At 42.2% G+C, this 144179-nt stretch overlaps 1 long non-coding RNA gene across 2 annotated transcripts; it reads left to right on the forward strand.

The window, feature by feature from the left end:
* The first annotated feature begins 5795 nt into the window (after positions 1 to 5795).
* Positions 5796 to 76538, forward strand: LOC109280566 (uncharacterized). 2 transcript variants are annotated; one of them, XR_002086945.2, is made up of 5 exons: positions 5796 to 5905; positions 58405 to 58539; positions 60995 to 61090; positions 63986 to 72130; positions 75911 to 76538. It is a non-coding gene; the product is annotated as an uncharacterized LOC109280566 (long non-coding RNA). The 2 variants fall into 2 exon arrangements; XR_002086944.2 differs by lacking the exon at positions 5796 to 5905 and having other exon boundaries at positions 54095 to 58539.
* The last annotated feature ends 67641 nt before the right edge of the window (positions 76539 to 144179 follow it).

Genomic DNA, 144179 nt, shown 5'->3' on the forward strand with positions numbered 1-144179 from the left:
AAGAAAATCTAGAGCAGTTATTGTTTATTTTGTATAATACAGAACAGGGCCCCACAGTGATAGGTGCTGTACAAACAGATAGCGAGAAACAGACCTGTCCTTACAATCTAAATAGATAAGGCAAGCACATAAGTATTATCATTCTTATTTTACAGATGAAGAATTGAGGCACACAGAGGTTGAATAACTTGCCTAAGGTGTCACAAAAGGTCTGTGGAAGACCTAGGAATTGAATTCAAGTCTGCATACTAGACTATTGCATAACTACAACACCAGCCTTTCTAGCTGAACAGTACTTACTGTTAGAGCTTATTATGTGTTTGCATAGCACTAACACTTTCTCTCACTCCCCCTCTTCCCCTTTCTTTCTTCACAACTAGGGCATGTGTGAATAATTGATTTTTCAGATTGGTGTTTTCAGGTTGGATTTTCAGGTTTTCAGGTTGGATTTTTCAGGTTGGTGTTTTTCAGGTTGGTGTTTAAGGGGAAAAAAAGACCAGAAACCAATATTTTTTTTTTCAGATTTTCTTTTTCATGATCCAATTTTATTTTCAGGTACTTTTAATGAAGCAAGACTCTAGATTCACAATGAGGCTTTCACAAAACCATTGAGAAGTAGCATAATCCTCCCTTACACTCGCTATCTCTAAGGCCACTCCCACAGAATGTTGGAGGCTGGAATTCAAAACCCCTCTCTTCCTGATTCAGGGCAGGGACTGAAGTCTGTCATCCACTGGAAGCATGTGCTCCAAGCATGGCTTTACCACCAGGATATTGGATACTTTAAGATGGGAGAGAGCTCCTAATCTTCCCTGTTGAAGATGACCACTTTTTAATTTAAAAAAAAAATCTTTAAATAATCATTAGAGTAGAGACTGGCATCCAAGTCTCCTCACTGGCAGTCCCTTGCAGTCAGGGATGATTGTCTTCCATGATTGCATTATCTGCAGGTCCAAAGATGGCTAACAAGCCCAATCCAAGATCAATAGATTCTATTGTAACTCAGGCATGTGCTTCCAGGTGGCGTGGGTGGCTCCAGATTCTTGATTTGGTCCAAAACACACTGTTTTTGTAGCTCCTCCTGTTTCTGTCATTCCTGCTTTTCTGTCTCCTGTTGTCATTGTGAGGTTTCAAAGTACTGAGATCTTTGCAGAAGACTCTTCCTCCATTTGGGATGGTCTTGGGTGATAATTTTCCATGAGTTGATATTGATTCTACATTTTTTTCAAGTTGGCCTTGAAGATGTCCTTGAAGTGCTCTCTCTGCCTTCCTCTTGCGCCTTGACTGAGTTGAAAGAATAAAAGTTGCTTCAGGAGTCTGGAGTCAGACATCCAGATAATGTGGCTGGTCCAGCAAAGTTGATGTTGGATGATCATCACCCGATGCTTATGGTGTTTGCTTGTGAGAGGACGGTAACGTTGGTGCATCTGTCTTCCTACTGGATTTGAAGGATCTTCGTCAGGCAGTGTTTGTGGTACTTCTCTAGTGACTTGACATGTCTCCTATACATTGTCTATGGCTCAGCTTTGTACAGTAAGGTATGAGTCACAACTGCTTGATAAACCATGAGCTTGTCTTTGAATCTGATGTTGCAATCTTCAATCACCCATTTCCTCAGGCACCCGAAGGCTGCACTTACACATTTGAAGTGATGTTGAATTTCTTTGTTGAAGTTAGTCTTTTGCAAGAAATAACTTCCACGATATGGGAAATAACGCACTCCAAAAGTCTCATAGTAAATCTGAATTACTGGAGCTGGGGACTACTCATTAAGACCTTGTTGATGAAGACCTTAATCTTCTGAATTTTAAATGTAAGTCTCATTTTCTTATATACCTTGGCGAAGACATCAGCAATTGCCTTAAGATCTACTTCTGAGTGAGCACACACTACAGCAGCATCAATGTATTGGAGCTTGATGATTGGGATTAGGGTAGTCTTGGTTTTGGTTTGGAGTTGGCTGAGATTAAACAGTTTACCATCCATTTAGTAGTTTAGTTCCACTCCAATGTAAGCTTATTGGTGGTCAGATATAGCATTGTGGTAAGGAATATTGAAAAGAGTGCTTGAGCGATGACACAGCCTTGCTTAACTCCAATCTTAACCTCAAGGGATCTGTGATAGATCCATTACTGAGAACCACTGCTTGCATACCATCATGGAGCAGGCAAAGAATGGTGATGACTTTTGGTGGGCATCTGCACTTCAGAAGGACCTTCCACAGTGCTTCTTAGTTGACAGAGTCAGAAGCTTTCATGAGAACAAAGAATACAGAGAGACTTATTTTGTTCCTGGTATTTTTCCTGAAGCTGTGTCTTTTGATGCCTTAAGGCCACACTGATATTCTGGGAGGAACTTTTCAGCAAGTGGAAGGAGATGGCTCAGGAAGGTTCTTGCAATGATGTTTCCTGTGGTGGACCGCAAGGTGATCCCTCTGTAATTTCCACAGTTGGACCTGTCTCGTTTCTTGAAGACTGTCATGATCATGGCATCCCTGATGTCATCTGGAATTTCTTTCCAGGTCCTTCAGATGAGGGCATGGAGCTGTGATATAAGCTCCTCTGCCCCCTTCTTGAAGATTTTGTTAGGGATTCCCTCTGCCTTGTCATTCTTCATCAGTTTAATGACTGTCCTAACCTCTTCAAGGGTTGGGAGGATTCCAAGATCATCTCTGACTGGGTGTTGTGGGGTGGAATTGAGAAGACTCTTATTAACAGCAGAGTCTCAATTGAGAAGGTCTTCAAAATGCCCCTTCTACCGGATGTAAATAGCTCTTCTTTCCTTTATCAGGTCTACTCCATCCTTAGGTGTCAAGGGGTTTGGCCCCTCAGTGCTCAGACTACAGATGGCTTTGGTAGCATTGAAAAAACCCATGAATATTGTTAATGTCAGCAAGATGTTGAATCTCCTTTGCCATACCATCCTTTGCCCACCATCTGTTCTTCATGTTGTGGGTCCTTCTTTGGATCTCTGCCTTGGCTTGTTGATGATTCAATTTATTTTGCTTGGAGTTGGTGTTGTTTTGCCAAGCACAATAGGACTTGTGCTTGTGATCATTCTCATCAAACTAGTATTGATGTTTCCTGGTAGAGAATCCAAGTATCACTTCATAGGCACTGATGACAGTAGATTTGAAGGCACCCCAAATGCTGCTGACATTGTCCCATTGTTGTTGATTAGCATTCACTTGTTTTTTTATTGAGGCACTGTTGGGACAGGTCTCGCTTGACTAAAACGATTCCCTTTCATGCCAGGAAAGGTTCGCGGTCCTTGAGTCCTTTGACAATGACCTTCTGTCAACATTGCTATTGCTTCAGCTGTCATTTGGGAGCCAGTTTGAGTGACAACCAAGTGGATGAGTTGCTGATTGGTCCAGCAATCATCAAGCTCCTAGAATAACTCAGGTGATGCAGGCATCTTTGTGATCCCAGGCACGAACAATGATGTAGACAATCAAGTACCAATGTTTAGATCGAGGGTGTTGTTATGATGTCTTGTACTTGTTTTGCTGACAGAACAGGGTGTTGGTGATGGTGGGTGTTTCTACACATGCCCCCCACAGTGCAGTTGTTACTGCACCATCATTTAGTACTTGCTTTAAGAAGTACTAAATGATGGTGCAGTAATAGCCATTACTGAGTCATCCCAGTGGCACATGGTTATTTATTAGCAGGTATGTCACTGTAGCAATGTGCTATATATAGTGAGGTAGCTCATCACTACGATGACATAGTGCCTACATCATGGTTTGTACCTGCCAACACTACGGTGATAATGATGAGCTTCGTCACTGTACCACATTGCTATGGCGACATAGCATCATGTGTAGGTGCGCCCACTGAGTCCATGTTCTGCACATCTGGTCAGGAGGAGGATGCCATTGGAGTTCACCTTTCCCACTGCTTCCTTGCTGATGGTTCCATTCCAGAGTCCCATCTGACTCTGGTGTTGAAATCACTGAGCCGAATAAGCCTGTGCCCCTCTGGAACATCAGAGACGACTTGGTCAAGGTTGGCATATAATTCCTCCTTGGTTTCATTGGTGGTGACAAGAGTCAGGGAATACACACAGATGGCAGTGGTCTGCTGGCTCCCTGTCAGTTTGAGATGGAGAGTCACGAGGTGCTCATTAATTCTGATAAGGAACTCACTGAGTTGGTTTATGATTTAATTCTTAATGACAAAAGCCAGATTCATGAAGTCAGTGTTCTCTTTCCTGTTGACCCTTCCAGAAGAGCGTATAGTCACCTCCTTATTCTTTGAACTGCCCACCTCCTGCTCTCCACATCTCACTCAGTACAGCAATATTACTGTTGCTTTGCCTGAGCTCTGGAACCATGATTACAGTGCAGTGCTCTGGGCATTCACTATTAGGACTGTCCATGAGGGTCCTGATACTGCAGGTCGCAAAGTTGATTGTGCGTCTACATTGATTTTGACTGTAGTAAAGGTGATCCTACTGGACGTGGTTATCTATTCAGGAAAAAGGTAGACAGACTATATTAAGGCACCTTTTCTAGCCCCTTCCCCATGTGGGGAGAGCAGAGTGGATCCTAAAGATGAGCTGATAGGATTCAATCAGCTAGTAAATAAAAGAACCAAAAAACTAAAGTGACTGATCTATACAGATGTTAGATGAGCTGGGTCCAACTAACATGATGCCTCCTTTGGGCATGTGCTGGGCTTGGTATGGGAGCATTTTGAGTTTATGTAAAGCGCCATTTTTTTGTTTGTTTTTAATGTCTGTAAGCAGCTCATATTATTTTTAGGCCTTGGATCTCATAATTTCTCTAAATATATGTATGCAACTATAACCAATATAATTCTACCCCTTTGAAAGCCTCATCCACTGTAATGTCTGTGAGCAATTAGCCAACTAGTAATGGTTTGAAGTTAAGTGCTATGTAAATTTCTTAGATTGTAATCTTTTCTGGTAGGAACATGTCTTTGACTCTATGTACATACAGTACTTAGCGCAATGAAGCCATACGCTCAGGTTACATTATTCTCATCAATCATATTTATCTGCATATACATAGAGGTATAAATAGGGATAATGTGCATAATGAACCTGAATCCAGTATAAAAATAGTATGGACCTGAATCATATTGGCGAGAACCCTAATTTATGAGTACTAATCTTACTCAAATTGGCAGGAGTATCTAAATAAGATCTGACCCATGTTAGAAAGGGGTGGCAGAAAGCTGGCAAAATAGCATAATATAAAGTAATGCATATTTATGCACACTGTAATGTATTAAAAAATGGTATTGTCATTGCTAACAGCAATTACTTGCATTGAGTAGGAATTTTGTTGCTGTAGTGATTCAAAGCAGGTATGCATAGTAAACAGGTGTTTTCCTATAGGCACACACCTCATGCAAACCTGTATTACTAGATGTACCATAGATCTGCTGTTATTCATAGTAACTTGGAAGGAGAATGAGGACTGAGGAGCAGCAGAAACCAATCAAAGAAAGCAATACTTTTTATCAATCATATTTGATGCTCTTCTCTCTCTTTCATCACTTTGATCTCTCATATAAAGCTGATACTTTGGACAATTTCCAAAATCTTAGCAGTGCAGTCTGAGAGGGCTCTGGGTTAGCTATGAGGGTATGTGTTTGCAATTATGCATTTGAAAGTATTTTCCCCTCCTCTGAGATAACATTCTTTTTGTGTTACCACACACTTCTGCTGTCTCATTTTTCTTCTCCCATGGCACTCTAGGCTGAAAGGCCTCACTGCATTTTTCCCCTCTGATCCTTGCAACTGATATCTGAATAAAATACTTTACTCTGCTGGTATTTATCCTGCTGAGCCATTCGCTTTCTAGCTGTGAAACAGACAAAAAGTGTATCGTGAAGAAACATTCTGGCAGTTGCATTTCTTAATATGCCTCGAGGTAAGGCAAGATCGAACAGGGGTGGGAAAATTTGTGTCTGAGTGTGGGCCTGAAGTAACTTTTATGGAACCTGAGCATTTTTTTGAGTGGATTTTTTTGTGTAGTCATAGCTATCATTTTCAAAACAGAATGAAATTAAAACAATTTAAAGATAATTGTTTACAGTGTGTCTGACTGCATTCGTTGGATAAAAGTTTATGGGCTAGGTTACATTCCTTTTGCAGTTCTTTTTTTATAACATATCTTGGACTTCATTTTCAGCTGGTACATTTTGGCGTAGCTCCATTTATTCCAGTGGAGTTATCCCAGTTTGCACCATCAGAGGATGTAGTTCTTGCCATTTCCCTGATGACAGTATGTGTAATAGTTTGCATGAATTTATAAGCCCAATTTCTACAGCCTATTTTACCACATGTGATTTATTTGACTTGAGATATTCTCATTATGTCTAAAAATGACTGAACTTGTGCAAGAAGGAAATAATATTGAATATAATAAAAAATACAATATGCTTAAAATTACTGAGATTGATAGGAACGTGAACGCTAATATCTTAGGTTTTATATAGCACATCTCATTCTCAATCTTTTTATGACAACTAGAAGGTGTGTGTGTGGGGGGGGGGGGGCTGGGGGAGTCCAATCTTACAGAGGTAACAACACTGTTGACTTTGAAGGCTGGATAAAGAAATGCTCTTAAGTGGATATTCAATATGGATGTCAATTTTACCAGGGTGACGCACTTCAGTGAGAATTAAGTGCTCAGCGCTCTGTAGGATTGCCTACTAGGAGTGAGATTGTTCAAAAGTGTTCAGCAATGAAACTCCCACTGACTTCAATGGAAGCATAATTAGGCCAGTTCTGAGGCCTTTTGTAAATCCTACCTAGTAGCATACAGAAATTCTGTCCAATAGTTTGGAACAGGAAATGAGGAAGTACACTACCTGTAAGGTACTTGGGACAGAGACTTGTGATTTTATTTATGTCAGTGAACTACCGAGGGTACTTAACTATATAAGAAAATTATAGGTCCATATTTTGTCCTTGGTTACATGTGTGAAACCTAGTTGATATCAATGGTTTTTGCATAATGTAATATCAAAGCTGAGGCCTAATCAGGTAAACACTTAGACATATGAGTAGCTATTATACTTGCTATATAGCCTATTTACATAATGGTTTGCAGGTCTTAGGCCCAAAATAGGAACTATGTGATGAATCTTCAAAAGTAAGGTTAACAATAGATAAGTGAGTTGTCTTTAATTTTCTTCATAGCAGAACTGGTTGATGGTCATTCTGCACCCATATTTGTCTATATTATCATTTGCACTTGATTTACCTTGGAAAAGCCCCTCTTTAGTATGGGAGCAAAGTCCAGCATTTACAGAACAATGGGGTGACTACAAGGAGTAAGCATTGCCCAAATGGACCCATAGGATGTTATTACACTTGCTCCAGTAGTGGTCGAGGGGGGGGTGCTTTAATTAAAGCACTCAGAGTGTCTTGTGTATCAGCACTCCCTCACTTGAAAATGGTGGCAGGGGTGTTTTATCTGTTTATCTATGTTAAAGCACAGGGATGCTGATACATATGGCATGAAGGTTGGTTGGAGAGTGGTAAGTACCACACTCCACCAGAATCAGTTAATCAAGTCTGCTCCAATGTGCTGTAATTACAGAGTGATGAAGCAGCCTCCCAGCTCCTGTATAAGCACCATTAGTGCCTGATATCAGTGAAGGGAAGAATGCCATTGAAATTCTAAGAGACTTATCCTGTTCCTATTGAAGTCAATGGGTGGCTTTTAATTGGCCTCAATGACCGCTTCTACATGTTCATTAATGTGCAGTCGGCTACTGTGTAATAAGTGTCTTGTGTAGACATGCCCAGTGAGAGCATAACTAGTTTGGAAAGGAATTGAAAGTGCTCAGGATTTTACAAGATTTGCTCCTAATTGCATAAACTTTTGGTGCTTGTAGACATACCGGGAAGCTACTCCAATGCACTGTAAGTACAGCGTTTCAGAGCAGACTCGATTAATGAAATCTGCTGGAGCATGCTAATTAACACGTTCCAGCCAGCTTTCATATCTTGTGCATCAGCATCCCTGTACTTCAAAATGGCAGTGGGGGCATTTTAACTAAAGCTCATTCAGTAAGCATTAGTTAAAGCACCCCTGCTGCCATTTTGAAGTATGGGGATGCTGATATATGAGATGCTGCGGGCGCTTTAATTAGAGTGGCTCTCAGAGCTGCTCTAATTAAAGCATCCCCTCCACCCCCAATCCCAGAGAAAAAATGTGTAAAAACGCCCTCGGTAGACAGGTGCCTTATCTTTTGCATTTCTCACATAATGTTGTTTAGAATGGTTGTGCTCTATAGTTTTACATATAATAATAATTTTCATTTACATTTCACAAGACTGGCTAGATCCCTACAGTGAAGACACCAGATCCTTATTTGGTGTAACTTGTTCAAAGTGATGGAACTGTGTCAATTTGCATAAACAGGTGATGTGACCTATTATCCTGAAATGCAAGCTATTTGGGCTTGGTCTCATTCTGCAGTTGCCTTTACAGTATTAAACATGATCAGGGAGGCGTTTCTGAGTACTCTGTGAGCTCTACCCATTTCTGACTAATTTCTTTTCAGCATAGGAACAGAATTCTGATACGCGTGAGATGAGCAGAATACTTTGGAATTAGTTCCATTAAAGCCATGCCATATGCCGTATAGGGTTCAATGTGGTATAGTATCAATATTCTGGTTGACAGCTTTTCCCTAAGGATGGGGTCCATGCACATTCCACATTCCTTGATTTCTTTCCTTTTTTTAATGCATCAAGCAGGGGTAGACTTTTAATTAAAAATGACATCATCACACTGTTCCTAGCTCCTTGCAGGCAGTCCACACATTAATGCTGCTTGTTTCAGTTTTCAATGATCCTATTATGAATCGTAACCTCATTACACAAGCCTTGCTACACAGTGGAATTTCAAATGGGGTTTTGTGGTTTTTAGAACTTAAACAGTACAAAGGCAGTTGTGGTCAGGCTGCTTCCTCTCTTACCACAGCAGTTGTGGAGATGCCATTCCAGTGACCACTATTTCTACAGTGAGTCAGTTTCATTTTTAACAATCTGACTCAGTTCTCTTCAAAGGGGGCAGCATGTTATTTCTGCATGATTCTTGTGTGCATGACTCGGTACAAAGGGGTCAAGGCTAACATTAACCCCTTGGGATCCAGCCAGAGGAAAAACCTTGATCCGTCTGGCAGTTGGAATCCGTCTTCTTTAGAAATTGCAGTGTTCTGAACATGCTGCATGTGCATTAGTTTTGCTAAACATGCCCTCTGTTTTCAGCCATCAGAAAAACTGCTGTATAGGATAGCTATTTCCCCCAAAGAGCTAGCATTATGGGAGAGGCAGTCAGAAGTCAGACAAGAACTTCTAACTTCTGACTTACTTCTCCAAAGTCTTTTGCACATGCAAGCAAATGAATGAGTTAAGAGAGATAGGCCAAAAAAGAAAAAAAACAACCCCAAAGAGTCAGGTGTAAACCCAAAGTAATCGATAACAGTTAATAACAAAGAGCACAAGCTTTTTATGCCTAGTAAATCTTCAAACCCCTACCAGTGGTTGCCAAACATATGCTCTAATAAATAAACAAATACATAATTACACAGGAGTTTAAGAAAGTAAGTTCAAGTTTAGGAAAAGTTCCTCTAAGCAGCAGTAGTCAGGAGCAAGCTTGACAGCCCATTCATGTGAATTTCACAAACAAGGAATGCAGCAGTTTTGAACCTTAATGAAATGTAAGAATGTCTTTTTCTTTCCATATGACTCACAGTTTCATTTTGAAGTTTTTGAGCTTCTCCTAAGGTTATGGAGTGGTCAAGCGAAGCGGAACAAAGTTTTTGAAATCAGGAAGCCTGGGTGCAGTTTCATTCAGAAAAAAAAAGCCCTATTCCTGTGTTTGATTGAAAAATAAAACTGCTGCTCTCAGTGAACCTTTGAAGTCCCCCAGCCCAGTAATTGTTTCACGACATTTGCAGCTTGAGGCAGCAAGAATGTTTGTGGTTGTTTTAAAAGGCATCTGAGTGTGGATTCCATATGGTTTATTTTTTATTTTGGGTTTTTCTAATTTTTTTCTTCCCCGTTTGGAGCCTCAAGTCCTCATGCTTTGCCCTAGACTCAAGCCCAGCCTATACTATTACTTCATGAACTGCCTGTCTGTGAAAGAAATGAGTGCACACATTGTGGCACAAAGATTCAGGCATGCTTAATTCAGACAAAATCTGTGAATGCCTGTTTGAGCAATAGTTGATTTAACTGTCCATTATCAATACTAGATTTAGAATGTGGCTTCTAAATGCTGCACATTTTCCTTTTTTGAACAAAAGGCCTCTTTATGCAACCTATACTAACAGCACGATCCTCCAAATGCTAGCTGTGGAGCACAGTACTTACTGTCAGGAGTTCAATAGCTGGTAAATAAGCACTAGGCCAGATAATAAGCCTTGGGAGTAAACAGAAGGGCCAGATTCAGCACTATATTCCTCCCATCTTATACCTGTGTAGTTCTTTGACTCTCAGTGGACAGGTTGAATCACACCCAATAAATCACACCCAAGAAGTCTGAAAGTATGTGGTATGGATGCTAGAAAATGCTGAAAGTAAATCTAAGTTTAAATGAACTCACAAAATAACAAGGAATTAGGAACAACCATCTCTGATAAAAACACATCCCTCCATGTTACGCCATGCAAACAGAAGTGGCAGAGATAGCTGAAACTTTGCAAAGAAATCATGATTATGCATTACATTTAGTACTGTCATGTGTACTAATCTTTGTACTTGGTGCATAATGTTAGTGACCAATCTTGCATGTACTAAAGTTAACAGGAGGATGGATCTTTTATTTATTAATCTATATATCACCATTTGCCAGCTTCACTGAACTTCTCAAATAAAATGGAACACAGACGCAAGTTATAATCAGCCAAGTGTAGACATTGCCATTTGGGTGATGATTGAATTTGATAACCGTGGGACTGATTCCTTAATCATTTACAGTGATGTGAATCAGGAGAAATTCCACCAGAGCCATTAATATTAGGCCCCTGTGAAAGTTAAGTTAGGGTATGGGCGTGCAAATAATGTACTGCAAGGTAAAAGAATGTAGAGCTTGACCAAACATCAGCTGCTCCAGAGTAACCATCTATAGCAGCAAATAGATGTCAACTTTGTGCCACCATAACATTTTTTATGGCAGCGCAAGAGCCGAGTCAATACACATCATAGCCCTTTGTTGTGCCAGAAGTGCTTACATTTTGCGATGCCAACCATGGCTGTGTGTAGACGAAATGAGGGGCATGTGTGCACGATATTTTAAGCGGGTTAAATGCTTTTGCACCTTTTTAATGGTGTTCATGTTTGCATGCATCAGCGGTGTATTACGCAGTAATTCCAGCTGCTGTAGGAAATTAGGTGGTGTAATGTGCCTTAAATGACTTGGGGCACAGCAAACTAAAGCTTCCCTATAGATGTGGAGCAAAGCACTGGGCTCCATGCAGCTCAGGGGCTCTGCAGGAAGCCTGTGCAGGCAGCCTGGCAGCAGCCTGGGAAGGCAAGCTCTGCCCAAGATCTTTTTTTTTTCCCCTGCAGGCTGCCTCCCTGCCTGAGCTGTGTGGGGGCCTGGTGCTTCCTTCAGTGGCTGTGGTGTCTCCCAGGACTGACCGAGTTGGGTGCCGGCAGGCAGGTGCCACCTGGGGGGGTCCCATCGCTGCCGTGGGGAGAAGCACCATACCCCCCACCACATCCCAGGGACCGCTCCGCTCTCTGGCAGCTTACCCTCCGCTCCCTGCTGCCAGAGAGGCAGGTAATTTCGGGTGTGTGCACAACATGAGGGTTTAAAGGGCCCTAAATGGAAGCAGCATTTTTAAAAAAACACTGCTTCAATTTAGGGCCCCGTTTCATCTACACATGCCCAAAGGTACTAACAATTTGTGCCACCATTTTGTGGCTGACATCTGTTTACTTGTGGTGGGAGACTGCCACCAGCAGCTCACACTCTTCCCCTGTCCCAGGCAGAAACTCCCCTGGTCTCAGGGGTCTGATCTTGCGGGGGGAAGGGCCTAGAGGGCCTTGCCCTGACTTGGAACATGTGTCTGCAAGTGAGGAAACCCCCTCTTGCAGATCCATCCCTGTGTTGGGGCACAGGGAAATCTCCCAACAGGGGATTCCCCTCAACATGTGCCTGCAAGGCACAGTAGGGGGAACTCCCCTAGGGGTTCCTCCTCCACTTACACATGAACCCTAAACCAGGGGCAGCAGTGACAAAAGTGCCAGCATGATAGGTGCCAGCTCGCCTATCATGCTGCTGCCCCTGGGTCAGAGAGGGCAATCAGAAGAAGGAACACCTAGGCAAGTTTCCTCATCTGTGTTTTACCGCTGTGTGTGTGTGTGGGGGGGGAATCCCCTGCTGGGGGTTTCTCCCATGGCCCAACACAGGGGCATGTCTCCAAGAGGGGTTTCCCTCATTGCAAACACACTCACCAACTCAGGGCAGGGCACCCAGGGACCCTTTTTTTGGTAGGATTAGGCTCCTGAAGCCCTGAGAGGTGCAAGGGACTGACTCTGGGGGAACGGCAGCTCCAGCAACATCTCTTAGATGTCCATTAAGTAGATCAGCTGTGCCATGATATACTGAGACACAGCTGATCATACTCCAAAAAGGACGTCTGTTTCCAGCCATTATATGTGCTCTTATCATGTAGTAAGTGGAAGCTGACCTGCTACTAGTAAATTCTTTAATGAAAGTGGGATAAGTTACTGTGGTCTAATTTACACTTACCATGGAATAATGGCATACAAATGGGCAGTTATTGTGGTGCAGTCCCATCCTTTTTATTCTTCAAGAATTTGTTTGTGCATTCAAACCTTTAATAAATGAGAAATCAAGCCCAGATCTCTCTGGTGAGACACTTTCACTAGATGGCAGCCATGGACTTGATCCTAAATGGATTCTCTGAATGGATCCTAAATAGGCTCCCAGCTCTGACTGACTTAAGTTTATCCATCTGTTTATGCCATATTCACTTCCAGATATCTAAGTTTGGCGGACATTTAATACCTTTTACTATCAGGCCTTAATGTGATGCAAGTGAAAGAGATATTTCTACAAGGACTGCAGGTAGTCTTTATTTATGTATGCGGTTCTGTTTTCTTCAGGGGGACCGTATATAAGTAGGACCAATTGCATGACTGTCAGGATCAGTCCCCGAATGACTATTAACCTAATAAAAAAAAAAAGCCTAGTATAATGAATGTCAGCTGCATTAAGCTGCCTAATGCTTGTTAACCAATGAGACTTTAATGTAAAAGCCCCTCAAACAAAAATGCTATTAAGGCAAATTAATGTTTAAAATTATTAATGTGCTTTTTATTCAATGATATCTGTTGAAGGGAAATCGGCTATACTGTATATGTTTATAATATACATCATATGTCCTTCTATTCTAGCCATGTTGTTCTGTTTATGGAGGCCTGCAGAATTTAATTGCAAAATAATGCAGAGCAAAACCAAGGAGAGTACATTCCAGAGCTTCCCTAAGTGCAGTAACCCATACACTTGGAATCAGAGATGTTCAACATGCTGTTTCACCAACTGGTGTAAACTGGCTCTGCTGAAGTAAATGGAGCTGTGGTGACTTCCATCAGACTAGGACATGGCCTAGCTAAATGTTGTAGACATGAGCAAAAGAGAAATGGACAGTTTTTAGTTTTTATGATTTTTTTTATTTTATTTATTTACCCCCCGTTTTTCGGTGTGTCCTTGGCAAAATTCAGATCTGTTACAGGTTTACAGTAAAACCACCATTTTGCTGTTGCTTTTAATTAATACTTTGTACCCTTCACTGTCTGTAAGTAAATTATGCCTCGCCTCTCCCTGAGCTGAAAGTACCTACTATCCTTTTTTGACAGATGTGTGGAGACTTACCTGATTTGCTTCAGGTGCAATAAAACATTACAGTAAATCCTGAAATACGTTTTGCCTGACAGTCATTCACTAGATATGCAGAAAGTGTATTTACATTATGTAAAGAGTGCATTTACAACTGATATAAGACATGACCTTGGAAATGATGAATGAACTCCAATAGAAATAAATAGCATAGGGTAATCAGATTGAGTTAATTGAGACTAATTGGGTAAATGAGTACTAAAAAAGATTTTGCTCCTAAGATACAAGTTTTTGAGCAGGGGGCATCTTTACCTGGTATGTAGGTCTTAGTGAAGGTCTCACATCATCACTTCACAAAGAATTAATAAAATTGATATTTGGGAAAATGTATCAGTAAGCCAGCGGGGGTATAACCCTGCCCCCAACTCCATTGCCACTCTGTCTGAAGATTCCATATTTTAGTAATCCAGAACATATGGGTCCTTAACAAGCATGACGACAGCCACACATATCCACTGCATACTGTGGAGGGGATTTAAAACAGTAATGTGGTACAGATCAAGATAGAGCCAATAGAGACAACTACTGTACAGTATACTTGTGGTCCCTGTACCTTACTGTGAGTGTAACAGTTTAGTCTTTCACTACTCAGAATAACATTTTGGAACACAGTTGTGCTTCCGTTTATTTATTTATTTTTGAAAAAGAAATTACATCCACCTTACTCAGTGTAGGAATATGAAAGTTTCCTGCATAGAAAACACCATGTACAAAATTCAAGTTGAATGTGAATATATAGGCAACCTTGTGACAGAGGATGCAGAAATGGCTGAAGTGCTCAATGCCTTTTTTTGCCTCAGTCTTCACAGGTAAGGTCAGCCCCCAGGCTACTGCACTGGGCAGCACAGTTTGGAGAGAAGGTGTGCAAGTAACAGTGGCAAAAGAACAGGTTATGGACTATTTAGAAAAGCTAGACATGTGGCTGGATGGGATGAACCCAAGGATGCTGAGGGAGTTGGCTGATGAGATTGCAGAGCCACTGGTCATCATCTTTGAAAACTCATGGTGATCAGGAGAGGGTCCAGATGATTGGAAAAGGGCAAACATGGTACCCATATCTAAGGAACGGAAAAAGGAGGATCCGGGGAACTACAGACCAGTCAGTCTCACCTCAGACCCTGGAAAAATCATGGAGCAGATCGCCAAGGAATCCATTTCTAAGCACTTGGAAGAGAAGAAGGTGGTTAGGAACAGCCAGCATGGATTCACCAAGGGCAAGTCATGCCTGACCAACCTGATTGCCTTATATGATGAGATGACTGGCTCTGTGGATTTGGGGAGACCAATGGATGATCAAATACCTTGGATTTTAGCAAGGCTTTTGATATGGTCTCCCACAACATTCTCGCAGGCAAGCTAAGGAAGTACAGACTGGATGCATAGACTGTAAGGTGGATGGAAAACTGGCTGGAGCATTGGGCTTAGAGCAGTGGTCTCCAACCTTTTCATGGTGAAAATCACTTTTTGTAAGTGAAGGGCACCCTGGGATCTACCACCCCCTGCCCTGCCCTGCCCTGCCCTGCCCTGCCCCTGCCCTATGCACCTGCCTCCCAGACAAGCTGCCCAGACTCTGATTCCACTCACCCAGCCGAGCCCACGTAGCAGGAGACATGGCTTAGCCCAGCAATGTGTGTTCTGCCATTCTCAGACTGTCAGATAATCAATGGCTTGATGTCTAGTTGGCAGCCAGTATCAAGTGGAGTGCCCCAGGGGTCAGTCCTGGGGCCAGTTTTGTTCAATGTTTTCATCAACCTGGAAGATGGCACACAGTGCACCCTCAGCAAGTTTGCAGATGACACAAAGCTGGGGGGAGTAGCAGATATGTTAGAGGGCAGGCCTAGGATTCAGTGTGACCTAGACAAATTGGAGAATTGGGCCAAAATAAATCTCATGAGGTTCAACAAGTCCTGCACTTAGGACGGGACAATCCCATGCACTGGTACAGGAAGGGGGATGACTGGCTGGGCAGCAGCTTTGCACAAAAGGACCTGGGGGTTACAGTGAACAATAAGCTGAATATGAGTCAATGGTGTGCCCTTGTTGCCAACAAGGCTAACGTCATACTGGGCTGCATTGGTAGGTGTGTTGCCAGTAGGTCAAGGGAAGTGACTATTCCCTTCTATTCAGCACTGGTGAGGCCACATCTGGAGTACTGTGTTCAGTTTTGGGGCTGTACTAGAGAAGGGCTGGGGAGAAACTGGAGACAGTCCAGTGGAGGACAACGAAAATGGTGAGGGGGCACATGACTTATGAGGAGAGGCTGAGAGAATTGGGCTTATTTAGTCTAGAGAAGAGAAGACTGAGTGGGAATTTATTAGCAGCCTTCAACTACCATGGGGGAGGGGTCGAAAATGGATGGAGCTAGACTGTTCTGAGTTGTGGCAGATGACAGAACAAGGAGCAACGGTCTCAAGTTGCAACAAGGGAAGTTTAGGTTAGATATTAGGAAGAATTTTCTCACTAGAAGGGTAGTAAAACACTGGAACAGGTTACCCAGAGAGGTTGTGGAATCTCTATTGCTGGAGGTTTTTAAGCCCCAGATAGACAAAGCTTTGGCTAGGATGATCTAGGTGGGGATGGTTCTGTTCTGAGCAGGGGATTGGACTGGATGACCTCCTGAGGTCCCTTCCAACCCTAATTTTCTATGATTCTATAAAGTTGTTTTTTTTAATTGAAATTGACAATATGATAGGCAGGGGTGGATCCAGGGTGGAGTGGCAGGGTGCAGTAGCGTGGCTGCTCCCCCCCTTTCAGACTGGATTGTACCATAGGAGCCTCTGGGGACTTTATTAAGTCCACAAATCAGCTGAAAATCCATTCCTTCTCAAAGGCATGCTTAAAGGCATGTCCCCTCTCTCATGGGCGACTGGTGCCACCTTAGTCAGGGGGGACATGTATTCCCCCAGCAACCAGTTAGGAACCAGGGCAGGTGGTCCCCCCATTGCCAATTTCACCGATCAGGGGAAGGGGTCCCCCACAGCAAAACTCACGGACCAGGAGGGGGGCCCCCTGTGGCAAAACTCCCCTCCCACAAGTCTCCCAGAAGTGGCCATGGCATTACATCCACTGCTCCCACTCCCCAGCCAGTGCTTGCAGTGGGGGCACCAGCACTCCCACCTGCCCATTGCCTAAGCAGGGAGTGTGGCCAGTCAGGGGGTGCACATGCACCCCCTACACATCACCACTGCCCTCCCTTTTCCTCCCCCACCTCCATCTGCCACTGCTGTTTTCCCTGCTGTCATAGGAGCAGGGAGAGCTCCAGAGCCACTTCTGGGGGCTGGGCTCATCTAGGGACAGTGACAGCAGTGGCAGTGAGGGGGTGGTACCCCAGTCCTCTTGGAGCAGGTGTAAGGAGAAGGAACTCCATTGTCCCCACAGTGGCACTGTCCACTGCCACTATTGCTGCCACTGTCCCCAGTGAAGCCCAGCCCAAGTTTGTAGTTCAGCAAATGTGAATATGAGGAATAAATAAATAAATAAATTGGGAGAAGCTATTAGGCTCCTAGGATATAAATTATACCATAAATTATAAGATAAATTATTCAGAGGCATATTTTGGACCTCCGGAAAAAATACAGATCCACTACTCTGTCACATAGTGGTATTGTGAGTAAAAATTTAATAATGTTAAGTGAGCTGATTATATACTGATTTCTTAAATATACACAGTAATGAAGACCATGTTAATACTCATGTAGATATATTAATAGTACCCCTGGAATTGAATTTCAGCATCATACTGAATTTTTGGTTGTTTGCATCTGGGACAATATATGAGGGTTTGGATTATCATGTACCCCAAGACCACAATTATGAATCCTATGTTACATGAACAAAGCACAAATAAAGGAAAAATTGTCTGACATAGAACAGTAATTAAAATCTAAAGGAAGCTACTTACAACAAAATATAGGACTTTTTTGTATTGAGGTATTAAATATAGTCATGATTTTATACACCCATTTGATATACAGGGAAGGTAGTAAAGATGAAACTATAATTGATAAGAAAATATGAACACTTCCAGAATATATTCCTGAGCTAACACATCATGCTAACAGTCACTCAAGTACTATAGTGGCAATGTCCATACAGAGAAGGTGTTTTTACATCACAATCATTATGGCTTGTACAGATAAATATTCTTGAGCTAGCTGTAAATTTGCCTGTTCAGTTACTGCTTTCAGTGTAGAAATGGGATCATGGAACAGATCAAGCTAATTGCTTGAGAGTTCATATAACCTTTCCTGCAGGTTTTGTAACCCAGCTTGAGTTCTGTGCTGCTGTGGGGAAAGAAGTAGTGGTACCTGGGCTAGCTATTTTAAAAATAGCTTGAGTACATTTACATGAGCTGCAAGGACTGTAATGACTTTAGGGGAGAGATATCTATGATTTTATGCAATCAGCTGACTACTAGGGAAAACCAGGTATAAAGCCATGTATAGGATGTAGTGGTCTGGGAAACTTGCAGACATCATCAGCCAGGATTTCCGTCTGAATAGAAATTAATGGTCAAACATCTGAGCTAGAAACCAAACTGCATAAGTAACTGTTATAGTACAAATACAATAATAATTTTAGTTGTAATTTTAATGATCAAGCATGGAATGTATTTGACACCTAGATAATACTTTATTAAACATATTCATTATCTGCTGATTATATATTGGCTGCAGTTATTGTATTGGCTCATATGGAATGGGTATATGCGGTTCCTGCAGGGAAAGCTATCTATCTGCAGATGCATGGCAGCAATGTGGCTAATGCTGTACCATTGTTCAAGTTGCACCAGTTCATCTGGTTCCTGTAGATGCAGCCTGAGAGTAAGGAACAGATTGCTGGAGATCTCTGTTAGTAATGGAATATTAATTCCATAGCTGTTTATATCTGGACTTACTTTCAAAGGAAAAGCACTTAATGCGCCATATTTAGAACAAGGACAGAGATTATAAAATACAGGCCTACTGTCATTGCTCATGAAGGCAACTATTTTTTGAGGAGCAATGCAACTCCTGTATTCTGCCTTGCTGAAAGTGACCGAGTTCATGGAGAGCAGCGCTTCAGAAAAGAGCCCATTTTAATTGGCGCGGCTTAATTATGCTGCTGTACTCTAGGTTAATCTAACTACTCTGTATAGTAGATTTGAAAAGCTGTGGGGGCTCCATTGTGGTTGAGCAGGCTAGGAAATGTCTATGAAAAGCACACTGTATCTTGACAAGACTAGACTACATTTGTTTTGTATTTTAAATTCCACTAATTTTTGCATGTCTTTGAATTAATTATTCCTCTTTCAACATCAAAGGAAAATGTATGACATTTTTACTTTTAACAGTTTTGTGCTATAATAATTATCCTATTGCTGCAATGATAGGGTTGTACGCTTCTTAGGTTTTTGAGATTACAAAAGGAAATGCAGCTAATTATAGTTTGATAGAAATTACAGATCTGGCTCTTTATTTTCTTGGTAATGTTTGTTCAAACAGGGTGAAATCCTGCAAGGTGCTGGGTGTCTATAAAAAACATTAATTTTTTATTAAATTAATGGGAACTGAGGCACTTGGCCTCCCTTGGTAATGCTCAGTAAAGTTTATTGACTGTATTTTATCATAATACATGTTTATAGAATGGGTTTGAATCAAGCATCTGCATTTGAGGATCCCCAAACTTCGGGGAAGTTGGGATCTGGACCAGATTTTATAACTGACTCATTTACAATTATATTGGCCAAATTAAAACTGTGGATCTAAGTATCACCTAAACAGTAGAAAAGTTCAGTTGGATCCATTTTACACCATTGCAGATCAGGCCCATCTCTAGATATCAAGTTTTTGCTTTTTTGTTTGTTAAATAGTAAATGATAGATTTAATTGTATGAACATTGCATTTTAAAATGATCCCTTGGAATTTCATGGGGGGTTCCCTTTACCTGGAACAATCTCACTCTTTGCACTCATCTGATTTTCCCTCTGAATTCCTCTTCAAAATTAAATTCTTTCAGCTAGCATTTCAGTCCCAATATCTGTTCCTCTGCCACTTTCACAGTGAAGTCAAATCTAAAGAAGAAAGAAATTTGTGTTGATAATGATGAACTTATTTTCTGAATACAAAGCGCTCTACTGGGATGCTTTCCTCATCTTTATACTCATTCTTTATTAACCCAAGTTAAGTCAGAAAGTAGATGGGGGGCAGAGGGAATCCATTCTCTAAGTGGTAAACAGGCAAGTGTTTTGGAAATATGAGATGTGAATGCCAATGAAGTTGTGCAAATCATGTAGATAAGTAACATTATTACTTAGCTTCCTGGCTGAAATAAATATGTAACTACAGCATCTCAGAGTACCCGTTATTAGCCCCTCTACCCATACAGAAGATTCACTCATCATTAATATTTCCAACTTGGTACTTTTTACACATGAGAAAAGGGGACAACCAAAATCATTCTGCTCTTCATTGCTATGGAACCAGGACTGTGAGGGCACGTAGTCCCCCTTCGCCTCCTGCACCCCCAGCATCATGAGCAGGGCTATAAATTATAACCTCTGCAGCCCCACTGATATGAGCATTTTTGGAGGCTAACTGAGCTGCATGTCGAATTGATTGCTTGATGTGGGAAGTGTGGGACATTTGGATAATTGGGCAAGGGGTTAGATAAAGGGGTCCTGGATGGCAGGGGGTCAGACCAATGACCCATAACTGCGCAATAAACTTTCTACCTTCTTGAACTTGGAGAACAGCAGAGGATTTGGACAAACCATAGAAGCCCAGGTCATTTCCCAAAGAGCAAGAGAGTTTATGTATGAAGAGGCCATTGTCTGAGAGAGCCAAGTGGATAGTGTATGTATGCCTGTTTGTAGACACAGAACATATACATAATATTTTTTTTTATTTTTAAAGGAATTAAATATACTACACAAAAGCATGAATGGGTCTAGTCTTTATAGAAGGGGAAATGGCACTGAACTCAGGGTCAAATTTTCGGAAGTTAGGCGGAGAGATGGTTAGTCATGTTAGCCTGAAGTCAGGCAGAAGGTGGGGCAGGGTGACATCTTAGTTTGACTAATTTGTCTCTTAGGTGCTACTCTACCTTACCTGCTGCCTGAAGTTAGGGAGACATGTGCTATGGGAGAACAGGTATTTTCAGTGCTTTTTTGAAAAACGTGTTTTGCTTTCCAAAAGCTGACAGAAATTTGGTGAGGGAATGAAACTGAGACTCTTCAGGGAAATAGTGAGTGCAGGCAACAGCTGGAGTATGTGCCTGCTGACAGTTCTCTTTGGTGCATTTTTGTGTGTGTGAGCTGCTCTTATAGGAATGTGGCCGCTACGGCTTTATCAAGTAGGTCATGTGAATTTCAGCAGTAATACATGATCTTCCTCCCCTTCATGGGACAAAGCTAGTTTTTCTTTATATCCCCTTTGCATTTCTAAGTTTATTGACATCATCCTGCCACCTATATACAGTGAGGACTACATCTCTGCTTCATTCCAAATGAGAAACATGAAATACATGTCTGCATTCTTGTATAACAATCCATAAACAGCTGGCTAATGTACATAAGAGATGGAATATTTACTGAAGCAATGCATTATACCAGGGCTGTTCAACTTCTAAGCGGCTGGGGGCCACATGCCCCACAGACTATGCTAGTGGGGACTGCATATTGTGCAAACCACACCACTGGGGACCATGGGCTCCTGGGCCACAGGCTGAGTGGATGCCCCCTTTTAACCCCCAAAGCACTGTACACCCACATTTCCCTGGCCTCATCCTTAACTTCCCTCACCTCCCCATACCCTGTGGGAGGTGCAGAAAGTGGAAGCCAGAGCAGACTTCAGCTGCTGTTGCAGCCAGAGCAATGGGGGCAGAGGTGGATGGGTAGGAGTCTGGGGCTGCAACTTAATTCTTCATGGGCTGCATGCCACCTGCAAGCCACTGGTTGGCCAGCCCTGTATACAATATGACCTGAAGTGATGCGAAAGATCCACAGTCAGGAACCTTGGGCCTAGGGGAACAATACTTTGATATTAGAGAAACCTGAGAAGATGATTCAAAGAATTGGTGGTAGCCAAAGCTAAGGTAGAAGTCTATGTATGAGAAGGGAAAGGAGTACCATCTGGGAGCAGCAGAACCAGGCAAAGAAATGAGGGAAACTGCTGTGAGAAACTGCAAGTTTGGCTATAATTAATACCATGAGCGACTAGTGCCCCCAGGGGCTGGGGTGGGGCATGGTGACCACCCACAGGCAGCGGTGGCAATGGTGGCAGCAGGGGCATGGCGATGGTGAGTGGGGAGCTCCCACAGGCCCTTATGGTGGTGGTGGTGGCAGGGGGTGGGGGTGGTGACCAGCAGTTGGTGATCACCCGCAGATGCTGCTGGCAGCATTGGCAGCAGCCACTAGCAATTGGTGACTGCCCGCTGCTGCTCCTGGCTGTGTCTGCAGTGAGGGCCAGAGGAGGGTGGCGAGCTGCAACTGCCCAAAGGTGCCCACCGGTGCCACCAGCAGCATCGGCAGTGCTTATCTTAGGGGGTGCACCACCGATCTCAGGGGGTACATGTGCACCTTTGTGCACCCCCTACACTTTGCCAATGATTAATACTCTGTCATTTGCTCGTTCTGCTTCAGTTTTTGCCCTAGAAAGTTCTGGGTTGTCTTACTAAATGCCCAGTAGCACCTGCTGCTATTGTTCTTCCAGAAAGCCCTGTAAAGCCCCAGAGAAGTGTTGGAAACCAGTGTAGAAAAATTTGTACTCTACATTGGTCTTCCTTTTTATTTCAGCTGTTATGATAGTTGAAGAATAAAGATATGATATGATTTTTTGTTGTAGATATAGCCTATGTATCGATAACGCTGATAGCAACAGAAATGTGCACATACATTGTGGTTCAGACTGTTGTTATCACTGTTTTACAGAGGTGATTTTCACTGTCATTGAGCTGGGGTGATAGTGCCTTAAGTGGCACGTGTTATTTGTTACACTGCTGTCATTTAAAAAGTTGCCACCATCAGTGACTGCTTTTTACTATTTATACCTGAACTTAAAAGGAAAAAATCATCTTGAGTTTATAAAATCATGGGGATGACGCCAAAGAAAATTCCTAGCAAAAAGAGACCAGACAATTCTTTTGGCCACTGAGCTTGATTCTGAGTTAAACCAGTGTAAATCAGGAGTAGGTGTATTGAAGCAAACATAATTTCCTCTTGGTCAAACCATGAGGTAGAGATATTGCTGCTCAGTGGTCATTTTTGTGCCAAAAGATGTGATCCATTCTTCTTTTACCATTTTTCTAACATTTGAAACTGTAAATGTTCTCAAAGAAAACTGCTGAATGAAAATAATTTGAGGAAGGAAATCTGCCGCTATAAATTACACAGCAATTTGCTCCTTGTGGTTCCTTTCCAATTATAAACACTTTTGACTATCTTGGGTATTCATTTCCAAGGATGCATTCTTTTTTATGCTTGATGGATGGGACTGCAATCTTAAAAATGGTATTTTAGATGTGGATAGGAGTGGGAACGCTGTGCAATGGTTTGTAAGTGTGGAGGCACAAAAAGGTTTTCAATCATTTTATCTCATTTCAACAACATGCTCTCTCAGGATGTGTAGGAATTAGAGAAAGGAAATATTTACATTGTAATTATATTTCTGTTTATTTAATTAAGTTATTAAGCAGACCTGGCACTCAGAAGCAGCTCCCTTTAGTCCTAATTGTTTCTCCTAATGTTGCAATTACAGCATTATTGAAAGAATTTGGAGAATAAAAGCCTGCAATCTTGTCAGGATGCAGCAGGAGGGCATGGGGGATTTACACCAGGGAGAAGGGAAGCAGTGAAACTGATTGCTCAGCTGCCTTCTCTGAATACCACAGCAAATCAGTTTCACAAAAGAGACAGCAGTCTGCATGGGGGGGGGGGGGGGCAGACTTCTATCCAGAAATACGAAGAACTCTCTCCCTAGTTATTAAATGGTTTACATTGGTCTGCATACAAGGATATATTTTCCAATTCTTCCACAAAGGCTTCTAGAATAGTATTTTTTATGTCAGGAATATTTATATTAAGAAGCCCACAAAGCCACAAACTACTTTCCATAGACATAACCTTCGTGGGTCCATATATAAAGTTTCCACGAAAAAAGCATTTACTTCTTTATTTACTGCTTGATTTATTATTATTAATTAATTAATTTACTATTGCTGTTTTTTTTTCTCTTGAGTCTTTCCTCACAGAGAAAATGACACCAGTAGAGGATAAAATAGGGGAGAGCCTCTTGTGGAACTGAGGTACTTACTCCAAACATGCTTTCACATGATATTCCTACTCTTTTTGTCTTCAGTTGTTTCACTGGAAATGGGTCAAGGCTGAATTTGCATTCCTCTCTCTGTAAGTGCATTTGACAGTGCTGATGTATGAGAAGTCCTTTATAAAAAGGACTACATTGCCCATTCTATTCAGCAGAATGTTAACTCTGAATCCTAATAATATATCTTTCACTATAGCAATATATCTATCTTTATTATCTATCTGCTTAGGTTCCTATCATTATAATATCTGAACTCCACATAAATAATTTGTATGCATTAAAGATTAACATTCTTCCTAATTAAACCCAAGGCATTTAAAGACCATGATTTGTCTATATCTGTCTCTTCCTTCATTTTTAATGCAACCTTGCTCTTTCATTTTTCTTCGCTGCTTTTTTCCTACTTGTTCCTCTTTCTTTTTTTTCTGTTCTATTAGCTATAGTTGTGGCAGTTAAAACCTTGAGTCAAACTGAGACTAACATCTCATTGCACAGTCCATGACGTTTGTGGTCATTCTTCTCTTTCCCATTAAAAAGTTACACTGCTAAAAAAGCCCTCTGTTTTCACCTTGGACGAGTTTTGTTTTTGAGAGTAACAAATCTGTGGTCACCAGGACCATTAGGTCTCATGAGAACACTACAGAGCAGGAGGCTGGGTAGTCTGGGTCAATAACAGGGCAGGTCTTGAAGATTAGGAACAAATCCTTAAATCTTAAAAAGTGTTCTAGGGAGCCAATGTAGTTAGCTCGCGAGACCTGCTCTTGGCTCCAGTACTTTTAAGCAGCAGCTTTACAACGGTAAGTGCACTGCCTCATAGTAAACCAACTATAGCAGTTCAAATAATTTCACCGTTGATCATTTAGAATCAAATCATTCAGCTAATGCCCTTTTCTCAGTGCAACTGGAAACATTTAAAAACATCTTTAGTAGGAGGAAGGTTGAAAGACTGAAACTCTAGGAAGGGATTGTTGTGAATTGATTGTTGTTTTTCTACCTCAGCCATTAGTACTGAGAGAGATAAGGGGAAACAAAATCTCTGGACACTTCTACATATTCAGCAGGGGTATGAAGGAATGAGAATTGGGAGCATCTCAAGACTGCAAGGGTGGACTACTGAAAAATCTGAAGGAGGTGGGAGTAGATGTTTTTCTTTTAAAAGAGAAAAAAGTCATTTATGATTTCAAACAATTCACTAAGGTTATAAAATGTCTAGTAAACATGTTGTCAGTATTTCCTGTGTCCTTCAAATAAAGTGGCATTAAATAACCTCATGGATTTTCCAAAACTTTCCACAGAGTCTGTAAAGGAAGTCCTACAGAATTTTGCTTCTACAGCTTTTCTGTGGCCTTATACAGAAGGCATGAAACAACCCAAGATTCTGTTGCACCGTCACATATATATTACTTACCACAAGGGAAACACATTGGAGGGTGGGAAAGGACAGAAAATAGCGCAGCCTATACAGGGGCAATAAGAATTTTCTCTTTAATTCTACTATGAGCAAGCTCTGTCCCTAACAAGGTGATTTTGTGCCTCTTCCCTCCAATTAATGAGCGGTATCACCCTATTGCTCTTAAAGTAGAAATCCTCAAAGAAATCAACGGTAAAATAGGTTGGAAAATAAATGGCATGTTATCATCAATGACATTTATTGCAATATAAACCCTGTAGAATTGGCAAGAAAATATACCAGGAATACCACAAAGTGGCATTAAGTTGGCTGTCTAGTAACAAGGGTCTTTCTGAAACTCCCAGGGTGTTCTACATGGCATAGACCAATGAGGGGTGTGAAACAGGAATAAAATCAATTGCCAGTCTGGAAGCACATGTTGGGCCCACTCCCATCTAAAATGACTTTTTGTATTATAGAAGGTCCATCTCTTAAAATGTGATATGGCATGTGAATAAAAGTACTGTTAATATGTATGCTGATACATATGTATTTCCATAAAGTTAGGGTCACAGCCCTGAGTAAGGGGTGGTACATCGACTGCATGGACTCAGGAAGAGTAACCCTAGGAGACATGGTGACTCATGGGCAACTTCTTGCATCACATTCCTTCTCTGCTTTCTCTTTGTTCTGGGGAGACAAAAAGCAGGAGCAGTAATAATCTGTTGACCCACATAAGCAGTAAGTAATTATTATTATTCCTGTTACCCAACCTCAGCCTCCTTTGACTCAGTTGGATTGGTCAACCAGAAGGGGCAGGAGGCAGGACTCCACCTGTTCCCCACCCATCACAGTCTAGCTTAGAGTTTCTATTTCCTGGGGACTTTAAGCACATACAGATTAAAATACATAGAAAATTCAAAAGTCAGCATAGAAAATCAACATAGAACCATGGATAAAATCCCTGTGTCATACCAAAAGCATTTTGAGGTAGAGAAGCTTTTAAAGTTGCTTTTAAAAGGGTTGGTTCTGTTGTCCTCCTGAGGTCAAAGGAGAGGCCCTGCACAGCTTTGGGCTTGAGTGGTCTTCCTTCTTTGGCAGGCACCTTTAAATACCTCCTTCAAGTGACACAGGGGTATGTGAGGACTCAGAAGCTCAGAAACAAACATGATCTCATTCCCATGAGGCTGGGCTTTGCTTACGGTTTGATCTCTGCAGGTTCCATTTGAAAGTGAAAACAGAACATTACTTTAAGAATAGTGTAAGGCACCAGATTTAGGGGTTTCCCATTTACACAGTTTTGCCGCCACCCAAGCTGACAGCTGCCCGCTTGGCTAGGAGTATGGCATCTAGTAGTAAGGGAAACTTCTTGTTCCAGCTGGCACTTCCTTATCTAACAGTTAGAGCTTTGTAAGCGTGGACAGCTGCAGTTTCAGGAATTGGCTCTATCTGTATCAATTGGATTTGTGAAGTCAGTAAAAGGCCATGAGGCAGATTCATGGGATTTCCTGTTAGTATTAGTAAATGGAATCTACTGCAGAATTTTAGAGAATAGGAGGCTCAGTCGATGACTCTGAAATGAGCTCTGTGGTTAAGACAGACTACTGAAAATCACTGATCGGTCAACATTTGTGGTGTGATATGCACCTTTAATTACATTAAAAAGTACAGCTATTTTATCTGTTCCTGTAAATAGACAGTTACTAAGAGGTAGATTTTGCATAAAGCCTGATGGTCAGCAGATGATGATGCATCAGGGATATAGGAGTATGGATAATGTTTATCAGATATCTGACACTTTCTAGTGGTCACCAGAGAATGAGTAAGGACACCTAGACCCCCAGCTTCCAGCACTGATTTGCACTGTAGCCATAGATAAGTCACATCACTCTTCTCTTTCTCAGTTGCCTAACCAGCAAATGGGATCAATTATGCTAATCACTGTAAAGAACTTTGTGAAAGGTGACATATATGCAAGATATTAATATTACATACTTATGTTGAAATAAGTGTCCATTGAACTCTCGTTCCCTTTTTCATTTCGTGGGAAAGGGAAAAATACGTATCTGTTTAAGTATTGCTAAGTATGTAAGTACAAAAGTTCCCTAAAATGTAACAGATGTCCAGGAGCTCTTGTGGTGCACAGGTGGAAATGTTGAGTGTGCAGTTGCTTATAATCTGGGGGATTCCCAAGTTTCAACATATTATAATGTGGCTAGTCTGAGAGGGTTTGTTCTCAGACTTGCTCACTCAGCACTTAATATAGTGTGTAGAGTCCATCCAACAACAGGCATTATTAATACTGGTTCAAATATTGTATGCATTTTTTTCTGGTAATTAATGACAGATGCAGTTACTTTGCATTTATTATTTGAAGATTTCAGTGCCTTTCACTATGATTAAGTATGTTTCACCACATCCCTGTGAGACATATGTAGAAAAGAGTTCAAGATCTATTGGGCCAGAGAAAGCCTTATTCTGTGACCTGTTGGTTAAGACGCTCACCTGGGAAGAGAAGACCTTCCATTATGTGTTTTTTGTGCAACGACTGTTTGATGTAGCAGACAGAAACAATCCTGGAAGCAGGGACTGAAATCCAGAACTTCTGCCTAGGTGAGTCCAAACCTCAAGCCTACAGTCAAGCTCTCTTTATTTTCCTCTCTCTCACTTTCTTTCTCATCCAATGAATCTTGCATTCCTCTCTTTGCAGTGGCAGAACTTCTGTGGAAGAGGTGAAGAGTGCCTCTCCTTTCACCCTTCTGTAGACAACCTAACTTGGTACTTGGGACATTCTCTTGAGAGGTAAGGAGATATCCATTTGATTTCCAGTAAAGAAAGAAGGGGTCTGAACCTGAGTCTTTCACTTCCTTGGGTGAGTACTGTAACCTCAAAGAGAGGCAGCTTTAGCACCACCTCCTCTCACTGCTGTGTTTTAAAGAAAATAGTTGAATCCTATTCATTTCTTTGAAGAAAAAGGCATATGTGCTTGCCTTCAGGAACATGCTCTGACTATCTGGAGGCACCGCTCTCCAGACATTAGTGGGGCACCGGATTCCAAACACAGCTCAGCATTTCCTATTGGCTAGCTTTAGGCATCTACATGCTGAAGGTCCTGACTTGAAGCAACTTCCTGCTCAGTATATGGGGTATTTTAGGTAACCTCCTCTGAAGGGCGTAATTCTCCCCAGATACTGGATGGGGAGACTAGGTGCCAAACACACTGGATTCTCCTCATAGGCCAGGTGTCAAAGTCTGACTATGAATGTCAGTGACTCGGTCAAGGACACACTACAGATCAAAGACAGATGTGGAGGTGGAACTTTGGATACCTGAATTCAGACCTTTGCATGAAGACCATTCTCCCTACTTGTAAAAAGACAAGCCTCACCCACCTTCCGTATCAGTGGGTATTTTATGCATATTCGATTAAAATAATCTAAGTTTCTAAACTTTTGCATATGGGCAAACACCTGATTTATACCTACTGGCCTCCTGCCATCACTTATCTCAGATGAGAATGAATCTTGCCCAAAGCTGCTTTGTTACCTTAAACAAGTTTTGATTTATGCACAGATGAAGTAGATAAATTTTACAGTAGGGGCATGCTATCTTCTGATGCCATGCACTGTAGCATGTGATTTTGCATAACCTATTGTTTCCTAGTCAGCGGAAAACATTGTTTCCGTAAGGAAGTGACAATTTGTGGTAATTGCTTTATCTCCCCATAACCCAGAAGATAGCAAGTATGACCACTGTAAGAGTCATCTGAACAGTATGTCTGCTGTTTTCAAAAAGCAAACAGATGATTTTGAAACATGGATATTCTAAGGCCTCCAGAGTCCTGCATACAGGGTAAACTGAAAAGAACTGGGTGACTAGACAAATGAGCATAAAAAGGCAGATTTCTCTCTCACTATCCACACAGTCCCCAGAAGTGCCTCAGTTTTATCACATGCTTGAACAGTACCGAACAGTTTAAAGAATATTAATCATCAAAGAGGAAGTTACTATTGACATATTTTTTTTAATGAACTGTGGTTTCATAGGACCACATCTTCCTCTCATACAAAGCTGGAGCCATGTGCAAATAAAAGCTACAAAATGCAAGCCTAGTGAATTGCTTAATAGCATTTCATGGGATTCAGATGGAAATCTTGTAAGAAAAGCAGTTTTAAAATACTGCAGTGATGGATCCCAAGCTGCCATAAATCAGTATTATTCCATTAATTTCAAGGAAAGCTTGAACCATTGTATGTAACCTGTATAGAGAAGGTAAGTATAACAGAACACCAAAAAAGGTGGATAGACACCTTACAGTCAATAACAGAAGCACAGACTCTCTACTCCACCATGGAGGCTTCTGGCATTCCTGGTTGTCATTTGTGCTATATTTCTCATAGTGACTTAAAATGTAAACAGCATTTTGGTTTTTCTCTGGTACCCTCTGCACTTCCAGTGACCACTTTGTTATCTGTACTATTTTGTTAATTGTCTGTGGTGAACCATTTTTGCTTTAAATTTTTTTTGACATCATAACAAATGGTTCCACTTTGCTTGGACTTTCTAGTTTGGTTATTATCCTTCCCTTCAGCAACATGGCAGCCTATAGAGGAGGGTATAGTGCTACATGGAGAGCCTGAATATAAAGAGCAGCCACTTGTTTTGAGCCAGAATGATCTTTATTTTAGATTAATGGAACAAGATGAAAAGAACAAAAGTAAAGTCTCTGTGACAGAGAACACAGCCTTTGTGTCTACTCTACAGCACTGTGCTTCGAACATGGCAGCTGCTTTCTGCAAATAGTGGACTCTTAGAAACTTAAACATGCAGCCCACAGAAAACAAAATAACTATTTTCCATAGCTACATACATCTTGGGGGAAGGGCAGGGGCAATTAATTCAAATGCTCTGTTACTGCTGTGCTAGTATTAGTGAGAGCTCTGAATTGCAAAATCCAGATCTGGGTTCTGAAACCTCGAGTCCAGGGTTCCCTTCAGTCTCTGGTGACCAGAGGGAAAGGGCGTTTCTTTTTTATTTTTCTTTGTAAAATACAAGTATTTCTAAAGAAGTAGTTTACAAAACAATTGAGCTTGATGTTGCAGGACATGATACCTCTGGACCTGATCAGGCAGCAATGTTAATGCTTGACTTAAAAGTCAGGCAGGCGGTCTGCTTACTTATATAGTAGAGTTACTTTGCTGGATTGAGGGTCAGAGTGCTGATTGCCTTACAGGAACAAACCTTTTGAAAGCATAGAAAAATCCCATTTTGAATTCCAGTGAACTAATACTCCAGAAGATGGTACAAGACCAGACAAATGCTCCCTTTTTTGTAATCAAATACACAATGTGCAGTATTGAGCAGGTTCCCATTTTCATGTGTAACTGTCAGCTGCCTCTTGTATCTGAGATCATTTTTTATACAGTTTTTGTGTACAGTCTCTCTCCTGATGTGATAGGCAGAGTTTGCTTTCTGTCTTGTTTTAAAACAATTAAATAAATCTATAAAAAGGAGAGGAAGTAGGCCCAGATTTACTTGGAATTAAGCCTGTAAATTGCCCTTGGAGGTTTAGATTTGCAACTCTTTGTAAACCTCTCAAAAATGTAGCTGGAGTTTTGAATTTGTAACCAATCTTGAAGCCTGGTGAATTTTGCATGTTTGGGGGATCCACAGTGAATGCTTTACACAAATCTAATGTCAGATCTAATGACTCAGAGTTCATGCTAGCTTAAAAAAAAAGTTTATAAAGTATTTCTCCATGCTCTGTAATAGTAGTTCTGATGCTGTGAGGCTGAGCTTTCTTGGCAGCCGGCCAACCGACAGTTAAGCATCTGATGATCTTTTATCCAATAAAGTATTTTTTTATTTGGAAAATATGATTAGGGAAGCTCCTTTTTGCTACTTATTTCCTCTGACTTACTGCAGCCCTCGGCTGTTTCCTGAGCTAAAAGCTGCAGCTAACCAGACTTTTTTTCAGTGAACAGCATGTCTCAACGTTTTCCTCTCAACCATCATGTAGGTCTTAGCTGCATTGTTGAGTCACATTATATGTTGGCTGAGATGTAAATTTTTTCAATTCCCCCACGCCCCTCCCTCTGTTCTTGTACTTTCAAGGAGTTTAATCCATGAAGGGGACTACTTCAAAGCTCTCAGAAGAAACTCATTTCTTGATGGATAGAAGGGCCAATAAAACAAAATTAGAGTTTTATCTCATTGTCTCTATAGGAATGAAGTATAATAATTATTTCAGGCAAATACATGTTGGAGACAATAATTAAGATCTCTATCATGTCTTTAAGGAGAAGTAGATTCTAAAATAAGCATTAGTAATGGGATTAAACAGTATTGTTGTGTCCCTCTTCCCCTTTGGAGCTTAGCATTGTCAAAGTGCTTAGCAACTCTGAATGAAAGAGGATTCTTCAGTGGGAGAAAAGAAATAAATATAACTTGTGTATCTATTTTTTTTCCAGCAGCTTGTGGCCCATTAAATCACTTAGGCCAAAATCCATGAAGGGACCTAGGTGGAATTTAAGTGGAATTAGAGTGTCTCAGTGTAAGGGTACAATCCACAAATCTTACACCTCATTAGCAAGGCACCTAAATCTTTGCTAGTAGAGTTCCATAGGTGCAAGCTTAATACTCCTGAGCAGCTTGGCCAGTAGCTCATGCTGAAGCCCATTTGGGATCCACAGCCTACCTGAACTGTGCTTGTCTTCTGAAGGACTTGCTCCAGAACTCATGCTCAGAGCATATCTAGTGCAGGGTTTTGCTCAGCAGAAAACACAGGAGTCACTGGCACTTTCATTCAAAAACTCAAGTGGTAATGCCTAATTTTATATATAAAATATTATATATAGAAATGCCTAGCAGCTAAAGCACTTGCCTAGGAAATAGAAGACCCAGGTTCGGTGCTTTCCTTAGCCTGTGAAAATGTACAAACCCATGTCTTGTATCCCCATATCTTTTACTTCTTGTATTCAAGGAGAGTGTTCTAGGGCAGGGTTGGGGCACCGTCTACCCTTCCAGCTGGAGTTGTGCCACTGTGCTGAAAAGAATGCAAGATTACTATGATTACCTTGCTTGGTAGACCTGAGGCTTTTTGTGTGAACAAATGAACAAGTTATCATAGAGAGCAGTGCTTTATGCTATCTTAACTATTTTGCAGTAATTGTGTGCATGTGCTCACTCCATGCTAATGGAAATTAAACCACAATAACTTAAATGTTCATTTAATTTCCAATACCATGGTGCAATACCATACACACATGCAGTTATCCTGAAGCAGCTGATAACGTGGTAAAGTTCTTCCTCCTTTGTCTCATGATACATTGTACATAAACCAATACCTTCAATATATATTAGGAAAATTTGTGAAAAAGTTGAAGACAACAATTGCTTAATGTATTGCTGGCTAGTGTTGTTGCTCCAGTACAGCAGAAAAGTTAGATAAGAACTCAGTAAATCAAGGCTGTTTTAAAATCCTGTGGCAGGCAAAGTTTTTTGGGTAGCTGTGATATCTTCTATTAGACTAACTAAATAGTGGGAATAAAGTTATTTACAAGCTTTCAGGCACAAACACCCTTCGTAAGGCATAGAGAGACTATAACAACAGGAGAGTCTCCTTATGCCTGACAAAGGGTGTTTGTGCCCAAAAGCTTGCAAAGACCTTTTAACCCAAGTATTTAGTTGGTCTAATAAAAGATTAACAGATTCACAGATGTTTAGGGCTGGAAGAGCCCTCGTGACATCATTGGGTCCAGCTCCCCTGCTCTGGGCAGGAAAGACTGCTGGGGTCAAATAACCCCAGCAAGGTGTGCATCCAGTTTTGTTTGAAGATCTCCAGGGCAGGTGTCTGCACCACCCCCACTGGGAGTAAATTCCAGAGTCTGGTACATGAACCATAAAGAAGTTTTTCCTTATATCCAGTCTGAAACCTCCTTCTAGGAGTTTATGACTTTTGCTCCTGGTTTTCCCTCGTGGCACTTTGGTGAATAGTTGTTCACCTAGTCCCTGATGCATTCCTTTGATCTATTTGTAAGATATCACATCTACGCAAAGAACTTTGCCTGTCTATGTCCTTAGACCAATATGGCTACAACCAACAACCCTAAAAATCCTGTGCAAATTCTAAGGGAAGGGTGCCATAATGGCACTCAGTGGGCACATCTACACATTCATAGTAATATGAAGCAATAAACTCTGCAGCTTATTGCTCTGGAGTTTATTGTTCTGGGCATATCATTTGCATGTGTGCCCAGGACCGCACACTGAGCCAGGTCAGACCAGACCTGGCTGGCATGGGGCCCCAGGGGTTAGTGTGCCAGTCTGGAGCTGCTCCCTTGGGTCAATGTGCTGTGGAGGGGCTGGCTGGGGCATAAAGGTAATTCAGTATGGGGGCTAGCTGGCAGGCAACCCCTACACTAAAGCACCCTCATCCCCAGCCTTTTGGGTCAGTGTCTATACATGTGCTGCTATGGAGTAAAAAATTCTGCAGCAAGTACTATCCTGCTTTATCCTGGAGTAAATTCATCTAAACCAGCCTAATAGGGGTGCATGTGTAGCCATGTGACATCTACTGGGCAGCTAATTAGTCTACTGTTCAGCAAATGTCTAGTGTAGACACGCCTGGTTAGATGTGGTTAGATCCCATGTAAAGTACATGTAAAGGATATCACTTGTAAAATATTTATTTGAACAATCTGAACCAAGTTTGTGGAGAGCTGTAGAGCTCACTCTAGGTAGTGTTACCATATTTCCAATTTAAAAAAAGAGGACATTTGTGGGGGACAGGGCAGTGATATGCTCCCTGTCCCACCAGCCCTGCTGGTGCCCCTCACTCCTGCCCCACAGCCCCCTGCTCCCTCCCAGCCCTGCTGCCCATGTAGCTCACTTGGGCGCACGCACACACACACACGCACACACACACACGCACACACACACAGAGTATGTGAGTTCCCAACAGTCAGTCAGCTTGCCCCGCTGCCCCCAGCCCCAAGCAAAAGCAGAGGCAAAGCAAAAACTTTCATATTTGCTTGCACTTTAAAAAACCTACCCAGACGGAGAACAAGGGGCCAAAAAAAAGGACATGTCCGGGAAAACCTGGACATGTGGTAACCCCCTAACTGTGTTGTTTCCTCCTTCCGGAAGGGTGCTTCTGTTCTGAGTTGTGGGAGTCAGGAGCATTTTGGGTTCAGTTTTTCAGACATTTATTCTTGTGCGTAAGCCCATTGACTTCATTGAGTTTACTCTTGATAATTTTTTGCAGCAGCTGTGTCAGTGTTACTACTTGGTTACAGGTATCTAATGTTGTCTGATTTTAACCGGAGCAAGTACTAAAAGGAACAGCATCTTCACTGAAATAACTATTATACGACTGCAGATGCCAAAGAACATCTAAACAGCAAGCTTATTGTTTATTCCTTGAGTAACATAACCAATGCTTTGCCAGTCCTAAGCATTCAAAAAATCATGAGTCAGGCATTAAAAAATCATGAGTTCATTTTATTTTCATTGCTGTCTGGTTTCAGAGACTTCAGAGTGCACTTGCTTCATGTTTTTAAGTTTTGTCTGAGTAAGTTTTGAGTAAGAACTTCAGGAGTGGGCCAAACCATTTGAGACCAATTAGTTACCCAGGCAGAAAGAAAGGTAGGTGGCAACTTAGAGAATAACTAGTTCAAGGAGACATAGCTCAAAACTGATAATGCTGTTATGGAAGGACAATGCTTGCTTTGGTCTCTTAGCACAAATCAGCAGGCACAAAGGCTTTCTACAGACTTTACAGCCGATGTTGCAGTGTTAGATCAGGTTGAAAATGGGTGCCTGATCTAACTTAGTAATTAGATAGGTGCCAGGAGCCTGAGCTAAGGTGAGTTGGGGTAGGGGGAGGAACAGGCAGGATGGGAAGATCAGTGGGATTAGTGGGGTCTGCAGGGGAACTGGGGGGATCAGAGGGATGGTAGCATCAGAGAACCTCACTAATCCTGCCAAACCCAAAGCTCCTGGATCCCCCTGGGAACCCCTGATGCCACCAAACTGCTCCTGATACCGCAAACTTCTCCTGGGGCTGTTCACTGGTCTCAGGACCCTGACTGAAGTAAGAAGGGGGGAGGTGGATCAAGGAAGCTGATGACTTTGTGAAAGGGAGTTGGTGGGATTGAGGGGCTGGCAGTTCTGCTGAGGGGGGCATTGGCAGTATCAGAGAGGCTATTTTTATCCCCCTAATCCTCCCACTCTAGGATGAACAACCCCCCTGGCAAACAAACCCCCCAATCACACCTGCTCCCCCCAACTTACTTTGCTCAAATCCTGGCACTGGCAAACACTAGTAAAAATAGCCCCAGAGCAGTTTGCAGGACTGGAGGCTTCAGTAGGTTCAGGGGTGTTGGCTGGTTTGTAGTGTGTGTGTGTGGGGGGAGGTTGACTGTCTAGGGTAGGGGCTAAAAATAGCCCGGTGGCAGGATGGGGAGGAAAACTGCAGCCCTGGGATTGGGGTCAGTGTCTGGGCTTTCCCAGCCCCAGGGCTACTCTCCTAACATGTACAGAAATTCAATTAGATCAGTCTAGCCATACCCGATCAAACTTTGTGCACCTCTGAGGTACAATTAAGTGAGATTGGGCTGGCCATTTTTGACTGATCTAACCTTTCTGGAACTTCTCACTTATATATGGTTCTTACTTAGATCAACCTAACTAGGGAATCTAAGTGTAAGGTCCGCATGTGGGCAAACTGAGTTAGATCGGGTGGCCATTTTTAGTGTGAGTGTGATCTAACCTCCCCAATGTCTGTATGTATCAAAGAGGGTGAAAACATTCCCTGTGCTCTTGGCTGAAAATTCTTCCAGAGAGTTTGCAGAAAGTCAATACAGAACTGCAACCTCTACCAATCTGTGCAGAAAGCTGGTTAGGGACCATGAAGACTGTTTTTGGAATGCAGAAAGATGAATGGAGGTATGGTAAGAAGGTCCTGAATAATGGAAAAGAAGCCTGCTCTAACTGGACATTAGGGCTGTGCGAAGCTTCGGTCCCCGATTCAGCAGAGATTCTGCCCAATTCAGTGGCCAAATCTCTGAATCTAAATCGAATCAGAGGACCCTTTAATCTCTCCAAATCAAATTGGAGCCCTCCGAATCGATTCGGAAAGATTCGGAGATTTGGACATAGACACAACTTTAAATGTTTTGTCTCCATATCTCTAGGTGGCAGGGGCTCATGAATGCTGCGGTGCTGGGGTGCATGGAGCGTTCCTCAGGAGTGCGGGGGGCTCCCTGGCTTGCTCAGCAACAGACCTGGAAGTGGACCAGGAGCACTTCCGGTCGACTTCTGGATCCACTGGGGAGAGCTCTGGGCGGTCCCCCTGGCTTCCCCGGCTCAGTGACTGGTGCTTCCTGCGACTGGGGGGGCATCCAGGGTCCCCCTGTGGCCAATTGCTGAGTGGGGGGGCTGAAGGGGAACCCCCTGTGCACTCCCTGGCAGACCCAGAAGTGGACTGGAAGTACTTTCAGTTCACTTCTGGGTTCGCTGCCGAGCATGTGGAGGGCTCCCCTGTACTCCTACGGGACGCTCTATCTGCCCCAGCATGGCAAGGGTCGCGAGCCACACCTGCTACCTCAAGGTATGTAGAAAAAACTTTTAAAGCTGTGTCTATGTCTGAATCACTGATTCTCCCAATTGGCATCGAATCTTCAGTTCAGATTTGGTCTAATTGAATTAGGGACAGTGATCTGAATCAACAAATCAAATCACAGTCCCTGATTCAGGCCAAATCCAAATTTCATAGATTTCATAGACATTAGGGCTGGAAGGGACCTCGGAAAATCATCGAGTCCAGCCCCCTGCCCAAAGGGCAGGAAGTCAGCTGGGGTCATAGGATCCCAGCAAGATAAGCATCCAGTTTGCTCTTGAAGGTGTTCAGTGTAGGCGCTTGAACCACCTCCAGCGGCAGGCTGTTCCAGACCTTGGGGGCTCGGACAGTAAAGAAATTCTTCCTTATGTCCAGCCTGAAACAGTCTTATAGTAGTTTATGACCATTCGACCTAGTTGTCATCCCTTGGGGCAGTCTGGTGAACAAACGTTCCCCCAGATACTGGTGGTCACCCCTGATAAACTTATAGGTGGCCATCAGATCACCCCTGAGCCTGCGCTTTTCCAGGCTAAAGAGCCCCAGGGCTCTCAGCCTGTCATCATAGGGTCTGCTTCCCTGACCTCTGATCATGCACGTGGCTCTTCTCTGGACTCTCTCAAGCTTCTCCACATCCTTTTTGAATTGTGGAGCCCAAAACTGGACACAGTACTCCAGCTGTGGCCTCACTAAGGCCGAGTAGAAGGGGAGAATGACGTCCCGGGATTTGCTTGAGAAGCATCTATGGATGCGAGCCAGCGTTTTGGTCACTTTACTAGCCGCAGCATCGCACTGCAGGCTCATGTTCATCTTGTGGTCAATGATGACCCCCAAGTCTCTTTCTTCCTTAGTGCTAGCCAACATAGCATTGCTGAGCCTATAAGGATGCTGCGGGTTTTTCTTCCCAAGGTGGAGAACCATGCATTTATCGGCGTTGAACACCATCAGATTCTCGTCCGCCCACTTGCTGAGCCTGTCCAGGTCAGCCTGGATCACCCGCCTGTCTTCTGGTGTGGATGCTTTGCCCCAAAGTTTGGTGTCATCAGCGAACTTGGCCAGTCCGCTTCTGACTCTAGTGTCCACATCATTAATGAAGATGTTGAACAGTATGGGTCCAAGGACAGAGCCTTGGGGGACCCCACTGGTCACAGGACACCACGATGAGTGACTTCCATCAATTACTACCCTCTGGGTCCTACCACGGAGCCAATTTTCCAGCCAGTGGATCGTGGAGGACCCAAGGCGACAATTGGCTAGTTTCTCCAAGAGGTGAACATGGGAAACCAGATCGAAGGCTTTTTTGAAGTCAAGACATATGACATCAATCTCTTCTCCCTTGTCTAGGTGATAGGTCACCTGGTCGTAGAAGGAAATGAGATTGGTCAAGCAAGACCTACCTGCAAGAAACCCGTGCTGGCTATCCCTTAAGATGTTGGCGTTGGCCAGTCCATTAAGGATGGCCTCTTTAATAAACTTTTCTAAGATCTTCCCCGGGATAGAAGTTAGGCTAATGGGCCTATAGTTAGCCGGATCCACTTTCCTCCCTTTCTTGAAGATAGGCACCACATTGGCCTTCTCCAGTCTTCGGGCACTACACCAGAGCGCCAAGAGTTTTCAAAGATCCGTGCTAGAGGCTGGGCTATGATGCTCGCCAGCTCCTTGAGTACCCTGGGGTGTAGATTGTCAGGGCCGGCTGACTTGAAGGTATCCAGCTTCTCAAGATGTTCCTTCACGAAGTCAGCATCAATGGAGGGCAGGGGATCACCCTCACCCGGACTTCCCTGTCCCGTAGCGGGCATGGGCGTCCCATGGGACTGATGAAAGACTGACGCAAAGTACCTATTTAATAGGTTGGCTTTCTCCTGGGCGTCAGTTGTCAGTTGCCTCATCTGGTTCAGCCGGGGTCCAATGTTGCTCCTGCTTTTCCTCCGGCTCCCCACATATCTGAATAGGGTCCGCTTCGCACACCCCTACTGGGCATAGTGTTGGACCAGAAATTATGGAGCCCTAATCATGTCTATCTCATTGTACTGTACCTAGTTCCATCTAGCCACATTTGAACTACTAGGTAGCTCTAGTGCTAGGTTTGCTTTGTTTCAACAAATGAAAAAATACCTAACAAGCTAGGTGTGCAGTTGGGGAGTTGATAGGCAATTTTTTTCCCCAATCTCTACTGACATTTTATTTCTTCTGGAAAAGGAGCAGTGCTAGCATGTGCCATTTTGTCTGCACTTGCCTATGTATTCTGACCTACCCATCACCTGCCTTGTTTTGTTTTTAAATCAGAAGTTTAAATGATTGCTTAAATAACCAGAAAGCAAACTGTCATCAGGCATCCTGGCTCCGTGTTAAATATAAACTCCAAAGTCTGAACTTCTTTCTAAATAATCCAAGCCAGAATAAGTAAAAGCAGCAAATGCATCTTGGTTGGCCTGTACCAGCCAGCTCATACCTACCGTGACCAGCTTGTCCAGCCAAGCTTGCCCACAGGACAGCAATAAATATTGCCAACTGGCCTGACTTGGTACCCAGCTTAAAACGTATTTAGTGATTTTTTTTTCCAAATAATGTAAAGCAAAATAAGTGGCAGCTGTAAGCAAAGCTCTAACTTCACCACTTACCTCAGTCAATAGAGCCTGCTACCATGACTTAAACCAGGCTTGTTTAAAGGGAAGGTAAGGGCTGGGGGGAGAGACAAGAGTGCAAACTGGAGTGACTTGTTATAAAACATAAAATTCATTCATTGGATTCTCAGCACAGTTCTCTGGAATAAAACATTGAGAAGATGGGTAATTAATTTGGCAGGTAGCAGAAATTAGTGTTTGGGAACACCTGGACCAGCCCTGTGATACCACAGAGCTGGACCTCCCTGGCTTCAGCTAGTTGCGTCTGTCTCCCACTCCACTGTTAGACTCTGTTCTCTCTCCAGCATGGTATTTGCATTGGTTTCTCTTTTTTAATGCTTCTTTCATAGCAGCCAGAGGACAACCAGAGGTTAGCTTCTCAATATCTGAATTGCCAAACATGACTTTTAGGGATTTTGGATCAAAAGCAGTAATAGTAGTAATACCTAGCACTTCCAGTACATAGCTCATTATGTCTTCAAAATGTGCAAAGGGTAACTAAGGCTTTTTATCAGGATAACTTATTGCCTGAAAGTGATGTCTTCATTCTTCCCATCTAGCAGCAGAATGGGAAAAAGTCAGAATGGGAAGGAAGGGTGTAAGGACTGGAGCAGTGGTTCCCAGACTCAGTTGTGAAGGCCACTGGTCATCCACAAAGCCTTGGTTCATGGTCTATAGGTCTACAGATTGTGCAAAGGCTTCCTCCTCTTTTCAATCAAAGGTTTGAAGATAGACATGCAAGGCAGTCTGTGAGAAATTTTGACACTTGACAATGATCATTTAGGGTCCAGAAAGTTTGGGAACTGTTTCTTACAGAATGTGAAATAGTTACATCTGCTGTGAAAAAAATGTATGTGTGGAGGGGTAATTCATTGACTGTAGTCTTCATTCACTAATAGACCATGTTTTGGCTTTAATATCCAATCATGAAAATAGGCACACTCCCCATCAAACCTGGATGTGGATCAGAAGTGCTTCTGGTCCACTTCCGAGTCTGCTGCCATGCATCCTGGAGAGCCCCCCATGCTTCTGTGGGACACTGCATGCACCCCAGCATCTCAGCACTCAGGAGCCCCCGCTACCTAGAGGTATATAGAAAAAACATTTAAAGCTGTGTCTGTTTCCGAATTTCTGAATCTCTCCGAATCCATTCAGAGGGGTCTGATTTGATTCAGAGAGGCTAAAGGGTCTGTTGATTTGATTTGGATTTGGAAATTCGGCCACTGAATTGGGCCAAATCTCCACCAGATTGAATCAGAGACTGAAGCTTCGCAAAGCCCTAATAACAAGCTCAGTTACTGATGAACTGGTTTGAACCATCACTGACATTTTGGTCTGCTAGGTGAGATAGTGCCATCGGTGTTTTGTGCATGTACTAGACACTTTATAATTAAGTTGACATTGATCTGTTCAGACCAAAGATGTTCAGGACTGCTGAAGTAGTTCTTTTATGGTACATGCTGTGTCTGCTTGAAGTATCCCTCCTGATGCCTAATAACTTGTATATGAAATTTCAGTGAGACAAACAAAGAAAATATATGAAACCTTTAAAATGACATCTTTGTATTGGCCCAATAAGTAATGGATTATAGTGAATTTCTGTCCAATGATCAACAACGTAGAGAAATACAACGTAAGCATTGTGCATGCATGTGGTGTGTGTGCGCATGTGCAAGACACTTTTCTGTGTTAGACACAGAATGCATGTCAGACACGTTTCTGATATATATAGATATATATACCTATATATATCTATATATATCATATGCACACACATACCTTCAATAGAAAAGGCCTCTCTGAAGAAGACAACCTGCCTAACATCCCTTTTAAGCAGCTCAGTTACAAAACCAACAAAAATTGTCAAAACAAAATGATCCTATTTGGTTATAGCCAGAAAAGAACTGTTGTTACACAAGATATCTGACCCTTATGTATCTATCATACCTGCTTTGATGTAATGATTTTTCTGTGGTTATATTCCTGACAGCACTGCAGAAGAAACACTATGGACGTGTCAACTGGAGTTTGTTCTTACTCATGTCTCATTCAGCAGGTTGTCAGCTATGTCTGGTTGAAGAGCCACTAACACGGAATCACATGTTAAAATTTTGAGGGATGAAAGATACAACATAAGGAACTGGATTTCCATGTATCTAATGAGATAAATTAAAATCTCTGATTAGGAGCAGAATTGAGTCACAACTCATATGTTAATTTTGTAGTTTGCATTTTGAAGGCTTGAACTGTGTGCCCAGCCCTTGCGCTGTTTATATTTGCAGGGATTAATTTTATTAGCCAGACCTTTCTAGCTACACTTTCTCAGTGGACTCAGTGATGACCCCTCATGTGCAGGATAGCATAAGAGTGAAAGACACCTCTTAAGTTTCCCTCTTTACATGAGCAATAGGCATTTTTGAGCCGATATATTCAAAATTGTTTCCCCATAGAAAGAACTGTATTTGCCATCAGGCTTCTACTCTCCCTTCTGTACAAGTAAACAGTGACCTGCCAAATGGTGGCAGGGAATGCTTGGAGCCAAGGCTCTGAGCCCTCTCTCTTAGCTTAAGTAGTAAATGGTCCAGAGGTGGTGTGGAGGTGAAAGTAGAAAATGTCAGCAAGAGACATGTGTACTTTCATGTGCTAATTTACCTTGCTGAAGCACTAGGTCCAGGGATTTCTGCTTTGCAATTGCAATAAGTAATATTGATGTACTCTGAGAGTGACAGTTCAGAACCTGGCCTGCTAATCTGCCCTCATTTCAGGCTGCTAAACCAAAATCCAGTCTAGTGTGAGTACAAGGAACATCACAGAACTGGTCTGCGCTGCTATATTTTAAGGAGGAAGTAAGGCAATCCCTAGTGGATAGAGAATAAATATTGCTTTGTTTCTCATCACTGCAAGGGAACAGTTTTTGCTCTTTCCAATGCAGCCCCAAAATTGACACTATCTGATTGGTGTTTGGCAGCCTTCGTGAGTTAGGTGGTCTTAATCCAGTTCCTGGTAGTGTGCAATCACAGGCCAGAGTCCACAACCTCTGGTTGCCCTAATTAGCAGTCCTGCTAGAAGGCCCAGTAACTGAATGTGAAAGGAGAATGAACCATTCTCTCAGCTCCAGCTCTGCCTCTTTCCTCTGATGGGTGCTGCTTCCAGGTTTGATCTTAAGCTGTTCTGTTCCTGAATGTATTGCTCACCTTCTTCTTTAAACTATTCAGTACTTGCTTACAGTAGCACCCACAGCATGGTATTCACACTCAAACTTTCAAGAAGCCAGGGAAAAGAAGGAGCTCCACTGCAAACAGCTCAGAAACTAAGGACGAACATGCCAGTAGCCTGAGATGAGGGAAAAGGCAACAGCAATAAGAAATTTACATACATAAAAACTCAGTTTAATCTCAGCAGCATGGCAGAGATGGTTCTGGGACTTATTTGGGCAAGAATTTGTTAAACAAAACATGATTGAAATGTGGCGGATTTACCAATCCACCTTGGCTCAAATGGGCTCTGAAAAATCTTTCATAGATTCATAGATTCATAGATGTTAGGGTCGGAAGGGACCTCAATAGATCATCAAGTCCGACCCCCTGCATAAGCAGGAAAGAGTGCTGGGTCTAGATGACCCCAGCTAGATGCTCATCTAACCTCCTCTTGAAGACCCCCAGGGTAGGTGAGAGCACCACCTCCCTTGGGAGCCCGTTCCAGACCTTGGCCACTCTAACTGTGAAGAAATTCTTCCTAATGGATCACCTTTCCTTCGATTGGTGATCCATGAATCAGGTAAGGGCTGGGCGGGGCTGGCACCACCCCTTACATGGGTGGGGAGTGGGGTCAAAGAGCCTCCTGGGCCTGGTTGAGTGAATAAAAGCCACTGTGTGCCCAGCCTGCGGCAGATGTGTCAAGGGACAGGGAAGTCAGCAAGCCCAAGAAGAGCTGGGAAAAGCTGCTGAGTGGGCAGAAGCTGTAGCCCAAAAGAGCCCTGGAAGACTCCCTCAGTGAGGCCGGAGCAGTGAGTGGCTTTGGCTACAGCCCCAGCTCCAGCCGGTGCACAGCGCAGTTCACGGGGCAGATCCTGGGAGCTGCAGGAGGCACCTCGGGTCCCTGGACACTCTGTGCACATAGCAGCGCATGGGGCCACCAAACCCTGGGAGCCACATAGATTCATAGATTCATAGATGTTAGGGTCAGAAGGGACCTCAATAGATCATCGAGTCCGACCCCCTGCATAAGCAGGACAGAGTGATGGGTCTAGATGACCCCAGCTAGATGCTCATCTAACCTCCTCTTGAAGACCCCCAGGGTAGGGGAGAGTACCATCTCCCTTGGGAGCCCGTTCCAGACCTTGGCCACTCTAACTGTGAAGAAATTCTTCCTAATGTCCAATCTAAATCTGCTCTCTGCTAGCTTGTGGCCATTATTTCTTGTAACCCCGGGGGCGCCTTGGTGAATAAATACTCACCAATTCCCTTCTGTGCCCCCGTGATGAACTTATAGGCAGCCACAAGGTCGCCTCTCAACCTTCTCTTGCGGAGGCTGAAAAGGTCCAGTTTCTCTAGTCTCTCCTCGTAGGGCTTGGTATGCAGGCCCTTAACCATACGAGTGGCCCTTCTCTGGACCCTCTCCAGGTTATCCGCATCCTTCTTGAAGTGTGGTGCCCAGAATTGCACGCAGTACTCCAACTGCGGTCTGACCAGTGCCCGATAGAGAGGAAGTATCACCTCCTTGGACCTATTCGTCATGCATCTGCTGATGCGCGATAAAGTGCCATTGTCTTTTTTGATGGCTTCGTCACACTGCCGACTCATGATCATCTTGGAGTCCACTAGGACTCCAAGATCCCTTTCCACCTCTGTGCCACCCAGCAGGTAATTTCCTAGGCTGTAGGTGTGCTGGACATTTTTCCTCCCTAGGTGCAGCACTTTGCATTTCTCCTTGTTGAACTGCATCCTGTTGTTTTCTGCCCACATGTAGCAGCTTGGGTCTGTTACCCTCAATGTGCGGCCAAAGGCCCCAATGCACGGGGAGGTGCATGAAGCCACCAGACCCTGGGATCCGCATGGGGTGGCTTGGGTCTGCTACCCTCGGCATATGGCCAAGGACTTGGTGCATGTGGTGATGCATGGCATCCCAAACCCTGGGAGTGGTGCCAAGCCACTCGGGTTTCAACCCGTCCCCGGCATGAGGCTGGGCACCCAGGAGGTGGCAGACGTCCCGCTGGGCCTAGGTTTTAGGACCCCCACAAGGTCTGAGCCGTCATGGAGGGCAGAAGGTGAGGCCTGGGTTTTGGGACCTGCATGAGGTGGCCCAAGCCCCAGTGGAGGGCAGAAGGTGAGGCCTGGGTGGCCCCAACAAGGTACCTGCAGCTCTGGGAGCCCCTCCTGGTCTGCTCCCCAGATCCGTGAGTACCCAGGGAATGGGTCTGTACAGGGAAGGAAGCCCTGAGAGGGGGGCCCCTGAGGGATCAGGGACTGGGGGGCCCATCAGGGGCTAAGGAGGTACTGGGACCCTCCCCTTAGCCCCCCTAGGAGCAGTGCCAGGGCTTAACACCCTACAGGAACGTATGGTCTTGGCCACATGGGTACCTGGAAGGGGGGGACTGGCACCTCATATTTTGTAAATAGTTATTTATATATATTGTTGTCCTTTAATGTGACCTGGCTTATGTCATCTATTTGAGGTTTATCTGTATCTGCTTCTTGTTGTTCTTGCCTGAATTTACCTGTTGATACCTGTTGTTTATCTGCCTTTGTTATACTTACCTGTTGCAGACAGCTGCGGTGCTTACCTACATAGGAACCCATGCCCTTTGAGGTGGTGAACCCTTGGGGCCTTTGATTGTAGAGCATAATGGTATTCAGTTATCTGGATATTGTATATATTTACCATTACTCTCTTACAAGACTGTAAATATTGTTACCTGTATACAAATAAACCTGTAAATAGTTAAGCTGTCCTGGCCTGACTCTAGAGAGAATGGGGGAGGGAGAGCAGGTTGCCCTGCACAGCAGACCCTTCTCGCAGCAATCCTGCCTGGCCACCTATCCCCTCCAATTGAAGTGGGGGAGCACATACCGGGGTGCACCTGGGTTACAGAAATGATGTTTTTGAGGGTCTCTGTTTTATCTTGATGTCCTAGTTCCCTTTAAGTTGTTTCCAATCTTTAAACCAGCTTTTGATCCATGAAAAGCCTTCCCTTGAATCTCAATTGACTAAATTTGAGTAAAGCATGTCTTCCAGATAGGCATCTAATTTTGATTTGAGAACATCAAGAGATAGAGAGTTCTCTACTTCCCTTAGTAGTTTAGTTCCATGGTTAATTGACATCATGGTTAAAAATATGTATTTTATTTCTAATTTGATTGTCTAGCCTTTCTATGCCAGATTAAATAGCCCCTCAGTATCAAGTACATTTCTCCCAAGAATACATGTGCCTTCAATAACTGAGTCATTTCTTGGTCTTCTTTTTGAAAACCTACACACCTTAACTCCTTAACTTCTCACTGAGAGGTATTTTCCCCAACTCTCAAATCACCTTTGTGGCTCTTTTCTTCATCTTCTTCAATGTTTTAAACATTTTTTCACTTTTTTATTAGAAAGGTGTTGTAAAATGGACATTTATCTATCCACTTGCTAATTATTTGTAAAGATTTGGATGCTAAATATTACCTGACTTTTTTAAGCATGTACTTTTATTTATCAAGTTATAATGCATCAAATGGTATATTACTGAATGGTACTTCTAGTGAAATAACTCAGGGTGCAAACAGATGTTGGCCTTGTACCAACATTAAAATATTTATGCCCCCCCCTCCACCCCTGCTGTGTCAGGTGGTGTAAACAGCCCGTGACAGGGGGCCCAGGTCAGGTCAACACCCCCTCCCCCAACCTTGGCCCTCAACAACTCACCAAAACTCCTTAAGTGGCCCTCCAGCCTAAATGATTGCCCACCCCTACCCTAATATGTTCTCTTCAGAATATTTATAGTCTTGCACAGTCTATTTTATATGGCAAAGAATTAGGCTTCTGTTACTTTTCACTGACAGCTGTGCCATAATCTCTATTTGATACTATTTTATCTACATTTTATTTTGTTCAATGCCATCTTGATACAACCTATTGGGCAATTCTCAATAATCTGCCTTTCTCATCAAGAAGCGATTTTGCACTCCTTGGTTTACTCTATGGGCATAAAATTGCATTATCTTTTTTTGGAAATGAAATATATATTCTCTATCATTACTTCTAACATTCATTCATGAATCTAAGTCTTGTTCATTCTTCTGGCTGATCTCTTTCCCTGAATATCTGGTTATTTTTCCCTAAGTGAAGAGTCAACTAATCTGTTTTCTAAACTTAATTTCACTTTGGAGCCTCTTAACCTATATTTCCAACATCTCTTCAACTAAGAGTTAGGTGAATAAGTTCAAAATAATGATTTTTTCACAAAAAATTGTTTTATTCATGACTGAATTGTTTTTGAGTAAATTGCATATTTCTGGGCTTTATTCATTAATCAACGTCTAAGGTTCTGATTCCTTTCTCCCTAAATTCTGCACAGGAAGGTGAGTGAAAATTGGTTTAAACCAACTTTGAATTCCTTGAGCCAGTCTGGAACCATTCCAGCCCTTGATATTCATTGCAGCATCTTCATTGTTGCTCCAGTTTACACTCTGCTAACTACAGCCCATTGTGGGCCAGGGGAAGAGAAGAAAAGTCACAGTCAGTGTACTTTGGTCATGTCTCCTCTCTACTGACACACCCTCTGTGGCAGGGGTTGGAAAAGGGACTAGAGATGCATCCTTAAAGTCAGCTGTTTATTCTAGAGGATATTTGCCTTGAGTGTATTTTCTCTGGACCATCTCCACTCCCTTTACCCTTCCAGAGTGGCACAAGAGCCTTGGCTGACCAGAAAAAAGAGGGCCAATTTTTGGAAAATAATTCTCAATTTGTAACTCATTCAAATGCTTGATAGTTGAAAATTGAGCAGTGTGTCTGGCTGCATAAATCACACAGTCACTGTGTTTTCTGATTGAAGGGGTTGAACTCTTGTAGTCAGATTCCTGAGGCAAAGGTTAATTAAAACAATTTTAAAAATTGCTGTCCTTAGATATTCTTCAGTGATTACTCAAAAACTCCCTTCTCTTTGACAGGGAGTCCTCCCTGTTACCAGCCTTACTGGAATATGTCTGTAGGGTCCAAACCAGATTTCACCAAAACCAAGGGAAGTTTTTTCACTGCTGTTAGATGAAAAAAGGGACTCTGTGTGAATAAAATTTGCAGTCAGGCCCTTACTAAAGGGAAACAAAGCAGCAGACAGCCTAATCTTTTGGTTTGATACTAGAGTTCTTTTGTCAATGTAGTGGGGTTTTTATACTGGGACGAAATGAAAAGATTTGGCCATGTTCTCAAATGTGTTGAGGTTTGTTGTTGTCATTTTTAGCGTGAATTTAGTGTTCATGAAAAAAAGCTCAATTGGCAGTACTAGAAACTAAATCTTATGTGAATCCACAAAATGGATATCACAAGTACAAACTTCTTCATCTTGCCCAAACAATGTATGCCTCATTTCTGACCTGAAAGGACCACCTGTAGGGGGAAAATGTTAGTTTGGTGTCCATGGCCCATTCATTCTTCTGCCAGTCTGCTAAGACTGCCAATTAGTGCCAACTGTGGTGGCAGATTTTGTCATGTGGACACATGTTCACTGGAAACTGGACGAGATATTTGACTCATTTCACTGAGGGCACAATGAATTATTTGCTCTGTGCTATACAAATGAGGATTGTTGAAGGCTTTCCTCATTGTTAGCCTCTGTACTCTTACTGAGTGTAAATAAAAGGGAAATTGGTGTTATTGCAAGGACAAATTAACACCAGAACTGAGCTGCATTTTTTTAAATGTGCTGCTAATTGTGCCCAATTTGTGCTGGAGTGGTCACTCTAATGCAAAAGTACAAAACCAACTGAATACATTTCAAGGTGCCAAAAAGAGCTCGCACATTTCTCTTAGCAAATTATCTTTCCTGTTTCACACTGCAGCAAGTGCGAAAGGGTCCCAGTAAGACCTTTATCTGGAGTAATTAAATTAGCACTTCATGTTAGTAAATTAGGTTTTATGTACAATCGTTTATATTTGCTGCAGATTTTGGCATTACAGCAAAACAGTCTAAAGATTTCACTTAAAATTTTTATGAGTGTGATATTGTTTCTCTCTGCAGTTTTAAAAACACACAATGGTGCTGATATAAAGCATTAAGACAAGGTTTAAATTGTATTGCACTTCCAAGAGTTAACAGTTAAAGATGTTTTTAAACTTCAAGGTAAAGCAGAAGCAAACTACCAGATCTGTAAACTTGAGGAAACAGGTTCATTGTCATTTTACCCAATAAGTTCATTCTTCCCCACTGTTCTTAGAAGGCCAAATAGCCCCATCAATTATACCCATGAAATAATTGGAAGTGGGTTTAACTGAGGGCCAGCATTTGGCTTAATATTGCTGTTAGGCACATCAGGAAACCGGCTCCCACCAAAAATTATGAAAATGACACAGAGGGAAAAGCAAACTACTCTAACTAAGCACAGGAGCTAGCAAAATGGCCCAAATGAAAGGGGAAAATAGTACTGAATCAAATACGTACTTGGCGAATCTTTACCGATTCATCAGAGTTATATCGGGGCTGAATTTGACCACTGAGTTTAGTTAGTTAATGTTTATACTGTCTGAACATTTAACAAAAATACTTAGTGTTATTGAAAATATATATATGTGTGTGTATGTGCAATGTGTGTGTGTGTGTGTGTGTGTGTGTATCTCTAAGAATAGAATTTGTATTTTGTTTTGATGTGTATAATTCTGGCCCAGAGCTAATCTTGATTCAGTAATAGTCCATTGATTCAAATGGATAAATACAAATTGAAGAACAAATAATGAGACTTCAGTACTGAAGAAAAGGACCTGTGGGTTATACTAGATTGCAGGCTGAATATGAGTTTAGTATTATAGTATTAGTTTAGCATAGAATGAGGCCAGGTCATGGGAATAGCTCAAGCCACTGAATGCAGGTAAGTGTCATAACCCAGTGAGTTTGGTGCCTCGGCACTATGGAATTTTCTTGCCACCTGAGAGCCTCTTGCACAGCGAGGGTTTCTGCTGCATAGAGAACCTGCGTGCAGGAGAGAGTTCCCGCCAATTTGCAGCTGTCTTTGCAGGATGCATTTTCTCTTTGCAGCACAGAAATGCACGGTGCAAAGAGTTCCCGCCATTCGGATGTAAATTCGTGCCCCGCAATTGGCTAGTGCTAAATTATTCACACGTGGCGGCCGGTAATTGGCTTGCTGGCCGTTTAAAAACTAGCGCGACTTCCGCCCAAGTCGAAGAGCTTTGAGCACGCTGCAGAGTGCCTCTTAGAGATCCGACTTGCGGCTAGCTGATCGATAGACTGATCACCTATCGATCCCTCTTCCCGTCGCTGAACGCAGTCCCAGACGTACCCTTTTCCCGCCGGCTTGAGTTACGGATGGATTTACTGGCATTGGCCTTGCCAGCTGGAGCAACTCACATTGTTGTCCAGACGACCGAACCGTTTCCATCGCAGCCACCTGCGACATAAGTAAAGTTTTTTACAACCATTAAGCCTCGTCTGCCTCTCCATTCACCAGCCCGCCCTGACGAATGAGTAATTTCTGAATCACCTCGAGTTGGTTCAACCCGGCCGAGACAGTAAGTATGGGAAGTGGGGAATGAAAATCCAAAGGATTGTCTAGAGGGTAGTGTGGGGGTGTGTGTGCACACATGTGTGAAAGTGTGTTTGCCTGCTGGTGCTGAGGACAGTGGTCAGGTGTAGGGCTGCAGCAGGGCAGGGGGAGTGGGGGGAGAATCAGCAGGGGAAGGAGGCAGGGTGGTTTCATAGATTTAATAGACATTAGGGGCTGGAGGGGACCTCTTGAGATCACTGAGTCCAACCCCCCTGCCAGAGGCAGGAAGTCTGAAAGGATCAAATGATCCCAGAAAGATAAACATACAAATGCCTTTTGAATGAGTCTAGAGTAGGTGCTTGCACCACCTCTAGGGGGAGTCTGTTCCAGATCTTGGACACTCGGACTTTAAAGAAGGTTTTCCTTATATCAAGTCTGAACTGACTTTGTAGAAGTTTGTGGCTGTTAGACCTAGTTATTCCTTGGAGAGCCCTGGTGAACAACTGTTCTCCCAGATCCTGATGCACCTCTCTTATATACTTATAGGCAGCCACCAAGTCCCCCCTGAGCTGTCTCTTCGCCAGGCTGAAGAGTCCCAAGTCCCTCAGCCTCTCCTCATAAGGCTTGCTCTCTATGCCTTTGATCATATAGGGTGGCTCTGCTCTGGACTCTCTCCACATCCCTCCTGAAGTGAGGGGCCCAAAACTGGATGCAGTACTCCATATGCGGTGTCACTAAGGCTGAGTAAAGCAGGAGGATGACTTCCCTGGTTTTGCTTGAGATGCATCAGTGGATTCATGCCAGAATTTGGTTTGCTTTGCTGGCCATGGCATCGCATTGGTGGCTCATGTTCATCTTGTGGTCAATCAAGACCTCTAATTCTCTTTCAGTTGCAGTGCTAGCAAACGTAGTACTGCTGAGCCTATAAGTATGATACTGTTTTTTTCTCCCAAGGTGTTGTACCCTGCACTTCTCTACATTGAATGCTTTCAGGTTTTGGTCCATCCACTTTGCAAGTGTGTGCAGGTCAGCCTGTAGCCCCAGCCTGTCCTTCAGCATGACCACCTTCACCCATAGTTTAGTGTCTCCGTGAACTTTGCCAGTCCACATCTGATGCCCAAATCCAGATCATTAATGAAGATATTGAAGAGTACTGGCCTGAGCACTGAGCCCCACTGGTAAACTTGCACCATGTTGATTTGTTTCTCTTTGGGTCTGACCCCAGAGCCAGTTCCATAGCCATTGGGCCATGAGATGGTTGAGGCCACAGTTCTCCAGCTTGGTCATGAGGACATCATGGGAGACCAAGTCAAAGGCCTTCTTGAAATCCAGATAAATAACATCAACCTCACCTCTCTTGTCCAAGCAATGCATCACCTGGTCATAGAACAAGATGAGGTTGATCAGGCAAGACCTTCCAGTAATAAAACCATGTTGGCTGGCATTCAATAGGATGCCTTCTGTTAGCCTGTTGCAGATGGATCCCTTGATAATTTTCTCCAAGGTCTTTCCAGGGATGGATGTCATACTGATAGGTCCATAACTCCCTGGATCTTCCTTCCTCCCTTTCTTGAAGATTGGGACCATGTTTGCTCTTTTCCAGTCTTCCGGTACATCACTCAAGTGCCACGAGCTTTCAAATATCTTGGCCATAGGGCATGCTGTGATATCCGCCAGCAATTTTAAGACTCTTGAGTACAATCCATCTGGGCCCATGGACTTACAGATATCAAGCCTCTCGAGGTGTTCTTTCACTTGATCTACATCAATTGTGGGCCCATCTCCTGAGCTCTGGATGCTTTGCATCTTGTCTGACAGCATGACTCCCTTGGGTGGGTGGAAAACTGATGCAAAGTAATCGTTTAGGAGATTGGCTTTTTCTTGGGCATCAGACATCAGCTGCCTCATTTGATCTCGCAGGAGACCAATGTTGCTTTTGTTCTTCCTCCAACTTCCCACATATCTGAAGAACAACTTTTTTGTTATCCTTGATTCCAGAGGCTAGCCTGAGTTCGGCTGCAGTGGCTTTTCTGGACCGTTCTCTACAGGTATGGGCTAGTGCTGAATAGTCCTTCTTGGTGATGATTCCTGTTTTCCATCTGGTGTAGGCTTCTCTTTTTTGTTTCAGGAGATCAAGCCCCTTTTGAGCCAGGGGGGGCTTCCCTGCCCTCTGACTGCATTTCCTGTGGGATGGGATGGACTTCCTTTGCACTTTGAGGATTGAATTCTTTAGAAACAACCATTCCTCATGGACTCCCTTTCCTAGGGTGCCTGACTGACCAGTCTTCTGAGTCTGTGGAAGTCAGCCTTCCCAAAGTTGAGGATTTCTGTTTTGGTGAGGGATTTGCCCACCTTGCGTTGGACAGAAAAAGTAATCAGGTCATGGTTGCTGTCACCAAGCTTGCCGTTGATCCTCAGATCACTCACCAGATCATCCCCTTTGGCCAGAACCAGATCAAGCAGTGCCTCTCCCCTAGTTGGCCTGTAGACCTCTTGTGTCAGGTACAGGTCATCAATGCAGATGAGGAAGTTACGTGACTGGTCAGACCTGGCTGTGTGCTCTTCCCACAAGATGTCAGGGAGGTTGAAGTCTCCCATGATAATCATACTTCGGGAATGTGCAGCCTCAGCCAGTTCCCTATTGAATTAGAGATCTAGTTCTTCTCCTTGATTAGAAGGTCTGTAATAGACTCCTACAAGTATATCCCCTTTCTCTTCCCCATGCTCCTCCCTCTCCCTTCCCCATGCTCCCTACATATTTTAGCCCAGAGGGTCTCAAGACACCCTCTATGGTTAATGAACTCGGTTTGAAGGGGAGTGTACTGTTCCTTGACATAGAGAGCTACACCCCCAGCCCTTTTCCCAACACGATCTCTCTTGTAGAGGGTATAGCTTTCTATACCTACTAACCATTCATAGGAGGAGTCCCACCAGGTCTCTGTTATCCCTATGAGGTTATAATCATTATCAATCAGAAGGGGCAGCTCCTCCTACTTCTTACCCAAGCTCCTGCCATTTGTGTATAGGCAGTTGAGTCTGCCATGGGAAGCCCTAGGCTTCCTTATGTGATGGGTTGTGACCTTTCCTTGGGCTGTTGTCAGAGTGGGTTCCCTTGGGCTACCAAAGCTGTTGCCACTGTGATCGGCATGACCTGGGCTAGAACTGTTGATTGACTACCCATTCCCCAGCGATCTTAGTTTAAAGCCCTGTCGACTAGGTCAGGCATTCTGGCTGAGAAGAGACGGAAGCCATCTTTTCCCTAGTTCTTTACAGTGGGGAGCTGTGTGCCTGGCCCAGCAGCATGGTGCAGTACCCATACATGCAGGGGCCTGTACTCATTGCTAACGCTCTGCCCTAAGCAGAATGAAGGCAGCTGGGGGCCCCCTCCAGCAGGGCCGGGGGGCGGGGGGGTGGGAGCATGGGACAGCAGATTGGGTGTGGGGGCACAAGCATGGCTGAGGAGGCAGGGGGCTGTGGCTTGGGGGTGAGGGGCACCAGCAGAATTTGGGGGTGAGGATTGGGTACTGGCAGGGCCTGAGGGTTGTGGGTCAAGACAAGCCATCAATCTTGGCAAATGGGTCTTGCGATGAAAAAGTTGAGAACCACTTCATTAAAGCACACCATGTAGACCTGCCCACTGATAGTAATTGTGAATACTGTTAACTGATTAGAGTAGAAGAGTAGTAGGCTCCTCATCTGTTCAGCATAGGCCCACTGCCACAGGGCAAAAAACAACACTGTATTACATTTGCATCAGCAATAGGAATGAATTTGGCCCCCAAATTGAATGTGAGCTGTTAGTTGGAAAGAACTTTTAAAAATCAGGCAATTTAGAAACATGCTTTAGAAACTCAAAAGCCAATGTTAGACTCCTAATTTTGAAAATCTTGGCCTAGATCTCCTGATTTTCAAGTCAGTGCCTTAACAACAATGCAGTCCTCCTTTGCCTTGTGTAAATGCAATTTGTAGTCAATGTAAAAAAGAAGCCTAATGAAACAATTCTCATATTCAAGACAGGTAGTGGGAAGGCGTCCTAGAAGATCTCCTTTAAATTACCATCATTTAATCTTTCGGGTACTTTTTGGGGAGCATATCCACATTCTTTGGCTTTGTTCATCCAGGGGCTATCTTTGAATTGCACCATTTTATTGTCTGCATTGCTGGAATGCCAGCATATGATCTAAGCAAGCAAATAAAGAAGCTGAAAGATGGGCAAAAGATAAAGAGATACAGAGCTCCATTGAATTACCATCAACAGTAGCCTTGAATAAAAACATGCTATAGTGTAATATAGCTACACAATCTACAAGAGAGGACATAGTCATTTTCCTTCTCTGATTAGATCCACAGGAGTCCAGGTTCTAGACTTAATCAAATATATATAAACATGTGGAATTTAAAAGCTCACAAGCTTTGAGGAGCAAAGTAAACATTCTTAGTCTACTGAGCTGGATTTGGAAGGCAAAAAGTTTTCTGAACAATATCTGATGTTAAGCCCCCCTCCCTGAAGTTTATTGCATAAGCCAAAAAAGAGAGCCCATTCTTTCTAACAATGCCCTTTCAGCTACTTTGATTCTAAAAATAAAAATGTTTGATAGCTATCCAAATGAAGAAGGTGAAAACAGTAATTTCCAGCTTTTCTATACCTCCTTTGCTATACCCATATTACAAAAGTACAGTAGCCAGTAGATGAAGTCAGATTGTTTTTTCCTGCCGTGTATATTTAAATTCCCTTTCACTTATATTAAGTCTGAACAGTCAGAAATATTAAGACTGCTGAAAGATTAGCTCAGTACTCTTTATGACTTAGTAAGCATTCAGTGTGTCAGTGCTTTCCCTGTTGGACCTGGTGACCCCAAATCAACATGCCTCAGTAAAGCAGGCAAAGCCTGTTTGAATGGCATCCTGAAAAGTATGTAGAAGTAGTTTACTACTTACTAAAGATGATAACTTTTGCTTATAGCTACTAAGGCTTACAGTTTGCCTAATATTAAAGCACACCATGTAGACATGCCCACTATACATAGTGGGTGAGTTTACACATTCATTAATGCAGTGTAGTTACTGCTCATTAAGTTTAGTACTTGGTTAACCACGTACTAAATCAATGCGCAGTAATGTGTGCTACTGTGCAGTAGCACTGGCACACGGGTTTTAGTGATGCTCACTGTGCAGGAGCCTAATACTACTGTGCAGTAGCATATTAGCATGGTTTTTGCAAGGTATGCTTCTGCACAATGTTATTAGACTATGGCGCAGTTAGTGTCTCATTTAGATGTGCCCTCAGATACCTAGTCTTAGGTTAAAAGAATCATGATGGGGTTTCTACATTGAACCACCTCACACTGGGAAGAGAAACTGTGGTGTATTATGGGAGATGAAATACCAGGAAACTCAAACAACCAAAGAGAATGGGACTTTGAAATGGGAATGGGAGGAACTCACCATCTTACTGAGGGGACAAAAATAGGGAAAAAATAATAAATTCTTGTAATGTCTGATCACATTTGATAAATAGTACACAACTTCTGCAAGACATCTTGCAGGAAATGTCCTATCAAAAGTGGAGAAGATATGAATTCTGTTTCTGAGATGTACTGACTGAAAACTGGACTGGATTTAAATAAATAAAAAAAAAAAAAAAGAAAGAAAGACCCAAATGCCTGAAATCTGGAGGTTTTTTTATTTATATGCACAACCATGGTGTCTCAACTTTTGACATGGTAAAATGGAACTTAGACTCCTTAAGTCACTTTGACATTTTTGCAAAGTTAACCTCTGGTGTGTCCTGTTTTATCTTAAAAATGTCATGAAAGAGAAGAGAAGTACAATTATAACATTTCAAAGCACTGAGGAGGGAAAACCTCATTAAGAACTCAGTTGCTAGATGCTTTACTTCCTCTATGTGAGTTCCCTGAAGTGCCGGTGTTTGCAGAAGGATATGGAGAGCAGCTGCCAGAAGGTGGAGTCTTGGCTCTGTCCCCGATATACCAGCCTGTTGAATTGGCACAGAGGTGGAGATAATTGATGCCAAGAAAAGGACTGGCATAGTTTGCTCACTCCATGGAGCAAACCAGGATCAGGTCTGAAATTGTGACTTTAGGTCAAAATGTGATCTCTTATTTAATTCTGTGTTAGTGAAACTATGTTTCCTACTTGGGTTGGGTTGTAAGGTGTCAGTCTGGATCTTCTTTAGACTTTTTACATTTGGATCAAGTCATAGGGCAGGAGCTAAGGGTAGATCTAGGGTTTCCCAAAGGGGTTGTGGGAGCAGTGACTGCTCCCAGCCTCCTCCCTCCCTACGTGTGTGGGTAGACCATGCTGCCAGAGCCTCCAGGGACTTTTTAAAGTCCTAAAGCTGGTGAAAAATATGAATTTCCCCTTCATGCTCAGAGACATAGTCCTTTCCTCCCCCACCCCTGCTGCCTACTGCTGGCGGGGCTTTGAACCAAGATCTTCCATTTGCTAGAAGAGTGCTCTAAACTGTGGGCTATAGGGCAAGTCTGGGATGAGCTCTTTCAATCTCTTTCATTCATGCTAGTTCACTTTCTATAGAACAATTATGTAGACATTAAGACAGTATGAAAATAACTAATTCCTGATGATATAGGACACTCACTTCTGAGGTAGTTCCAATTTGTGCTTTAACAAATGTTTAATTAGCATGACAACAGAAGAGATTGAGACTATCTCCTCCCTTCTTCCTGATTATTTGTTGTTGTTGTTGTTGTTAGGGCATTCATGGGGGTGATGTAAGTTGAAATACCTTCAGCTGTAGGAGCGAATTTAATTTGTCTCTCCCAGGTTCTAACTCCAAAAGTCTACCTCCTTGATTTTTGAAAATCAAGCTTTTCATTTATTTTGTTTTCTTTACAGCTGCTCAAAATGAAATGCTTTGTTTCAAGAATTAAATTCTGTGGGGGTTTTGTTTTGTTTCAGTGTGAAAAAACAAAACAGTTAAATCTTGGTTTGGACTGAACTATTTGTGTTGTGTTTTTTTCAGTTTGGTTGCTGAGTCAAAAGAATCAGTCCTAATCTGGAAATTTGTAGCATTCTTCTGGATTAGAATAGCCTTTTGTAGCTTCAGAAAATCCTCCTGTTAGCCACTCCTCCTCCTTAATAGAGTAGGCATTCAGGTCACAGCAAAGAACAGAACAAGTTTTTATTGATTAGGATTACAGAGACACTTCAAACTTTTCCTCATAATAGGAAAAATATTTGGATGAACAAATACTCCAAAGCTTGGGAGCTAACTGACATTTGCCTGGGAGGCTTCTTTCTCATCAACAGCCTGAATATACACTGCCAGCTTGTGATAAAGAGCAAGCCTTGCAAGGGAAGGTTGCACCACCATGCTGGTGGGAAATGCAAACCTAGATGATTATGGAAGCAAGTGGAGCTAATGAGACAACAGGGAAAGTTCAGAACAAGAAAATTGCATCATAATCTAGTCTTCATCAAGGTTTACTTTAAAGTATCCCTCCAGGGCGGACTACTGGATACATTAGAGGGGAGGAGAACCTGAAGAAGGGAAGACAGGAATGACTGGAGAAAACACAATGATCCCTGCATGGGTCATTGTAGTTTGTGGGGGGTGTTGTCTATCTGTGGATAGATAAATACATACATAAGCAGATGTATAGCGTATGCTAGTGGGATTAATTTATGTTTATATAAAAAATTGCACCAGACAAGTACATCTTTCTTTGGTCGTTCTCTTGTAGTCCTGACAGCTCTTCTGTCTTTAGCCCTTTTTTGCAGACCTAGTTCAGCCCACATTCTCAGGAAGTGTTCTCTGGAACTTGTGCACTACTTGATTATCAGGATTAACTTATCTTTTCTTTTTTCCACTAAAGCACTAAACAGCTCTTACAGAAATGTAGGTGTGTTTGAGAATTATAAGAGTCTTTAATTCTCATACCAAACTACGCCCACAGAAGTCAATTCCAGTGCCAGTGATTAAAGGTCATGTGAATGGCAAAAAGTAACAGGTAAGCACCTCATTTTGTTACTAAGAATAACTGAATTGGCAGCAATGGCTTATTACAAAGAAAGCTAATAGCATGCTCAGTAAAATCCTTTTCTTTCCTTGTATTTGTTGGTGTAAGTCCTTACCTTGGTACCTACACAGAAGCAAGCTCCTTTAGAAGAAAATAAAGTTGAAATTTGTTTGATTACTGGTGGAAGAATATATTTCTTTGGTTCTGAACAATCCAGTAATAATCAGGTGCGTGAGGCCTAGTCCCCTAATGGGACCAACTAATTATTTGCCTTAGGAGCTTCCAAAGGAAATTGTTTAGTAGTAAGATTTTAAATGAGAACTGTCCAGTTTTCTATGGTTTGGTTCATAGAATCACAGAATCATAGAAAATTAGGGTTGGAAGGGACCTCAAGAGGTCATCTAGTCCAATCCCCGCTCAGAGCAGGACCATTCCCAACTATATCATGCCAGCCAAGGCTTTATCTAATTTGGGCTTAAAAAACGCCAAAGATTTTTTAAGATTCCAAAACCTTTTTGGGTAACCTCTTCCAGTGCTTTTACTACCAACCTAGTAAGAAATGTTTTCCTAATATCTAACTTGAACTTCCCTTGCTGCAACTTGAGACCATTGCTTCTTGTTCTGTTATCTGCCACCACTGAGAACAGTCTAGCTCGATCATCTTTGCAACAACCTTTCAAGTAATCGAAGGTTGCTATTAAATACCTGCTCAGTCTTCTCTTCTCCAGACTAAATAAACCCAGTTCCCTCACTGTCTCCTCATAAGTCATGTGCCCTAGCCCCCTAACCATTTTCACTGACCTTCACTGGACTCTTTCCCATTTGTCCACATTATTTCTGTAGTGAGGGGTCCAAAACTGGACACAGTACTCCAGATGCAGCCTTATCAGTGCTGAGTAGAGGGGAACAATAACTTCCCTGGATCTGCAGGTAGTGCTCATACTAATGCAGCCCACTATGCGGTTATCTTTCTTTGCAACAAGGGCACACTGTTGGCTCAAATTCAGATGTTGTCCACTGTAAACCCCAGGTCCTTTTCTGCAGAGTTGCTGCTTAGCCAGTCAGTCCCCAAATTGTTTTGTCTTAAATGCACATGTCCAAATTGAACCTCATGAGGTTTCTTTCGGCCCAATCCTCCAATTTGTCAAGGCCTCTCTGAATCCTAGCCCTACCCTCCAGCATTTCTACTATTCCACCCAGCTTAGTGTCATCTACAAACTTGCTGAGGGTGCAACCTAGGACTGTACACTCTTCTTCATCAAACTTATCTTTGACTAGCTGAACTTCCTAATCATTTTAGTGGCTCATGTTCACAACATATTCTTTTCCCCTTTATAAGGAGACAGGGACTTGCCAGGGACGCAACCTCTTTCACTCACTGTTATGAAGGATATTCTTAGTTTTTTTGTAAAATGTGAGTTGAATTGCACAGCCAGGCAGTTTCTTAAAGACTGAAAACAAAGCTAATTTAAATGATTTGGGACAGCAGCCAATAGGACTGCTCATCAGAGCTCTATTCCCATACATTAAGACTGTCACAGAGAATATTATATCACCTCAGAATGATGCTTTGTCTCCATTGCTATACCGTGGGTGCGCATGAGTGTACATATGCAGTTTGCAGTACCGCAAACTGTTGGGGGGGAAAAGGGCTGCAGACCTGGGCCCCTGGCCCTGTAGCCCTGGCAGCCTGGGGGCCCATCTAGAAAGGCTGGGGGGCAGAGGATTGTGGGTAGGGAGTGAGGGGCACCGGCAGGACCAGGGAGCTGTGGGTCCTGAGTGAGGGCCATTGGCAGGGCCAGGGGGCTGTGGGTTTGGAGTGAGGGGCACCGGCAGGGCCAGGGGGCTGTGGCTTCAGAGTGGCAACAGCATGGTACAGACACTGGCATATCAAGGCTGCTCAGTGCCACAAAGCAGTGAGGAAGGACAGCCACAGCTGGATCTGTATCCTAGTGAATGGGAGCTCTGATTTTCCATAATAAAAAACCCAAAATCTAATGCCAAAATATATAAGTATTTAGAATTTATTTTATTATAACTATGGAGGCACTAGTAGGTTTCCAAATTGCTTTAAAATTGTAAACATATCAATAAAACATTGTGTTCCACTGATACCTATATATATAGTGGCATTTAATTTTAATCGTGGAAAAATGTGGATTTGGGGGGTTTTAATCAGAGAATTTGTGATTTTTAAACAGAGAAAACTAGACATGAATAAATCTGCGTATGGGAATTCTTATCTTGTATGTGCCATGATTTTGCTCTGAATATTTCCATGTAAGAACAAAACCTTAATAGTTTTCTATTTTAGTGCATGGATGGCCTGCTCAGTTCTATTTTGTTGTCTTTTAAGCTGTTCCATCTCCTAAAAGAGGGAGTGAAATTCAGGCTGGCATGACTGATCCCATTTAACCTGTTTCCTTATGAATTTTTGTTCCCAAAGTTGGCTGGACACTAAGAAGCAAAGAATTAACACTGATAATGGCTTTACGGCATACTGTAATCTACCTGATCCCTGAGTTTTTTCCACATGTGAAAGGTAAGAATGACTCCTCTCTTTTGATAGGCTTTGGTCTCCCAGGAATCAGCTTCTTTTCTTCCACCAATTGTTTGCCTGCTACCCTGGGAATTTCTCTCCCCTCCCCCACCAACAAATCTTTTTGACTCTGCTCAGCTGGCTTCTTCTGCATAGGCTTCATGTCTTGCTTTTCAAAGCTTGTCTAACTCATTCTCAGCTATGCAGTTGGTCCAATAAAAGGTATCACATTAAGAAATCCTAGCCTCTTTAGTGTCATCTTTCTGTATTTGCAAACAGCTTGAAACAATGACTATGAGAAGTGTGGTCTCTCTGCTTGAGATTTTAGTTCTGAGGCATAGTAATGACATTTTAAATGTCATCGTTAACTTTCATTACTGAAGCCTCTGGGCAGAGATCAGGAACTGAGAGTTGCTATGAGGAAGAAGTCAAAGGGATATACGAGAGAAAAATATTAAGATGGGTGAAGGAATGTAGGGAAGGTGAAGAAAAAAGAGAAAGAAAGGCAGACAGGAAATGAAGAGCAATAAAGGGTAGGAGCATATTTTTACCCTGAGTGAGAAGGATATGAAAGTAAGGCATTTTAACTAAATAACTAAAAGTATAAGTAATTGCTAAAGGTCACATACCACTCTTACATTTTATGGAACCATCCCCTTAACATCTATTCACTTTGGACTGAGTAGCACAAAGCCCTGAATTTATACCAAGGACCATGCACTATGGCCTGGAATTCATCCTTCTCTCCAGAACAAATTTGACATTGCTGTTCTTTTATGAACAATGAGTCTACCTCAAAGCCCTTGTGGTATTTTGTATATGTTTATGTATGTTTTCTGTATGTAGCTATGTTTAATAATACCAACATGAAATCTTATCTTAGTCAGAAGTCATGGCCAGTAGCACACAGTAACAATGCTTAGACCGAGTTTCAAGCAAACTAGGATGATTGATCACAGCACTCTCATTGGTCATCCTTCCCACTTCCCTCTGCCTCCTGCCATGTTTATCTACACTGCTTTGGTGGTCTTGTCAGTCCTGGTGGCATAGTAAATGATAGCTTCCTGATGACTGCCAAATCCACTGCTCTGGTCTCAATTGGTGTGGTGGTACCAGTAATTACACCTCTCTCCTAAGTCCCAATGCTGTTATGACATGAAGGTTAAGTTGCTATTTTGAAAGAAAACAAACTTCACTGAATCTTTGGTCAGGGCTGACACATATAAGCTGCCTTCAACCAAATGTTCAGTAGCATTGATAAATAATTATAACAATAATTAAAACTGGGCTCAATAGCATTGTTTCACATAACTGGGAAGTACAGTTCTCTTTGTTACACATGTTAGTGGATGAAACTTTATGACTTTTGTCATGCAAAAGATCATGAAGGTCATGGTGGGCTAGTGGGGTACAAGCCCTAGGTGCTGCCTAAGGTGGGGTTCCAGAATGGAGAACGGGGGTGCTTCAGTCTCCCATCCACTACTCCCCTGCAACCATCCAGCTTCAGCTCCGTCTGGAGAGGAGCAGCAGCGATGCAGGAGCATGTGTTAATGAGTGAAGGGAATTCTAGCAAATGTAGTTCTGTTGGGCAGCAATGGATGATGTGCAGCACAAGAGCTGCAACTAGGGTTTGCTGGTGCTTGGGGGGAGCTGAGACAGCCCACTGCCAGAGCCTCTGAAGCCAGAGCCCTGCAAAGAAGGTGCAGAGGAAAGAGGGGGAATGGAGGGATTGCCCTGGGTACAGTCCTGGCCACTTCTATTGATATTATTCAGTATTCCCTCTTGACTAATTTTTATCACTATTGTGACACGTGCACTGGGGTGTTAGCAAAGGCACAACTGATAAGGGTCACACCTTGAGCTAGTGCTTCCTAAACCTAGTGGGTGCTCTCATGCCTCCTATTGCAGCTGCTGGTCACTCTCATTGTTGAGTGTTGCCAATTGCCATCATCAGTGGCAATGGACAATGATGAATCTGGAGGCAAGAAAAGCAATGTCTGCGGTTGTGGGGTTTGAAAGACTCCCTACACCTGGCACCGCTGCTTTACCCACAGGCTGCTGGCCTCACTAGCACTTCAGTCCACAGCAGCAGCATTATCCACTGAGGTCAGGGGGGCTGATAAAGGGATTAGGGCTCCTGGGACATAATCCCCATGAACCCCCATCTGCCCTACTCACTGCAAGCAACTCCTTCCCTGACTCCCTGTGGCCAGAGCCTCAAGCACCACTGCCCCAGGTCCTGATCCCTTCCATCTCCTCCACCCTGCATCCCTGAGTGCTACTGATTGCTGTCACTGGCAATGGGCAACAGTAGATTCAGTGGGAAAAAAAGTGGTAGCTGCAGTAGGCTGGTGCAGTCTCTGGGTCCCCTGTTCTGGCACCCCTCTAAGTCAACACTGAGGGTTTGTACCTCACTCACCCACCTCTGGTTATGCTACTGGGTGTTAGGATGGACAGCAGCAATGCTGTAGTTATACCCTCATCGTAGTCTACTGGCAAAATACAGAGACTGAGACAACTGAGAGTAGATCGCAACTGAAGAGATAATTGCCCATTGGAATGGAAACAAAGATTTTCCTTGAGCTTCTTTTAATATCAATGCATCTGGGCTAGTTCTGTGTCAAAAATTATATGATATTTTCATTGTCATTCCACAAACTCCAGCAAGGAAAATGCAACTTTATTATTTACTTCACTACATCATTTAGGATTTTTCAAATAATTCAGAAATTCTGTTTGCTTAATCACTTAAAGATCTATTTTTTCTCCTTTTTTTGATTGGCTCAAGTAATGGTGGGAAGGAGGGAAAAGGAAGAAAGACCCAAGGTGTCAGGGTGTTTTTTTGAGCTGAAATAAATGTTTACTTTGTGACTTCTGGTAGTCTCATTTTTTTTGCAGGTGGAGCTTTTTATATGTAAGAAGCTATATAGCAGGAGAAAAACATGGCTGCCGGGACTTGGATCCCATAGCAAGAAAACCTCTCTCTCTCTCCCCCCTTTTTTTTTGTCAAAATGGGCCAGCAGCAAATGTGAGAAATCTGAACTAAAGCTGTTTGGTACAGATGTACTCATGTGCATTTGTGTAAGATAGAAGATATGGTTGTTGCTGACTAATATCTGATATGACAGGTTGCAATTATAGGCCTCTCAGAGCAATCTCTGCTTTGAGCCTCATTCAAATGAAAAAAATCACAAGTATTTTAGAGTTTGCATTGTGTGGACCTGATCATTGTTTTCTGTGAAAAGTGGTGAAAAAACTGGATTAAGCATGGCTTAAAATCCTATTATTACTGCTCTCAGTGATTAAAAAAAAGTACCACATTGGGTGTATTTTGTATTGTGTGAAAGCTACTGCCTCATATGATGAGAAGAAAAAATGTTAATAGTATAACGTAAGTTAGTTTCGTTTTGTGTTGAACCTTAAAAATACTTTTTTAAAATGCAGTAAGTCTGGAGACAAAATGTTAGTGGTTTTCTCCATAACCCTGATGATAAACTGTGCTTGCAAAAGGATTTATTTTAGGTTTTGATTCTCATGTCCTTTCACCTCTCTTTGATTTATAATAAAGCTCCCATCAGTGCCCCCTGGTGGGACCATGCAGAAACAGTCATCTTCCTAGGAATGTGGTTAAGCAGTAGCAAGGTTACTAATAGTGGAGTAACTTCAAGTGTCAAGCCTTTGAAGCAAGCTCGGTCAGTTATTCCCACACTGCATTTTTCTTGCATGTTTGAATAGGAGGCATTCATAGTGAAGCACCATCAGTCCGAGACCAATAAATAAAAGGGTGAGACGAGAGCTATATAAAGGAATGTAGTCCACTGAATCCCTCTTAGTTCCTCAGACTCCCTATGTACTTGAACATTTGGCTCCTTTTTCCAGTTCAGGAGCTGTACAAAGCCACAGAATACCACAGATACCAGATTAGGCCCAGATTCTCCTCTTGGTTACATGAGCAAATGGGGAGTCATTCCAGTGAAGCCAATCGAGTTATTCTTGGTAATACACTGATGCAATTGGCTCGCAAACTTAGTAGGAGCCTAGTTTGCTCAAAAAATAAATAAAAGAAACAAAACTAAAACAATAATTAAGTCCACATTTTGGGTGCTATTTAAAGACTTCAGTTCAGTCTCCAAATTTGTGTTGGCAATTTTATACCTCTTTGTGTGTGCACAAACAATTGTCCAATATGAACCAGCTCAATATTAGCTTGCCACAGTTTTTATTCCTGGGCTATTATTTTAATCTGTGTGCTTGTCTAAGCCTTGTATTCAGTTTTCTATCATGGTATCTGAACTTCCAGGGTAGATAGCACAGTCATAGCAATCGTAAAGACAGGGTGGAAAGTCAGTTTTTCTAGGTCTTTAGAACTACAGAAGCCTTGCTGGAAACTGCTCAAATCATGAGCTTGAGCGAATCAGGACCTATCCTGAAATTTCTTCACAATGGCCAACATCACAAACTATGTTCTAGCTAACCCTAGCCCTGCATGATCATGAAGAAATTAATTTCTTTTTTTATCTGGGTAATCTATCTCACGCCAGACAATGAGTGTATTTTGTTTGGCTCAGTGACACTGGGAAAAGGAATCATTCTTAGAATCAGGACTTCATGGAGTTTCAACAGAGGCACGTACTTGTCAGGTAGTTGCTCGTTCTGATGAGGCTCAAACATACGGCATATTTCACGTTATGATGGTGACCCGAACTGTGGGAAACCACCAAAACAAACAGCAGCAGAGGAGCTGGAGGGAAACTGAAATGTGGGATTCACCGACTGATTGAGCTCTCTCTGTTGTCAATAACTGACGGTGACAAGCTGTGAGTTAACAGTAGATGTGCTCGGGGAGGAGAGGTAAAGTTTAGGTTTAAATTGAATTCATAACCTATACAGAGCTACAGTTATGAACCATAAGACTGACTCATTATCTGAGTATCTGTGTGTGGATGGGGAGAAGTTGCTGTTAGTTCCAGTTAAATAATGTGCATTTGACTCATAGTGCACTTGCTGAGTTGTAATTAAATATTCAGGGAAGGCCAATCTAGTACTGGGGTAAGAAAGCACAGTCCTGTTATCAGCTTGTTTTTACTTAGGTCAGGGCAGACTTTGGCTAATGTGTTGTGCCCGGTTTATTATAGTATTATATGGTGCGACTTTGCTGCAAATCGTGCTCTATAGCTGAGTATCTACTGTTGGAATACATGAAAAAAAGGATGGCCTTCCTCTTCCTATGTAAAAGAATACCATTCAACTACACCATAGAATGATTCATTATTGAAGTACTATACATGATCCCAAATGGGATTTATACTTGCCTTGTTCTAACTTAGAACAGATTAAGTTCTAAGGAAGAAAGTGCAGCTTATAGAATTTTTTTCTGATATAGGTTGTATCACTTCCCAAAATGAAATAAACTGTCTCAGCAATATCACTTTTATATTATTATAACTTCATCTAGGGTATTTGCCTGTATGGAAGTCTCATAAAAAATCACTCCACTAACTAATGGTATTATACTAGCCAAAGTTCCTATAGCAGACCTAGTGTTTATAAATACAATGCTAAAAGTCCAATAATGAACCCGTGTGTTGTTTCCCTGGACACCTCCTCAGTCTTTAGGATTCAGAAATTAGAGCTGAGGGAAAAGTTCCCCAATCACAGCAAATAACTGTTTTAAATGAGCCTTGAAAATATTTGGGGAGGTTCGTATCCATATGGGGTGCCTCTTAGTAGAGCGCTATGGAGGTTTGTCTCTACAAAAGATGTTTAGTTTAATCCAGGACTGAAAAACAAAGGAAGTGCTGCTTCCACACTAATTAAAAACACAGCTAATCTGTTGCTCATGTGTACCAATTTTTACTGCATTGTAATGTAAATGCTTTTTTAGATGTGGAAAAAGTTTATAAAAATATACTATAGAAAAACTTACAGGAATCTGTACTCTTCAAAGAGACACTGGCAGTCTTTTATGTAGGTACTCTGATCAAAATGGGCTTTGTACTTTCTATAGATATGTGCCTCAGATCCAACATCTGTCTAGAGAATTAAAAAATGCCATTTGGATTCAGCAAACAAAATGATGATTAGGAGGTAGGGAAAGTTAATGAAAAATGATGTACTGGATGCTTTTCGGTTCTCACACCCAGACCCACGAACTAGAAAAAATAGGAGACAAAAAACCCTCAAATAACCGTATGCATTAATTTATAAATGCATGCAAGGTTCAACTGCTACTATTGCTTTGAGCCATTTCTGGAAGTTTCTAGATCATACAGCATGGTGAGCAATACTACTACAACTTCACTGTTTGACAGGATATCACTCTATATGGTGTATCTTTTTTTTAAGGGACACGGCTTATCCTTTTTGAATCAATTGATAAAGTTGAAGGTCCAATCACTTTTCCTCCTTTCATGTCCTCAGATACGTTTTTAGGAATAAAACTGGCTATTAGCCCCCATGCTTTAGCTAGGATTACTATATTTCCAGTTTCAAAAAAGTGGACACCTGTGCGGACATATAGTAACCTTGCTCTAGCCCAATTATGGTTTGCATCATTATACTCGGATTGAATGCCTACTTCTAAGGCCCCATCACAGTAGTAATCTGCTTGTCCAAATCCCTGCTGCAGATGCAACCAGGATTTCTCACTCCCTGCCACAAACACTGTGTGGTATTGCTGTAGAATGTTGTAGAGTTGCCACATTTCATCGTGGTGTTTGATGTAGTCTAATTTAAAACACACAAGCAATGATCTTCCGCCATTTCCCTGGGCTTATTGGATGCTTTTCCTAATTTTCAGACTAAATATTATTTTCTTAATTGTGCCACATTAAATATTCCCTTTCTACCTCTGCTATGTGTACCCTTCAAATATTTGCAGCTTAGTGTTATCTGCCACCTTAATCAAAATACAACATATTTATTAACTGTTCCTCATAAATCAGTCTCTCCAGCTCTTTAATCACGTAGGCTGGTCATCTCTGAATTTCTTCCAATCTTTCAGTACCTTTCAGGTGATATGCCCACAAATGAATGCAGTATTCCAGATTTGGTCATCCCAGAGCCATATAAAGCGGAAATTCGACCTCCCTCTTCATTGTGTGACATTTTTGAATATCCAAAATCAAAGTGATTTTTTTTCTTTGTAGCTTTATTACATAACAGTTGTCTCTCTGTTTTCCTTTTTCTATGTTCACTATACTGAAAAATAAATGAAAAAAAATGTATCTAATTTCCTCTGTATGTGCCTACATCTAAGGCTCCATCACAGTAGTATTGTACCTGTCTAAATTAGTTCTGCAGGTTCAGCTGGGATTTCTCACTTTCTGTCACACACTTTGCCACGCTCAGCCCTGTGAATGCTGAATGTTTAAGGTGTCTCAATACAGCTCTACAGGTGTGAGTTCATGCTCTTTTCTGGACTCTTGCCAAGAGGCTGTCTCTAGTTACTCCACCTGTAAATTAATACCTGGTTGGTTGGGCTACACATATACTATTGGCTGCAGAAATTGGTATGCTTTAGCCACACTGGCCCAATGTGCCATAAGGCTTGGGTGGACCTTTGCCTTGACTCTTACTCCTAGATTTCTCCCTCCCATTGCGTATACGTGTTTCAGCTATTTCTCACCAAGTCACAAAGTCTTATTTGGGCATTACTTACATAAATCTAAACACCCATGTCTTGCTCTCTCTTCCTCCCTTTCTCTTCTTTATATATGCTTTGTATTATTTTAGCATGTAAATGCTGTCATTAATGTGACAAAATAATTCTTTAAACACGTAATGGTTTTGGCTGAAATTTTCCAGGCTTGATTTTTCTGTCCCTAGCAGACATCTCATTTAGTCATTGCCATCCTGGACAATCTGCCCCCCTTTACTCATGCAGATAAAGGCACAATAGAATCTAATGCACAATCCATACAATTGTGCCTGCTGGCATCCATCTCATGTGCATGGCAGGAGGTGTGATTGTAGGATTGCACATTAGATCCCATCATACTTTATTGCTGGTGCAGGAGAAGATGGGGTTCCCCCTGTACCAGCAACAAGCAAACTCCTGAAGCTGGGGGCTCCCTCATGGGGGTCTCCCAGCTATGGGGGCACCCCATATGCCCCTGGGCCTGGGGAATCATGGTAACTGCAATCCCCCAGCCCTGGGGTTTCACACACCCCTGAGTCTGGGAGATCATGGCAGCCATGATCCCCCAGCCCCAGGGGTTTCACATACCTGCTGGGACTCAGCTGGGTCCTGGCACCCTATGTCCACAGCTTCAGGACTCCGGGTCCCTATGTTGTTGAGACCCAGAACTGGCAGCTGCTGGTGCTGAGAATCTCCTCAGTTGTGAGACTCCCAGCTCCAAGTTGGCATGGCGTACCCCTGCAGCTGTGAGCTCTGTCAGCTGATGGGGCTCCCAGTTGCAAGGGAGACCCTGCTACACATGCAACTTAAAGCTCAGTAGCAACCAGCTGTACAGTTAATATAGATATTTGAGATCTAACTTTATGGCTGATTGGAGCTTTACATGGCATGTTAGCTTCTTTGCATATGTAGCTGGTGTTAAGGTAATAGCACAATTAACTGGTTAATTGCATGATATCTATAATGTGTAATGGGGGCCTCTAAGGAACATTGGTGCCAAATAAAAATGCAACTGATTTTTGAATCTCAGCTGCCACTTTTTCTTACTAAAGACCCTGAAGAAAGAGGAAATAGAGAGGCACCATCATGTGTTCCCTTTCAGTCAGAATCACCACTGCAAAGTCACCTAAACAGAACTGCTACTACTGATACCACCACTGTCACAATTTCCAGAAACCCCATGCTAATAAGTCTGAGAGTAGACATGTCACCCATCTAGGCCACATAAGGAACAGCTGCAGAGACAACAACGTAAATACTTGCCAACATGCCTATTAGTTTTCAGAAAGGCATTTTAGTTTCAGCATCAGCTGAGCCTAGGAAGGCACCACTGAGGGTAAAACAATCCCACTGGAACCCAGTGACCTTCTCCTCACCACAAAGGGAGAGCAAATCCACAGTTAGTTTAGCAGGAACATCTGAGCCTCCTGAATAGAGGTGAACTCTGAGTAAGCATCTGAGCACAGCTAAAAAGATGAGCCTCACCAAGGAAGAGCCAAGCATGGTGAGACATGAATGGCGCTTGTACACATGACACCCAGATGATGTACACATGATGAATTTCCCTTTATGTGGCTTAATGACATCACATTTTAAATGTATGCAAGTTTTGGGGGCTTTAAATGAGTTCATATTGTTACAAACTAAACTACATCCCAATGTAGTTTAGTGTGCAATGTTGCAACTTGCAACATTACAGCCATTAATCTGTCACATGTACATGACAATTCACTGAATGACATGCAGCGAGCCCCCTTGACCATTGGATATCACTACAATTTTTGTGTAGTGAGCCCCCTTTTTGCATGTATTTGTGTGTAATGAATGTTTTAGGATACCAGGTGTAGCTGCAGAGCCTGTGAATCAATCCTCTGCAGACCTTATTTTATTAAATAAAGAATTCAAAGACACTGATCTGTGGTTGTTGTCTCCTATTTCACTTCATGTGGTGGGTGTCCAAAGGTCGCATGGGTGTGTTGGGGTGTTGCAGATCAGGGTCATCCTGGGCTGTTTTGAAGATTGATGAGTGTCTGCTGTACATGCTCCCTTCTCCATTATTGGGGATAATGTGGTGCGTGGTGTACCCTGTTCCCCTCAGCGCAATTATAGAAACTACTCTATGGAATAAAAATGACCTTTGCCAGCAAAACATGTATCCTGTTCCCCTAGTCTGGGGTTTGAGGTTAAAACACAGAATTAATAACCAATGGCCGGCTTTATATGGGCTGCCAAGCATGGTTTTCTTTGTCGTTAAAAGCAGTAAGCAGGTGCTCAGTCTCAGGATAGTACATACTAGCCTGCATGCATTACAATTTTTTTTTTTCTCAGTGTGCAGCCCCCTGCTCCCCAAAACCAACCCGCAGTTTCAGGAGGGTGGACACTTTTCCTGGTTCACCTTGGTGACTCAGGCTTGAGGCACAAGCAAGACCCAAGGCTTGTGCCTGCCCCATACTGGGGATGGGGCAGGTGGGACCCTGGGTGGCCAGGCAGTCTTCGGCCAGGGGCCCCTGGGAGCAGTCACTGCTTAGCCCCACTATTTAGCCTGCTGTTGCGCCATGCATGGACAGGCAGTTTTTAGGGTCAGTCTTTGCAACAACAAGGGAGGTGAGCTCTGGTTCTGGTGGGTGTGTTCTGCTCTGAGCAATTAACACATAATAGGAGTTTAATGCCTCCCCAAAGTTCCCTTGCTGTCCAGACAGCTGGCCAGCTGTCAGTCTTTGCAACAACAGGGGAGGTGAAGTTTGGGCCCCCTTGGGTGTGTTCTGCTCTGAGCAGTTAACACCTACTAGGAGTTTAATAGGTCCCCCAAGTTCACTGGGCTACTTTAACATTCTCCTTTGAGAGACTCAGAGCAGGAGTTCTTGGTCAAACAGCCAAGAAGCGTACACACAGAAGACATCTAGCCACCCCAGCCATGGATTCCAGGGAATCCAGAAGGACCTCAGCTCTATCAAGGAGGCACGAGCATTGCCATCCTCCCATTCCCCCCCCCCCATTCTCATCCCATGTGTCCTTGCACCCTTCCCCCATCCTATTCTAGTGGTGATGCTCCCACCATGCACTGTCCACCACAAATGGTCCTCCTGACCATACAGTTCTGTCTGAACCTCCTTTCACCCTCCTGCTTCCCTCTACCACTCCCACTCCAGCCCTGCCCCCTGCATCTGCCACAATGTTGGGAACCAGAGCCTGAAGCAGAAGTGCAGCGGGTGGTAAGTCTGCTGTTGCGGGGCTGGGGGTGGGGGGAACTTGGGCATATGGTACTAGGGAAAAAGCATGAAATAGTGTATGTAATGCAGGATAACTTCTGTGTCTCTTCCAATTGCCTTCCAGCTGTGCCTTGCTTGACGACTGCCAATGTAGCAACCCAGACCCCGGAATATTCAGCTGCACTGTGTCCATAGGTATGCCCAGAAAATTCTTGGGGAAATTTCCCATGGGAGATTTTGTAGCCTGTAAGAGGAGGCAAGGAAAGTGAGTTTGGGAGTATGGGGCAACTCCTGCCCCCGTCTTCTTTCTTTCCCTGCATCACGGCTGTTATTTGCATCCTGAGTAAAGCAGTGCTTCCCTCCACAGTCCATCCACCAGAAGAGGGATGCCCCTGCTTTGCTGGAACTTTTTTGAGAGGGAGAGGAGTTTTAAGGGGGCATTTTACAACTTTGTTTTTATTTATTGCTTTGTACTTGTGGGGTAGGGGAGTGAACATATGACAGTTTGTATGTGCTCTCTGTTTTGTTGTATTTATATTCATTTATATTTTAATTAAAGTTTTATTTAATAAGTTTCTGTTTTTTTCAATCTGGGTATGCTTAGCAGAGCTTTAGTGATCTGTCAGTGATCATCAGTCTTGTGGGTGGCAGATGCTGTTGGTGTGGGGGGCTTCTCTGAGGGAGCGCTGGTGTGGTTTTGGTGTGGGGGGTGCTTTTGGCCAGGAGGGGTGACTGCCCGCCCTTGATGTTTGTGTTTGTCAATTCAGTCTTCTACTCAGTGTCTGCCTTTTTTCTGCTGACTGTTTGAGGGATTTTAGGGATAATCCCCAAAACACCAAAAGTGCCATTTTTTTTCCCAGAAGGCATGGTTACAGGCAACAAGTCCTGCTGAGAGTGATGTCTTGAATCATTGCTCCCTGGTCAGCCTGAATCTATGCCATGGCATACACAGGGCTACAGAACAGAGCTGGGCCAAAACACATGCAGAACAAGCATGCCCATAAGATGTACAGAGTTGCCATGGGTGCAGACACAGCCCCTGCCTCTGGCTTGACTCTGTCTGGTGCCAAAATCTCCCAGTTGCCTGGCAGAAAAACTTACAAGAGGTCTTGTGTGCATAGCCAAACTCCACAGACTTTTCGTGCCAACCACCATGAGTAACTCCTGTACCAACCTACCCTGGCTGCAGTGTGATTGTCCCTTTGTGGCCTACCCATCCTGCCAACCACCTTGACTAACTCCTGTTGGCTCCCCTTTGTAATAGATTTCATAGATTTCATAGACATTAGGGCTGGAAGGGACCTCGGAAGATCATCGAGTCCAGCCCCTGCCCAAAGGGCAGGAAGTCAGCTGGGGTCATAGGATCCCAGCAAGATAAGCATCCAGTTTCGTCTTGAAGGTGTTCAATGAAGGTGCTTGAACCACCTCCGGTGGCAGGCTGTTCCAGACCTTGGGGGCTCGGACAGTAAAGAAATTCTTCCTTATGTCCAGCCTGAAACGGTCTTGTAGTAGTTTGTGACCATTCGACCTCATCATCCCTTGGGGCGCTCTGGTGAACAAACGTTCCCCCAGATACTGGTGGTCACCCCTGATAAACTTGTAGGTGGCCATCAGATCACCCCTGAGCCTGTGCTTTTCCAGGCTAAAGAGCCCCAGGGCTCTCAGCCTGTCATCGTAGGGTCTGCTTCCCTGACCTCTGATCATGTGTGTGGCTCTTCTCTGGACTCTCTCAAGCTTCTCCACATCCTTTTTGAATTGTGGAGCCCAAAACTGGATGCAGTACTCCAGCTGTGGCCTCACTAAGGCCGAGTACAAGGGGAGAATGATGTCCCGGGATTTGCTTGAGAAGCATCTATGGATGCAAGCCAGTGTTCTGGTCGCTTTACTAGCCGCAGCATCGCATTGCAGGCTCATGTTCATCTTGTGGTCAATGATGACCCTCAAGTCTCTTTCTTCCATAGTGCTAGCCAACATAGCACTGCCGAGCCTATAAGGATGCTGCGGGTTTTTCTTCCCAAGGTGTAGAACCTTGCATTTATTGGCGTTGAACACCATCAGATTCTCATCCGCCCACTTGCTGAGCCTGTCCAGGTCAGCCTGGATCACCCACCTGTCTTCTGGTGTGGATGCTTTGCCCCAAAGTTTGGTGTCATCGGTGAACTTGGCCAGTCCACTTCTGACTCCAGTGTCCACATCATTAATGAAGATGTTGAACAGTATGGGTCCAAGGACAGAACCTTGGGGGACCCCACTGGTCACAGGACACCATGATGAGTGACTTCCATCAATTACTACCCTCTGGGTCCGACCACGGAGCCAATTTTCCAGCCAGCGGATCGTGGAGGACCCAAGGCGACAATTGGCCAGTTTCTCCAAGAGGTGATCATGGGAAATCAGATCGAGGGCTTTTTTGAAGTCAAGATATATGACATCAATCCCTTCTCCCTTGTCCAGGTGATAGGTCACCTGGTCGTAGAAGGAAATGAGATTGGTCAAGCAAGACCTACCCACAACAAACTCGTGCTGGCTATCCCTTAAGATGTTGGCGTCGGCCAGTCCATTAAGGATGGCCTCCTTAATAAACTTTTCTAAGATCTTCCCCGGGATAGAAATCAGGCTGATGGGCCTATAGTTAGCCGGATCCACTTTCCTCCCTTTCTTGAAGATAAGCACCACATTGGCCTTCTTCCAGTCTTCGGGCACTACACCAGATGGCCAAGAGTTTTCAAATATCCGCGCTAGAGGCCGGGCTATGATGCTCGCCAGCTCCTTGAGTACCCTGGGGTGAAGATTGTCAGGGCCGGCTGACTTTTGTGGCTGGCTTCAGTGTGACTGTCCCCCTAATGCCATTGATTCGCTTGCCACTTTTACATGAACCCAAAAAGTAGAGTTCTGTAACTCTGATCATGAGCCTTAAGTACTTCCACTTTATGAATAGTGGGATTTTTGCTGTGTGCCCCCATCTTTAGCTTGACCTTGCCCGGTACCAGCATGTCCTAGGTGAACACCTCTCACTGGCACCAAAAGTTGCAGAGCATGTCTGTTCTCCAAACTTTGCCCAAACACAACAGAGTGAGAGGAGGGATAATCTTCCCTTTGCTGGGTCACCTCAAGACCTATAAATCACAGCTCCCCCGGGGTACTCTTTATTGATCTGAGATGTCTGATGTTTGGCAGAGAATGGAGCAGACTAAGGCGCATAGGTCTAGGTCCAATTGAACCTTCACTGAAACAAAGAGCCTGGTGCAGGTGCTGGGGGACCCTGAGGTCATGTGCCAGTTTGTCTTCAGCCTGAGGGGCAACTGGCACATCTACCTTGATGTTGCAAGGAGAATGGCAGAGAGAGGGCACAGCAGGACCTCACTCTAATTCTGGGTCAAAGCAAAAATCTTGTGGGCTGCCTGCCACAAGGATGGCACCAGAGCACACAGCGTTAGCGCACCCCACTGCATGACGCGGCCCACTACAGGTACCTTCAGTTGCAAATGGAGGTACTGGGTAGGTGTGAACACTGAGGAACAGAGGCCTCCGGATGTACTGTCTTGTGGATACTTTGCCAACCACTGCTGCAAGTTGCGGGGGATCCAGGGATTCCAATGGACCACATAGCAGAAGGATCCTGGTCATGTCACCTGCTGGTTCCTCCAAGGAGGATAGACCAAGGAGCTTGACCTCCACAGCCAGTATATGAAGCCCTGTGGAATCTTATAGTCCCTGTCATCTGAGCTGACAGCTGCGATTAGGCTGGGCTGTGAGGTTAAGGGGAGGAGCAGGACTTGTTTGCAGATGCTTGTTTGCAATGGGATCACACTTGTTTACAGACACTCAGGGCCTGTTATCCCCCACGGCCAAGAACCCCTTCTTGGTCGTTTTGGTCCGACCGCTTCTTTTTTTTCCACAAGATTAGCTGATTGTGTTTTATAGAGCGACAAGTGTCCTGAATTCACTCTATTTCCTGCATTTCTTGGTTTTCAGCTCCAATTCCAATTCCAGTGCTGCCACCAAGGACGCACAGGCAACCAAGGCAGGATGCAGCCAATGTATGATCCGATGGGCTGGTGAACGCCCTCAGGAGCTGCAAGCAGTGACTGCGTGAGCTGGTCAGACAGATCTATCAGGCTATGGGAGGATTCATTGCCATCCAGAATGAAAGGAACCGTGCAGAGTCCGCAAGGCTTTCTGAGACACGGCAGGACCAGCAAATAATGACAGGTGTACTGGTAGTGATTCTATACCTGGTGGTCATTGGCCCCAATCCTGAACCTGCCCCTGCCAGGGAGCGGCAATGGTGGGCACAGATCCACACTCTGCAATCCGATAGCTCTCTGTCAAGCTCTGAATGAAAGTCCACCTTAGGGCCAGGCTCTTTTAGTTGGAACTGATTATTGGTTTGTATTTTTTTCATGATTCATGCACTGTTATAGTAAGTAGGCCACTATACTAATTGTTAGAGTAATGGCACCATTATTGTCATTGTGTTTTTAACTATTCATGTACCATTAGAGTAATTCATAGTAATTCATACTGAATATGAATCACTATCTTAAAAGAGTTGTTCTGTGGTTTGTTTCCTTTCTTTATTTTTGTTGGTTGTAAATAAAGGTTTCTACTTGCTTTCTTGGATCTTTCACTTTTTAAGAGAGGGACTGTGGCTGGGGTGGGGGGCTAGCTTGAGGAAGGTTGGGGGGAAGTTATTTGCTGACCTCTGGTTAGCTTGATGTGGTCAGAGGACCCATCCAATTAGTACTCCCAGCCTTAGCAAAACTCTGGGCCTTGGCTTGCCCAATGTGCTTCCTCTGGTTACAATAATAAAATCCAGGGCCTTGAAAGCCCCCACCCCACAAGCTCCTCCCTTGGGTAGGCTGCATGGGGAACAATAGAAAGCTTCATGCACTCAGAGGAAATGTTATGGGCACAGTGCAGTAGCCCTGATTACAGCAGCTGCAACTGGCTGTTCATGGCTGGCCACCAAATGCTGGAGCAGGAGGGTCCAGTCCCGGGTGCACTGTTGGTGCAGCATACCCAGGAGGCTTCAGCAACCCTTGAACTTGGCAACTCCTTTTGGGATTTGTGGGTGCTTGCACGCATGATGGGGTTTTAGTCCTCAGGGTTTCATTCTACAGAAATCTCATAAAATGCCCAGTGCACTATTTGAGTTTCACTGAAGATATCTGAGTTTCACTGAAGGCAAGTGGAGACCAGCAGAGCTTGGTTTTTGGGTGATCTTATGGCTGGATACTAATGTGTCATTGAAATAAACCCTGTCCTGAACTTTCATTTAAAACTTGAAAGGTTGCTGAAGTTCATTAACTGGCTCCCCACCTTCAAAACACATAAACCCTCCCCAGTTTTGATTTTTATGCTTCCCTGAATTTCCTGGTTCAGGTAGGACTGGAAATGAAAGATGCCAAATACTGTAAGAGAAGTTATTTTTGTGGTATTTTTAATTCAAAGGGAACCAGGAAGTACTGGAAATCTCACATGAAAGCCTGTTTCCAGCCAGATTACCTAAGCAAAGGTAGTCAGATAAGGTCAGGTGAGCATCCAAATGAGTTGTCTTTTACACCTTTTGAAATATAGCTATCATTAAGTGAAAGTCTAGCAACTTTTGTGACACTGATATGTGGGGATTGAACTGGCTAACAAGCTGGTCTAGGTCAGTTATGACAGTTGCCTGCATTACAACTGTGATATTCAGTAACAGATTATCTGTGTCAATTGTTTCACTCAATGGAATGCAGTTTTTTAGTTAGTGAGACTGATCAAATGGAGGGGGATAGTACACCATATTTTTACTGATTCATTAGTTTGAGCAGCAATTTACTGCATTCTCACCTCCTTCTTGCAATCCAAGAACTGGTTTCAGGAAGTAAAATGCAAATTTTAAAAAATGTTATTATTCAGCAAGAAATGCTTTTTCTTTGCTGCCAAACTGGGCAAATGGCTTTCAAGAGGTGAGAAATAGGGGGCTTATTTTGTCTCTCATTATTTTTACAAATGAACTTGATTTTTTTTAACTAGTGCACAGTATTTCCAACCTTACAGAAAAGTATTGGATTTGTTATAAATTGTTTTCATAAGCCATTTCTAAAGCGGTAGAAATGAAAGTGCAATCCAGCTGTTGATGGATCATAACCTCATTGTTCTGGCAGTGCTGCTTCATTTACTTTTTTTTTCCTTTTATGCTAACTTGTTTGCTCAGGTATTGGAATTTAGAGTTTTTTCCTTCTTTTTAGAAATTCACACCCTTCCTGGCAAAGTTTGAACAGTTTTTTTTTTGCTAATAATTATACCTACAGGTAAAATAAATACTTTCCCACGGATGCTTTGGAATCTGGTATGGTTATATATTGATGTAGTTTTAGAGGCTGAGTTGTACAACTAGTATTTCTGCTGTTCTCTCTTTTCATTCTGACAAATCTTAAAGACACAGGGTCTGAATCTCCTCTCGGTTTCTTTTGCAGTTACGTGCATTTATACCAGTATGACACTTCGGTGTGAGAGAAGATACTCAATCCCCCAAAGCAAAAATAAAGAGATCACAAGCCAGTCTACACTGAAGGGAAAATAATAATTAAAAAATGTACTTACTTGGAACACAACTATTGCAATGTATTTTGAATGTAATCTTGTTATTAAGGTTTAAAAGTTAAGCTCTTAAATTTTAGGAAATGCCTAAATTCCAGTTGCCTGGGTAATTTGTTATGGTTACATAATCATATACTATTGAATCATATACTACTTTTTTCTGCAGAACCCTCTGCATCCTCTAGTTTGCAGGATGTTGGGTGCTCAGTTAATGAGTGCTCTGTTTCGTATGTTCATCTGTATTTCCATTGTTCAGTGTTTGGCCTCTGGCATTATTTATCATTGCTATTCAAGACCTGTTCTGAAGATAGAGCACTAATTTAATAAAAGATCCTATGTCCTGAACATTGGTCCTATGGTCCTGAACATTGCAGCACCTAATGCTGAGGGATCTGCCACCTAATGGAACCCACAGCCCCAAGTTAGGGGTCCAGCCTAACTATACAATACATTGGGAGACTCAGATACTTAAGAATGAGATTTGCAGAAGTCAGCAAGCTTTTCTAGCTCCCAGCCTTGTGTTCTCAGAGTTAGGCTCTCCTGCTTAATACTATAAGTCTTCAGTTTATTTGCATAACACCTTTGTGAGATGACGGGTTGATGCTAATCACCATTCTTCCCATGAATGTCTAAGGCACAGAGAGATTAAGATTAATCTTGGATGGCAGTTTGAGACACCTCAGACCCAATTGTTCAGTGTATTTTAACACTGTATGACACATTCAAAGTTCAAATCCCATTGACTTCATTTGCAACTCTGAAGTGCTCAGCACTTCTGCAAATTAGACTCAACAAGGGGCAGATCCAGGATTTTATAGAGGGGGAAGCAGGAGCAGGGGCTGGTGCTGCAGTGGCTGCACTCCCTCTCCCAGCCTCTTCCCATACTCTGGGGTGAGCAGACTGCACCGCTGGAGCAGCAGTCCAAGACTATTTTTTAAGTCCCTTAATCAGTTACCAATTTTCCCTGTCTGCTCTCTTCACTTCTGTGCACAGTGGCATGCCCAACCCACTCTCTTCCCCTCCTCTCCCATCCCATCCCATTCCCCCCTTCCCCTGCCCACCACTTGCTGCTGTTGCCTCTGTCTCTGGGAGGGACGGGAGGGGAGGCTCCATTTCTGCATGTGAAGTTAGGCTTGGCCAGAAACAGCAGCTGCAGCAATGGATGTGATCCATGCCTGCTTCTGGGCTAACAGGGAACACTTCGGGGTATGGGCAGGAAGGAGGAACCAACCCACTGCTTCCACTGTCCTGGCTGAGCCTGGCTCCCTGCCTGGCTTCCAGTTTAGCTGGAATGGGCAGGATTGGCTCTGAAGTGTCCCCGACACCTGCCCTTGGGGCAGCCAAAGACAGTGGGGAGGAGAGGGGACAGTGATGGGAGGGGGGGGGGGGGGGGCGGCGGAAGAGAGGTGCTGCTGAGCATGGATGGGAAAGGGTGGGAATTTCTACCTGATTCAGGGACTTAAAAAAGTCCCTGGCTGCTGGTTCTGCAGCAATGCCAACTGAAAGCAGGTACATTCATGCACCCCCTCTGGGTCTACGCTTGGACTCAAAAATCTTAAGTCAAGCACCTAGAAAATGAGGAACTATTGACCACAGACAACTTTTTAATGCAATCTACTTTTCATGCCCAGAATAGATCTATCCAATACATCTAATGAAGAAGGGCTATGTGGAAAAAAATAGTATGTGCTCACACAAGCATATGGTGGCCATAATAAGAGTGTAAAGTTGAACTTAGTTCTAGTTTTTCTCGATTGGTTTACAATCTAAATAACATTGTTATCCTATTTGATATATTTTCCTAGGTTTTAAAAAATCAAACTGAAGAACAGAAAAGTCTTGTATGGGATCATATTAACAACTGGCTCTTCTTCAGGGTTGAACCTTTGTTCCATCTCAGAGACTCATGTCTCTTGAAATAATGAAGTAACAGATAATGATAGTAGGTGCCATCTTCTTGGTGAACCACCTTCACCCCTTCTTCCCCATGCCCTCCAAACTGTCTCAGTCCCATTTCTACCTTACTGCTGGTTCATCAAAGCTCCTTTTCCCGCATCTAGACAGTCCCTGTCTCCACTGCTCAGTCCAAGGCCTCTTGCCCAGACATCTCAATGTAGAAACTCTTACCAGTTACTTTTTCTACCATGCCAGCCTCCAGTCCCCAAACCTCCCATCTATAGGCTTTTTCTCCCAACCAATCTCTCAGGTCCAGCTCTAGTTCCCCCTACATTTGAAACAGTCCATTTTCCTTCTCCACACTGCTTTGGTACCAGAGGAGTGTACTGATTGCACATGAGAAACAGGACCTCTGCATGCAAGTCCAGTGCATGGACTAGGAAATAACACTTCAACCAAAATCTACAATTGTAGAGAGAGTCCTGCTCAGCCCCAAGCTTGTATGTGCTCAGGATGGGTGGAATCTTCAGAGAATTTAGCTGCTAAAATCAAAGAAGTCTACCGACCACGTACAGACTGTGATTTCTTACAGCCTCACAGCTTGGCCAACATGGGGTGAATTGGCATAGCGAAGGCAAAGGGCACATCCCTGATACATCCTTCACCCAAACTTCAAGCCTGTGCTCTGAACGGTGTCTGGGTGCTAGTGCTTCTTAGAGAAAAGGTTCCCAAAGTTTTTTAACACAGTCAAAACACCATATTTTTTCCAACCTGATTCTCAGAAATAATTGAACCATGTCTATACCTTTCCCCAAAATATCTTCCTGAGTCAGATACCATACATGGAAAATTTCAGCTGAAACAGTGAAATATAAACAAGATTATGAGCAACTTAAAATAGGGCTTTATAATAGGAAATGTTGCAATTACTTAATATTAAGAAGTGCTACTAAATATACCTATGGCTTGGGCCTGTGGCTGATTCCTTTGGGAAGAATTAGGCCCTTTCTGTCAAAGGAAACCCTGGGTTCCAACACCTGTGAACTTTTCTGATGTGATCAAAATCAGCCTGCAGAAGCATTTGGTTAACTTTGTCCTATAAGGGTGGGGGAAATAATACAGATACACAAAAAAGGTTACCACTATCACAGATGTTTCCTTCAGACATGAACTGAACCCAGTTTACATTCATAGAAGTCCAGTTAACCCCATTTTTTTCCATTTTCACACGATTGTTGATCCTAGTTCTGGTGGGCACTTAATGCTGACAATACCAAAATATAACAAATAAAGGGTGACCTTGTATTATTTTTGGTTTAGCTAGAAGCCTAAATTTAGAAAAGCTCACAAGGAAGCCTGCTTCTAGGAGACGACCAGTCATTGTTTTTAGATATATGTGGTTTAGTTATACTTTGAATAAACATCTCTCTTCATGAGGGAGTGAGTATGATATTTAGAGCAGAGGTTTGAGATTCAGTCCTCATGGATCCCAGTCCCACTTCTGACATTGATTTGGTGAGGGGCCATGGGCAAATCATGTCACCAGTGATGTGACAGACTTAACTTCCAGGGTTGCTTCCAGGCCCTATAACTTAATATCTGTAGAGAGCCCTTTGAGATCCTTGATGGTTCATTTTGCATGCCAAAGTGAGCTTCCAACATAACGCTGAGTACTTAAGTGCCTTTAGATGTTCAGCCACTAAAATTTTCCAAAAGTGCCTTTGAAAAATAAGAAAGGGTACAACACTGTATTCTCATCACCAACTTTAAATCCAGAAGCAGGGCTGTTTTGTAGAGAGAGGATTGCCTTAATGAATTTACATATCAGATGTTGTGTTCTGGTACTGTTTCACTGTTTTGTTTCAGGAGTGACTTAGATTGGCCAATGCACAGTATACTTTGTGCATACAATCCTGCTGATTAGATAGGGCCAGGAATATTTTGACAAAAGGTATATTAAGAAGAAATTTCCCCCTTTAAAATCAACACTTTTTTCACAAGATTATACTAGTTCCAACAAAATTGTCATCTGGAAAAGTATTTGCACATCTAAATGGAAATTTCTGGTCAAAGTCAAACAGATATGCCCACCAATGAATACCCAGCAGCCTGAGTATGTGGGAGGATGGCAGAGCTGAGACTTGAAAGGGACTTTTATTAGTAAATGTTTAGAATTGTGAATCCAAAAAAGCTGACAAAGCCGGTAGGGAAATACATAGCGCCCGAGCAAGGGACTAACAATAGAAGGACGGGGGTGAGGAGGGGAACGCAACTAGGTTACAGGAGATACAATGTTAGCCAACTAAGCCAGGGGGCAGGGGGAAGGGGAGAGAGGGGGTTCATGACGCTGAGAGAAAAAGAAGATAGATACACACAAACCCGTTACAATGGTCCGCAATGGTGGAAGAAGTGGTTTGAAGAAAAAGTGTCTCAGTCCAGATAGTGTCTCATTGCGGGGGTCCTCTTTGGGTGGAGACATTTAACCTGACTCCTGTAACCACTAGTTCACTGGTTACTCCTGTAACCACTAGTTCACTGCTTATACAACTATCTCTTGTTTTTCAGGATGAACTTAAACATCTTGGCTTCATTCTGATAAAAATGGAAAAAAATAGAAATCTTATAATACTTTGGGATATGGGCAAACACTCTCCTGATTCTCTAAAATCCTAGCCCTGGTTCTACCTAAAACAGCTTTACAGTCTGCCATATATCAGTTGTCATCTATGTGTATATAGTCCATATGGTAGCTTAAATGAGAAGGCTATTTCTTCAGTTATTAGATTAATGGGGATTTTCATTGTCATACCATTGTTATGCAATGGCATAGTATACAGGCATAATATACAGATAGACATGGAACACTTGATCCTGGAAGCAAAACTTGCTGCAACTATAGTAAGGGTCTCATCTTACAAGTTGCCAAGCCCATTAGTTCCAGCATGAAAACTATCTACCATAGTCCAGTATATGAGGAAAAAAAGATGTATAATTTTTAGGGATGGAAAGATTAGACTGATGCAGTTTTGAGATCTTTCATAAATTATACTGGTCTCTCTCAGAGTTGCATAGGTTAGAAATATATAAAGCCTACTGGAAATGCATCCAGGAAACAGAAGCCTACAAACACATACCTTGCAATTGCCCCAAGATTCCTTGCATGATACCCTAAAATTACCCTTAAAATTCCTTGCATGATACCCTAAGAAAAGAATTAATAGATTCTTGTAAGAAAAACACGAGATTTTTCAGCTTTATATATTCTAGTGGACCATTCGGTATTGTTGAGCATCCAAAGGGACAGATAAGCTTCATTGACTTTAATGACAACAGAAAGTAAAATTACCCTTGACATTGGAATCAGAACTTTCCAGACCTTAAATGCTGGAGGCTACAAGTGTGAGAGGAACAGTGGAAAAACCCTTGTCATACCTACTCTCCCTTTCACCATTCACACTCTGCCACTGTGTGACAAAGGATACTAGGCAAGATGGACCTATGGTCTGACCCAGTAAATGGCATTGTGCTTTAACTTCATACACTAATAGAGAAAGATTGGATCTTGGATTGAATAGAAGCCTAATTTAATGACAGATTATTATATCACATTATCACAGAATGTAATAAGATACATTGCCAAGCATAAATTGTATGGAAGATACCAAAATCTGGAAATCATTCCTATATTATGATTTTTTTATTATAAATGTATTTGGCCTACTTGTCATAACTGGTATGCATAATATCCCAAATCACCAAAGGTTGGATTGCAACATTTGTCTTGTCCACAGGAAAGGGCTGTGTGTTTCTGTTGCATCCGACGCTCACAAGCGGGACAGAGCTATGATATATAAAGCACCTTGTCACCCCCGACTGGTTCCTGCCCTGAGGTGGGTGGTTCCCAGCTGCCCCCTGCTGACTCACGCCATGTGGGGGGCTCTTCCATGAGTCCCCAGGAGTCCCAAGGCTGCTGCAGCAGCCGGTGAGTCTGGGGGGTTTTTTTGTTTTCTTTTTCTTAAAGGGCCGGAGTTGGGGTGGGCAGGGCAGCCATGGGGGTAGGGGCTGGGGGAGCGGGGTGGGGTCAGAGTCTCGTGGCAGAGCCCCTCATGCAGTGGGGTGCAGTGGGGATTGTCCCCCTGCCTGGCAGCACCCGGAGAGTGGAGGCTTTTTTTTAAAGGACCAGGAGCTGGGGTGGGGAGGGGGGCTGGGGGAGCAGGCAGAGGATAGGGCCTGGCAGGGGTCACCCCATGGCCCCCTCCTCCCTCCCCCAGCCCCCCCGTCTTCCGCTCCCTACTTACCAGCTCCAAGTCCAGCTCCAGCTCCTGCTGCAGCGGGCGGGGACTGCCCGAATCATCAAAGCTCTCTGAATCTTCTCCAAAGATTTGGAGAGGTTTGAATTGATTTGGACCTCTTTATTGTTCTCCTGATTCAATTCAGATTTGGAGATCTGGCCACCGAATCGGGCCAAATCTCCTCCAAATTGAATCAGCACCCAAAGCTTCGCACAGCCCTAATATTCAACTGTAATAAATACCTAGAAGATTTACCTTTGTACAAAGCAGCTGATCTTCTTCAGTTTTGTTTAACTGGGTTGGAATAAATAGACCCAACTGGACTCTCTTCGAAGTCAAAGACAAAATTTACATTAATTGAATCAGAATCAGCCCTGCTGCCAGAACGGACCTTTTTGCTAGATTTCCAGTACTTCCTGCTTTTGGCTGAGTTAGAAATAGAACAAAAACAATGTTTCTTATGGTATCTTGGCTCTGTTTCTCTAGAGGGAAACCAGAACAAACAGGAAACAATGAAAAAAACCAACTTTCATGAACTTAGTTTAGTTTCCTCTCATTTGTTCATGGGGCAAAATATTGGGTGCCACCTTGCTTTATTCAGGGTAGTTCACTCACTCTTACCTTTGGAATCCCCCATATTAAGGATGTGTTTCTGTAAATTTAAAGAACTTTATACAATTTAGATCATCTGGAAAGGTACCAACTTCATGGTGCCAGCGGCTCCTTTCTGATTTTCTTATGGTTTTACTTGTCTGATTACTTTATTTATACTCCTGTTTTCTTTAGCACACACACATCAAGGAACTAAAAAAAACCCCTTCCAAATATACTCTTGTCGATGGGACAAATAGCTCCACACCCATTTTACTAATGGGTTCAGAGTGACAAAAAAAATTAAGTATCTTGTTCAAGATTATATACTAGTCTGTGACTGAGCTGGAAATAGAAAAACCCTAGGAAATAACTAGCTCAAGTAACATAAGGGCTAAGTACAGACAGTCAAAAAGCCCAAGGCAGAAATAATTCAGTCTTCACAGGTTTCTCTAAGCTGTGTAGATTGGACTGATAAGGAATAGAACAGATGTTTGTACTTGGGTAAGCTGGGTGGAGGCCTGCACTGGCCCAAGCTAGAAAGCATGGGGGTGCTAGAGCATGCTTCCCAGTCTGCCAGCTGTTGCCCAGAGGAGGCCATTCCAGAATAGCTGCTTAGCACATGGCCCCAACCCTCTGCTGTTCCCCGTGGAGGTCAGAGTCCCTCTCCTGGTGCTTGCTCCCTGAGGTGGGCATCTGGCCACGGGAGAAGCCCCATGCCTCTCCCCAACTTGGCCTGGGATCCCCCCAGACTTGGTCTTCCCAGCTGCAGAGGGGCAAGGGAGGGGGTGGTGGAGGGCAAGGGTAATTCCAGAGAGCCAGGGATGGAAGTGCTTCACAGAGGGCAGGTTTCATAGATAGACTGTAAGGCTGGAAGGGACCTCAGAAGATCATTGGGTCCAGTCTCCTGCTCCAAGCAGGAAAGATAACTGGGGGTCAGGTGACCCCAGCAAGGTAACTGTTTAGTCTTCTCTTGAAGATTTACAGGGTAGCTGATTGTGCCACCACTGGAAGAAGCTTGGTCCACAGTCTGGACACCCTGATTATGAAGAAGTTTTTCCTAACGTTGAGCCTGAATTGATTTTCCAGGAGTTTGTGGGCATTACTCCTGGTTTTCTTCTTGGGTGACCTGGTCAACAGTTGCTCATTGAGCCCTTGATATACTCTCCTAGTATAGTGGTAAGCTGCTACTAGGTCCCCTCTCAGCCTTCTTTTTGTCAGGCTGAAGAGTCCCAGATTCCTCAGCCTTTCCTCATATGGCTTGACTATTAAGACTCTGATCATACGGGTGGCTCTTCTTTGGACTCTCTCAAGCTTATTCACGTTCTTGTTAAAGGGTGGTGCCCAGAACTGGACACAGTACTCCGGCTGTGCTCTCACCAATGCTGAGTAGAGTGGAAGAATCACCTCCTTGGTTTTCCTGGAGATGCATCAAATGATGCATGCCAGAATATTATTTGCCCTACTTGCTACGGCAGCGTGCTGCCAGCTCATATTCATACTGTGGTCTATTATTACCCCCAGGTCCCTTTCATTCATGATGCTAGTCAGTTTGATGCCACCAAGCCTGTAGGTGTGTTGGGAGTTGCTTTGCCCAAGGTGAGCACTTTACATTTCTTGACGTTGAACTTCATCAGATTCCAAGACACCCAATGTGCTAGCCTGTCTAGGTCCACCTGTAACTGTAGGCCATCTTCAAGTGTCACCACGCTCCCCCATAACTTGGTGTTGTCCACAAACTTGGCTAGTGAGCTCTTCACCCCCACATCCAAATTGTTAATTAAGATGTTGAAAAGTACTGGACTGAGCACCAACCCCTGTGGTACACTGCTGCCCACTTCTTAACAGGATGACACAGATCCGTTCACTGTGACTGTCTGGATTCTATCCCACAGCCAGTTTCTCACCCACTTGACTGTCTCAGAGTTAAGCCCACAATCAATTAATTTTCTTGCAAGAACATAATTGGGTTACTAGATCAAAGGCCTTTTAGAAGTCAAGGTATACAATGTCAACCTGCTCTCTCATGTCCAGGTGGTGAGTTATCTTGTCATAGAAGGAGATGAGGTTGGCAAGGCAAGACCTGCCCGCTAAGAAGCCATGCTGGCTGTCATTCAGAATCTTACCTTCTGCAAGCTTATCTCAGATAGACTCCTTGATAAACTTTTCTAGGTTATTCCCTAGGGCGTAAATTAGGCTGATTGGACTATAGTTACCCTCCTGCCCTTCTTGTGGATGGGCACAACATGTGGTGCTCTGGAGAAGTCCTTGAGGACTGGAAGTCCTTGAGGAAGTCCTTGAGGACTGGGTTGTAAAAGAGTTGCTCCAGTGAAAGACTAAGGTGAAGTAGTCATTCAGGAGTTCAGCTTTCTCCTGGGTACTGGTAACTAGCTCTCCTGAGTTGTTGAGCAATGGCCCCACACTCCCATTTGTTTTTCTCCTGTTCCCCATGTACCTAAAGAAGGACTTTTTGTTGTCCTTGATTCCCATTGCTAATATAAGTTCAGTCACCACTTTAGCTTGTCTTATCTGTTCCCTGCAAATGCCAGCCATCCTCCTTGGGGCCTGCCCTGAGCTCCCTAATCTCTACTAGATCATAATGCACACCAGAGAGTAGGAGGGCTAGCTCCTCCTCCCTATGCTCCTGGTGTTATTATATAGGCACCTGAGTCCACGTACTGAGGTCCATGTCTTCCTTTCCTGCTGATGGAGAACTACTCCCTTAGCTCCTGCAAAAATGGGAGGATCAGGTCCCATTGTCTGGCACAAGCTCCCAGGGCCACCCAGTACATCTTTCCAGCTGCTGCTGGTGCTGGGCTCCGGGGGGTGTGCCAGGTGGCTGGAGGGGGAGCTGTTTGGGGGGGCGTGGCAGGGATGGGAGTGCTCCATCAAGGGCGGGATTGGGCCCCACCACTTAGTGCAAGCCCCTCTGGGCTGCCTGGTGCATCCTGCCAGAGCTGGGCACCAGTGGCAACCTGCTAGATACTCCAAGCAGTCCTGGTGGCTTGTGCCAGATGGTAGGGCCCAATCCTTCTTTTTATGGAGCAAGCTCACCTGGGTAGGGACAAGGGAACCCTCCTTGGGGCAAGACACCCACCCTAGCTGGGAAGACTCCAGCTCTGGGGGCTGAGACCAGGATGGGGGCTTCGTTCCTTCCTCCCACCTGTGCATCAGTGACTTTCAGTGGCCCAGTTATGCGCAGGGAGGGGACAGACCAAGGCTGGGAGGGACCCCAGGACAGCCAGGGGAAACCCCCAAGAGCAGGGGTGGGCAAGATATGGCCTGTGGGCTGGATGCAGCCAGGCAGGCCATTCTGTCCAGCCCATGGGGTCCCTAAAAAATTGGGAAAATTAAGATTTATTTGCTCCTGTCTGCCTGTCAAAGATGACAGGAGCCAAGGAGAAGCTATAAAGGACCCAGGGGAAGCCATCAGGACTCACCAGCAAGGCCAGCCTGGCCCTGCCTCCCACAGCCCCCAGTCCCCTACCATTCACTCCTCCCCCCCCAAGCCAGAAGTCTCTGCCTTCCACAGCTTTCACTGCTTCCCTGCATGCTAGCCAGCCACTCCAGTGCCATGTGGCCCCAGGCTGCATCACCGGACTGCAGGAGCATGGGGACTGTGCAGGTACCCCAGGGCCAGGAGTGAGAGGGTGTGTGTATGTGTGCATGTGTGCACACACGGGGGTGTGTGTGTGTGTGTGTGTGTGTGTGCGCGCAATGAGGGAGAGAGAGTGTGAATATTTGTGTGTGTTTATAGAATGAGTCCCCTACATGCACACCCCCATACACATGCACACACACCCACCTCATTCTGCTATATATGCAGACCCCCACACTCACACCCACACTCCCTCATATACCCCAGTCACCCTCCCCCCACAGACAGCGCCCCACAAACCCCATACCCACCCTCACCCCACATATGCACACACACACCCACCCACATGCTCCCTCACCTCACACCTACACCCCACCTACCCCCACAGACACACCCACCTCCACACACCCACAGCCCCCCACAAACCTATACCCCTCACCCCGCCATGATATACAAGAATAAGACTTCATTTTAAGCTATTGTGCAATCACCTCTATGTACACTACACAAACACATGTAAATCAGGACAAAAATATTATTTGAAAGCAAAATAATGAATGTTGTAGATGTTCTATTTTTAGAATATAATTTGGTATTTTTCTGGTTCTGAGATGGCAAAACCCTTTGCTGAAAGGAGTATTTCTGGGGGACAAGGGGAGGGACTTCTGGTGGCAAAGTTCAGGGGTTAGGGGGCAGGACCTCTGGTCACAAGATGGCAGCCAGGGACCAGGGAACCTGTCAAGGGGCAGGGCTACCAATGCAGCTACCAACTCAGTAAGCAGCCCTCCACCCAAAATAATTGCCCACCCCTGCCCAAAAGGCTGGGGCTCCCCCCATGTGGACAGATGCTGGGCTCAGAGGCCAGCCTTAGGAGGGGGATGGACTCCTTTCCCCTTCCCCCAAAGCAGGTCAGTGTCTTGTGCTAATCTTTCCTGGAAGTGGGCAGGGGCAACCCTCTCAGGCCAGGTCTTCGGACCTAGCTGGGAAACTCTCTTCCCCTGCCTCCCTCCCACCCCCACAGCCCTGCAGGGCTGGAAGGACAGGCAGGACCAGGCTGGGGAGCAGAGGCATTACTGCCTCAGCTCTGTGACAGCAATGCGGGGGGGGGTGGCCCTGGCTTGGCCAGAGCAGACAGTAGGGCAGAGGCTAGCCCACCTACCCTGTGAGGGAGGTTGGGGGGAGGGGGAGGGCAATGTATTCTGGGATGCTGGGGGACTGGGACATAACTTGAATCTTGAGGAAATCTGGGATAAAAGTTCTATAGAAAAGTTTAACTAAAATCAGTTAAGTCTAATACTACATCCATCCAGGTTTATCTTAAACCAGGTTCAGCCATTTTAAAACCTGTTTATGCGTGCTGAACTTCTGTTCTGTTACAGGTTTAAACCAGCTTCCAATCACATATCAGTTTATGTGTAACTTTTGTCCCTAGCCCAGCTGAATAGCCATGTTAGTAAGGCATTAAAATTCTGTGAAAATGAGTAGGGAAAAAATCATATATAACTAAAATAGGAAGTAAAAAGCATTAAGAATATGATTAGATTAATTACTCTGGGTTTTTTGTTTTGTTTTAGAATTGCATACTCCACCCTTACATGTGTGTAGTTAATAAAAAATAATAGCAAAATGGGTTGATCAATATCAACTAAGACTAAATTATTCAACCTTACAATCAGCTACAAGTAAAAATACATCTCACAATTATGCCCTTGAGGTAAGAGACTAGGTAAATAGATGGGTTTTACCCAATAATAAATGCAGATGTTAAAAAAACGTAATGTGAAAATGTAATGTTTACATTTACGCCCAAAGAGCTCTGCATTTCAGTCTACAAATTGCTGTTTTCCCTTGACACTTTTTCTAAATCTTTTTGTTAATGACTTGCCTGGACCCCAGCTCATTTAAATGTAATCTAAATGATCACACTATTCTGGCTGCCAAAATTCTTGTAGCCTTAGGTCCATATCAAATGGACTGGAACCTTTCTTCCCTTGCATCAGCTGTTTATCCTGCCTATGACAGACAGCTGTACATGTATGTATATTTTCTCTTTCAACAGAGATTAAGTGATAATTATGAAATAAAGTTACTAACAGGCACCTTTGAGCTTGATCGATGAGAGCTCTTTCCTCCTCAGTGGCTATGGTTCTGTATTAGATACATAACACTAATGACTAAAGAAGTAAGGGGCTAACCATGTAGATAATGCAGAAGATAGCTGGGAAGAGCAAGAGTGGAAGGATGGAAGAGGGATGGAAGATTGCTGTGGCTTTAGAGCTCCAGCCTATGACTCATGATTTGCATATGTAGACCCATGACTTCAGAGACAGTTTACATGAGTAAGGCCTGCACAATCTGGTGCCTAGATGCAAATATTCACATCTGTGCCCCATGTATGCATCTAGCATAATTCATACTAGGGAGTTTTACAATGCTAAACTCTGCTCGTAAGTTTCCTTAATGCAAGTCTATTAGTCTTTGGACTATTTTATTTTAGACTGTAACAGATCTTTGTTAAGCCCTGTGCTATACCTGTATAATCCATCCATTTCTTGCTGTCTTCTGAATGTCTTCAACATAAGCATTCTACTGAAATCAAACTTTTGGTTTAAATAGCCTATTAAGGAAAAAAATCCTAAAAACTATTTTTCCAACTTAAACTTTTCAATGAGAATATATATTTCTAGTTCCTTCCTCCCTCCCCCTCATCCCAAATGCACTTTGGCAGACAAATATTTGTCAAAAGGGCCACTCCAGGCCATGTACTATTGCTCTGTAACTGCAGTCCTTGGATGGCTGAAGGCACTCTGTCTTTGCTCTCATGTCTCCCAGTGCACCCAAGGCACGCGATTATGGCATAACAATATGCACCCTGTTGTGCCTTATTGCTCACTTGACATTCAGTTTCCTGTATGGATCAACCATTTCCTGTAGCTCCCCTTTCAGTTTAAATGCTAGTCCTCAAGTACCTCTTATGTTCCCTATCTACTCAACTGGTAACATCAAAAGGAATTAATCTGCTATAAATTATACAAAGAACTTTTGCTCTCTGTTATATTCCTGTGTGGGCAGTATCCCTAGACACTGTAGAATAATTGGAGTAAACAGAGAGTTTTGTGATCATTTTGATTTATTAGTTTTAACTTTTATAATAGGAAAAGGGGGATGAAGGGGACTGTATATGTACAAACATGGGCAATAATAAGAAGCTAATTAAATAGCATTTCAGATGCAATAATTGTATGTAACAAAAATACTTGACCTTGCTGAAGCACTTCTCCTCTGAGGATTTCAAAGCACTTGGCTAATCTATTGGCTAATAGACTTAACCTCCAACATGTTTGCAAGGTAAATATTTTTAGTGCCTGTTTTGCAAGTAGGGAAACTGAGATTGATCAAGGGCTTGGTTTTGATCTCACTGACACAGGTATAAATCCACAGGCAGACTACCACTAAAATCAACAGAATAATATAAGTGTAAAATTGCTATGTGATCATAGATTTCCTGTTTGGTGAAATCCTGAGGTAAAGGACCCAAATCAGCACTTAGCAGAGAGTGTAGATCATGGATGTAGCTAGAAAACAGTGCCCCATATTTACTTATTGTATCCTAAATCTATGAGATATAGAGCATACTGCAACTTCCACTAAAGAGCCAAGGCTGCTGCAACTTACCTCCAGGGCCTGGGTGGGTCTTATGAGGCTCTAGAATATAGGAAGTACAAAAATGACTTAAAGCTGTACTCCCAGTCAATGCAGAAGTGAAGTCATTGAAAATTAGGCCAAATAAATCTATGGCAGAGCTAGGACAACAGCCTAGACTTCCCCATCCTTAACCCATAAGACCATTTTTATAGACTAGGAGCACTTTAACACGTGTTCTGGGAGTAGGGGGAGATGGGAGCACTTTAATTAGAGTGGCTCTGAGAGCCGCTTTAATTAAAGCGCTGCAGCATCTCGTGTACCAGTGTCCCCATGCTTCAGAATGGTGGTGGGAGTGCTTGAACTAAAGCTCGTTTGACAAGCTTTAGTTCACGTGTCCCCGCTGCCATTTGCAAGTGCAGGAAAGCTAATAAATGAGACACAGGAGGCTGCTGGAGTGCAGTAATTGCCACATTTCAGCAGACTCGATTTATTGTAATTACAGCATGTTGGAGCAGCTTCCACACTTGTGTACAGACACCCTAGGTGACCAGACACTAGCTCCTGAGTTGTCATCAGTGTAGCTAATAGCAATCTGAAAGTTTCAGGCTTCTTGCTGTTGTCTGTTCCTGCTCTGTATAAATCCACAGAATTATTCATTTCTTCAGATGAAAAACTTTTTTAAAATCACTGTAGGAACCTGTCAAAACAAGCAGTTTACTTTTTTAGAATGAATATCTAGGAACAAGGAACCATGTTGTGAAATATGTACAGTGCCATTGCTATACTGATGCTTATTGTGTCATATTTGTGATTATGTAATGTTTCTGCAAACCCTTTGAGAACACAGAATCAGCATCTTTCTAAATACCATTGATTGGCAGTAGGATGCACTTCTTTTGCAAGGGAGCCATGTAACTGCAAAACATTTTAATATGGATTTCTAATGGTAATTTGTTTCACTCTTCAGAGGCTGTTTTTCTTGTCCATGATGCTGTATCATTTTTCTGGTAGTGTTGTGAAGAGAACAGATTATTTTAGAAGTATCGTTCCTGAAACTGATGAAATTGTTAAAAGCAAGCATTTTGGGGCACATCTCCCTCCCCCATATTTCCTGGACCATCATGGCCACATCACTTGGCCACTACCACAATGTGAAATTATAGAATCATTTCATTGTTTTCTATTCCATATAGGTTTTTATCCTACCCTCATCACCACAGTGCCTTGAAATAGCGCACTGAGCAACATGACTAACATCTGTCATGTGTGATTTGTTCTGTCTCATCCTCTCGCCAGGGAGTCTTTCCATTGACTTTAATGGACTTTAGATCAGACCCTGAATTAGGTCAAAGACTTTGGGATGAGTGGATTGTTTTGAAAGTGTCTGCTAACTTTGCCAGCAACCAGCAAGTGGTAAAGACAACTGGAAAAAAAAAAAAGAGGAAATTATTACTGGGATTGGGGTTATTAGATGGGAAGATTTTTTAATATCTTCTTGCAGCTGCAACAATTATTTCTGCTGCTGTAGTGTTGGCTTGACCCCGCCTCCTTCTCTGCCTGTCTCAGATGGTGGGGAAAGCAGGGTTGTATTTCTGCCTGGTGTAACTTCCTTCTCATACCAATAGTGGTAGTCATATATATTTTCATAATGGTACAAAATTTGTGGTCATTAATCTATATTTTTTCATCTGTGTTCTTTCCATTAGAGCACTGGATAGCTTTTTCTTCCCCTGTTTACATTAGAGGACTGGATAGTACTGTACTCCCTACACAAGTATTTCACATATAGAATTTCTTACTCTTGAGTCTGATTTTGCCCCCATACTATGCAAAACATCTCAAATCATTTTCTCAAATGCACTCATTTTACAGATATTTCCTTGAAAAGTTTCTCCGGGAGTGCAAAGGTACTTGGTCCTTGCTTGGCTGTATTGGAATGGAATAGTGCAGGGGTCAGCAGCCTTTTGCTAGAGTGGGCCGAAGTCCCTGCTCTCTCCCACCCCACCCTGCACTCATTTTTGTTGAAGATTCCCAGCTTCATTGCAGTGAGGGAAGCATATATATGCTGGAGCAGCGGGCTCCACAGTGGAGGAGAGCGCTACAAAGGAGATGGGCAGCATGGTGCAGCTCCATGCCAACAATCCCCTGTGACAGATTGGGCAGTGGCCATAGATTGCTGATCCCTGGAACAGAACGTTCGGTTCTCACATAGCCATTATGAGATGGGCGCAAGGCAGCTCCAGCTCCAAAGACCATTGGAATCAGTGAGTCTCTTAGTTGCTTTTAAAAGACTCTGAATTAGAACCTAACTTACAAATGATTTTACTAATAATTATGTATATGAGGAATGAAAGCAGAACACTTCCGATATATTCCATACGCCTTGTGGGACTAACCAAGTACCTCTTAAATGTCTCCCTGGTGTGCAAGCTTGGGAAGTCAGACTGCTTGGGCATTTTTAAATATTACAAAGTTTTGCCAAAGAATAAAAACAAATTATTGTGAGTGTTCACAAATTTCCCCCACCAGCTCTAGTGGCAACCAGAAATTTCCAAGGAGCCATGTAACTGTTGAAAATATAGATACATGGGTGCATATCGTTTTTCATGCTCTGATAAACTTGGTAAGGATCTTGAACCCATATCTTCCTTGTTGACTCTTATAGCATACTAAATTATATTACACATAATTTTATGTGTAATAAAATCCACAGAAAGACTTGAACAAAAAATTACAACTCAAGTACGTTGAGGATACATAAATAATAGATTATTTCCAGCCTCTGTGTTGGTTGCCTTCTGAAACACAGTTTAATAAAACTAGCTTTAGCAGAGTATGTGGTTTGTGGTCCAGTTGAATGGTTGCTAAATTATCGCAGTCAGTAGTTAGTATTATTATTATTATTATTATATTATTATTAGTATAGTAGTATTATCGCAGTCAGTAGTCAGTGGTTTTACATGTAATGCAGATGCAAATACACAAGGATGTACTATTTGCTTTCCATAAATCAGTGAATCTGTTAAAAAAGATCTTCATTTAATGGATATAAAGAAATAAAAAGAGAGGGTATAGATGTAAGAAAGAAAATATATTTATAGAAGTCTGGCTAGCTGGAGTAAGAAAAATGAAATATTTCAAACCTAGAGAGCAACAAAGATAGTAAGTACTATTTGTCTCCTCACCCTCATCTCCACAAAGAGACATACAGAGCTCTGAAACATTCCTGCTAGAACCACCTGATAGTCTCAGTCTGTTGGTGATTATTGCAGATTGTAGGGCCTGTTGGAAGCTCTTGGCAGGAGAATTAGGGAGCTTGAGGCACAAATGGTGTTTTTATCAATCTTCCCTTGAGAAGGAGAGCTGGCCCAGGCAGGTACCATTGTATCATCAAAGTAAACATGTAGCTGAGATGGTAGGGGAGAAAGACTGCAATCAAGAGATGGGATCCACCTGACCAGAGCATCTTTGGGCATCATCTGGTTAACTTAGAGAGGAGGGCTTTAAACTAGGTTTCACAAGGGATGGTGAAGAAAACCCTTCAGCAACAAAGCAAACAATCCAGAGGGGAAGGGATCAGAAGAAGCAGCTCAGCTCTGACAAAGGGCCAGAGAGCCACAGGACAGAAACAGGTGATACAAAAGGGAAATGAATAGGTCAGAAAGCAAAATATGTCTGATGTATGTATTGTCATCGACAGTCGCTGGTATCCCTCTTCTTTTCCTTCCTCTGCTTTCTCTTTGCTTTGAGGGCAAGAAGCCTTATCTCAAAATGGGCTGCTGCTTGGCTGAGGTTGCAGCACCACTGGAGTTGTTTGCCAGCCAGTCCCTCCCAACTCTTGGTGTCAGCATCTGTTTTCTTGAGGTATATCTTCAATATCGTATAGCATTACCTTGGCCACTGCTAGATCTCAGGCCATTGGGAGTAGAGCACTTGTTTTGGGAGTTGAGAATCAGTCATCCACACACTTTGTCTGGTCCAGCAAAGTTGGTGCTTGAGGGTCAGTGCTGGTAACACTGGCTTCAGCAAGGATGCTGGTGTTGATGTGGCAATCCTCTCATTTGATGTGGAGGATCTTCCGGAGGCATTAACAATACCTCTCCAGGCTCTTAAGATGACAATGGTAGGTCACCCATCTTTCACATCTGAAGAGAGCAGGAATGATAACTGCATTGTAGATCTAGATCTTGGTGTCTTTCTAGAGATCATAATGATTTAGAAATAGCTCTGTCTATGTCTATGCCTATGCCTAGCTATGGCTGTGCTCTAGGATGGGTATTTCCCATGCAGGCTGCTATATAGAGCTCTGAAGGAATTCCCCTACCCCACCCTACCTGTGTCAAAGGGTTGGTTTTTTTCACCTGCCTTGGAAGCATTGAGTATTGGCTGCAGCCCAGGCTGGGGATTTTGATTTGGGTGTGCCAGTGCTCCTGCTGGGATTAAAACCCAGGGGCTCCTGCCTCCTTATGTTTTTCATATATTTAGTGTACCACTTGTGCATTCACTAAATATTGTAAATAACATCCCTAAACGTAATATGTGTCTGTGTTTCAAGTGTTGCATGTTCTCAAACAGTACTCCTGGTTAATCGTGTGATTTATTAGAAGATCTCTTTCTAATTACCTAGGCAGAAGGTGGGACAGGGTAGTACCTTAGGGCGCATCTTGATAAATGCATACATGCACAAACTGCACGTAGCACATGTGCATCCATTCACCACACTGCTAATTTTCAGTGTGGCAGTTTTTTTGACACTGGGAGATTCTGGTGTTAGAAAAACCCCTGCTGTTAAAAAAAGTAATGTGGTGTACATGGCAGTGATGTGCACTGACAGAAATGGAGACTGGCCAGCCAAAGCCATGCTCTGGTTACCTGCCAACCTCTGAGTGGCTGGTTTAGTGCTGCTGCTGTCCCAGGAGGCCCCAGGGGCCCAGGTAAGGCTTCTGGGGCCAGCACAGGTGCTGGATCCAGCCTCCCCTACCTTACCCAGGTCTAATTGCTGTGCACCAGATCATGCGTGCAGGGATATGCCTAGGGACAAATAGCAGTGGCACAAATATGTGCTGCTGTTATTTGTCCCATGGGAAACATGTGCCCCTACATGTGCGTGCTCATTAGGATGTGCCCTTAGAGGCTAACTTGTTCAGAGAGCTCTTAAAGACAACAAACATCAGATACATCCAATGAAACAGATGGTTCCTTATGAAAATTCATAGATATTTTATGGGTCCCTCTGAACCAGTTAGTCTCCAAGGGCACATCTGGTAAGTGGGAATATGTGCTGCAAAATGCATGCAGTGAACATGAAAAGTGCATATGGCTGCAGTGTGCTTCAGCTAAAACCAGAGCCTGGCCACTCTGGCTGCTGGCCAGGCTCTGCACACACGGATCACTGCTGCTGCAGCCCTGGTGTGCCCTCAGGACCCCAGGTAAGGCTGCTGGGGCCAGTCCAAGTGCTGGCCCAGCCTTCCCTGCCCCACCCGGGGAAATTTGTCACATTCCAGACAGTGTGTGCAGGGGCATTCCCCAGGGATAAGTAGCAGCAGCACAACTCATGTTCCCACTCATCTGGATGCGCACTAAAGTACCATTTTACCCTACATTTTGCCTGACTTCAGACTGACAAAGCTAACTACCTCTGTGCTTTAATTACTCCTATTTTAATTCCCTATTAATCTCTCCTGAAGTTAGTAAATTTTACATTATTACAGATTTCATGACATTGGTCCATCTCTATAGATCACTGAATCTGAAAACAAGCACAGACATTTCTGAGCTTAGGGGAAGCTTGGATCCAGAACTTGAGCCATGATTCAAACCTCCCAATTCTGACTCATCTCCATTATTAGTTTTCCAATAACACTAGTTTTCTATATTTTTACATTTCTAAAATTCCAGGAATGATCTGATTTTAGTGAAATGCATATGCTTACACAGTTTTGGGGGTGCTGGTTATGGACATGTTGGTGTAACGACATAAGCAGACAAGGTTCTTTGGGTAAGTGTGATATCTTTTATTAGGCCAGCTAAACAGAAAAATTGTTCTTTACAAGCTATTGGGCACAAACACCCTTTTTTAGGCATAGGGAGAGTCTGCTGGTGCTTCTGTACTCTCCTGGGTAGAACAGCAGTGTAAGCCAATATGGCTTATTGCAGCGATTCCCAACCTTCTCCATCCAATGGCAAATTTACATGGCCTTTCCCATCCCACGGCACAATAGTTGAATGTGGAGCATGGGGGAGGGGTGGGGGTGGTGCACAGCCAGACGGGGAGTTGGGGGGGGAGGCACGTGGCCGAACATGGTGCAGTGAGGCGGTGGTGGCAGAGGGAGGCGGTGGCAGCACTGGCTGGAGCCATGCCCCACTGGGAGCCACCCCCCCGAGATCCACAGTACACCTGGTAGTGTCTGACGGCACACCAGTGTGCCATGGCATACCAGTTGGGAAACTGGCTTTTTGCATATTGGCTTAAGCTTCTATTCCACCCAGGAGAGTACACAAACACCAGCAGACTCTCCCTATGCCTGAAGAAGGGTGTTTGTGTCTGAAGGCTTGTAAAGGACAATTTTTGCAATTATTTATTTGATCTAACAAAGATATCACGTTTACCCAAAGAATCGTGCCTGCCTATGTTAAGGAAGTGATCAACCCAGATGTAAAACTGGAGAACATGTCATTGCCTCTTGTCCCTGAGATTAGGAACTGGTCCACTATATCTATCTCCTGCTGTCTTTTTGAGTCTTCTGATTTTAGTAAACAAGAAGAGAGGGAGGAGTAAAGGAAGGAACTCTTCAAAGATTCATATGATGCAAAAAATTTAATTAGGAAACAGTGTTAACAACTGTTTCCCTTCCTTAGCTCTTTTCCAGGCAGGATGCAACCTTAATCTTATTAGAAATGATAATAGAACTGAGGGTTACAAAGCCTTTGTACGCATCATGGCCAAGTGGCTACACAGGAAAGTGAAATATGGGTAGGTGCTTATGCAATGGGGCGGAAGTTATTCAACATTCCATGAGGAAGCATAGGACAAATTCTTGGTATCAAGTTAAAAAAAGGATAACGCTGTTCACCATTTTACCTTTTCTTTCTTTGCTAAGTTTGCTGATTTTATTTGCTTCAACCCTGACTTAAGAATAATTACATGGACTAAAAATAACTACATGTTTGGGCCTTAAATATGATTCCTGTCAGTTGCAGTGACACAAGGTCAAACAATAATGGGCATTTCCTACTCTTTTAACCTTTCTAGTGAGCAGAAGGAAGTGTTCAAAAGGGCCACTGTTATTAGGGCAGCCTGAAACATTTGACCCTGAACTGTTTTGTTTCTTAAACTCTAAATGCAAGGAGAGGTATGTGGAAGCCCATGAGACAACATATTTTAACTTTTGACTCTCACATTTCTTTATTCACTATTTAAAACTGTTATGATTTCTTTCTACATAATAGCAGCACTTGCAAATGCTAGAACAATTAAACCTTCATTAAATAAGCTGTGTGGGCCAGATTCCAAATATGTCAGAAGGAACATAAAGACCCCCCCCCCCCTTACTATCATAGATCAGTCCTTATATAACAATTGAGAGGTAATGTTTCTGATGAGTTAAAGTATTAGGAGTCAAAATTCCCATGTTCTGGTCTAGCTTTGCCACTGGTCTGGTACATTAATTTTACATAGCCATAGAACATTCCTGACTCTCAGTTTATCTATGTATGAAATAGTTTTGATACTATTCATGAACTTGACAAAGTTGCTCTGAAAGTTAATAATAATAAAGGTGCTTTGTTTCCCATATGAACTGCACAAAAGTGCAAGGCAATATTCTGCTTAATTCAAAAACATATTATCCCATGTATTGTTGTTGTTTCTTGATCTGCCTCAATGGAGCAATATAGTGTTCCCAAATAGCTTGGGGAAAAAAGATGCTGCCTTGGCCACGAAGCTAACATGGAGGGGCAATGAAAATATACATCACTATTGTTCATTCTCTAAGAAATTGTATTTACAATTTATTTTAAATACTTATTTATCAGGTCAGCATTGTTTTATAATGCTGTGCAAATGAAGAAACTTTAGGATCACTGTCTGCTTTAACATCAGGGTCTTCTAACAGGTACATATGTTTTCACAACAATGAATACCATCTTATTAAAAGCCAATTTCAGCTGAGATGTTTGAGTATCTATGCTTCATATATTCCATATAAAATATTTCCTACTACTGGCAGTCCTCAAGGATGATTCTCATTCTCTCCTGGTAAATATATTGGCTGTTTTCTTCTTTAAGAAGCTGAAACTGGAGAACTTTATGGATATTGTAATATTAAACTATTATTACATTATTCTATTATGAAACAATATTAAAACAATTCTAAATTGTGGCTTCTCATTTTTCTCTCACAGCAAAAGCTCTTATCCAAGACTTCATCTTCTCACACACTTCAACTATTACCTGCATTCCTCTTTTCTTGAGTTCATTACTGCACTTTTGCTCCCCACAAATATATTCAGAGCACCCTGGCTAAAGTCATATTTTTGGCTATTGCTCTGAGAACACCAACCCACTTGGAGTCCTTCCACTGGCACAACTTTCATTTCTATATCAGATACTCTTTGCTTACCCTTGAGGCTCTTCATAACTTAGAACCAGCCTTTCTCTGTTACCTCATCATATTGCGATTTTGAGTCACATCTTTATTATGCCACTGTGCTTTCTTCCAAATTGCCTTGTATGCCTAGAGAAAAATATTAACACTTTTTCTGCCATTGCATTCACACAGCCCTTTCTATACCATTTTTCACTTGTTGCATTCAGTAGGGTGCTCTTGGATTTGTTTTCATAAGGTGCTTTGTGTCTGTTGTGTTAGAAGAGGCAATTTTAAGGACTTTTTAGACAAATAGTTGCCTGGAAATGTATGGGACCTGACTCAATAGCCTAGGAGGCTACTTTTGCTCCTGTGTTCCTTTGAATGCTGCATAATCTCTTTGGGGTGTGTCTTTGTGATGTATGTAAGGCATCTAAATTTAAAGGGCCCCAAGCAGTACAGTAATGATAATGTCCATGACAATGTGTGAATCACTACTGCATGGTTGTTAGCTGTTCTGCTTGCTTATGTAATTACTATATGAACCAATATATAAATCATTATTCTGTGAACTATTAAAAGTGTAAATATGTGTGAGTATAAATCACTCTAGTAATTTATTAAATTCAAACTCTGAGACTGGTTTCAGACAATTTTATGCAGAAGGAACAGATTCTCTTGGTCATGGGAGCAGTAAGAGAGAATGCAATTCTGAAGCTGTCAGCAGCTAAGAATGAAAGAGGATGAACTATTCTTCAGCACACATTCCACAGACATATGTCCCCCCTCAAGGTCATCTTGGGGGCTATTGAAACAAGCAGCCCCAGCAAGCAACAAAGTGAGGGAGGAGCTCTTGCAGGTGCAAGCTCTTCTGTCTCTAATTCTGTACAGGGTACTATGACCCAGTTTTGCTTGGGGGCTCTAAAGACTTTCTAAGGTCAGATCTGCACAGGCCTTCCAGTGATGAAGCAAAGTGAAAGTGACATTCTGCTCACCCTAGACAGTCATACCATTTCAAATACTATTTTCTACAGAATGCGAGGCCATAATAAAGCATTTTATTTATGGCATCCTTGGTACCTAAAGAGACAATGGATGATTTGGTTTGACATGCCATTGAGTATTTTTGTTAAGGGTGAAACACAGTTGTAATCTATCCAAAGAATTAGCCTGGAGGGAATAATAGTATATAAACAGGTCTACTTGCATGGCCTCTTCACCTTTGGTTAAAATTTTCATGGGGGAGTGAGGTTATTTACAATTGAAAAAAAAGGTAAAATCCCCAAATGAGTCAGGAACTGGGATTCTGAATTATCAATTCGGATGGAGTTCTGAATATTGTACTTCAGGTGTGTCTCTAATAGCAACCTTTCATTAAAGCACAGAAAGGTTAGTTGGAAGGAACTAGCTCATGACACAGTTGCTTCCACAACTCCTTTTGTATGGACAGTAGTAAGAGCTCTGAGGCTCCATAGTAATGTGAGAGAGATGTCCCATCCAGATGCCAGTACATGAAGTAATTTGACCATTGGCTGAGATTGAGCAAGGCTTTTTGCTTCAGATCATTCTGTTAAATGTAGCATCTGTTAGTTGTAATATGATTGCACTTGGCTCTAAAATGAGGTGGGAAAAGAAGGGGGAAACATAATCTCTGTAACATTGGGATAAAGAATATCAGACAAAATTACTCAGATGCAAGACAAGGTTTCTCTCCACCTCACCCTCCCCATCAGCATAGGAGGAAAAAAGCCTAGTCTTAGATTTGAGTACCAGCCTGAGGCAGATGGTGGCTCAGCTCTGGCTTTAGCCCCAGACTTGGGGCTGAAATGTGAGCTGAGCTGCTCTCTGCCCCAGGCCAGAATGGCTTGTTTGGCAGGGGAGAGGGTACAGGGCTGGGGAAAACATTGAGGAGACCACAGGAGGGGGCAAACTCCAGCTTTGCCTCATAGCCCCTGCACCCTGCGCCCCCCCCCCGCCTGTGCCTGTCCCCCCATCTTCCTCACTGAGATGCCCCTCCACCCTTACCTTCTGCTCCAGCTGTGGTCCCTTCAGCCCTGGCCCAGCCCTATTTGGAGTTTCCACTGCTTCTCCCTGGCCTCTCCCCTGGGGTTGACCCTGCTGCTAAGTGCCACCATCTGAAGCAGAGGTTCAGCAGAAGGTAAGGAAGGGAGGGCAGGGAATGGGGGCAGGCATGGGAGAGTCAGGGAGTGGGGGCCAGGCTGCAGAGGGGGTGGGGTGTGGCGGAGGCAAGCTGCAGGGGGGAGCAGGAGGTGGGGGGGGCATAGGCTGCAGGCAGACATGGGGTCAGGGAGCCAGGGAGTGGGGAGGCACGCACACGTATGGGGTCAAGTGGTGGGGGGCACCTTGCAGAGGGGTGCATGGTAGGGGGCAGGCAGAAGGAGGGACTGGTACAGGGGGGACTGGCATAGGCACTGTCTGGCCTCTTACCCTCTGCCATTACTTCTCTTCCCCTCCCTCATAGCAGCAAGGGGTAAAATGTTAAGATAAACTTATATTAGTGAGATTCTATACATGGAAAATTATAACAAATTTATACTTTTCCATGTCTAGAATCTAAGTATTTGGGGGGCATGGGTTGTCTTAAATTTGAAGTCATCTTGGATTCAGGTGAATGCAGTAGCCTGTTAAAACATATACGATACAAAAGAGCTGTTTTAACCTGCTGGTGAGTGGGTGAGAAGAATTTTATACACTTTTTTATAAAAAGTTATAATGATTAATTTCTTCACATGTGTTCACTGAAATTTGATTGTGAGTTTTATCTGTATTAAGTCATATTAAACAACTCTATTGGAAAGTCTCTCACCATTTCTCAGAGAGGCAGTACAGTACAGTGTATCAGATATGGCTCTGGAAATATGCCTACCTACTTCTGCTGAAATGCACCAACCTGGATATACACTGGCAAAGGAACTGCGGGATGTTCCTGGCAAGGACACTTTTGCAACTTCAATCTCCAGCATGCTTCAGGTCATTTCCTGGGGATGTTTCTACTGTTGCATTACCAGTTTAGTACAGGAGCAAGAGTGGGTGTGAGCAGCAGCAGGTGAGCAGGTAGTGCTCAGAAGCATCCCTTCTGGGAACAGTTGTGCCAACATATCTACTAAGTCGTCTCATTATGTCTACACTGACACTACAGTGTACTGAAAGCTGTGGTAGCACAGAACTCCATAGAGGCTAACTCACCTGGCTTTCCAGGTAAATTAGCCTGTGCAGAGTTCCCTGCTGCCATGACTATGCTGCTTCTGGTACCTGAGCTAGCTCAGTTTTCATTATACCACACTGCAGGAATTGGCATGGAGGAGTAGTTCTCAGCCTCATTAGACTCAAGGCACCCTTCAGTGCACTTGTGGCACCCCTTTATAATGGTAATGAATTGAGTGGCACCCCCTTTCAAAAAGTAACTTCTTTGTTACAGAAAGAGCTTGAGGGTTTAAGGTTCCCATATCTCATTTCAAAATGACTTATGCCTCCAACTGCTGAGCTGCTTTTGAAAATGAACCTTTTCTCCATCTGTAAAGAAGGATGGCTCCCATCCAGTTTTAGTTATGGTTTTGGTGCTCTATGAATGCAAAATGCCGTCCAAATGTTTACTATTTAATAATGTTAATTATTGACTTATGTGTAAAGTTACTTATTAGCTTGGGGAGGGTTGGGGGGGTGGACTTTTTGAAATACTGTTTGTTTAAAAATGTGTGCAGGTAATTTTTAGGATGCAAAATAAAAAGTTGTTTCCAAAGCTGGACCCTTAGTTTTAGAGGCTTAAGGATGGTGGGGGATAGAAATGCCAATATACAAAAAGACCCAAAATGAACTGAAAATATGTCACTTGTCTAAATTGTATTGTGCATTTATTTATTTTTGCCACAGTTCTTTTTTTGTTTCACAAGTACTGCCATTGCTTTTGCGACACTGATGATCATGACTGCTTCTCAACAGGCAAGACCATCACTGTGATTCCTATGCTAATTAACTGCTGCACTTGAGAAAAGCCATCAAGTTTAAGTGCTGTGGTAAGCTGAATTAAGGAGTTCTGTTTCCCCAAGAGAATACATCACTCCACACATCCCAGGCTGTAGTGATTATAGAAACCAAACATGGTTCTGAACTGCTTCTCCTTCCAGCCTATTCAGCAGATTTGGCTCCCTCTGGCTTCCATCTGCTCCTCTGAAATGAAGGACAACCTTCATGGTAAAAGTGTCAATGATAATCAGATGATTTCAGCAGCTGAGGAATTTCTGGACATACAGGACGAGGACTTGCAGAAGACAGGTATAGCCAGGTGGCAATTGCACTGGAGCAAGTGCATTTATGTCGAGGGAAACTATTAAAAAATAATGCAAATGACATTTCTTTCTTTGCAAAACTAAAAACCTTCTGAACACTCCTTGTTCCACACACTAAAGCCCTGAATGATGGCATGGACATCCTAATGTAATTTAAAGCCAGTTCCTGCATTAATGGGCAAATGGGCAGAGAAATTAGATTTGGTTTAGAGAAATTTGGTATTTAGTTAATTCACAGGAGTAACTGAGATCAATAAACCTTTAGAGAAGAGTTTCTCTAAGTTTAGCAGAAAAGAAGGGGAGAGGAAATTAAGAAAATATTAGGTTTCAAATTGGAATTTATTTTAGAAGTCTATCAAACCCCAACTCCCTACAGATTTATGCCTACATAAGTCAGAAGTAACTACACTGATTTCAGTGAAGTTTTTATTCTGTGAAACTGTTGTACATGAGAATAGAAGGAAGTCTTTAAACATACGAATAAAAAAAAATGCTACTCTAAACAGGAAGCAAAAATGCAATCTACTCCTCAAAGGTCATGCCATGAAAGTGCTAGCCATATTAATTAGGATGTTATTTATTTGTTAATTAATTAATTAATTACTGTATTTTATTCTGTATATATTCATCATATGTTGAGTTTTGAACCTCACACTACAGTGAAATGCAGTCTTACAAAAAAAAATCTTTCCTTGACAAAAACTAACTCACTCCAGAGTTTATTCAAACAAAAATATTATTTTATGTATCATAGATCTTTAAAATGGAAATGAAAAAGATACTCAGCACTTTCAGCAGAGAACTTCTTATTAATTCGTTATTTAACATGATTAATATTAAATCTTATTTCCATTTTTTTTCGTAGTGGTAGGTACCTAACACACTTGAAGTTGATATTCACTTCTGATCAAGGAGAACCTTACAACTAAAATTCTTCACTGCATTTTGAAAATGTACAAGACATCTAAAGAGGCATGAAACCATCCCATGTGTGCCAGGAGGGATTCATAACACTATAAGAACTTTTTGTCTTTCATTTCTATGATTTTATGAAATATGAAGTTAGAAAAAAAAATACGTAAGATATGTATGTGCCACAGCTGACCATCAATTATACGCCAATACATCCCTCACCTTGCTGCTTGGATGAAGTGGGAGATAGAAGAAGGTACAAAACAAAATGAAACAAAATTTCTCACTGCTTCTAATTTATCTGCTTCCTTTCTCACATCTCTGTGTGTGGGTTGGTGGGGGATGGGAGGTGAGGGTGAGGAGGGGAGAACAAGGGTGGGAGTTTCCTTCATGCTTCAGCAGTGGTGCTGAATGTGTGGGAAACAATAGTTGGTCTGATTCCAGGCATTTACTTTTGTGAAAGCTGTTTGAGTACTGAGCACTATAACTTTTCCAGGTACCCACTCTAGTGTCTGAGTTACCTGAAGAATATTTGAGAGTACATTCTCAATTAGTGTTGATGAAAAGCTCAGCAAATTTCTACTTATTTTCATAAAATATGTTTTCTCCCCAGGCTTAATGGACACATTTGCAGAATAATACCTTGGAATTCAGCTGACAAGACCACATCTTCCTCTGTGAAATGATACACTTGATTTGATATGTATCGATGAAAATGAAAGTTGCTTTCATGTGCTTGAGGGGGATGTGGAAAAAAAGTTGGGTGTTGTCACAGGAAGAGATCTATATCACTGCAAAGGAAATACATTAAATCAACATACTGGTAGTTCTGTCACAAAACAACCAAACATCATGCTGTGATCTCCTGTATTGCCCGTGATTAGCAGGACTGAATTAAAAGTAGCTGCTTTGTAAAAATGTTTGGGCAAGCAGGCACTGAGGAATGCAGGGAAGAGCAATCAATGAAAAATAAGCACTCCCCATCTTGGCTTGACAGAACCCAAATTTGTTGACCCAGAGAGGTAACCTATTTTATTGTGCATTTTCTGGGGAAAAGGTGAGTTGGAGTTCTTTTTTGGGATTTGGGGTTGATTTAAATGAACAAATCATCTTATTTGATTTATTTTACATAACTCCATGTGTTTTAATACAAGTTACAGAACCTTGGGAGGAGTCTTTGCTATAGAAGAAACAACAGTTCTTGCACTCTGAAATTTTGATACCAAACTGCTAGAAAAATAGACACAAAGTAGACCAAAATGAAGCCTTTACTTGGGAAAGTATTCATTATTCCCAAGTGAATCCCAGTTCACTATCCCACATTCTCCCTATCCATAACCTCTTGACATAGATGGAAACCATTACAATTTGTAAGCTAGGTTTTATGGTGATGGCTGTTTTAACAGGGAGTCATACACTGTGGCTTCAATCAGCACCCAAAATCTAAATACTTTGCAAATCTTATTCAGCCTGTCCAGGTTTCTAGGACTGGCCTTCAGAATTCATAAGTTTTCCCTTGAGAGTCCAAGAATAACTCATTTCTGACAGAACGCAGGGTCGAGTAACACTTTATAGACTAACTTGTTCAGAGGCATGGGACTTTATATACCTAATTCGTCAGCCTACAAAAGTTCATGTCTCTCTGAATGAGTTACTCTATATGGTCCACATTGCCCTGTCTTCTGCCTAAGTTCAGCATAACATGGCTAACTACTTCGCTTAGCCCATTTCTGGTAAGAGCACTGAGGAAAAACAACCTTGCTTTGATATATTTTGCTACCTCTAGCTCCAGCCGGCATCGTGATTTACTGAAAATGAGAACAAAATGCTATCTGAACTTTCTTTGGCCTTCTGAACTTAGCCCACAGGTTTCATGTAGGTTAGGTTCAAGGGCATGGCATACAAATACTAGTTAGGCTTCACTGTTTCTCATAGACACAACTCTTAATAAAGGGTAGTAAGGAGTCGCTCTGCCTCAAGAGATGGCCGTTGAAGTTCCTGCATTTGTCTGAGGCAGTGTTTCTGCTATACTACTTTCTGGGCCTCTTCATCTGCCCACTCTGCTGACCAGCCTGCCTTTTCTGAGGAAGTAGCACCTCATGGGGGGCTAAAAGTGGGGCAGAACCCCAGCCACTCTGCTCAGGGATGGAGGTTGTGACTTGGCCAAATGTCATCCTGCACTGCTTTTCTGGACATCTATCTGAAGCACACACAGTGTTGATTGTATATTAGACACAAAACAGACAAAAAAATCTCTCTCTTTTTTCCTCCTTTTCAGCACCTGAAGAAATTGGTTGTTGTCTGTGAAAGCTCATGCCTCTCTGCACCAGTAAGTCTCTAGGCCACTTTGCCCCACCTTCTGCCCAAATTCAGACTAAGTTTCTCTCTCTCTCTCTCTCTCTCACACACACACACACACTCTTATTATGGTGTGACAAGGATGATGATTGTCAAAGTGAATAGTTCTCCAATCAAAGTCCAGAGCAACATTGGTTTTTGGGCAAGGATTCCAAAGAAAGGAAAAATGAGAAAAAGGATAATTATTTAATGATACATATACATAATGATTTGAGACTTTTAAGTATATGGAACAATCTTGGAAGAATATTTGGTGTACAGAGCATGCACATACCTGCATTCATGTATATGTATACATGTAAACTTGCTCCTCCACCTCTCAACCTCCCTGAGCAAGCAACATCACATAGCAGTGATAGCACCCTACCACCCTCTCTATATTTCCCTTTGTAGGCTGGGCAGGAATTTTTCACTGCCTACATCCTTCCCAACTCAGTCTGATCATATCCTGTCAACAGAGGAATGCATACTTTGTTTCTCCTGTTTTGCTTTGTAGGCACTGTGGCCATAGAATTCAGTTGAGTCCCACTGTAACAAGACAGACTGTAATTAAAGCAAATCACATAAGTCATAAGAAAAAAAGTGTTGAAGATGCATTGTGAGGGAGGTTTACCACATTTTAAAGATGTCTTTAGATGACTGGGCTGAAATCTTGGTCCCACTGAAGTCAATGATAATTTTGCCATTAAATATATAGGAATAAGGGTCTCGTACCTGAACCATGTGCTTATAATAGTTGAAAATGTGCTTTGACTGCATCATCATATCTATGTCTCTAGGGAAGAATTGACACCATCCTTCCCCCAGTGCCTGCTTCTGTCAAAAAACTTGTGGATCAGGCCTTTTTTCTTCTTTTCCCAGCTTCCAGGTCAGGTCTTAGGTCAGGTCATAAGTGTTACCACAAAGGAAAAGGAAGGAAGCATGTTTTAACCGCACTGGTCCAAGCAAGCCTGTCTGTATTTGGGATGAGTTATGTCATCCATTCTCCTTAAACAGCAAAATAATATAGTGCACACTATAAAGTTTCATACGCTCCCCAAACTGGCTCACAACAAAATACATCCAAAAATATTCAAGGGGGGCAGAATGCTTTTCTTTTTTGGAATATATTTCATGCTCTTTGAAACCTGGCTGAAAGGGTGTAATGGAAGGTAGCCCATTTCATGATGAAATTAAGCTACTCTTAACTTCAGTCATTTTGGATTTGTTGTTCCACTTCTTGGTGACTTTTGAGCAACTGCCTCTGTCCTTATGCTTATGCCCATTGATTTACTTTGGATGGGTCCTGTTTGCACATTTAGAAAGTTATTTAATCATTCTTTCTTTCTTTTCATTAACCTTAATTTATCTCTTTCTCAGGTTTCTAAGTTTCTTTTCTGACTTTAGACTAGGGCTGTGGTGATGAATACAGATGAGACAATATTTGATGCTATATCTAAAAGCTGTACTTTTTGGCAGGGGGGAGGTATATCAGAAGGTGTATTAATTTTTTCAAATTTGAAATATTTACAAGTCTTGTTTAAATGTCTCAGGAAGGTCTACTTGCCTGCTGTTTTTATGGTAACTACAGATACCAAGGTAGAATGAGCATTTAATTCCTATATATATAGCTCTAACTTCTTTTACTTTTTTTTTCTAAACTGCCCATGTGCTTGTGTTTGGACAGAAACCCTAGGACAGACTGATGTATCTAGCTTCAGTTTTTGAGTTAAAAACTGGAAGTCACATTGAGGAGGTTCAGGCCTCCATTTTTATGTAAATCAAATTTTTGCAGTGTTTATCATGATTTAACACTGATAACACATATAAAAATCTGCAATTGCATCTAAAGATGGCCTACTGAAGTATGCCTCTGCTTGTACATGCATTTTCTTATTTTGATTTTGGTTTCCAGTAATTTTGAAAATTAGAATCGGAAGTATTTGGATCAGTTCATAAGCTGGTATAAATTGGCAAAACTCCCCTAAAGTCAAATATGATGATTTCCTTTGGCTAGGGATCTGTCCTTTAAAAAATTATTGTTAATTTAAACATGTCAAGCAATAATAAACCATAGAAGTAAACACTGAAATGATTTGCTTTCTTTATTTCTATTATTTTATTTATTTTAATTCAGCCCCGTTCCATTCCATGCCTTCATTTTTAGACCCTCTGTAACAAGCTTGTAAAAGTGACAGGGGAGGCTCAGATCTTTGCCCGGCAAACAATATATATTATTTGCTACATGAAAGTAATGCACAACTCTCTTAAATGTTCCCTTGCAGACTCCTATTGCATTCCACAATGTGCCTGCACTTGAACCACCTCCATTCATATCAGAGTCTTTTTATCCCAGCACACATTGAGCAAGCTGCTCTGAAGCTTAATTCTCCTGACCCTTCAGTGCAGTCGGATATTGTCACCTAATCCCTTTTTTTCCTTCTGTCCCATGTGTGGTTTTGACTTCTTTCTCTTCTCAATTCCTTTTTCCTCTTCCCTTTTTCTTTCTTTCTTATTCTATAAGCCTCTCTCCAGGCTCCACATTCCAGAATTCATCCTTGCATTAGTGCTGCAATACAATGCTTTCCCAGTGTTAGAGGATTAGACATTAAGGAGACTGTGGCAACTCCAGCGTTACTATATGCACAGGGGGAACATAAGGGGACTGAGGAGTGCTTGCGAAAGAGTGAGGGGACTAAGGAACAAGAAGAAAAAGTGGCATCTTAGCAAAACCAGAGGAGATGACAATAAGATTTGTCTGAGGAACAGTAGCTGCCTGTATTCAGTTTAGGATTCTAAATTATACACAGAAGATGGTAAAACAGTTGTGAAAGCAGAGCAATGAAACATGACATAGCGTGCTTAAGATCAGGAAATGAAATACTTATTTTTTTAAAAAGATACCCACCTCGGCAAGAAGACTCTGAGAGATGGACAGTTTGAAGTGTATGTGTATGAGTGAAAAGGCCTTTCTGAAAGCCAGGAAGGTCTTATTTAAAGCACCAATACTAAAAAATCCTATTTTTCCCGGCTTTTTTTTAAAAAACACATTATTTTATGACCTAGGAATTCCCAAAGATTGTTAGTTTCAGAGAAGGATTCTAGCATGTTTTAACTTCTAAATATCTTTTGTAAGTTGATTTTCATTGTTTTTCACATTCCTTGAGGCGACAGACCTGATTAAATAAATCTTCTTCATTTTATTTACTGTATTGCAAGCAAATATACTAAGTCTTAGGGTATAAGATCCTAAGAATTATATTGGGAAGGGTTTGGGTTTTGATCCCTTTCCTTTGCCACCCCATCCTTTATGCAAAAACTCTATAAAAATGAATAGGGATAAAATCAATAGGGTTCTTTAGAAACAATCAGGTTCTATATAAATGAATTAGAAACCTCCAGAACTTAATCAGGAGTCCCTGCCCTAGGTTTTCTTAAGCAAGCTAAACAATTCTGCTGGAGCTATAATTCTCTGTTAAATTTGATAAGCATGACTTAAAATTAAAACCCTGTAGAAAGGTTCTCATTTTCTATGCAAGGCTATGAGACTTTTCCATTAAGGTTATTTTGCTAGTTTGTTTATACGGTGGGAAATCTAAATTGAAGAAGTATGCTTTGTATTTTGCGTTGGAGGCGGTGAGGTTCGTGGTCACCTAATCTATTACGGAAGTGAGTTCTACACTCATGGGCCAGCTGCCGAAAAAGTTCTGTCACCCACACTCATGAGTCTCACCCTTGTGGTTGACAGTTTCATTGTTCCTGAGGAACGTACGTGTCATGGAAGGTCATGGTTGCATTATTATTATTCAGCTACATTTGAATAAATGTACTTGGCTCTATAAAGAATGCTACAGGCCTACTTATCCTGCTGTACCCCACAGGCATGTGGGGAGGCTTAAATGATTGCAAAGTGTTTTGAGTTCCTTGGAGAAAAGGCACTGTATAAATGCAAAAGAGACACTCACTTGTTTGTATAATACCTTTACCATCCATTTTAATACATGCAAGATCAGACCATAGTATTGTACATGGGCCTGATTATTCACAAATATATAGGAAGATAAGGTCACATCTCTGAGGCATTTGCAGTGTAAATGACTGGCCTACAATATACTAAACTTTTATTGTAAGATGCTGTATGACTTCATTGCTCAACAGGTTGTAGGTTTGAGCCCTCAAGCAGCAAGATATGGTGCAATTCAGAATCAGGCCTGAGAATGGGAACAGGCAGTATTAGTGCACAGATAAGTGATGGAAAGCAGAGAGATATGGTGCAATTCAGAATCAGGCCTGAGCATGTGAACAGACAGTATTAGTGCACAGATAAGTGATGGCAGGGTGGACAAAATAAAGGCTGTCTGAAGAGGAATTTGAAGGTGGAGAATTGGATTGCTTTGTGAATGTCCTTCATGTATGTGCACGTGCTTTTATGTATTTTCATAGAAGTTTATGATGACATCTTCACAGGTGTCTAACAGAACTGGATATTCAATTTCCATGGAAATTCTCGGTGTCCAAATCATCTAAGTGGCTTTGAAAATCCAGTCTGTAGATTCAGACAGGTAATAGACTCATAAAGAGATCTTAGAAAGAATTGCCCCCTCTGGTAGATGGAGAAAGAAAAATGTTACCCCCAGTATAATAGTCACTACCAGAATTCTGTAGTGAAAAGGAAGTGAGAAAGTATCATTTTTATTATCAACTGATACTCTACCAGCTGAGCAAAGGTGGATCCTTTAGCAGGGATAAATGAGCATATCTTCCATCATAGAATCATAGAACAGTAGGGCTGGAAGTGACTTCAAGAGGTCGTCTAGCCCAGCCCCCGGCTCAAGGCAAGATCATCCCTATCCAAAACGTCCCATACAAGATCTTGTCTAACTTACCCCTTAAACTACACAATCACCCTTGTAGAGTTGGAAGACATATTTCCCCAAAATTGCCACAGGTAAAGCAGGGAGGTGTGGGCTGTCAAAGTTCCACTGCTGCAAGTGTTGTTAAAATAGACTTGAGAGATCCAGGGAAGAGAGCCATGCACCCTGTCCCCTGCCACAGAGGAAGCCAAAATCCCCACAGTCTGTGCCAATCTGATTATGGGGTACAATTCTTCCTTGATTCCAAATGCAGTGATCAGTCTGACTGAGCAGAGGACCAACAATTTCTAACTAGGAATTTCTGGGCTTTAGTAGTGGCAGGAGCATTGGCACACTCCTGTCAAGATTTTCAGTGATGGGTGAAGCCAACATGCAGTGTTTCTGAGGAAGGAAAATAAACCCCTGACACTGGAGCAACAGGTGGTAAAAAAATTCCTTCCTGGCCCCATATGGCAAACAGAAATGCTCAGAAGCACAGGAAGAAACAAACTCTCTCTCTTTGCTCTGCAACTTTGGGACAGCAAACTCAATTCCACACATCTCACCCTCTAATTGGAGAGGTAGTTATGTCATGGTTTACATTAGCTGGCCATTTGTGCATAAAATGCATTGAAAATTTTGTATAGTTATGATTTTATAAATAAGCAAAAGTCTGGCACAAAGAAAAAGACTGCTCCATATATATGTGAAAACCTTTTAGCAACAGGGTATATATGTAACCTCATTGAGTTCACACTGGTAACACACTTTCTGCAATATGAAGCTAAAGCTATGCATTACATGGTTAGATAGAGAGCAATATGTTGGGATAGATATTAGTGGGCATGTCTACATGTGCATTAATGAGCTGTTGTTACTGTGCATTAAGTTTAGTACCCCTAATATGAGGTACTAATGAAATACGCAGTAACTGGCGCTACTGCGCTGTAGTGCTGGTGCACGGTCTTTTCATGATGCTTAATGTGCAGTAGACTAATTTTACTGCACATTAATGCATTAGCATGGCTTTTGTCATAATGTGCTAATGCACAGTAGAATTACCCTATTGTGCATTAAGTGTCTCATGTAGACACAGTCAGTGAGTATTAAGGTTACAAAAACACAGATAATATGTAATAGTCACCCATAGAAATATGCTCAGGCTACATTTTTAACCTGTTCCCCAAACTGCCACAAGAAAACATTGTTTTCATTTTATTATGGACATCATAAAGTATGTTTGCAGTTTGGAAGATAGTAGATTTGCACTTGTGCTTAATTCAGCTAGTTGCTATGAAGTGAAGTGAAGCATAGATCAAAAGAATCCCTATGGCTTCCTGCTTTGAAAACATATTTCATTTCAGAACTAGAATCTGATGCATATGATTATTTGCTAATTTGACAGACAAAATTTGACAGATCCATAAAATTCATTATAAAACAATTTTGAAGCGAAAATGTCAGAGATAAGATGGATAAAGGAAAAGCTACAACAGATTGGGAAATGAAAGGATGAGCAGATGAATGTTTGAAAAATGAAGTTATGACTACTTAAATGTTACATCCACATGCCATTACAAAATATTACCTACAATACCTAGTATTTTAGGATAAAACATTCTTTATCTAATCTCTATTACTAATTTCTCTCACTGTTCAGCACCCCATAACCATCACTCAGCATTTAAAATTCTTCCGGTCTCCTGTCTATCTTTACCACCTAACCCTGCCTCCCCCATCTTCAGTCACTGTCCACCCTACCTTCAATCAACATGGAATACCACACAGCCATTCTACACCTCCTTGGGACTCCAACCCTACTATTTAGCTGTGTGTGACAATGTGACTCAAGTAAAACTAAACTGCCATCTTGCTAAAAGTGGCACAGAAAATTCATATCTCATCTGATGACCAGAGGAGTTTGTCTGGAAAAGATGGCTTGTAATCTCTTTAGTTCTCCTGGTGACTCAGGTTGTAAAGTATCTACTTCAGCAGCTTTAATTCTTGGACTTTTCAGAACCAAAAAGTACAAAGATGCATTGGCAGATCCAGGTTATTGTAAAGGGGAGTGTGGGAGCATCCACTAGTGCTGTATAGGTGGCTGCAGCCCCTGCTCCTCTCTCTTCCATTCCCACCCTCCCCTGCCCACCGTTACTGCTGTCCCCAGCTGACCTGGAGCCCTGCTTCACAGCTACTCCTGCCTGACTACACATGGAGCCAGGTTCATTGAGAGACTGCAGTGGCAGCACCAGTGGGTGGGTTTCCTTCACCAATTTCTGTCCCCTCACTGGTAGGGAAGACCTAAAGAACAGAGCAGGGAGAAGGAACCCATCCACTGCTGCTGCTGTCTTGGACTGAACCCAGCTCACTACGGAGCCAAGCTGGAGCACGGCAGAAGGGCTATGGAGTCTCTGCCCCTAGGTCAGCTGTAACAGTGGCAATAGGTGCGAGAAAGAGGGAGTGGGAGGGGACGGGACACACTATGGAGGGAAAAGACAGGGGAGAATTCTTACTTCTTTTGGGGTTTAAGAAAAAGTCCCTGCCTGCTGTCCCAGCAGTGTCAACTCTACACCACTGCATCCCCTTTGGATCTACTCCTGCAAAGATGTATGCTAGTGAAAGTAGAAAACAGCTACCAGTAGTTAACCAGGGAAGACTTGACTTGATTCTGGTACAGGTCTAGTTTTCTTATAGCCTCATTAGGTATTCTCCCAGTTTTCCCAATATAACATGCTAGAGGAGATAATGTAACGTTTTAGAGATGAGCTCAGTATGAATCACATGACAAAACCAAGCTATAAAGCTAGAAGCAGAATGAAATGTTTGTAGGCCTTGCTCCTCCAACATAAATCCTAACCTTTCTTGGAAACCCTTGCCCTACAAGTTAATGATTACATCATCTCTTTAATAGCTCCTGAAAAGAGAAGGAAAAACCCCAGAGACTGAGAACTACTCTCAGATGATAACAAAAAAGACTCAAAGTTAAGTTGAAAACAAGCTGGAGAAACCCCAAGCAGCTTATTCTACACTTAAGAAACTCTGGTAAAATTATTTGGCATTATTAAATACCTCAACCACAAGCAGGATTTGTAAAGCTATACATCTCCAGCTTTTCATCATCTGGGATTCTGCAGTTGTTTGTGGTCAGTGAGTCACTGCTAATATTTGAAGGTGCAGACAAAGTGACAATTTTTGCCTGATGTGGCCACAGAAAGCAGATTATAGCTGTGACTAAACACAAATGCATGGCTGCAAACAGCTTAAAAAATGGTTGATTGGGTGAAAAATTGACCCGTCATTGCATGAAGTATCAGATAGTCATGTTACAAAATATAAGTTGTATCTGCGGAGCTCCCAACCTGGCACTGTTTTCAGATTGGGAGAAGGGAAAGGGAGCAGAAGGAGTTCAGTCTGGGGTTTTTTCAGCCGCCTCTTGGAGGTGGGGGGCGCTCCTATTCACCCACCCGCCCTTCAGCACCAGCTGGCAAACCCCAGAAATGAGCTCACTCCGCTGCCTTTCCCCTCTCCCATTCTGAAACCAATGATCACTGGCTATTACTATGGGTACCTGGCTGCAGGCTCCCAGCCCCAGCTAGATTTCCCTCCCCCCTGCAACCAACAGTGAACTTGTGTTTGATCTGGGGTTATGTTGTAACTGAAAACACTTTGCAGAAATTGTTCTGAGTTACAGCTGGGAACTACACTTCTGTCTACACCCTAAATATAAACAGTTACTTGGAGAGGTGCACAAAAGCACAATCATTAAGAATGAAATAATTACTAACCAAAAGAAGAAAAGTATGATTGTTTCATCTTCTGACACAAGTAATCAAAATGACTCTTCTGGCTGAAGAAGTTACAGTGCTTTTAAAATTGTAATGATGGAAAACACAGAAGACAGAAGTGGGCTTGATTCATCCCTATGTTGATTTAGCCTTTTGCCTGTGTAATTCAACTGAAATCACTGGATTTACTCATTGTTCCACTGTGCCACACTGCCATGTACAGTATAAGGAAATGTTGTACAAACTATTAGTGTGATTTTAGTTAAGGATTTACAGTATAGTGCTGTGTTTGCTTTGCACGTGAAATGACTAAACGAGGTGGTGGGCAGTGGTGAACTTGCCTCACTATATTGCAGGACACTTTGGCTGATAATGGGTAACTAATCATCTAAGGCAATGAATAATTACTAATAGTGATGGGTTGGGTTTTCACATTCAAGTTAGGTACTTTCCAAAATGTCATCCATGTGGGGGTCCACATGTGGAATTCTAAATTATGTGTATTTTAAGAATTAGTGATTAAAAATGTGCAGAAATAATTCAAAATACTAAATCTGTTGAAAGATACTGCTGGTAATCAAAACAGATTATATAACCTTGGCAACTCAAAGAGTAGTTAGTTTATTTTACACTCTGCATTTATCATTTCAGTTTCTTATACATCCTATAAGCACTCTTTCTCCTCTAAAATAAGACCCCCAAATATTATGTAGAATTGAATTTTAGTGGCTTTCTTAGTGAAAATGTTAAAATTTGCTCTAAGTAAACAAAGCCTCAAAACAAAGAATGCACTGACTGAGAAACCAGTGAGCCGTGTAGGAAGAGTCATTCAAAATTTAGTTCAATAGTTCCCATTTCTTCATACAAAAGCGACAGCTTAATATACTTTTCCCCAAAAGAAGCAAGAGTTCAGTGTGTAGTATCGCCCTAAGCACTCGACCCTGTACAAGCATAAACTTAGTAATGCTTATATAAACTAACTGCAGAACCCTACAGCTGTTGCAAAACTCCACAGGCCAAATTCAGTTCTAGTTTAAGTGGACTGAAAACATCAGGGTCAAAGTAGGGGCTCAGATTGGCCCTATATTTCTAGATAATGTACTGAATCTTTTTTGTTTGTCTCTTAATCTAGCCTATTTAGGTACTTCTTTCTCATTAAATAATAGCTCTACCCATACATGTAACAGCAAACTGAAGGAGTGTATAAATGTTATGTGTGTCATTTTAATAACAAGGTGAAAATAAATGTGTGAATAAATAAAACAACTGTTTTTAGTTGCTTCTAGGCTTTGTGAATCCTGCTTGCTTTTTTCAGTCTGAGTTGGAGTGGTCAAATTGCCTTTTTGCCTCCTTTACCTTTTAACCTGAAGGCCTTCATCTGCTCATGTATCTCCATATAATAAACAAATAAATATCAGTCATCTCCCAGGTAGTGATAATATAACATGTGATAATGAAATATGAGGTCACTATGACATTTTTTCATGTGTATACATATACATAGTCTCCAAATTCAGTGGAGAAATCCAGCACTCTCTTCTCAGAATGAATTATATATACTTTGAAAAACATGTTCTGATATTTCTTCTTCTGATATATAATGTATCACTGAATGTAGTCATTTAGTTTGTCTCTTTTATGTCTATCTGGCTTTATCACAACAGATCTGATTTTCCAGAGTGCTCAGAGCTTCGAAGAGACTTATGTATTAATTGAGTCTGCTCCACGTGCTAATTAGAACACTGCAGCATCGCCTCAGTACCCCATGCATTAAGCCCCCACACATTTTAAAATGGCCATGGGGCACTTTAACTAAACCTTGTCAAGTGAGGTTTAGATAAAATGTTCTACGGGCATTTTTAAATGCGTGGGGGTTTAATACACATGATGGTGAGGCATTTTAATTAGAACGGCTGCTCCGGAACAGATTTTATTAAAACAGCCTTCCTCCCACCTCCATGCACTCATGGGGACCGGATGGTAACTTGTAGACAGTTTGTGTCATCAAACCACACAACGGCTTAAACTATTGTGATCCAATGTTCTGACTGAAAACAAAACATTTCCATAAAAGGGTTTTTTATAGTTAGGGATCATAAACATGATCCTAAGGTCAAACAGAGGGTTCTGAAGCAAACAAGTAGGAACTAAAAGCCATGCGATTTTTCTTCTTTGTTTCTGAGAACGCAAGATTAGGGGCACTGAAATATGTCACCCTGAATGTCAATGGATCATTTTCATAGGTGTTACTTGAATATGTGGGATATAACACAACTAGAAGTTTTTCTGATTCATTGAGTGCAGCTTAATTGTTATTTAAACGTATTCTTTTGAAGCTGAAAACATACAGATGAGAAAAGAAAAAAATGGTTTTCCTCTAATTTTAGTTAAATCAACCTTTTCTGCACATTAATTGCCATTTATTTAGGTACCAAATTTCCTTCAGCTACTATAACTTCTCAATTACACAGAAAAAATAGTGAGATAGCTAATTATCACTCTAGGACTACAGCAAAACAAATTGAATGTGTTGTTAAAATGAACAATGCACGCTATTGGGTACTGAAAGCTAAATCTGTTATCATTACTTAGATTAAGTCTTTAAGGGTATAAATTGGGATAGCTCTCACGACTTCAGTTTATGCTACCTAAAGATTTTGCCCACCATATATAATTCAATGAAAAACTTCCAGTTTTGAATTTACTTAAAACAGAAGCAAAAATTCCAGTTTGCCACAGGGTTCAGTACTTGAACCCTATGGAAATCAGAATTCATGTCCAGCTCAGTACAGAATATCTTGCCTACACAGGAGATAAATAGGGATATCCCTCTCCCCCAGTGTGTGGAAGGCAAGTGATAGAAGGATATGATAAATAAAGCAAAAATAGGAAATTGAGCAGACAATAAAGTTTCTACCCTGACCACTTCTTTCTGGGAAAAATGTTATACACACATTAAAAAGAATAGTTAAGAGGGTGTTTATGACTCTTTAAAGTTGCCCTGGTTTTGTTTTCATCAAGGTAGGCAACAGACAGGACTCAATTTAGTCACCAAATTTAGTCCACTAGTTTGCTTACAGAGGGACTAAGCAGTTCTGAATCTAATGGAAACTGGCAAAATGAACATGAGAGGAAACCTCAGAAATCATAATAAGCTAATATGTGAAGCTGGTAATTGAGTTCCATGAAAAACCATCAGTGTTTTTACTGGCATCACATGTTACCATCCACTATGCAAAGGTTATGGCATAAAGAGCTTCAAAGATGTAATAATAATAATAATAATAATAATAAGGAAAGCTACTTGGGATTTATTCACCAGGTAAATCCAGGAAATAGATACATGCAGCAATAAAGGTCCATAATCATCGTTTCACATTCTGTACATATATGACATATAACACAGACCATATCTCTCTGAGATCAGCCAGAGATATGATTCTTCCAGGAATAAATCTTAATGCTGGCATCACTCCTCAGTAATTTTATTTCCAACAGCAGTTAAACATTTTCAGAATGTGCTTAGCAATACTTTTTATCGTTACCACTCATGAAACAAAATTCACGTAAGAGTGAAATCAGTTACTCAGCAGATGCCAGGAGAACCTTCCAATACTCCTCAGCAGATGACATGGAGGCAATGATTCATAGATTCATGGAGTTTAAGGCCAGAATGGATTATTGGATCATCTAATCTGACCTCACAGCCCATTTAAATTTACTCTGTTATGTCTTTATTGAGTCCAATCACTTTTTTGGGGTAAAGGGCATGTCTACACATGATGCTGCATCACCATAGCAACACACTACGGCAACATAGCATCCAAGGCCGTCTATATGTGACCAGCAGCTATTTTGCCATAGTGGATCACTTCCCTTGTAAAGCGCACCTCTATGGCAAAGTAGCTGCTAAAAATAACTGTGCCATGTATACAGTGCAGTATGGGCTGTTACTGTGCCATGATTTAGTACTTCCAAAAAGAAGTACTAAATCGTGGCACAGTAACAATGTCACCATAGCAACACATGTAGACACACCCAAAGTGTTGATTTGAAGATATCATAGTATGGAGAATCTATTACTTTCCTTGTTAATTTGTTACAATGTTTAATTATCACCACCACCAGAAACATGTGTCTTATTTCCATTGTGAGTTTGTGTCTTGATGGTCAAGCCATTAGTTGTATTGCTCCATTACATTTAAAAGACATTTATTACCCAGTACTTTTTACTCATGGAAATATTTATATACTATAAGCAAATGATCACTCAACCTTATTTTTGTAATTATTTCTTCCAGCTCACTTTGGGAGCTCCTGTTGAGTTATGTGTCAATTGTAGCCCCTAAATCTTTTGTATAGTGAAGATATTGCCACCCACTTCATTCTCGTGCCATGCATTTCTTGTTCCTAGATGGATAACTTTGTATTTGAGTGTATTCAAAAACATTTTGGTGGAATGAACCCAGTTTACCCTGTGATCCAGTATGCTTCATATGACTGCCCTGTCTGCATTCATTTCTGTCAATCTTTGTGTCATGCACGTTTTATCAGCAGATATTTTATATTTAATTTAATATTTTTGATGAAAATGTTGAATAGTGTTGGACCTAATAGAGATTATTTTGGAAACATGTTCGAATGCACCTTTGTTCAATGGTGATTCTCCACTGATGACTGTTTGTTTTTTAAATCTTCAGATAGCCAGTTCTTAAATCATTTAATTTGTGCTTTATTGACACTATAGAGTGTGTTTTAGTGCATTTTACTGCATTTTTTACCTGTCATTACAGGTACTAAAGTTAATGCTCCATAATTACAGTGCATTAATGAAAGCTCCCTATATAGTGCTACTTTTTAAACTACTGTTTCTTGTGATATACTGTATCTTCAGAGTTACCTTAATCAACCTGATTTTTAATTTCCTCAGAAAATGAAACTGTTTTGCTTGACAAGACCTATTTTACATAAAACATGCAGACTGGCATTAATTATATTCAAATCTTTTTCATTTTTTTATTATTAATCATATCCTGTATCAAATTTTCCACTATTTTCCTACTATCATGGTAACTAGCTTGGGTCACCCTCCTTGTATTTTTGGTATATTTGTATATTAGCACTTTTCATCTGGAATTGTGTAAGTATTTAAGATACTTTAAAAATGTATATCAGAGGGCCAGAGATTTTCTCAGCTAACTCTTAAAGGATACATGGGGTGCATCCAGATGAGCATGCATGTATATTTTCCTGAGGACAACTAGCACTGGCACATGTTTGTAGTGCCCCCAGCATAGTTGTCCCCAGGGAATGCCTCTGCATGCACGCTCTGGTGTTTGGCAAATTGCCCTGAATAGTGTAGGGGAGGCTGGGGCCAGCACCTGGGCTGGCTCCAGCAGCCTTACCTGGGGTCCTGGGGGCCTCTTGGGGCTGCAGCCATAGTGATCCAGGCACATGGAGCCTGGCTGGCAGCTGGAGCATGGCTCTGGCCAGCCAGGCTCTGGTGGTGATGAATGCTCCTACCACATGCACTGCCTCACTTCTTTTTGGCACATTTTTTTTGATACTGAGATTTCCTGGTATCTAAATTTGGCTCCGTACTGCAAATATGCAGTGTGGAGAACCAAATCAAATGTGCAGGGTGTGTTTTGCAGTACCTGAAAAACCTTTGAGGAGCCACAAAGCACACGTGCACACATGTGGACATGCCCATGGGTGTTAGTTATTTTGACTTGCTGATTTAAGAATATTTAGCTGTAGTAGTTGTTATTAAACATCTATTTTGGTTACAAACTTACTTTTATCATTGTAACGTTGCATATCACCTTACTTATTTTCAATACAGAACCCAAATATTTATTGAACATTACTGGCCGCATCCAGGCAGGTGTAGTTGCGCAGCATGTGGCACTGCAGACATGTCTGTGGCACCATATACTACACATTCAGCTGTTATCTATGCTGTGCTGGATATCCAGGGGTCAAAGAAACCAGTGTCAAAAGAAAAAAGGGGGGAGCAGTGCACACAGAGGCAACGCACACCACTCAAAACCAGAGTCTGGTCAGCCGGAGCAATCCTCCAGCTGCCAGCCAGGCTCTGAGCAGCATGATTGCCACTGCTGCAGCCCCAGAAGGCCCCCAGGACCCCAGGTAAGGCTGCTGGGTCAAGCCCAGTGCTGCCCCCGGCCTCCTTTACCCCACCCAGAGTAACATGCCGTGTACCAGAAGGCACGTGGCACAGGCATTCCCCTGGGACAACTAGTGATGGCACAAGGTGTGCTGCTGCTAGTTGTCCCCGGGGGACCAAATGTCCACACTCATGTGGACGCAGCCTACTATTTTCTCCATTGATATAATTTACTTTCTCCATCTTGGAATGGGCCTCCACTATTGTTGGGATGTATTTTCTTCATATATACTTAAAAGCTCCTTTATATTGTCCTTTTCTCTGTCAGTCATATATTTCTCTATTGTCTTTAGTTTCCCCTTATCAGTTTTTCTAGTTGTAAGTTCTAATTTACAGGGATTCAGATTTATTTCTCCTTTTTTCCTATTTGATTACATGCTAGGACTGAATGTTTCTATTGAATATGGATACACGGAGACACGTATGGATACTGTATATGCATATTTAAGATCACTTTGTTTTGTGTTAAGGTTCCTTTGGAATAACCAATGGCTGCTTACATTTGACTGAAGAAGGGCAAGAATGTGAAGGTCACTGATTTAGCCCAAATGTGGGCCTCAGCAGAACAGCTGAATAATATAAGAGCTAAGGAAGAGTTTCCTGTCCCATGGAGAGATTGTAACTTTTTGTAACTGCCTTCAAGAAGACCTTTGTTGCTGAAGCTTGGTGAATTTGGAATAAGTTGCTTAGATTTTACTTGGAGAGAGAGTAAGACAGCTACTGTTTCATTTATCTGCTTCATTAAGTTTAGACTATATTTGTCTCTGTTTGCTTTTCTACTTGTGCTTGGAGTGTGTCTATCTGTGCTCTGTTTCACAGAGTCTGGAGTTTATTTGCCTGAGTTTGCTTTCCACTGACTTTGGACTATGTTTGCAGTGTGCTCTGTTTCATTGAGTCTGGACTTTATGGGCCTGAGTTTGTTCCACAGCATTTGGACTATGTTTGTTTTGCTTTCCAGGGCTTGAAAATGTGCCTGTATATGGCTTGCCATTGCCTAGAAGAGCGTCTGTGTCTATATTGTGGTTAGCATGAGTGTACTGCTTTGCTGGCCTGCCTGTTGCCTAGCTCTCTTTTAACATCTGACTTGCCCTTTGCCTAGTTTCTGTATTATCACACTGGATTTAGTTAATAGTATGAGAGACTCTGAGGCAAACTAGGTCTGGCATAAACCATAAATTTTATAAGACATAAAAGGCAAGCTAAACAAAATCATGATAGCATATTCTCTGTTTCTCAGATATTAATATGGATATTCTACAAAAATATGGGGTAACCTTGAGAGATATATTTCTTCAGTCTGCTTGTTATATCCTGCATAAATCTGTTAATGTAAATGAAGCTGCAGGACATATGATTATGAAATACCACAAATTTGTCCTAGTCCTGGTATAAACAAATCCAGGTTACTTGAATTAAATGGATTCATGCCTTCTAACAGCCAGGTTGAATTAAGACACAAAATCAGAAATATTAGCCAAGCCTTGTCATTTCTAAAAGAGGTCATAACTTGCTTAATGTTGATGATATCTAGGAATGAATATGATTTATTACCTATCAAGATAATTTAGTTCCTCTCTTCATATCATGGACTAGTCATTCTTCCATATGTACCTTTAATTCCAGTAATGTATAAATAAGGAGTACTGATTATATTATTTTATCCATTTAAAACATACTAGATCATGATATTAGTTTCCAAATCAGTTTGCCTTCAGTCTACTTTCAAATACTACCATGAGAATCAGCTTGGGGTTTGAAGGTCTTTTAATTTAGAGGCTACAAATAGATGCCACATATGTTCTGGGATAAATCATTTTATCCCAGGGCAGAGTGCATTCATTCACATATCCATGTCTGTTGTCCTGGGATATATCCTAAAAAGGTTCACAGAATACGAAGTATTAATAGTTCATTGCAAAGGGCATCATCCAGGACATGACAAAGTACATCTAGACAGTTATCTTGCAATTGCATCATGAATCAATGGCAGAAAAGCAGCAGTGCATTTTGGCTGCTTCACTAAACCCTGATTAGAAAGGTGATGCGTGTACACACCATTCCTGGGATATTTCTGTTCTGGGACAAACACAGGCATAACTTGTCTAAGGACAAATTCAATGTCTGTTCTTAGCCACAGAGATATTGTAGTGAGAGCAAATTTCACCTACTTCTTAACTAATAGAAATAAAACCTCAATCTTCTCTCTCAGAAATGCATGCTATATCCTGATTGTACTCCCTATTGTTTCATAGAGAACGTCAGTCTCTACCTGTATTTAAATTATCTTATTGGAAGCAAGTATGGATCAGTTGTGAAAATCCCTCCTTCCTCTATGTATAGTATATATGATGATATACTATGTATGCAGTATATGATTAATATATAATACGCACTTATGAAAAATGACACAAAATAAATAAATGCATGGCTCGAAGTCAGTTTTCTTTTCCTTCGCCCTGTTTCATAACATGGATTATTATCCATCCAGTGTATAAAAATAACCAAAAATACATAGTAGTTATGGGTCATGGATTTTTAAAATAATACTGATACAGCAGGCAGAGAAAAGAAGGCATCTAAACTGGAGGGGAAAGTAAAATTATGAGAGTCATCTTTGGTTACCAATGGAATTAAGGAAAGACAGATTCACAGATGCATATATGTTAGGGATACCAGTAGACAAATAGAAATTTAAGTATAGAGTCCATTAGGGAAATGCACTGGTGACTGCAGCAGTAAGAAATGTCATTAAAACCTGCCCAAACTCTTAACCAGGGCTGGGTACAGACATTCAAAAAGCCTGAGGCAGAATCACTCAAACGATGCAGGTTTCTGCAGGTACCCTAATTTAGATGGGGAGTGAACAAAACAGAAATGTACCCTTTGGTGGGGAGAGGGGCATGGGGCTCCCTGCACTGGCTAAGGCCAGCAGGTTGAGAGCACTTGAGCATGCCTCCCAGCATGACCCGCGCCTTCTCAGGGCTGCTGGAGATTTTTGAGTGCTGATGAGGCAGTGACAGGCATCTCCAGCCTGGTCTGCTCACTGGTACTGCGCTGGCTGGCAGCGTGTGGGTGTGCGAGTGTCCACTGAGAGACACCCACAGTGCCATGAGCAGGTGCAGTGCTATGGAGCTGGGTGGGCTGCAGAAGCCTGTCACTGCCACTGCCACTGAGGGGGGTAGGGAGGGTAAGGGGGGCTCTGCCAAGCCCAGCTCCCTGGCACGGCATCTGCTCCACCATGAGTGCCTCTCAGTGGACTCCCACACACCTACCAAGAGATACCCATGCCCCTCATGAGCCAGTGCAGTGCTAGGGGGACAGACATGGCTGAGCCCCTGGATGCTGGCAGAAAATGGCCTATTTCAACTGGGGAGTGGACCTAGTACTGAAGTTTGATTCACTGATCTAACCTAGATCTATTAAGTCTGGTACCACATCAATCCATGTCTATTTTAGACTAGGATCCGCCATTTTTAAAGAAGTCTATGTGCTCTGAACTTCTGTTTGGTTACAGGTATAGATCAGTTTCTGACCACCAAAACTGGAAAAGTATAATGTCTATACCTGGCCCAGGTGAAGAAAGATCCTTACATGAAGAGGACCTCACTTAACCTTTGCCAATCTTAGCTGCTATTATTTTAATTATTGAATTCTATTATTATTTTAATGTTGAATTCTTTGGATACAGAAATCCTAGAGGTGCAGATTTTTTATTCATTTACTCACTTTGAATAATATCTGATTGCATAAGCAGTCACATTGTCATCAATATGGTTAACTGTATGTTGAGTTGTTATACAATGTGAGGAAAGGATACCAGATTCTGACTCTTTATGCAGCTATAATTATTTTTGAATTGTTGTTTTAATATTCCAGGGAAAAAAGAAAGAACTGTATCTAGCTGAAAACAGCATTCAGTGATATATGCAGGTTATATATTATTTAAAACATTGTATGTATGTATATTGAATACATATTGTTTGTGTGTGTGGGCATCCCTGCTTTTGTCTGTGTTGGGGGAGGGATACATGTATGCATGTCTATAAAAAAAGTGTATCTGAAAAATTTCATATATTGATTTATCAGAGAAGGAGTTGGTGAACAATTTTAAATGGTTGGAATCCATACAAAGACAGAAAATATAGCAAGTCTGTACTGCATCCAAAGAAAAAGTAACACTGGTATAACACATTATAAATATATTTAAAATAGTAGATAGTTTGTACTGGTGAAATCCTAAAAAAAGTGTGAAGAGTTTTCTAAGCAAAGGTGAACTCTGAATGTCTCAAGCTGGAAACTGTTAAACAAATCTAGCATGTAAGACAGAAAAATATTTTTTTTAAAGTTAGATGCTTTGGGGCTAATCTAAATTGAAATTTTAATCTGCTCCTCACCACAGAGAGTGAACTTCACTTGGCTTCAGGCTTTAGTAGGAACGTTTGGCACTGCTCAGTTGATTCTAAACATTGTGCCCATGAAAGATATTCTCTACAGGTTAGACCACATATTGTTGCTGAGAATTCAGCTCTTAGCATTACACACAAAAAAATCAACACCCAAACCAAAACAAAATAAAAATAATAAGGAACTGGATGAGGAAAGACAAGCAGTGAGGAGATTCAAAAAATATATATTTCTGTTGTAGCGTGGAATTCCCTGAGCACTCTTCCGCTGTCTTCATGACCAACTGGCTGAAATCAAACTGGCTTGTGGCCCAAGTACAGCTGCATATATCTGGCACACAGGTGTTTTAGTCTGTTACTGCCAACTCAATAGTTGGCAGCCAAAGCTTGTAGAGGCTGGTAGGGGATTCCCTGCAGTTATTTGAAAAGGAGGGAGAGAGGGGACAATCGTCATCTGTGCTCGGGGGCTGTTTCTACTCCTGACTGAGCCTCTGATTTAAGACCATTATTTAGGAGGATATTTAAGCATATGCCTAACTTTAAGCATGTGAGTAGTGGTATGAAATCAATGTCACTACACAAAAGCTTAAAATTAAGCATGTACTTAGGTTCCTTCTGAATCAAAGTCACAGGAGAAGCAGGATCAGCTCTAGAGAGCAATGCGATCAATAATATATCCATATATCCATTTTTGAAAATATGCACATTGGTACATGAGTCACTACTTGCAATTCCTTCAGCTCTGATTTACCAAACTACTAGGTTATTGAACCATAGCTAGGTAGAATATTGTGTTGGTAGGAATCAGACAGCCATAATATTCAGTACCTCCATATACATCTGGATTTGTTACATCTCAAATTCATGTTGAAAAGTGGCAGACAAGGTTCCTTGGGTGAATCCGATATCTTTTATTAGACCAACCCAAATAGTTGGAGAATAGTTATTAAGCAAGCTTTTGGGTTCAAAAACCCTTTGTCAGGCTAAGGAAGTTTCAGCAGTTGGTGTGTGCTCTTCCTGTTGAAAAGTGACCGCTTATTTTCAGTGCCCCAAAATCAAGTGTCCTGCCCTATTCTGCTTCTATTTCTCCAGATGTTAGATTACTCTGCTTCCCCTAACACAATCTCATGACCATTATGACACCACTCTTAGGCTAGGTACAGACATTCAAAAAGCCCGGGATAGAATTCATCAAACCTATGCGGGTTTCTGGAAGCGGTGGCTGTGAGTTTGGGAATGAACAGAACCCTTTGTTTGCCCTTTGGCAATGTTTGCCCTTTGGTGGGGGTGCAACGCAAGCTGCCTGCACTGGCCAAGGCTAGCAGGTGGGGGTGCCCCCACACACCTGCCAGCAGGTGCCACGAGTTCCCCAGGCTGCTCAAGACTGCCAAGTCTAGCCAAGCAGCTGGGCGCTTGATTGACTGCTGGGCCCTTGCAGAAGCCTCCATTTCCTCCCCACTCCCCCCAGCACATCACTTCCTAGCTGTGGCTGACAGCTTGCTGTGGGCAGGAGGTAGAACTGGGGTCAGAGGCTTTGTGGGCTTAATTCTGTGAGACCCCGGGGGTGGGGCCTGCTGAGTGCTAAGCTGGAGCAGCCAAGCGTGGGCTAAGTAGTAGCACGGCTCCCTGAAAGGGCAGGTTAGTGGGAGGCTGCAAAGGCACCTAGGATGCTAGCAGAAAGCAACCTAACATTAATCAATAGTGGATCTGGTACAGAAGTTTGATGTACCGGTCTAACCTAAATTGATTAAATTTGAGTACATATCAATCCAGGTCTATTTTAGACTGGGTTACGCCATTTTTAAACCAGTCTATATGCTCCAAACTTCTGTTACAGGTGTAGTAGGCCAGTTTTGGGGCAATTAAATTGGTTTGTGTGTTACATCTGCACCTGGCCTTGGTCACTATTAATTAAAGTTACAAGCACTCTGCATTTGTTGGCCCAATTCTAAGTTCTTTACTGAGGCAAAACTTCCACTGGCTTCTAATTAGCGAATATAATTTAGTAAGGACTTCTGGTTTCAGGCCTGTGGGCAAAGAACTCTTATTACTGTCTGAGTTTATTTTTTGTAATTTTCCCTTTGGCATGAAGTCTAGCTCAGTTTTTTTCTTTCCAGGACTGTAGCCAATTGTAGAAGCTGAGGGAGATGAGGTTCTACAAGAAATGGGCTAACTACCTAAGACATTTGAAAAATGTGACTGCATTGGTAGAGGCATGATATGGTATCTGCTGAGTCTGTTTTGGGGCATGGATAAAGTAATAAAGTGACACACACTTTGTACAGCTATCTTCTAAACAAATCAATAGTATATATTTGCTTATAAGGTAAAAGAATAAGTAACATTTGAATTCTTTCCAGCTTGGTATGTCAAATAAAATCCTATTGCTAAATAACCAGTTCCCAGAATATATTCAGATTGTTTTGGTTCTATTGTTGAACTGATGGAAACAGTGAAAGAAAAGTATATTTAGGGGTCTTATCAATATAGTAACCCAGCTCCTGACCAGATTTTTATGTAGCCATTGTTACACTGCAGGTGGATTAGAAGGACTCTGGGCCATCATTGTAGCCAGTTTCAGAAGAGATCACTAGTATTCAACTTAGGTACTAGTCACAAAGACTCCTGACAGATGAGAAAAAAAACAAAACTCGCATTTTACCGGAAAAGGCAGTGCATTAGGTTGACCCGATTCTGCGCTGTCTGTATAGATTGGCACTTCAGCGAGGCTTTTGGTGCTTTTCTCTAAAGCTGATTCAATAAGCTAGTAGATAAAAGTGCCAACAAGCCCCGCTGAAGTGCCCAATCTACACAGATGTTGGGTGAGCTGGGTCAAACTAATGCAATGCCTCTTTTGGGCATGCACTGAACTTGGCGCAGGGATGAGCTGAGTTTAAAGTAAAGCACTTTTTAATTTTTTTTTACATCTGTAAGCAGCTTATTTAGACTCTTAGTAACTAGTAACAAAATATTGACAAACTATGAAAAAAATTGGGTCAGCCGGGTTTGGAAGGAAGGAGAATGTTTGCATTTATTTGGATTATAATAGCATCTAGAGGCCTCAAATGAAATGCTATGTGATGCTACATAGGCCATGGATACGTGAACCCATTATCTTGTGGCAAGACAAGCTGTCCTGTTCTTTTTTTTCTCAACCAAAAAACACGTGATATAGCCCCTTCAAGTGATTTGGAAACAGTGACAAATTTTCCTCTAAATGAAGCAGGATCAATTTTCTCATGCTTTTTAATGCCTGTCTTTACGGAGTCCATTCGTTTCTCACTCTTACATATGCCCAGCCAATTAATTCATGTGCCATTTGCACGGTGCATTTTGCTTCAGGCTATTATCTCAAGGTTTACCTCTCTGTTCATAGGTGTATGAGTGTATTAGGTCTACAGAGATTAAATGGTTTGCATAAGGTCATGTAGGAGTTTGTGATGGAGCTTAAAGTTGAGAGCAGGTCTTCAAAGTTCATTCCTGGTGCCTTAGTCACAAGAATGTTCACCTCAAGCAGTATTTTTTTCTGTTTCACAGGTACATTTAAAAAATGTATGTGGATTTCAGCCCACTACCCAGTTTGTTTTGTAATCAGTCTTGGGAGTCTATCCATGAGTCTCAAAACCCCAGTGAGGTTTAATAGTGGATGTTTGCTTTTCAGCTGAAAATCCTGACTATTTCTGATTTTTGAATAGTGAGCAAGCACTGACTAATGGCTTATGTATTAGGCGGGTATTCTCGTTTTCCACATGCAGCTTGGCTCTGGTTACTGTTATAAGCTGTTTAGAGAATGCTGTTTGGAATGAAAAAAAAAAGGGGTGGGGAGGGGGGAAAACCTGATGGCAAGTCAGACCCACTGTGATATATTGCTTTTCCTCTGTGTTTTCAATGGCACAGAAACAGCAAGTTACATGAGGCTCAGGCTTATGGACCCTTGGCCAAGAGGCTGAGAGCTACAATTTGTTTCCCGGGGAGATGAAGCAGAGAGTCACGTGCAAGAGCAGCCCCTGTAGGCTAGCCAAGGAATCCATGTGTGACTTCTATGCTCTCCAAACAATCTTGGTTTTGCAGAGTTAAATGATCCTTAGTTAGGAATCAGGATTCGAGGCTTTGGTATGCAAAATCCCTCGGTATAAGTGGAACACAGTGTATGGAAATTAAATGGAGGAAGTACTCTACACACAGCACTTTTTTAACTGAGTCAGTACCATTCCATATACCCTTAACTGCATATCCATCCAGTACTTACTGCAGTTTAAACTTATTTTGTCTTAGCAAGGCAGTAGGTTTCTTGCCTATGCAGTTAACATTCTTAGCTAGGTAAGGCTGAGGGTGGGATCATTTAAGATCCTCACAAAAACAAATGTAAAATAGATATATTCATTTTCAGAGGGTCACTCACACAAAAAACATAAGGGCTGGTCTCATTGGCTGCCTATACACATGTTGAATCACGTTCTAATTAAAATGCACCACAGCAGTCTCGATTGATCTGCATTCTAATTAAAACACTCCAGCATGGCCTCATTGTCATGTGTATAAGCCCCCAAAGGTTTAAAAATGGCTGCCGAGGCACTTTATCTAAACCTCATTGAATGTGGTTTGAGATAACGCGTCCTCATGCCCATTTTTAAACCCATGGGAACTTAATACACATGCCAGTGCGGTGTTTTAATTATAGTGGCTCGCCAGGAACCGCTCTAATTAACATATGCTCTGTGCCCCTCCCTCCCCAAGCATGTATATATGCAGCCATTGAATTTGAGGAAAAAACCTTTACCACCCTGAAAAAGTTAAACTTTTGCATTTTTTTTGTGTGAACTCCAGTACTTACTGAAAGTTCCATTTAGTACCCTTGACTTCATTATGGCCAGGAGGGGGGCCTTCAGTTGAAACATATGGCAGAAGCATGCCTTAAAACACAGCAGTGACACAGAAGGTCAGCAGCGACTTCCAGCTTCCACTGTGACACCAGTATGATTGTAGAGCTGCAGTCGCAGCATTCTTTTCTGTACCCTTCCTTCTTAAGTCACCACCCAGGGCTGCTCCCCAAGTTGCCATGTCCTAGTTATGCCATTGCTGTTTTGTGCAAAGTGAAATTCCTGTTTATCCAAGTGGAACATTTAGGCTAATATTATGTGATTTTCACCATCTCACCATTAACATTTAGGGAAAAGGTTGTCAGTCTATGGTTCCTGCATAATTAGGAGGGTTATCTATAGATGGCAAGTTGAGCCTCAGTTTTTAGTTCCTCCTTTTTGTCTCTAGCTGCTCTAATACATTAAAATACATTAAATGTATTATTATTTTGCAATAGCCCACAAGACATGGTAACATCTATGACAAAGTTAAGAATGCATGATTTACAGGGTCAGAGATGTTCACCAGCATGATAAAAAAAAACAGGTTCCAAAACATTCACTAAACTCAGAGACTTATATCTTGAGGGCTCACTGAATCCCAGCTATAATACTTCTTCAATTGAACAATATCATTCTACTGAACAGCAACAGCGAGGTTTTGCCTATCTTTGTTCATTTGTTTTATTCAAAAATATCTTGGTATATTTTGTGTGAATTTGTAGAATTACTTTCAGCTTTAGTTGCAGGAATTAGTACCAATTCTTAATGAATAGTAAATAAAATGAATCAGATGACTTGTGCTGTAATAGTAAAACTGTTTACTGGAAAATTCTTAATTACAAGGGAAATCACACAAAGATGCTGCTGCCATGCTCTAGAGTAAAGAGTAGGGCTCTGCAAAACAGCACCATTTTGTTTCAACTTCCATTTTGCCATTTCAAAGGGACAGCATTTCATTTCATCATTTTGTTTAATTTCAAAGCACTGTTCTGTTTCGCTTCGTTGAAACTATTTTGCTGTTTCAACGAGTTTCGACGTTTCGCACGTAGCCTATGATGGGATATCATGAAAATGCCTATAACTTTGTCCTTTATTGCCTGATTCAGATGAAAATTGCAGGAATGGTAGCCCCTTATGAAAGCATGAAGCCTGCCAAGCTTTAAGGAGATAAGTGCAGGAGTTTCTGGGAAACTGCACCTCAAACTGCTGACAAGCAAAACTTGTATCACTTGCCGGCAGTGGCAGCCTGCTGTCAGTCTGTGTGCAGATCTGGGGGCCCGTGCCCCTCAGGAGGGCTGTGGAGCTGTGCCTGACTCTTCTTGTGGGGCACAGGTCCCCAAATCTGCATGTGGTATGACAGCATGCTGCCGCTGCCAGCTGGGGCCAGCACCAGGACCCGAGTCTGCCTGACAGCCTGCACCGAGTGCCAGAAAGAGCCCAGTGCTGGCACTGGCCCCAGCTGGCAGCTGGGGCCTGTGCCCCCCAGGAAGGCTGTGGGGCCATGCCAGACTCCCCCAAGGGGGCGTGGGCCCCCGGATCTGTGCATGGGATGATACCATGCTACCCCTGTGGCTGGGGCCAGCAGCAGCACAAGGCTTCCCGGAACTCAGCACAGGCTGCACCCAGCACCAGTCCCAGCCGGCAGCCTGCTGTCATCCTACATCATCAGGGGCCCGCATTCCCCAGGAGCTGGGGAAGTGATCAGAAAGCTGGGGGTAAGATCAGGGATCTGGGGAATCCAGTCAGGAACTGGGGGAATGTTCAGGGACCTAAACATTCCCTCAGCTCCTGGTCCGATTCTCCAGCCCCGGTTCAATTCCCCCAGCTCTTCCTGGGGGGTCCAGGCCCCCAGATCTGTGTGCTGGGTTTCAGCAGCCTGCTGAAACCCTGCATGCAGATCAGGGGCCCATGCCCTGCAGGAATTGCTGGGGAAATGATCAGATTGCTGGGGGAAGCAATCAGAGAGCTGGGGAATTGAACAGGGAGCTAGATGCCAATATCAGAGAGCAGTCCTTTCCCTGTCTTCCCCCTCCCTCTCCTTAGTTTCTGTTTAGCTGCAGCAAGCCCGGCTTTGAAACTTGAAATGTTTTGAAACTTTTGAAATGTTTTGAGTGCCCTGGTTTTGTTTCGAAGCTGTTTTGAAGCCTTTTGTTTCATTTCGATTTCACTGTTTTGAGCTCAAAAGGTCTCAAAACAGCTTCAGAATGAAACAACCATCAAGATTTTGCATATCCCTAGTAAAGAGTGCTTCAATTGCTAGCAAACGTTAATGCAAAACAGAAAAATCGGTTATGTTGTTGCTCTAAAATCTGCCCTGAGTTAGGGCCAGTACTTTGCCACGTGGCTGTAGGGCTTTGGAGGAGAATACATTTCTTCATTCCTTTTTATTGAGCAGTTTAACCTCCTCCCATACACCCAACCCCCTATTCTGGCTAGCAAGAAAAATGGAGGGGAAGGTGGGGAGCTAGGGCTCTCCTCACTCCCTTTATTTCCACTTGTTGACAGTAGTACCTTCTGTTCCCCCTGTGGCTGGAGTTAGGAGGGCTTTACTCCCTTTTAGCTGTGACAACCTAGCTTAAGGACAATGGAAGAGGGGAAAAGTTTTTTTGTAACTGGGAAATTATTGAAAATGTAGACCCAGGAAGCAGAGAGTTATGGAAAAGTGTGGCAGGGGGATTTCATATTTTTTCCTACTTTAGTAATAAACAGCATCACTTGAAGTAAATCATGAATTATAATAATGTGAAGTGTTTTATACCTTTTTTTAAGTCTAGAAATACAACCATCCATGACTAAACATTTAGATTTAAAATTTTAAGAAGTTTTACAGAGGCCAAGAGTCAAAAATTGCAATTAAAGGGAAAAGGATTTTGAAGATGATAGAGGAAAAAAATAGTAGTTGTTTTGAAAAGCATAATTCCATCATTTTACAAAGTTCTGTTTAAATTAAGCAGGAGGATAACCAGGTTTTCCTGTCCTGTAGACAAATCACATCAGTCACTGTCAGGGTTTTAACTGTTTCTGAGTCTGCATGAAATGTTAATGGTGGAATAAGATGTTCATGCCATTGTTTATTACAATAGGAAAAATATGAACTGAGGTTCGGTGCCTTTCAAATAAACTGTCTCGAATGAACTTTTGAATGAGTTCTCTCTGCTCTTGATCCTCATTGCAAATTATATTAAAATATCCGAGTGGCTGACTAAATCCTGATCAGTTCAGGGATAGGTCATTTGTATGCTACCAAAATACTTCTGAATTACCTTCAAATGGTTTCCTTTAAAACACTTATATTTAGAACTCCTGTTCCTCTCAGACCAGCACCATTGGGTCTGGAATCACACTGGACATACATGCACATGCAGGAGAACTGGAGTTTATCCAAGATCAGGTTTAGGACAGCACTAAATCAGGGTTGGCCTCTCTGATATATATTTATAATCGCTCTTAGTTATGTGCCTGAAAAGCAACTAATTATGAAAAGGCATAGCTTTCCTCCCCAAACAAAATATTCTTTGATTATTTTGCTTATTCAATTATGTAACTGATTTACCAATTATTAAGAAAAAAGGTACTAAACATAGGAAATATTATTTCTTTCTCCCAAGTGTTTAGGATAACAATATAAGCATTGACCGTTGTGTACTTTGGTATTATTTTCCTTTCCTGCTTATAGTCCCTTCTCATGTTTCTCCATCATTTTAGGCCCCTAATAGGGATAGGATGAGCCCATTGATGTCGGCACACGGAGGCCTGCTAGTAGCATGCCTTTGGTTTTAGTCTCCTAGCAGCGGCCATTCACGTTATGTGGGCTTTCTTTTTTGGGCATTGCCCACCCCTGAAACTGACTTCAGGCATTTTTCACTGCCTGTTCTGCATGAATAGCCACAGGCCTCTTGCCAATTGTCCCCCCTTCTTGAAAGCCAGCCTCAGCCAAAGGCCTTTTCAAGTGTGATCCCAGAGTGCCACACAGGCTTTCAGGGTATTGTTGTTGAGATGAGGGCCCTGCACTGGAAAGTGGGGTCAGAAGAGAAAGCACAATAAGGGGTGATGGAGGCTTCATGCAGTCCTCAGATGCTGGCCTGTTTATTAATTTACAAAACTAATGTCACTGTCTTTAGAGAAGAGATTGAGTGAAAAAGATGCCCTTTGAAGAGAAGAACTGCTTTTGATGCATTACCAAAACATTGGTCCCCTTATTAAATTGATTTTATGAAAGCGACTACAGCTAATAACCATTTGGAAACATTCATAAAATATTGATGGTCTGGATACAGTGCAGAATGCAGCTTCCCCCCCCCAACAATTAGTAAGAAAATCCTTTAGCTATTCAGGTACAAATATCTAGTCTCCCTTGTATGTATCACACAAACCATTAGCCCAGCTAGCACAACAACAAAATGTCTTAGCTGAGCTTTTCCTCATGAATAAAAGAACCAGATTTCAAAAAGGATATCTTTTTTTTGCCTATGGATGGGTTAGGTAGAGCATAGGGGGTCTGTGGCCAAATCTAATGCCTACCCAAGTAAAAAAAAAAAAAGTGTGGATTGAATTGTGAAAGAGCCTGAGACTGTCTCTCAAGCGGCTCTAACAATCTGTTGCAGGTGCAGTAAAATGTGGGTTTTGTGGGATACAGGCAACTATTTATCTGATTCACTGGTTATTGTAAAGTTAGAATAAGATGTAGTTTCTAGTACTATTTAAAGTGTAGTGTGCAGCCACTGCCTTAAGAGCAGCCATGGGAATGACTTGTGATTCTTCTACAATTTCTTTTCATGGTTCCTTTTTTCAGCTGGGGAAGAAAATTACCGTAACCTTTTGCAGGGAGCTTCTTACATTTGTGCTTGTGCTGGCTTGATTCTGTGGACCGGACAAGGTTCCAGATTCTTTCCACTTCTTTCCACTCACAAGCAGTCTTACTTTCTCGCTAATAGGAAGAATACTTTCTAATAGGAATACTTTTTCTACAGTACCAGATCAGTGGTCCAGGCACCCTATATGCTCCTATTCTACTTAAGCAGCCAAATCATGGCAAGTTTCTTTTCCCTCCTACAGTGACATGGCCTACATCCTAGCATTTACCCCACCACTAATTGTGCTCATAACTGATTAAAGATGTGTGGTAGATGCCATATTGGTTGACTGAATTTAGAGGCCTCCTGGGCTGCAAACATGAGTCTCTACAGGTGAAAATAAAGATGATTCTGTAGCACCTCTTGAGGACTTGGTACAGAGGGGGACATGTGAAAAAGAGTGGCCGTGTCTACACAAGACACTTTACTACGCAGTAGATTAATCTACTGTGCAGTAAAGCCAAATAACATTAACTGTACATGTAGACGTGCCCAATGATTATTAGTTACAGACACAAATGGAGGAGACAGTTATAAACACGTGGCCCTAGGTAGATTTTAGGATTTTAAGTGTATCGAATGATTTTACCTGAAAAAAAGACTTCAGTACTAAGAACTACTTTCAAACTACCAGACTTACGATGTAAAACTGTCCATTCTTCCTTTGTTTCCCATGGCTGTTCTTGTCATATTTATTAATTACAGAAGGTATTTAGGGTATGCTTTGTCTCACTCAGTTTTTTTTTCATTGTTTCTGCAGTAGAGCCGGGAGGCATATACTCCATTTCATTGAACCTTGCCTAGCTAGCTGAAGGAGACGTAGATGTAAATTGCTAATGGCAGCATTTTCACCTGCTCTGCACAGATGGCAAATAACAACACAAGGCAAAGAGAGAATCAGTTTTGTAATCTGAAGTGGTAATAACCCATTTACTTTTATGGAAGCAGAAAATCTCACAAAGGATTATTATCCCTTCTTTTGCAAAATGAAGCAGAAAAAGCAGGTTTGTGATGGAGAAAATTCTGATTCTGACACAGTAGAAAGTGTACTGTTTTGTAAACAATAGATATTGGGTTCAAGGTTACAATATTCCAGTTCATTTGAGTTCATGAATTCACACAGCTTCAAAATCAGTCTCCATGAGTCAATCAAATAAAGTTGTTCCATAGCTACTACAATGCATATATTTGATCATTAGTTCAGGTTTTTTTACACCAAAAATGTATATTCTATTCATCAGACTACTTGACTTACAAGTTTTGAGGTGTGGTTACTGGATACCAAATATTTTATTCTTTGTAAATGCTGTGTTTTGGGATAGTCTTGGGTAACTGCAAGCACAGAACACAATTTGTGAATAAGGAGACGGGTTTGAATTTTTTTTTCTGAAGCAAAATTTAAGAACTCACAAAATTAAAAAAAACTCAGGCACCGTTATATGTGCAGAGAGGCTGCTCCAATGCATTGTAAGTACAATGCTTCAGAGCAGACTCAATCAAGTATGCTGGAGCATGGTAATTACCGTGCTCCAGCAGACTCCAGTGTCATGTGTATTGGCGTCCTGCACTAAAAAAGGGCAGTGGGGATGCTTTAACTAAAGCTCATTTGACGAGCTTTAGTTAAAGTGCCCCTTCTACCCTTTTTTCAGTGTGGGGACGCTGATACACCTGACCTTCTAGGCGCTTTAATTAGAGTGGCTCTCAGAGCCACGGTAATTAAATTAACTTTTCTCCCTCTCCTGGAACACATCCATAAATGCCCTCTTTAACTGTCTGTCTTTTTAAGTAAGTATGGGAAAGCTTTGGATATTCGGATTGCTCTTTTTCAGGTTTTCTCTCATTTTAAAATAGCCTGTTAAGTTGCATTTCATGGGTAGGTTTTTCTAGCTTCTCAACCAGCATTCCCTCTAAACTGCGGTGTGTGCAGCTGCACACGTATGCACGTATGCTGTGCTGTCAGGCATGCCTGTGTGGCCGAGAACACTGCACAGCTTAGAGGGAGTGCTGTTATTAACCCAGTTTTATGCCAGAGTAACTCAATTAAAGTCAGTATAACACTGGGGTAGAACTATAAAGGATTAGTCCCAGCAACTTCAATCCGTGGTAAGTCTCCTCCCATGAACAGAAGACTTAAATGTTAAGTATTCTTTCAAATATTATTATATTACTTGGTATCTTCAATCAAGGATGAAAGCATCTCACAGCATCCAGGGGTTTCCACATCTCAGCATACAATTTGGATTTACATAAAGCACAGCAGCCTTCCAAAATGTGTGTCTTGTCTTGGGGCTGAGCTAGACACCATGGAACACCATTGCAACCTGTGTGGAGGAATCTGTTGCTCTGCACCACTGTGGAGCTTGCCTAAATGGGGCCTGTTTATTTTTGGCTATGAATAGAGGAGAGGATTTTACCCCCATATAAACAACCACAAAGAATAGGGTGCAAATAGATACAGGTCTTAATATATAGTATTTTAATGTTAATACAGGCGACTACAATAAAAATACTACTTGTATACGAAAACCTGGCAAGTGTCAGTGAAGTGTTTCAAACATTATGTTCCTCCTTTGTGAAGTATAATATGTGATGGAACTGCACAGAAAAAATGTTATGGCAAGCATAGCATTCTCCCTATGGCAATATCTAGGTACAATAATGGACATGTCAGAAAACATATAAAATGTGTAGCAATGTGTTGGGAGGGCTGACAGGCAATAAAGATCAAGAAAAGGCTTCTTTTAAAAAAATTAGTTATAGGGAAATCTCGAAAGGCTCTGCTTTTTGATTTGGATATCAACTCAAAAACAGTCAGACTCTTATCTCAGCATCCTGATTTCTTTGAGGTAAAAATTCAGCTAGAAAACACATGACAAAAAGATGACTTCTGACATTTTTACTTCTGCTTCTGGACCCATTTACAAAACAAAACAAGAAGTAAGTGCTACTTAAAAAAAAAAATCTAAACTTTGGAGAATATAAATATGATCCATTTCAAAATAACAGTTTTGGCCATGTTTATTTCATTGTAAAATTTGCTCCTGTACTGTAGGTGGATTCTTGAGATGCTGGAGCAAAATCTTGGCTCAGACCCCAAAAGTAATGCAATTCAATGGGGATTTGCATAGGCAGACATAGGGATCCCAATAGTATCTATATATATATGTTGCAAAAAGGAAGAGAAAACTCTATCTAATTAGGGAAGGCAGGCTTGTTTATTTTTTTCAGTAAACTTGTTTTGCCTTGTCCATTCTTTTCTTTTCCTTTTCATTACAGATTATATTTACCACTTCATGAAGGAATAAACTTTCAGAGAGTGAGACAGAAAAGGAAGAAATATATATACATAGGGATGCCAATATATATATGTATATATAATAAATAATATAATATTGGCATCCCTATGTATATAAATGTCTTCCTTTTCTGTCTCACTCTCTGAAGGTTTATTCCTTCATGAAGAGGTAAATATCATCTGTAATGAAAAGGAAAAGAAAAGAATGGATAAGGCAAAAAAAATTTCTGAAAAAACAAACAAACAAGCCTTCCTTCTCTAATTAGATAGAGTTTTCTCTTTCTTTTTTATAACATAAATAAACTACTTGTGAAAATTACATCAAAGGGCAAGTAGGACTATTGTGGTGTCTGTAGACAAGAGACACAGAATGAGACAGTCAATTTCTGAAGAACATATGATGGTACTGCAGTGGATGGGTTGGCTGAATTTAATTAGGGCTCAGATATTGCATAAATCTATTTTTCAGTGCCTGCCTTGGTGATGTTTTCTGAAAAAAATCTATTTGGTATTTCCGCTGCTAAAATGGATCGGCATGATAAATGTAAAATCTTCTCTGAAGGGGAATTTCTAGTTCAGATTGCATGAAGGTGCTTCCTGACTGAGAGCAGGGAAAGGTTGCTTTACTGGGTACATGTCATCTGCCACATTAAATAGAAGGTTTTGATGCCTCTTGTATACATCCACACATGACATCATCTCTATTTTATAGTCTATATTCTACTATGTATATTTTCTATCATCAGAATATTCCAAAGGTTTCTGCCTCATACTTGGTGCAGTTTTCAAAACAGCTTGGTTTCTATTTAGGACCTAAATAAGTATTTGGATTTTCAGAGAAAGACTTAGTCACAAGCATTACAATGAGACCTCTTGGGTACAGAAAATTTAAAAAATGTGTCTCTTGTTTAGTTGCCAAAATGAAAGCTAAACTCTTGTAAAAATCTTGATCCAATTGTGGTTTCTGAATACCTGAAAATCGTGAATATATGTTTATTCTTGTGGACCATAACACATATTTCTGTGAGAGTAGTTTATTGTTTCTCCTTCCTATGCTACTTCTTGCAACATAATTTGAATTCAGTCAGATCCTACACCCAAACTTAAATAGTGTAAAGATTTATTTAAACAATATTTATTTAACTCACAAATTCTATACTGGTTTAAAAAATACAAAATGGTCACTCCAGTCATTTCATCTAATTACAACAATCAGCTTCCTGGTCTCAGATAGTCTCCATTATTTGTTACTAGTTTTGTAGATTAGTGTGAAATGGAACTAGAAGCATTTTGGAAGATTAGTGGGACTGGAAACATTTTTGAGGAAGAAGGTAGGGTTTCTCTTCCTTTTTGTATTATGAGGTTTGGATGGTTTATAGAGCTGGTAGAACTTTTTTCATTAAGTCTATTTTCATCAGGCTTGAGAGAGTCTAGAGGAGAGCCATGTGCATGATCAGAGGGCAGGAAAACAGACCTTATGATGAGAGGCTGAGAGCTATGGGACTCTTCAGCCTGGAAAAGCACAGGCTCAGGGGGGACCTGGTGGCTGGCTATAAGTAAATCAGGGGTGTGCCTCAGGATCTGGGGGAACATCTGTTCACCAGAGCACCCCATGGGATGACAAGGTCAAACTCCTCCAAGACGGTTTCAGGCTGGACATAAGGAAGAACTTCTTTACTGTCCGAGCCCCTAAGGTCTTGAACAGACTGCTACCAGAGGTGGTGCAAGCACCTACTCTGGACTTCTTTAAGAGTCAATTGAATGTTTATCTTGCTGGGATCCTGTGACCCCAGCTGACTTCCTGCCCCTGGGGCAGGAGGCTGGACTCGATGATCTTCCGAGGTCCCTTCCAGCCCTAATGTCTATGAAGTTTATGAAGTCTATGAAAATAGTCTCAACAAAACCAAAATGGTCCATGGAGAAATATTGATTTTTGACATGGTTTTTGACACAAAGGTTTATAAGGTTCAATACTGACCAGAGAGAAAGAGAGAAAGAAAGAAACAGAGAGAGAAACTGAAAACCTGATCTTTTTATCAGCATGCTGCAAAAATGTTTTGTTTCCATTCTAATGCAGAACAAAAAAATTAAAAACTCTAAAGCTGTTGTGAAGCAGAATTGCTGTCCTTCAGCCAGCTCAAAAGCTCTGAATACAGAAACCATAGAACCTGCAGCATTAAGGTGCTAAACATGTATTGTTACCTTCTGTCCCTTCTAGCCATGATAATTGTGAAAAGCTTTTCAAAGGTTAATAAAGTTTTAGGCACTGGTGGGCTTTTGGAGAAGTCCTCAGGCTAACATCAGAGGAAAGATCTAGTTCAGTTAATTTGTTCAAAGCACAAAGAGGAGTTAGTTACCAAACACTGCTGACTTTCAAGGGAAGTTGGGTGCCTGACTGCCCTTTGTACCTTTCAAAAGCTCCTACTTCTTTCATTGGGGTCTGTCAGGAAACCAGATCTAGTGAGCTCGCATAGAAAATGCTGTTGCTGTTCCTACAGGTTTCCACCAGACATTTGACCCCTCTCCCCCTTTTTGTACCTCTCTGGAATGCAGATATTTGAGTTAATTTTCTCCAGCTGTCACAAGAAAATGACCTTGTAGAGTGACCACTTCCGTAGTCCTTGACTTAAGTAGAAAAAATTAAGAGCTTTCACTACACCATGCACTTCACTGTCTGATGCCTTTAAAGAGAAGCCCCTACCAATATATCTTTACTTAAACATAGAATTAACGTGAATGTTTGAGACAAATTTATCAGTATGTATTGTCATTTTGGATGAGTTTATTTAATGGAAAACAAATGTTAATAAAGGCTCACAAAAGTGTAGGGAAAGAATTGCTTTGAGAAACCTTCACTGTAGGTGTGTTTCCTTGGAGAGATAATTTGCAGCATGCAATTAAATTTATTTGATTAATCCAATTGATTAAGGTAATACTCTCAGCAAAATTGGGAACAGAAGTATTCTTTTGTTGGTTTAAACCTAAGCTATCCAGAGGGGAAACTCTCACTCACACAAACTTCTACTTCAAGTTAAATTTATTGAAATAATAGAGTTATCAATAAGGAAAGCAACTAAATACCATGTGATGATTACCTGTGTATGATGAAGACTGTGGAGGCCTGCTGCACATAAACTAAATGATGATGGTTTATTAAGTGCCATGGTATGCATATCTATATGTATACACACGCTTAAAATTGCAATACTTTGGTACTGATCTATTTCAGTCCTAAAATAGATGTTTTAACTTGCT

Source organism: Alligator mississippiensis, chromosome 2 (genome assembly GCF_030867095.1).
Source record: "Alligator mississippiensis isolate rAllMis1 chromosome 2, rAllMis1, whole genome shotgun sequence".
NCBI classification, from domain to species: Eukaryota; Metazoa; Chordata; order Crocodylia; family Alligatoridae; genus Alligator; species Alligator mississippiensis.